At 40.0% G+C, this 112,922-nt stretch overlaps 20 protein-coding genes across 29 annotated transcripts; 17 read left to right on the forward strand and 3 right to left on the reverse strand.

Moving 5' to 3' along the window:
• Positions 1-2,841: 2,841 nt before the first annotated feature.
• Positions 2,842-4,378, forward strand: LOC135436223 (uncharacterized). The gene is made up of 2 exons (XM_064693760.1): positions 2,842-3,399; positions 3,464-4,378. The coding sequence occupies exons 1-2, from the start codon at positions 2,957-2,959 to the stop codon at positions 4,353-4,355; spliced, it is 1,335 nt and encodes a 444-aa protein (XP_064549830.1). The 5' UTR covers positions 2,842-2,956; the 3' UTR covers positions 4,356-4,378.
• A 4,649-nt stretch (positions 4,379-9,027) lies between these two features.
• Positions 9,028-12,194, forward strand: LOC135436673 (uncharacterized). The gene is made up of 2 exons (XM_064694357.1): positions 9,028-9,587; positions 9,643-12,194. Exons 1-2 carry the CDS (start codon positions 9,136-9,138, stop codon positions 11,981-11,983), a joined length of 2,793 nt encoding a protein of 930 aa, XP_064550427.1. The 5' UTR covers positions 9,028-9,135; the 3' UTR covers positions 11,984-12,194.
• A 569-nt stretch (positions 12,195-12,763) lies between these two features.
• Positions 12,764-16,244, forward strand: LOC135436345 (uncharacterized). The gene is made up of 3 exons (XM_064693921.1): positions 12,764-13,369; positions 13,439-13,691; positions 13,759-16,244. The coding sequence occupies exons 1-3, from the start codon at positions 12,951-12,953 to the stop codon at positions 15,895-15,897; spliced, it is 2,811 nt and encodes a 936-aa protein (XP_064549991.1). The 5' UTR covers positions 12,764-12,950; the 3' UTR covers positions 15,898-16,244.
• A 142-nt stretch (positions 16,245-16,386) lies between these two features.
• LOC135436344 (uncharacterized) lies at positions 16,387-19,645 on the forward strand. Its single transcript, XM_064693920.1, has 3 exons — positions 16,387-17,036; positions 17,099-17,339; positions 17,396-19,645. Exons 1-3 carry the CDS (start codon positions 16,615-16,617, stop codon positions 19,574-19,576), a joined length of 2,844 nt encoding a protein of 947 aa, XP_064549990.1. The 5' UTR covers positions 16,387-16,614; the 3' UTR covers positions 19,577-19,645.
• An 898-nt stretch (positions 19,646-20,543) lies between these two features.
• LOC135436678 (uncharacterized) lies at positions 20,544-23,620 on the forward strand. The gene is made up of 3 exons (XM_064694362.1): positions 20,544-20,992; positions 21,060-21,312; positions 21,380-23,620. Exons 1-3 carry the CDS (start codon positions 20,556-20,558, stop codon positions 23,549-23,551), a joined length of 2,862 nt encoding a protein of 953 aa, XP_064550432.1. The 5' UTR covers positions 20,544-20,555; the 3' UTR covers positions 23,552-23,620.
• Positions 23,621-25,239: 1,619 nt separating this feature from the next.
• On the forward strand, positions 25,240-28,354 carry LOC135436354 (uncharacterized). The gene is made up of 3 exons (XM_064693930.1): positions 25,240-25,848; positions 25,902-26,154; positions 26,217-28,354. Exons 1-3 carry the CDS (start codon positions 25,433-25,435, stop codon positions 28,242-28,244), a joined length of 2,697 nt encoding a protein of 898 aa, XP_064550000.1. The 5' UTR covers positions 25,240-25,432; the 3' UTR covers positions 28,245-28,354.
• A 26-nt stretch (positions 28,355-28,380) lies between these two features.
• Positions 28,381-31,358, forward strand: LOC135436352 (uncharacterized). 2 transcript variants are annotated; one of them, XM_064693928.1, is made up of 3 exons: positions 28,381-28,934; positions 28,987-29,239; positions 29,301-31,358. In XM_064693928.1, the coding sequence occupies exons 1-3, from the start codon at positions 28,480-28,482 to the stop codon at positions 31,326-31,328; spliced, it is 2,736 nt and encodes a 911-aa protein (XP_064549998.1). In that variant the 5' UTR covers positions 28,381-28,479; the 3' UTR covers positions 31,329-31,358. The 2 variants fall into 2 exon arrangements, with proteins under 2 accessions (XP_064549998.1, XP_064549999.1); XM_064693929.1 differs by lacking the exon at positions 28,381-28,934 and having other exon boundaries at positions 29,099-29,239; positions 29,282-31,358.
• Positions 31,359-32,509: 1,151 nt separating this feature from the next.
• LOC135436747 (uncharacterized) lies at positions 32,510-35,393 on the forward strand. Its single transcript, XM_064694439.1, has 3 exons — positions 32,510-33,050; positions 33,110-33,341; positions 33,403-35,393. Exons 1-3 carry the CDS (start codon positions 32,629-32,631, stop codon positions 35,320-35,322), a joined length of 2,574 nt encoding a protein of 857 aa, XP_064550509.1. The 5' UTR covers positions 32,510-32,628; the 3' UTR covers positions 35,323-35,393.
• Positions 35,394-46,594: 11,201 nt separating this feature from the next.
• On the forward strand, positions 46,595-47,740 carry Recs1. Its single transcript, XM_064693702.1, has one exon. The coding sequence runs from the start codon at positions 46,705-46,707 to the stop codon at positions 47,491-47,493; it is 789 nt and encodes a 262-aa protein (XP_064549772.1). The 5' UTR covers positions 46,595-46,704; the 3' UTR covers positions 47,494-47,740.
• Positions 47,741-56,197: 8,457 nt separating this feature from the next.
• LOC135436593 (uncharacterized) lies at positions 56,198-59,048 on the forward strand. 2 transcript variants are annotated; one of them, XM_064694235.1, is made up of 2 exons: positions 56,198-56,280; positions 58,520-59,048. In XM_064694235.1, the coding sequence occupies exons 1-2, from the start codon at positions 56,278-56,280 to the stop codon at positions 58,943-58,945; spliced, it is 429 nt and encodes a 142-aa protein (XP_064550305.1). In that variant the 5' UTR covers positions 56,198-56,277; the 3' UTR covers positions 58,946-59,048. The 2 variants fall into 2 exon arrangements, with proteins under 2 accessions (XP_064550305.1, XP_064550304.1); XM_064694234.1 differs by lacking the exon at positions 56,198-56,280 and adding an exon at positions 57,717-57,907.
• A 1,437-nt stretch (positions 59,049-60,485) lies between these two features.
• Positions 60,486-64,491, reverse strand: RpII140 (RNA polymerase II subunit RpII140). Its single transcript, XM_064694983.1, has 4 exons — positions 64,334-64,491; positions 62,043-64,211; positions 61,052-61,986; positions 60,486-60,987 (listed from the first exon to the last, which is right to left on the reverse strand). Exons 1-4 carry the CDS (start codon positions 64,353-64,355, stop codon positions 60,583-60,585), a joined length of 3,531 nt encoding a protein of 1,176 aa, XP_064551053.1. The 5' UTR covers positions 64,356-64,491; the 3' UTR covers positions 60,486-60,582.
• Positions 64,492-64,956: 465 nt separating this feature from the next.
• On the forward strand, positions 64,957-66,126 carry 140up (RPII140-upstream gene protein). Its single transcript, XM_064694990.1, has 4 exons — positions 64,957-65,269; positions 65,329-65,494; positions 65,556-65,644; positions 65,704-66,126. The coding sequence occupies exons 1-4, from the start codon at positions 65,097-65,099 to the stop codon at positions 66,059-66,061; spliced, it is 786 nt and encodes a 261-aa protein (XP_064551060.1). The 5' UTR covers positions 64,957-65,096; the 3' UTR covers positions 66,062-66,126.
• Positions 66,074-67,699, reverse strand: twf (twinfilin actin binding protein). Its single transcript, XM_064694989.1, has 4 exons — positions 67,564-67,699; positions 67,425-67,502; positions 66,549-67,324; positions 66,074-66,492 (listed from the first exon to the last, which is right to left on the reverse strand). Exons 1-4 carry the CDS (start codon positions 67,586-67,588, stop codon positions 66,334-66,336), a joined length of 1,038 nt encoding a protein of 345 aa, XP_064551059.1. The 5' UTR covers positions 67,589-67,699; the 3' UTR covers positions 66,074-66,333.
• Positions 67,700-67,788: 89 nt separating this feature from the next.
• Positions 67,789-70,721, forward strand: Abi (tyrosine kinase Abl). Of its 4 annotated transcripts, none has more exons than XM_064694984.1 (7): positions 67,789-67,940; positions 68,174-68,540; positions 68,607-69,223; positions 69,287-69,377; positions 69,467-69,478; positions 69,539-69,726; positions 69,791-70,721. In XM_064694984.1, the coding sequence occupies exons 2-7, from the start codon at positions 68,185-68,187 to the stop codon at positions 69,952-69,954; spliced, it is 1,428 nt and encodes a 475-aa protein (XP_064551054.1). In that variant the 5' UTR covers positions 67,789-67,940; positions 68,174-68,184; the 3' UTR covers positions 69,955-70,721. The 4 variants fall into 4 exon arrangements, with proteins under 4 accessions (XP_064551054.1, XP_064551055.1, XP_064551056.1 ...); XM_064694985.1 differs by having other exon boundaries at positions 69,290-69,377; XM_064694986.1 differs by lacking the exon at positions 69,467-69,478.
• A 1,485-nt stretch (positions 70,722-72,206) lies between these two features.
• Positions 72,207-83,133, forward strand: Kif19A (Kinesin family member 19A). Of its 2 annotated transcripts, XM_064693814.1 has the most exons (6): positions 72,207-72,317; positions 78,007-78,175; positions 78,236-79,637; positions 82,214-82,362; positions 82,428-82,780; positions 82,838-82,974. In XM_064693814.1, the coding sequence occupies exons 2-5, from the start codon at positions 78,065-78,067 to the stop codon at positions 82,773-82,775; spliced, it is 2,010 nt and encodes a 669-aa protein (XP_064549884.1). In that variant the 5' UTR covers positions 72,207-72,317; positions 78,007-78,064; the 3' UTR covers positions 82,776-82,780; positions 82,838-82,974. The 2 variants fall into 2 exon arrangements, with proteins under 2 accessions (XP_064549884.1, XP_064549883.1); XM_064693813.1 differs by lacking the exon at positions 72,207-72,317 and having other exon boundaries at positions 82,428-82,771; positions 82,838-83,133.
• A 1,141-nt stretch (positions 83,134-84,274) lies between these two features.
• On the forward strand, positions 84,275-90,285 carry LOC135436807 (F-box and leucine-rich repeat protein 13). The gene is made up of 3 exons (XM_064694526.1): positions 84,275-84,617; positions 86,726-86,889; positions 87,670-90,285. Exons 2-3 carry the CDS (start codon positions 86,806-86,808, stop codon positions 89,431-89,433), a joined length of 1,848 nt encoding a protein of 615 aa, XP_064550596.1. The 5' UTR covers positions 84,275-84,617; positions 86,726-86,805; the 3' UTR covers positions 89,434-90,285.
• Positions 90,286-93,254: 2,969 nt separating this feature from the next.
• PK1-R (Pyrokinin 1 receptor) lies at positions 93,255-95,553 on the forward strand. Its single transcript, XM_064693801.1, has 4 exons — positions 93,255-94,497; positions 94,840-95,057; positions 95,131-95,271; positions 95,444-95,553. The coding sequence occupies exons 1-4, from the start codon at positions 93,618-93,620 to the stop codon at positions 95,492-95,494; spliced, it is 1,290 nt and encodes a 429-aa protein (XP_064549871.1). The 5' UTR covers positions 93,255-93,617; the 3' UTR covers positions 95,495-95,553.
• A 3,231-nt stretch (positions 95,554-98,784) lies between these two features.
• LOC135436396 (10 kDa heat shock protein, mitochondrial) lies at positions 98,785-99,518 on the forward strand. Its single transcript, XM_064693987.1, has one exon. It carries the CDS (start codon positions 98,902-98,904, stop codon positions 99,208-99,210), a length of 309 nt encoding a protein of 102 aa, XP_064550057.1. The 5' UTR covers positions 98,785-98,901; the 3' UTR covers positions 99,211-99,518.
• Positions 99,519-99,820: 302 nt separating this feature from the next.
• CCHa1 (CCHamide-1) lies at positions 99,821-106,758 on the forward strand. 2 transcript variants are annotated; one of them, XM_064693983.1, is made up of 4 exons: positions 99,821-100,059; positions 104,705-104,740; positions 104,817-104,863; positions 106,255-106,758. In XM_064693983.1, the coding sequence occupies exons 1-4, from the start codon at positions 99,996-99,998 to the stop codon at positions 106,627-106,629; spliced, it is 522 nt and encodes a 173-aa protein (XP_064550053.1). In that variant the 5' UTR covers positions 99,821-99,995; the 3' UTR covers positions 106,630-106,758. The 2 variants fall into 2 exon arrangements, with proteins under 2 accessions (XP_064550053.1, XP_064550052.1); XM_064693982.1 differs by lacking the exon at positions 99,821-100,059 and adding an exon at positions 103,153-103,243.
• Positions 106,759-106,979: 221 nt separating this feature from the next.
• On the reverse strand, positions 106,980-111,358 carry Npc2b (Niemann-Pick type C-2b). 3 transcript variants are annotated; one of them, XM_064693986.1, is made up of 3 exons: positions 111,312-111,358; positions 107,749-107,834; positions 106,980-107,681 (listed from the first exon to the last, which is right to left on the reverse strand). In XM_064693986.1, exons 2-3 carry the CDS (start codon positions 107,831-107,833, stop codon positions 107,287-107,289), a joined length of 480 nt encoding a protein of 159 aa, XP_064550056.1. In that variant the 5' UTR covers position 107,834; positions 111,312-111,358; the 3' UTR covers positions 106,980-107,286. The 3 variants fall into 3 exon arrangements, with proteins under 3 accessions (XP_064550056.1, XP_064550054.1, XP_064550055.1); XM_064693984.1 differs by lacking the exon at positions 111,312-111,358 and adding an exon at positions 108,832-108,990; XM_064693985.1 differs by lacking the exon at positions 111,312-111,358 and adding an exon at positions 108,832-108,986 and having other exon boundaries at positions 107,749-107,857.
• Positions 111,359-112,922: the final 1,564 nt, after the last annotated feature.

The raw sequence follows: 112,922 nt of genomic DNA on the forward strand, positions 1-112,922 counted from the left end.
GTCAAACTTGCAACGATTTCTATTTAGTTGACAGCCCTAAGCCACGTTGGTTTCACCATTTTCAGATTTATTGGAAAACCAGCAAGCTGGCAAGACTCTGGCTGCTGTAAATGATTTGCCAGCATATTTCAAACGTATTTAATGGCATTGCTCATTTGTCTACCAGCAGCAGAAACTGCTTGTGGCCTGCCAAACTGCCAAAACCACAGCCGCAGCCTTGCACTTCGCCATTCGAACAGGACTCTGTCGAAAGTAAAGTGCAGAGTGAAGAGTTAAGACTGAAGTTCTGTGGCTGGCTACATGCAAAACATTTGTTCTGCCCGTAGCTGTGGTGTAAACACACACAAAAGGTGCATAGATATTGGACTAACTCGTTGACAAAAGTTCGCACACTTGCCCACTGTACTATGGAAAAATATACGGCTTATTTTTTAATAATATTTTCGTCTTTAGACTGTTATAAAAATATTCTAAAAATGATTGAGTAAGTAACATTAGCAGAGGTCCTGCACCATTCGCTTTTATCTCTTATATTTTTTTATTCTTTTTATTTATGTGTGGTTTTTAATGTTTGACAATTGTTTCTAATTATTAATTTGTTTTTATTTCCTATCAATGAAAGCCCTTCGCTTTTGAAAATGACTTAATGCCATAAATATTTTAATCTATCCCATTGTGCACCGGTTCAGTGAAGCTAAAACTGTTACACATTGATAAGTGTTATTTGTTCTTCTGCGATGATTGAAATTGCAATGGTTACTGGAAATAAATCCTCTCGTTTCATTGCTGAAAAATGTATTTTGTTTTTGCCCTGTATATGTCTAAGGAATTTACTAAGCCGTATTTATTTATTCGTTGGCTGTGGGCAACATATATGAGCGAACATGTGATATATTTGTGTGTTTGTCCTGTTTACAAGTTCAAGTTTTTTAATTGCTTGCAATTTGGTTTGCTTCCTAGCTACGCAGCAGCTTGGCTTTGTTTTATGACCAGATATTAATCTGGCAAAGCAATTAAATTTATTACATGACCAAATATTTTCGAGCAAAGCATATCTGCACGAATAAATTTGGGTAAATGCGCTATAAATTGCAGAATTAAATTTGAAAGTCTACGGATTATGCCAAGCTTAATTGGCAAGTTTGTAAAATGAATTGTTAAATCGACAAAATTTATATTGTTAAATCATCAATTTTATTACATTTTTAAATTTAAGTTTCTCTGGACAAGTGCATAGTGTAAAGGTAGCTTGTTAGCTTTGTTAATTGTTTTCAACAAGGTACTTGTTATTTGAATATAAAAACATAAACAACGAGATAGAAGGGCTATCTTCGGCACGCCGAAGATTTAATACCCTTACAGACCCAACCTTTTCATAATGCTCATAGTGATTTGTGCGTATCTAAGAAGCACAGGTAAAATAGTTAATGCCGAGTATGGTTAAGATATCTCGATAAACAAAAACAGTTTTCCATACAAAAACTTAATTTTCGACCAATCGTTCCTATGGCAGATATATGATATAGTGGTCCGATCCAGCTGGTTTTGGTTTTGTTGTACTGCCTGCAACAGAAAGAGGCACTTCTGCAAAGTTTCATAAAGATAGCTTTAATACTGAGAGACTAGTTCGCATAGAAAAAGACAGACGGACAGACGGACTATATCGACTCGGCTGTTGATACTGATCATGGCTATATATACTTTATGGGGTCGGAGATGTCTCCTTCTATGCGTTACACATTTCACGACAAAATTTTAATACCCTCTGCAAGGGTATAAAAACGGAGTGCATATTTTAAGGATTCTCCTGCGTTAGTTGGTCTATACACAAGAATATAAAAATAAATTGCAATGTACTGAAGGTAAATAAGAAAAATAAAAAAAAATAATAATATAATAAAAAAAAAATATATATAAATAATTTAAATTGTATGAATAGTACTGTTGTCAAGTAGTCTTATTTCCATAATATATATTGCGGTTGTTGTTTGTGTGCGCCCTCGAATTTCTAATTAAATCGGCTCACTTTTTTGCTAAGCCCTAAAGTTTTAGCAAAATATTTAGCGTTGAATATTTGTGGTACCATTTTGGTATTTCTGCCCCAAACTGATTTTATGGCTACAACCCTTTCCAGACATCCTCAGTTTCATTTACCTGTGGTCGCAGGTGCAACTGGTAAACACGCGGCGCCGTGATGAACGTCAAATTAATGCGCGAAATTTAATTAAAATTGAACTTAATTTAGATAAGTGCATGAGGTGAAATAATGTAGCATACTTAGAGGCCCGAGAGCCTTCACATGTGGTGGGTGTGGCGTGTGTTAACAGCGCATTGCGTGCTAAGCCGCTTATAAGCAAATCAAAGGCAGCTGATGCGATAAATTTAACGCGCTGAAATTGGTTTGGGGTTTTGTTCGGAGTGTTTTGGCAGGGCTTTGGGATTTGGCTAGCCGCGAAGTGCATTGCCCTTCCAAGTGGAAGGCGACCAAATGAACTGCCATTAAAGAATCTCATCTAACCAAATTTGATAGCCGTGAAACTAAAAGGCTTTCTGCTTCACAATTCTCTTGGGCACATGGGCACTGAACTGAATGGCTAGGCTGACAAATCCAGCGACACGCAAGCAGCTACTTTAACGCTTGTATTAAACTGAAAATGATTTGAATTACGTCTCTTATTGCAAGGCAGTGCAATGAATAACTTTAAGAGCCGCTGCTAAAATTATAAAGGCATAAAGCGTGCAGAGCAACCATTTACATATCTGTCATCATACTTAAAAAAGTTTTAGTTCAAGAAAAAACCTAGTTAGTTTCAATATTTCATTTATTTCTTACTGACAAGCTAAATTTTTGTAGGTTTGTTTTATACTATACACATAACAATTTTACAATTTTAATTGTTTACCATTTGTTTGGCGCGAATTAAATTTTCAATAATTTTAAAAAATTATATCGAAAATGTTGACCGCCATGGCTCAAGTAAAGTTTCTTTTTGACATTATTGTAACTCGACTCCAGCTAAATAAGTATGAATTCGATAAGCCACAGGATCTCGTGGTGCGAGCTAAGTTCAACAAAATAGGACTTGCAATCACATCGAGCCGTATAAATGTGACCGATTTCCGAGCTGGACGCTACATCGAATTCAAAGCAGAGCCCCAGATGCTGCGAGACAATCTTAAAAATATTGGCATGCTCGTCACGGTGGAAGACGGTGGCATTAGCTTAGGCACCGGAACGCTCATGTTTCCCCCAAGTTTCATTGATAAAATTGCCATTGGCATGAGCGACTTGGTGTACGCAGATACATGTGGCATTCAAAGCCGCGACAAAGAAGTGGGCTGTATGGAGCTGCTGTGTAGCCTAATCATCAAGTGCGATGACCCAGAGCTGGATTCAGAGTAAGTTAAGCATCATCACTTAAGATTGTCTGTCGCTTACTAGTTATTTTAAATTGGCTCCTAGAGCATGCCAAAAGAGGTGCGAACACCTGTGCAAGGAGATTAATCAGGCTGACATTATGTTCGTAGTAGACAAGCCAGAACTCTACGCAATACCTTGCAAACCGTGTTCAGATGAGCTGAAAGAAGACGAAGAAGGCGACGAGCAACTCAGACGTGATCTTAATCGGTATCGCAGCTTTAACCAGCGCGTCACCCAGCCACCTGAGGATACAAGTGGTATGCAAGCGTGCTGCCAGTTAAAGAATCTGATGGCGAAATGCGGAGAAGTCATCGACTCGGTTATCAAGAGGATTGCCCAATTGTCTTCACCGTTGCCAGCTGAGCACTCTCACAATACAAGCTGGCACGGGACACCAGTTATCTACAATTCTACAAGAATGCCACGCACAATTCCTGTGGGTGACATGGAAGAGATGGATATTAAACCCATTCGTTTCTGTCCCGTTTGCTTGTGCTCTATGTCCTGGCTCCCTAAATATGCTTGTTGTCCTAGATGCTGGGCCAAGCCCATGGTGGAACCTAAGAATGAATCTAAGGATGTGCTCACGGCCGATATAATTATAAAACGTTATGCTGACGAGCCTCATCAAGCTGCCAATGGACTTTCGGATAAGGAAAATATTGAGAATACCAAGCGTACTAATCGCTGTACCTGCAAGTTGGGCAAAATGTGCGCTCATTGTCGAGTCCGCAATTTGTGTTCAGACATCTTCATATCATCAAGCACACATATTCCAAATATCAAGCCCAAAGCTAATGAGGACTTTTGCGTACAAGTCAAGTGCAACGGATCACCTGCTACTTGTCGTACACATCTCCAAATTGTGTTATCCGAGCTCAAGCTTCTTTACCAGTCGCAACTTAGCTGTGAACTGGACGCCAAATCATCGTGATGTAATTATTTTATTCAATGTAAAAGATTGATAATTTTAACTGATCGTATTATATATATATTTCGGTTTATAGCACCATCAAATCAAAAGGCTTATGCAGGCTGCCTTATAATCAAATTATAAGGACAGTAATTTGGCAAATGTGTGTATTTACCAAAGCACAAGGCTCTAGTTTCTAACTAAGGGTTTTTTTTCAATATTTATTGAATATGAAATATGCAAAACGTGATATTTGCCATGCAATCAAGGGATAAACCCTTTTTTGTCAAGGCGAGAGAGATGTCATAATCTTTCCAAAAGATCTTGCAACACAGATAGAAAATTTGACAGCTGGTACAGTCGATTATGGTATAGTAAAGTATAAGTGTAATAAAGGAGTACACCAGAATGAGGCATTAAAATAACAATTTTTGTCGGACATGCTCATGGACAATAATATCCACTCGACCAGAAAGCTAGAAGTGCCTTTGAGGTCTTCCCATCAAAAGCACCTTTTAGCGGACACAGAATGTTCAACATATAGTAAAAAAATATTTTTACAAATTGCTGTAATTTAAAAAGTACAATTGCGAGGTAGAATGTAGAATAATGGGGTAATAGGTTAGCGAGGTGCGTGCTTTTCGAACAGAATAATCGAATGGCCTTTAGATCTGAACATCTGCTCGCCTTCACGCACACGACTATGGTCATGAGGGAATCAGAGCGTGTAGTCCTGACTGTGCTTGATGAAGAGAGGGGGGAGTGGTAAGCGTCATAACTGACACACTTTAACAAAAATATAAGTGCATTTTATTAATAATAACGCGAAAGGAAGAATAATTCGTCACGCCGAAGATTTAATACCCTTGTAATAGTTTTTCTTATGGTTTATGTCAGAATATTGAAGCACGTAAGTGCTCATTTTGACGAAAATATCTTGAAAACAAAATATTTGTCCATACATAATTCAAAATTTTAATGATTTGACTCATATATAAGCAGTATAGTTTAAGATATAAATTCCGGGGTCGGTGAAGATATCTTGATCAACAAAAAAGTTTTTCATAAAAAAAACTTAATTTTCAACCCATCGTTCCATTGACAACTATATAATATTTTAGTCCGATGCTAATAAGTTTCGTATATACATCTTAAAAAACAAAAAAGTTTTCCATCTGACAGCTATATGAATTAATGGGTTCGTAGATGCCAACGTCAATGCGTTACAAAAATCATGACAAAGTTTTGCTAACCTCTAGAAGGGTATTTAAATTCAATTCAATCATCAATTCACCACCCTCTTATATATCCAAGAATATGAATGTCTATAAGAATTCTCATAAGCCTATTTAACAAATGATTTAGTATTTATAAATTGAACATTAATTGTGTTTTGGTTTGTACGTTCATTTAAAATTAAATTGCAGCAATGTACCTCTGTTGCATTTTTGTATACATATAGGATTGTTGCTGTGTCGAATGTAATATGTTTAAAATTTTAATGAATAAATGCATCTTTTAAGATTTGAATGCATGCTGATAAAATCATGTATCCAGTTGTGTATGTCGCATACAAATATTATAGGAAAACTTTTTCATAAATGAATGTTTGTAACATTAATTCAAGTATGTAACAACCATGGGTATATGCTTGTTAGGCCTTAGCTCAAAATGACGATGTAGACTAATATTTATAGATAAGAAGAAAATAAAAAATTTAAGACTTTAATTCGAGAAAATGTTAGAACTTTTCGATCATGATAGTTTAGTCAGTTTTACACTAAGTGCGGTGATGCTATTTCATCTATAAAGAACATCAGAGCCGGAGTCCCACAAGGCAGCGTTCTGGGACCTCTGTTATACACGGTGTACACAGCCGACATGCCTGTCACCCCGGATCAGAGCCTCTTGGTTGCCACGTACGCGGATGATACTGCCTTTCTTACAACTGCCAACACACCGCAGTACGCGTCCTCCGTTATGCAGCGTCAATTGGACTCCCTAAACAGCTGGCTGAAAAGGTGGAACATCGCGGTAAACCAGGAAAAGTCCACCCATACCACCTTTACGCTGCGCAAAGGGAACTGCCCTCAAGTTTTCCTAGATGGATTACAGATTCCGGTAAGCACAACGCCCAATTATCTTGGCATCACACTCGACAGACGGCTGACATGGCGTGAACACATTGTGCGCAAAAGAAAGCAGGCTGATAACAAGCTAAAAAAATATTACTGGCTGATTGGTAGACAGTCCAAATTGAAGCTTCGCGTCAAGCTAATAATCTATAAAACAATTATCAAGCCAACATGGACTTACGGCATCCATCTTTGGGGTACCGCCAGCAAGAGCAACCTGAACATTATTCAGCGGTTTCAAAATAAAGCTCTGCGAATTTTATCTAACGCGCATATTTACCATGAAAATACCACAATTCACAGCCAGCTTAATATACCTTGGGTTAAAGAGGTAATTGCCAAGTTGAGTGATCGCTACATCGCCAGACTAGGCAACCACCCAAATAATCTTGCCACCAACCTTTTAAACAACAACTCAACAACAAGACGGCTCAAAAGGAAACACCCACTTGACCTCCCCCAAAGAGTCTAACTCCAACAAATTCCACTGCTTCCCCTACACTAAACACACAAAACAGACACATAGATACGCGCAATACATAACTGCCATAGGTCAAAGAAAACATTTAATTATTGCCCAAAAAGGGGGCAGATTTTAAATAAAATAAATAATAATTATGTTAAAAAAAAAAAAAAATGATAGTTTAGTAAAAATTTCAAATTATTAAGCTAATTATAAATATTATTAACCCAACAATAATCTCTACAGTTGCGAATATAGCATATTGATTATTTTCGTTAAATTCGTTGAGGCTTGCAATCGAGGAAGGGTGAAGGGGCAAAGGTGTCACAACAGCATGAGCTGACCCGAAGTCAGGTGTAGGGGCACGAGCTTACGATGCCGACGCTTGATTATCCAAGGTGTTATAAGATATGTTAAGCGGGAGAGATAAGTGCAGTTATGTGCTTGACGATACGCCAGCCCAACCCAGCTGCAAACATATTAAAGACCCCATAGGAAACTGGCCACGATAAGAGCCTGTAAACAAACTAGCGAGTGCAAGCTTTTTACCTCATCTATAGGTACGTTGTCTGCCTTACCACGTTATGATCTTAACAGATTACATATAACATATAAACCCTAAAAAAAGAACACAAAAATTAATGATTTGTGCTAAACTTAATAACTCTTTTGTTATTGTTGCTACTATAATGTGAGCTAGCGAATCGAACATAAGCGTCTGCGCCCAACATGCAATCATGAAAATCCAATTAAATCGCCACAGTTTGCTATAATGCATCCCTAGTCTTACCCAAATATTTGCCATTCAGCAGTTTTTCGTAAATATGGAAAACTGCGCCATGCTGATTTCTAAATATCATTGGGTTAGTTGGTCGCCTATGCAACTGGTAAACACGCGGCGCCGTGATGAACGTCAAATTAATGCGCGAAATTTAATTAAAATTGAACTTAATTTAGATAAGTGCATGAGGTGAAATAATGTAGCATACTTAGAGGCCCGAGAGCCCTACACATGTGGTGGGTGTGGCGTGTGTTAACAGCGCATTGCGTGCTAAGCCGCTTATAAGCAAATCAAAGGCAGCTGATGCGATAAATTTAACGCGCTTAAATTGGTTTGGGGTTTTGTTCGGAGTGTTTTGGCAGCGCTTTGGGATTTGGTTAGCCGCCAAGTGCATTGCCACATAAGTGGGCGGCACAGCAAATATCGCAACAGCCAATGTCCCTAAACCAAATCAAAAATATCAATATCAATTTTGTGCAATTAAAAGGATGCCGCCGAGCAGACGGTGCCAAATTAATTAATTAGCTGAAATCCAGTAAGTAAATTGAGTACCAAATAAAACATTTAAGACTGTGGCAGTCGGGAACCACGGACTCCGTAATACACGTTCAGGTCAGTAAAATATTTTATGATCGATCTTTAAAGGGATACGTTTATGTCCACGTCTAAGGCTGTAGAAAATAATAATTTTCGCGATTTACTGAGTTACCAGTTCTCGTGCCTATAAAACTAAACACGTTTTGTGTCGCGGGTATTTACAATAATATGATCTAAGATTCAAGTCGGTTAAATAAAAGGCGGACAGAGGGAGAGACGTGCGGATAGCAGGACGCAGAACTTACAAATATATATATATATATATATATAATATATAGTCTTCCCTTTTTGAAAGAGTATATGAGTACACAAGAGTATGTAATGTTAATTTATGTATATCCTCTTTTTTCTGTATGAGAAGCATATATCAAATTCTCCCCTATCGAACCATTACATCATATAAGTAGTTCCATACCAAGAATCGATCAAAAAATTAGATTTTTAAGATAACTCCGCATCTATTCTTCATATTTCAATTGATCTGACAAATTGATTTTGTATTAATAAACATATATGACATTTATCTGCCAGGGTATATAATTTTGGAAGATAGTCGTTCTTTTTTTTAGTTTGTGTCTTAGCTAGTTTAGAGAGGCGCAACACAATACAACAATTATATTCTTTTCAACTTAATACCAGACAAGGCAATCAGCATTTTAAGTCATGATATATAGTACAGTTACATACATATTTTTGATTTTATATTTCAATTTTGGCTTCGTGCTTGAAAGCTACTTTCATTTATTTATGTTTTTTTATTTTATTTTTTTAATTTTTATTTTACTAATATATTTGGCGGAAAAAAATTGTTGAGGTGCAAGAACAATGGAGGCAGATCAACCGATCTCAGCTAAAGTCTGCTTCCTTTTCGACATTATAGTAACTCGCTTGCGAATGTACAAGGATAAAATCGACGATCCGCAGCGACTAACGGTTAATGTTAGGCTTAACAAAATACCAATTACCGTCACAGCGAGCCGTATAAATGTGAGCGAATTCCAATCTGGACGCCGCATTGAATTCACAACAGAACCCGAAACAATGCGCCAAAACCTGGAGGCTGATGGCTTGCCAATAGTTGTGCGATTTGGTGGGCTCAGTTTGGGGAACGCACGCATCCAATTTCCCCAGAACTTCATCGATAGCATTCAGGATGGGATGAGTGACCTACTACATGCGGACACATGTAGCATTATACGCCGTGATGCCGAGGTGGGCACTATAGAGATTCTTTGCATTCTGGTTGTCAAGTGCGTGGAGCAACCCAAACAGACAGAGTAAGTTGGCACCACTTATAATTGTACATAGCTTAAGTTGTATTGGTTTCCACAGACCCTGTATAAAGAGCTTCGGCAGCCTGGGAAGGGATATTAATGCGCCTGACATCATGTTTGTACTGGGCGATCCCGATCCCTGCCCCACGATTTGTGAACCGTGCGCGGATGAGCTGGAGCAAGAGGAGGGTGACGAGCAACTTAAGCTGGATCTAAATCGCTATCCCAGCCTTAACCAGAACGTCACTGAACCACCTGAGGAGATTTGTGGCACGGAAGCATGCTGCCAATTACAAGCTCTAACGAAGCATTACGGGCAAATAATCGATTCGGTTCTGAAGAATGCAATTAGCTTAACTACATCGAACCTTAATAAGGATCTAGTTATCACGGACTGGAGCGGCAAACAGAGAAGCTTCCCACAAAAGTATGTTGATCGCTCGATACCCATTCCTACTGGAGACATAGAAGAGATGGGAATAAAGCCCATACGTTTCTGTCCTGTTTGCCTCACTTCAATGTCGTGGCTGCCCAAATACTCTCCCTGTCCAAAATGCTGTACTGAAGCCATGCCTCAAATTGAGACTATACCCGGCCAAACGCTTACGGCCGACCAAATTATGAATGAGTTTCTCAAAGTGCCTGCAAAATCAGTCGAAGATGATGATAGGAAGGAGCCCGATTACTCCAAACGCTGTACCTGCACGGTTAAAAAAATTTGTACTCATTGTCGCATTCGCAATTTGTGCGCAGACATGTTCAAACCGGTCGTTCACGAAGAAAAGTGCCCCGAAGTCAAGCCTAAGCCAGATGAGGACTTTTGTGTTATAGTCGAGTCCGACAGCTTAGGGCCCGAGGCATGTCGCCCCTATTTAGAACGTGTATTCGGCGAGCTTACAGATCTCTACGGCAAAAGGGCTGCTAATGCTAAAAAAGCTGAATTACAGAAGCATTTTGGACAAGCTTCGGTAGCCAGACAGACACAGGAATTGGGTCAAAATTCATCAACGGGCGCCATACAAAACGCGACTAGTAGTCCGGACTATTTGCAACGGACGTCGCATGGCCCAAAAATTGGCCATAAGACTTGTCTTAGGCGTCACGTCTGCGTCTCCCGTCGACACGGCTGGGCGTGGCCATCGACCAAAAAAGCGCGCAAACATGGCTGGCGCCCAGGAGCCATTTGTCGCTATGCTGGAACCGTGATGAGGTTCTTTTTGCAATACTCGCGAGAGAATAATGCATTTAACATCTGCCGGCGAGCTGAAGAACAAGAAAGAAGAAAACCGCTTCCTATTCTCAACGTGTGCAAGAGAAATGGCGCAATATACATAACATTGCGTGCGGTCAATAATCCAAATATAGAAATGAAACCTATTGTATTCAAGATAGTAAAAAGCGATCTAGCCGTGGCCCTCAGGGAGATCAAGAAGAAGCTCAAGGACAAGGGCTTCCGCAAGTGCACGTGTCATAAAACGGTGATGTTGTGCGTCTGTCGCAAAATGTTGGAAAAGAAAAATCTCGAAGATGCACTGCAGAGGGAGTGTAAACGTCGCGGTATGGAGAATTGTGTGGACCACCTGATCCTCACAGACACCAGTGACAGTGAAATAGAGTTTAATTTTGACGTGACCCCGCCGGCAGGCGTGGCAAAGCCCCAGCTATCTATAAAACCTCGCACTGTCACCTTGAGTACACAGACGAATCAGAAAGACAAAGCCCGACCCAAATATCCCATCGAACTTAGTCCCTACTGGCGGGCCTATGACTGTGCTGCAGGCGATCGGTACACGAGCACAGCGTTCGGTAGGCCCGGTGAAGCTGTATTTGAGGATGGCATCTTTGGATACGGGGGCGGCGGACCGCATGGACCATACGCTACTCCCGGTGGGAGGGCCAAGACTCACGGAATATGGGGTGCGGGCCCAGGTGGGCCTATACAAGGTGGTGGACGTGGAGGTAATAAGGGCGGTCCAGGCGGAAAGGCTTTTCCTGGTGCTAAACAGAAACCAACAGGAAGTAGTGCGCCCATCCCAGTAAGAATGCCTAAACGCTATGTTGAAGCTTTGAAGAAAGCTGCCCAGGCAGAAAAAGATGCAGTGCAGAATGAGATTGCAAAGAAGAAAAAGGGCATTGACCTAATGAAGTATTTGATGAAGCACGATGCAATTCCCACACCCTGGAACCCTAATGAGCCTAAGCCAGAAGTAAAAACCAAGACAGGTCCGATCGTAGGGCCAGATGGGCTGACCGATGCACAGCGCAAGCGTCGGGCTCTTAACCAGATCTGCATCCCACCATTTGAGAGCCTGGCGCGGCTTGGTAAGGGTTTCGATCCGTGCGCTCAAAGCTACTCTCCTTGTGCTCAGTGGTGTCCTCCTTGCGGCTACTATGGCTAAGAAACATCGAGTTCTTGATGTCGAATCTTAAGTATCAACATGACTAGACTACAACTCGCAGCTTATAGGAAATCAAATACGAGATTACCGCCAAATAAGACGAACTTTTAAAAAAGGCATTTCGGAATGATAAATAATACATAAAAAAAAAACAACCATTTCGCATAGGTCACAATGCCAATAAATTTTATCTTATTATGAATATTACAAAGTTGTTTTTTATTTTAAACTGCCAAAAGCGGTTCTCATCTAATATCGGGAACAGCTTAAATTGGCAATAGATCGAGAATGGACAAATATCAATCTACCAAGTTGACAAGTTGACTTCATGCCATATCGTCTTAGCTGAGTTATTTATGAACAGTGGAAGCAGCTTTGACCACTAAAACTTTCATTGCATTAGCAATAATAATATTAAATTCAGCAAAGGGCACATATATATATAGCTAATTATGAGGACAACTTTTAAAGTGGCCTTTTAATTTTATCCAAATTGGTGACGGCTTTTTGCTTTTATTCCATAAAATATATATAAAATATTATATTCCATATAAGACTGTATACTCAACATTTTGCTAAGACTCTGTCCTTTTTTAATTTTGGAGGAATATGTTCAACATATTATTCATTATGGGTATAATAGCTAATTTTTTTTTTAGTTGGTAAATATATCTGCATTCTTAGTTTTTATTTTATTGATAATCATAGTAGCATTTGATTTAACGTGTTATTACAGAATTCTATTTTAGATATTTTAGTTTAAAAACTTTTTAAGTGCAATAGTTAATATGCTTTAAAAAAAATAAAAATTTTAAATTATCAATTTTAAATTCCCGGTTACCAAGCTTTTCTTAGCACTTTTTAAAAGAACCAGCCAAAATTATCAGTAATAAACCAATTAATAATATATCAATTAAGAGATTAAAAAATCTCCTAGAAAACATAAACAATCAACCCAACCAACAAAATGGCATGTAAATTTGTTTTCGATATTATCGCTACACATTTCGAGTCTACCGTTGTGAAAATTTATGATCCCAAAAAATTGGCTGTAGTTGCTAATTTCAATAAAATAAATGTGCCTTTGACATTAAGTCAGATCAATGTATCCGAGTTCAAATCTGGCGCTGGCGTCGATCTTGATGCGGCGCCAAAGAAGATGCGCGCGAATCTTCAGGAGTGCGGCTTGCTGATGACGGTCTCATACAACACTAAGGTCATAGGCGCCGGTCAAATAATGTTTCCTCAAAGCGTGATAGATAAGATAGATGCAGGAATGTCCGATTTAATGCACGTAGGCTCCTGCGATTTCGAAAAAGACGGGCAAACAATGGGCCACATCGAGGTGCTCTGCCGTCTCCTCATTAAATGCGAAGAACAGTCATTGTAAGTTAACCTCTGAGATAGTTTTTTTTTTTTGTTTTATCACGTTTTAACATTTAACTTTCTTTACAGTGAAGAGCAGACCGAATGTCGCCGAAACATAGACAGATGCATTAACCAGGAGGACATCATGTTTGTTGTGAGCGAGTCACAACGATGCCCTAGCCCTTGCGATCCTTGCCTGGACGCTTTGGAGCCAGAGGATGGCGATGAGCGTCTGCAATTGGATATGGCACGCTATCGTAGCTCGAATGCTGGTGGCTATCGACCCGCAGAAAATATGATTCACATGCCGGAGGCGAATTCCGCCTGTTGTGAGCTTAAGGTGAATGCAACTTTAGTGTATTGTCCGTTTCTTTTGAAAGCTTTTTCAAAACTACATTTAATCATAGAGAATGGCGCGGGAGTGTGAAGAGATTGTTGACTCTATTACCAAGCACGTTGGCCATCCGAAGCCATTGAAGTCACCTTGCCGGAGACCACACGAACAGGGCGGTCCCTGCAGTGGTCCTTTTCAATATTTTCAGGAGGACAATCAGCCACATAGTCCATATGTTCCCTGTTTTTCGTACTTGCCAGCACGACAGGATGAGGGTCCTGATTTCTGCGATCCAGCGCTGATACCTGTACCAATCAGTGACTTGCAAAAGCCTTCGATAAAGCCAGCACGATTTTGTCCAATCTGCCTGACCAATATGTCATGGCTTCCAAAATTTGCCACCTGCCCCAAGTGCGGGGTCAAGCCCATGCCGGTTGTTGAGGAACGCCATAAGGAGGTGAAACTGACTCCAGAACAAATAATAGACGAGTTTGTGGGCAAAACAAAAGATGATAAGACCGATTACTGCGTGGACCCCTGCGAGTCGAAAAAAAAGCAAGCTGATGATGATGACAAATGCAGTAAGGTTCAGTGTACGTGTAAGTGCGGAAAAATGTGTGCTCATTGCCGCATACGTAAGCTATGCGGGGATATTTTCCAAGCTAACCAGAAAGCGGCGCTTTGCCCCAGCGTTAAGCCAAAATCCTCCGAGGACTTCTGTGTGCTGAAGACCGACTCCAAGCAGTGCCAGCCATATTTGGCACGCGTGTTCTCCGAGCTTCTCGATTTGTACGAGATCAAAAGCACACGACGACCGTCACAACTTCAAGTTGAATGCGAACCAAAACAAGCCAGGAAGCTAGAGCAATCAGCCATAGACGGAAGACCAAAGCTTGAACATAAGCCAAGGCAAAAGCCCGCTAAACGCAAGCTTCCTGTTATGGGTGCCCAGCACAAGCGTTGCCTAAAAACAGAAGGAGGCGTTTCACGCCGTCACGGCTGGGCCTGGGAATTGGGGGAGGAGGCAAGGAATAATGGCTGGCGACCAGGATCCGTTCGAAAGTCTGTTAAACGCCTCATGAAATTCTTTTTGCAATACTCTCCGAAACATAATTCATTCAATAAGTGCCGCGAAACGCTAGAAGCAGAAAAGGAACGCCAGCCACCCATTTTGCACGTATGCAAGAAGAATGGAGAAATCCTCGTTACTTTACGGGCTCCAAATAACAAAAATGTGGAAATGAAACCCATTGTGTTCAGGGTAGTCAAAAGCGATCTGGCCGTAGCCCTCAGGGAGATCAAAAAGAAGCTGAAGGACAAGGGCTTCCGCAAGTGCACGTGTCATAAAACGGTGATGCTGTGCGTCTGTCGCAACATGCTAGAAAAGAAGCATCTCGAATACGCACTGCAGAAGGAGTGTAAACGTCGAGGCATGGACAACTGCGTGGATCATTTGGTGCTCACAGACACCAGTGACAGCGAGATGGAATATGATTTCGATGTGACCCCGCCGGCCGCGTCGGCTAAGCCATCAAGTCCACGCAAGAACTTCAACAACGGTACACAGACCAATAAGAAAGATCTAATCGTACCATCAAAGTATCCAACTAAACTAAATCCCTACTGGCGCGTCTATGACTGTGCTGCAGGCGATCGGTACACCGGCGCAGCGTTCGGTGGGCCCGGTGAAGCTGTATTTGAGGATGGCATCTTTGGTTACGGGGGCGGCGGACCGCAAGGAGCATCCAAGATCCATGGAATACGAGGTGGTGGTCCAGGTGGCGTTCTCGGCGGAAAGTCATTCCCCGGTAATAAAAAGCAACCAGGAAAGGGTAAAAGCGAACCCATCCCAGTAAGAATGCTCAAACGCCACATTGAAGCCGTTAAAAATGCTGCTAAAGCGGAAAAAGAAGCAATACAGAATGAGATTGAACGAAAGAAAAAGGGAATCAACCTAATCAAGTATTTGGAGGGACATGGCGCCGTTCCTACGCCCTGGGACCCTAATAACCCTCAGCCAAAGAAACCGGTTGCGAATGGCCCAGTCTTGGGACCTGATGGACTTACCGATGCGCAACGCAAGCGACGCCTTCTCCAGCAGATGTGCGTACCACCGCTCGACAGTATGCCCCGCCTGGGCAAGGGCTATGACCACTCCCAATGCTACAATGCATGTGTCGCTCAGTGCTGCTATCCATGCTGCTACTGTTAAGACTCGAGAGTCCAGATCAAAGAGAAGATTTATCATTTTAGAAGAGACAGTACACAGCGGGCGCTGTGTGTCTTCGGAAAGTTTTTGATATTGTTTACTTTTCCCGCCTAAATGGAATATTGCCCGACAGTGGGTTAACGTGTTTATTTTAGCGATGCCATGCGACCGTATATAATTTTGTATAGGCTCCGGTTGTGACCAATAAGTCTTTTTTGTCAGTCATACGTCATTCGTGTATGTTAGCTAAGAATATACATTATATTCAGTCTTAATGTCCATACACAGACACACTTAAATTCCCAATGTATAACAGGAATAAAAAAAAAAAATTAGTTATATAAAACGCAGCTACATCATCTTATTGATTATTATTATGAACAGAATCTAGAAGCTGCCCTCTTTTTGCCTGTGGAATCGGAGATGTATTCACCTCACAAAAGCAATTTAACATAAATAATATATTAAAACATCTCTGTCGAGTGTGTTTCATGGAATGAAAAAAACATCATTTTTGTAATGCCCCATGCCTTCTCTTTCAGCACAAAGCTGTACATTTATTTTTTTAGTCTTGTCACACGCAAGCCTAATTTGGTTTTAAAAATTGTTTTCATAATTTTTAAATTTCCCAGTTCTGGGTTTTATGCGCACATTTTATATAGCGTACAAATTCTGCAAAACTTCATAACATAAGCAATAATTAAATTGTATATCAATAAAATGCGTTCGTGTAACTTTGTCCTTGATGTTATTGTGACAAAATTAAAGTTATCAGACCTGAATGTTGAAGATCCACAAAAACTTCAAGTTCAGGCCAAATTGAATATGATGAAAATATGTTTATCAGCAAGCCGCATCAATGTAACCGATTTCAAAACTGGCTCCGGCACTGATTTTGAGATAACACCAGAAGCCCTGCGCGACAATCTTGAAAAATTGGGAATGTCCATCTCAGTTAGCTATAACGGATTCGTTGTCGGCACAGGTCAGATAAGTTTTCCCAACTACATCACTGAAAGGATTGCAGTAGGTATGCCTGATTTGATACATTCAGACAGCTGCAAAATCAAACGGGATACTGAAGTTGTAGGCACAATTGAGGTGCTCTGCCGTCTTATAATTAAATGCGAATATGAACAGATGTAAGTACAGATTCTGATCTTAGCTCGAGTTTCAAGTTTAAGCAATTGATCATTTTTTTCAGGCCGTTGGAGAACAATGTAGACAAAAATATCAACCAGCAGGATATCATGTTTATTTTAAGCGAGTCCCAGCCATGCGCCATCCCTTGCGAGCCTTGCCAAGATACATTGGAAGACGAAGTAGGAGATGAGCGCCTGAAGTTGGATTTGCTACGATATCGCAGCTCGAATGCTAGCGGCCTTCGGGACTCAAAATCTCTCATACAGAATAACAATGGCAACGCTGTTCTTACACCACTTAAGGTGCGCGTCGTTTTACATCGCATTTTGCAAATAACATACGCTATTTATGATCACAGAAATTGGTGCAAGACTGTAAAGAGATTATTGACTCTATCATTCCGTTGCCACCATGCCATAAACCCGAGAAGCGGCGAACTTCCTCGAGTGAATTCTGTAATGCTCCACAGCCGGAAAATCCACCATGCTTTTCGTACTTGCCAACAGACCAACATGATAATTTCCGTAGTCCAAGGTTTCTTATCCAGCCTGTCGGTGATGGAAAGAACCCACATATCAAGCCCATACGCTTCTGTCCCGTTTGCCTCAACAATATGTCATGGCTACCAATGTTTGCCTCTTGCCCAAAGTGCGGAGTCAAGGCCATACCGGTCGTCAATGACCCTCCCAGTGAGAAGGAACTGACTGCAGAACAAATACTGATCGACTATCTGGGTAAGCCCCAAAATAAGAATGAAGATCCATGTGCGGATCCCGATGCCGAAGCATTCAAGGAAAAGTCACCTCAGGAGGTACAGACCAGATGTCGGTGCTCGTGCGAGAAAAAACTGTGTGCTCATTGCCGAATACGTAAACTGTGCGCCGATATCTTTAAGCCAGATGAGAGGCAAATACCCAAGATTCCCGATGGGGGAAACGATTATTGTGTGGAAGCCGATGACTCCCGCCCACATCTCGCTAAAGTGTTCTCCGATCTGCGCGATCTATACTATAGCAAAGACGCGATGCGAGGCTCGAAACTCGATGATAAATGTGAAGACAAACAGCACAAAATGCACACACACAACAAAGATTTATCCCTTAATCAAACAAAGAAAGCTAAAGTAACCAATCAAAGCAGTGCCCACAAAGAGCTTAATGATCACTCCCAGAGCCAAAGTCGGTTAACAGGACACAAGACCTGTGCGAATAAGCAACGCCTAGTCCCACGTCGCCACGGCTGGGCGTGGTCCTCAAGTCAAGAGGCACGCAACTATGGCTGGAAGCCCGGCGCAGTTCTCAAGCCCATTAAGAAGCTAATGAATTTCTTTTTGTATTACTCGCCAGACCACAATGCATACGAGACGTGCAGCGAACAACTGGAAGTCGAAAAAGAAATAGAACGTGAGTTGCCCATTCTTCACGTGTGCAAGAAGCAAGGCGAAATATTTATTACCCTGCGCGCGGTTAACAATAAGCATATTGAGATGAAGCCCATTGTATTTAAGGTAGTTAAAAGCGATCTCGCTGTGGCTCTAAGCCAGATCAAGAGAAAGTTAAAAGCGAAAGGTTTCCCCAAATGCACCTGCCACAAGACGGTTATGATGTGCGTCTGTCGCGACAACATTGAAAAGAAACATCTTGAGGGTGCACTGCAAAAGGAGTGCAAGCGTCGCGGCATAGAAAACTGCGTAGATCATCTGGTCCTGACAGACACCAGTGACAGCGAAATGGACTATGATTTTAATGTGACACCGCCGACGGGCATGGCGAAGCCTCGGACGATACCAAAGCCACTGACCGCCAACAATGCCACCCAGTGCAGCAAAAAAAATCGAAGCGTACTCCCAAGTTATCCATACAAACACATCCCCTACTGGCGCGGCTATGATTGTGCTGCCGGTGATCGTTACACGAGCACAGCCTTCGCCGCTCCAGGAGAGGAAGTGTTTGAGGATGGTGTCTTTGGATATAGGGGTGGTGGTGCGCATGGGGCACCAGCTACTCCGGGCGGTAAACCTAAAAATAAGGATATTTGGGGGACCGGCTATGGAGGGCCTATGCGCGGTGGCGGGCGACCAGATCCTGTTGGCAAATTAGTAAGTCAAGTGCGCGGAAAATCATTTCCCGGTGCTAAAAAGGACCCTAGTGCCAAAGCAGTTGTCAGCAAGGCAATTCCCGTAAGAATGACTAAGCGAGCTCAATTAAATGCCGAAAAAAACTCAAATCAATCAAATCAATCTCATCCCGGGAACAATCGTGAACAGGCAGGGTCCGATAAAAACATGACGTATTTAAAGAAACATGGCCTATTTACAGGGTCAAAGACTAAGGGAAAATATGCATCTAATGTTGGTCCCGACGGACTAACCGATATGCAACGTAGACGTCGCGCTCTGCTGCAAATGCCCCCAGACCCCATTGAGTTTGTGACGCGGCTAGGAAAGGGCTTTGATCCGTATACTGCCCAATGCAATAATCAATTCCATGGGCAATATCACAATCTATCTACCCAACAAAGCTGTGCTTATTATTGCTAAGTCGGCTGTCAAAAAAATGCTATTTGTATGATCTCATAAATTTTTAGAATATATGTTAATGTCACATAATTAGTTTTATTTTATTATTGCTTAGAAAGACCAAGTTGCGAGTGTAATACTCTGAGCAACGATCTTGAAAACTATGAAAGCTACAGACTGAAAATTTGAAATGTGTACACAGAGTGAGTTTATCAGTCATTGTTAGTAATTAATTTATTAATCATCAGAAGCATGGAAATTAATTTTAAAAAACATTCAAAAAGACTACAAAAAAGATATATCTGGTTAGTTTCTAAAACAGGCTTGTTAAATTAAAAAATCAAAAATAGTGATTAGAAACCTGAAATATATTGTTATAGCATTTAATTAATAAGTTAAAATTTTTTATTTGAAAGTTCTTGGAATGACATGCAATTGTCAATTGTCTTGTTGCAAGCCAACTTTTCCAAATTTAGTCACAACAACAACGAACTGACAGAATTGTTTCTTAAAAGCTCTTATTCGACTATTGAGTCCTCTTCCAAAAGCAAATTAGAGACTTAATATTTTTGCAAATACTTCTCTTCAAAAATTAATGCTGCAAGAAGTACTTCTAACCAAGAACATCTTTTAATCGAGCACTCCCGACTAGTGTACTCTTGTTACTTTTGATATGCAATTACATAAATAAGAAACAGCTTCGATAGAATATTTTAATATTCTCTGGGTGAATTTGACTAACCAAGGGTCAAGCCATAACATAGGATTACGGATCTGAAAAAACCTGTTCAGGAAGTTAAACTTCCCTAAGCCAATGAACAATAGAAAACCAGAATGGATATTAACTTTTTATAATTGTGTCCATCACAGTAGTTTATGTATTAGTGTTCATTACAATAACTATATTTTCTTTTCATTCAATTTACTTTACAAATACTATATACAACACAAAATTGTGCTGTAAACTTGTTTTCATCAATTTCGAAATCATTAAATTGCAATGAAGTCCAACCAAATAGAGAAATGTACCTTTGTTCTTGACACCATTGTGACAAAGTTTGAATCACCAAACGTACAAATTAAAGACCCCAAAAAATTGCAAGTAACTTTAACATTTAGTGGTATAACAGTAGGCCTAACCGCAAGCCGCATCAATGTTACCGAATTTAAAGTCGGTTCTAGCACTGAGTTTCAGGAGCAGCCGGCAAGCCTGCGCAAGAACCTAGCAAAGTGTGGCATACCCATTTTGGTCACGTACAATAATCGAGCTCTGGGTACCGGTCAGATCATTTTGCCCCCGACCATCACTGATAGCATTGTAGACCAGATGGTTGATCTGATGATCTCGGACAAATGTCAACTTACAGAAAATGGTGAAGTTGTAGGCACCGTTGAGGTGCTCTGCCGTTTAATCATTAAGTGCGAAAATAAGCCAAAGTAAGTTAAGTTTTATGTATGACTGGCGTCAGTCGTAACTCAAGACTGAACTTTCATCATATTTCAGGACAGGAGAGATTGAATGTGTTCCGAATATGGCTAAATGCATCAACCTGCAAGACATAATGTTTCTTCTGAGCGAGTCCCAGCGATGCCCAAGCCCTTGCGATCCTTGTCTGGATGCACTAGAGCCAGAGGAGGGCGATGAACGCCTAAAATTGGATTTTAAACGCTATGAAAGCGTCCCTGTTGGTTCCCCTAAGCCCATTGAAACTTTCACACATGACCCAACAGGCCATTCTATCTGTAGAGAACTAAAGGTGAGTGCCGAACGGGCGTTTTCTCTAAAGCTTTCTGCAGCTCTCTCTCTCTCTCTGTCGTTAACAGAAAATGTCCCTAGAGTATGGAGAAATTATTGACTCGGTTCTAAAGCGCACTGGCCAATTGAAGCCTTTCATGGACCCTGACCAGGGCAGTGATAGTCCGTCAAGCGTTTCGCACTTGCAAGCGATTCCAAAGGTGCCAGCCGGGGAAATCAATTCTGAGACGTTGACCCAAACCAATCCGATACGTTTCTGCCCTGTCTGCCTGAAGAATATGTCATGGTTGCCCAAATTCGCCGCATGTCCGAATTGCAGCGTCAAACCTATGCCGGTCGTAAATGTTCAGAAGGAGCCGATGCCAACAGCGGAAGAAGTACTAATTGAATATATGGGCAAGCCCCCGGAAACTATTGAAGATTACTGTAAGAGTTTCCCTACAAAACATGCTAAGGAAAATTCTAGTGAAAATAGTGAAGTGTGCGGGTGCACCTGTAAGTTCGGAAAACTCTGTGCCCACTGCCGAGTGCGCGTAATGTGCGCGGATTTCTTTAAATCTGAAAAAAAAGAGGAATCTGCGCCCGTGACTCAAGCGAGTGAGGAAGATCCAGCCGGCGATTATTGTTTATCGCTTCTCCAACCAGATATGTCTCGCCCTTTTCTGGCACGTGTGTTCTCTGAGTTACGCGATTTGCACAACATTGAGAACACCAAGCGGCCGTCGGACCTTGAAAGGGAATGTAATCAACAGTCGGCACGCAAGAAAACCCGACATACACTCAGTCTGTCTCGTAAAAATGAGAAAAGAGAAACCGCAATTAGAGAGCGTAGAGAAGTGACAAGACGTTACATTACTACCCAGAATTCAAACAAGCCGAAGCGCAAGCCTCCAAATACAGGCCACAATACCTGTGCTAATGGGCCGTGCCTAGTTTCGCGTCGTCACGGCTGGAATTGGGCCAACAGCCAGGAGGCACGGAAGTTTGGCTGGCGGCCCGGAACGGTATCAAGGCCTATTAAAAGGCTTATGAAATTTTTCTTGCATAATTCGGAAGAGCAAAATGTATGCAAGGAAGTAGAAGAAAAAGAAATCAAGAAGGAAAGAGACCTTCCCATTCTGAACATGTGCAAAAGGAATGGTGAAATCTTCATAACCCTGAGAGCGATCAATAATAATAACGCTAGGATGGAACCCATTGTGTTTAAGGTGGTCAAAAGCGAACTTGCTAAGATTCTAAGCGAGATAAAGAAGAACCTCAAGGACAAGGGATTTCGCAAGTGCACCTGCCACAGGACCTTATTGTTGTGTACCTGTCGAAACTACATGGAAAGAGAGGAGCTTAAGAACGCACTAGAACAGGAATGTCACAGCCGTGGCATAGAAACTTGCGTAAGTGATCTGGTGCTCACAGACACGAGTGAAAGCGACGTGGACTTTGATTTTAATGTAACACCGCCGGTGGGCGTGGCAAAGCCTCCTTTACCAAAGGCCCGCACCGTCGAGCGTAGCACACAGACGGCCAAGCCCGACTTAAAAGTGCAACCAAAGTATCCAAAGCACCAGAGCTTCTATTGGCGAGCCTATAACTGTGCTGCAGGCGATCGCTATACGAGCACGGCATTCGGAGCTCCTGGTGAAGTTGTTTTCGAGGATGGCGCCTTTAATTGTAAAGGTGGCGGGCCACACGGCGTGTCTGCTTGTCCAGGAGGAAGACCGAAAACCGCAGCTATTTGGGGTGATAAACCTGGTGGACCCATGCGCGGACCTATTCGACAACAAGGAAATCCAGCGAAGATGCCATTTGGGCATTGTAAAGATAAGTCTGTAAGTGGTAGTAAACCCATTCCGGTGAGGATGCCTAAGCGTTTATTGAAAGCTGCCTTAGAGGCTGCTGAAGCGGAGAAAAATGCCGAGAAGCTGAAAGCAGAAATGAAAAAGAGAGGTCCCGATATGATGAAATATATGATGGCACACGGCGAAATTGCTAGGCCATGGAATCCTAACGATCCCGATGCGAGCAAAGGTCCTAAGATTAAGCCTAGCGCCATGGTCGGCGCGGATGGCCTCACCAGCGCCCAACGCAAGCGTATCGCACTCCTCCAAATGCCCATGCCCCCAATCGACACCATCACCCGGCTTGGTAAGGGTTATCCTGCTGACTGCTGTTATTCTCATGCGGCCCAATGCTATAACCCATGTGGGGCACAGTGCTACGACTCATGTGCTTACTATTGCTAAGAGCAGATCGCGTACTTTCGAGCATGTGCTATTTGCATACATGGAACAAAATCTACAGATGACTTTTTTTTAATTCTAGAACCATCATTGGGGTTGTGCATTAATCGATTCACTGAAGCACATCAGATGCGTGTGCTAAAGTAAGCTCTGAAAAATTTTACGAGCTAGTACGAAGAATATTATCCAGATGATTCCAGAGTTTTTAAAAAGTTTAGATGTAAGGTGCGCTGCTCAGAACGATTCTCTTAATAAATAATAAGTATTTGTGTTATAAGCATTTCATTGTGCACTTAATATTTATCTATCAGTCACATTTGATACCATTATAGAGCTCTAAGTCATTCAACAAATAAGTGGACAAATTACTTTATTGATGCTGCCCGAGTCGCAGGCTTTCAGGGTGAACTTCTTGAGCTTTTTGAGCAATTATCAAAGCTAAAGGAAATAACAGATTTTGAAATTTAATCGAAAGTCATTCTTAATAAATAATAAGTATTTGTGTTATAAGCATTTCATTGTGCACTTAATATTTATCTATCAGTCACATTTGATACCATTATAGAGCTCTAAGTCATTCAACAAATAAGTGGACAAATTACTTTATTGATGCTGCCCGAGTCGCAGGCTTTCAGGGTGAACTTCTTGAGCTTCTTGAGCAATTATCAAAGCTAAAGGAAATAACAGATTTTGTCATTCTATGTACTCTTTCTATTCTTCTATTCATTCTATCTATTTCTATTCTTTCTATTCATTCTATGTATTCAGTCATTCTATGTACATCATAGTCTCATATGGCTACGAAAGTGGAAAAGAGGAAATTCATCATTGCTTTGAGCGGTACCATGCTTTATGTCACGAATACCTGAGACTAACTCTAGACAAGACACTCTTGTTTCAGAAACTGAGTTGCTTAACAGCTCAAAAAATGTGGTCCCTATGGTTATAACGCTTTTCATCTAGATTGTGTCTATCGTATAAAGTTCTGTTATTTAAATGAATATATTATTTATTTATACCGATCGGTTATACATAATTGCATTTTGAGGGGCCTAGCTTAAAATCATCTTGCAAACTGTTGTTATACATTCACCGCTTATTAAAATAAAATTGAATTTTTTGTCGAGACTTTCCGCTTAAAAGACCGGGATCTATTTACATAAAACTGACATTCCTGATCGATCGTTAACGTAAAGTCCAAACAATTAAAGCAAGAATGCTTAAAATACTACATATAAAAATGTTGGCCCGGCAAAAGACGGATAATACCGTCTAGCCTTAGATAACATATATAGTCAATAAGATCTTGTTGTTGCTGTATATACCCTATCTCCACTGGAAATGCAGCAACAGCGCAACAGCAATAGCCTTAAAGGATATATAGTATAGGGACAATCGGTGAACCACTTAATTTTTTTTTTGTCAGATTGCTTAATCGTATGCTTGTTATCACAAGTATATTTTCTAGCTTGAAAATTGTAAAAAAAAACAAGGGTAAGTTCACGGACGGACTGCAAAACGAATAGTTTTTTTTTATTACCGTAGGCAGACGTGCAAAATCTCAGCATAAGATTTTAAACGAGAACACTAAAACTAATATGCACCGTTCTGGAATCTTTATTAAAAATGTTTTCCATCATAGTTGCTTTTGTTTTGATATACTACAGGGATCTGAAAATTATTTAGTGTTTTAAGTGCAATGATTTAATGTACATTACTCCCAAAATTCCTTTAATAAAAATTGACAATCAGTTTTAAATTTCCGTGCTTTGTTTTTTCTAATTTTTTTTACAATTAGGGCAAAAGTCCAAATAAAGTGCCTACATTTTTATATTAACGGTTAACTCAAAGGCAAGCGGTAACAACAAACCACTTTCCATTGAAATGGCAGCCTGTAATTTTGTATTTGATATTGTCGTGACTCGTTTTGAGTCAATATATGTTGAAGATCCCAAGCAACTTAAAATAGAGGTCAAATTTAATAAAAAATCGATCCCTATAACGCCGAGCCGGATTAATGTAGCAGATTTCAAGCCCGGCTCAAGTAATGAGTTCAATAAATTCCCAGAAAAACTGCGCCAGACCCTAGAGGAATGTGGAATGCCCATTACAGTGCAGTACCTCGGTTGTCTTCTCGGGACCGCCCAAATAAGTTTCCCCCAAACTTTTATTGATAGCATAGTCGCGGGCATGCCCGATTTGGTACATGTCGACACCTGCCAATTCGGTCGGGAGGCTAAAGTTACTGGCTCTCTTGATGTGCTTATACGTCTGATTATCAAATGCGATGATAAGGCAGAGTAAGTAAAAATTTCCGAGCATCTGACCGTTGCTCAGCTCAGTCTATTTTCAGACCGAAAGAGAGCGATTGTCGTCGCAATGTGGACAGAAGCATCAAACCGCAAGATATTTTGTTCATAATGAGCGAGTCCCAACGTTGTCCTTCCCCTTGCGATCCTTGTTTAGATGCATGGCAGTCAGAAGAGGGCGATGAGGTCCTTAACCTAGACAAGGGCCGCTATCGCAGCTTGGAAATTGTTGCCCGTAAGCATGACGAAATATTTAAACATAACCCAGTAAACGACTCTGTATGCAGGGAGATGAAGGTTGGCTTAAAAGGTTTTTCTCGCTAAATTTCCAACTCATTGGCTTTGTTTCTATTTAACAGAAAATAACACAGGAGTATGAGCAAGCTATAGACTCGATTGTCGAACGCACTGGCAAGTCTAGTTCACTGAAGCCGCCCTGCCGTACAGCTGACGCACTGAGACGTCCATGCGATCCACCCTGTCACAAATCAAGCTATCCAACTATCCAAAAACCTCCCAGTCTACCAAATTTTCCCATCAATTCGCACTTCCCACCAACACAGCACGTTGGGCGTGATTTTCTCAGCCCTAAGCTTGCAACCATGCCAATGAGTGAAGGAAATGACTCGCAGAATAAGAATAAGAATATACGATTCTGTCCGGTTTGCCTGAACAATATGTCATGGCTACCAATATTTGCCGCCTGTCCCAAGTGTGGAGTCAAACCCACGCCGGTCATTGAGGAAGATTACAACCAAAAGGAACTGACCGCAGACAATATAATGATCGATTGTCTGGGTAAGCCCCCGGCGGCCAATGACGATATCTGTAAGGATCCTTGTGATAAGCTCGCTGTAGAAAAGGCTGAAATGGCCCAAGGTCGATGTCGATGCACTTGCAAAACCGACAAACTCTGCGCCTACTGTCGAGTAATTAAACTAATTCCAGGCGTTTTCCAGCCAGGTTTAAGTAGGAAAACGGAGGACAATACAGAAGAGTCGGAAGGCAGCGTGGACTTTTGTGTGATTAAGGTTAAGTCTGAGGAGTCTCGCCCATTTCTAGCACGTGTTTTTTCCGAACTACGTGAACTATACGATATGAAGGTGCGAAGACCTGATAACTGCAAGGAGAACGGCCCAAAGCCTGAATCCAAGGTGAAAAAAGCCACTCCAGCTCGTAAGAAATCCCCTTACCCGAGTCTTCCGAAAAAAGCCTTTAACGAGATCGTCGTTCAAAAACGTCTCGCCAGTGGAGCACACAAGAGTTGCGTAAAGCGGGTGGGACCTGTCTCTCGTCGACACGGCTGGGCTTGGGCCTCAAGCCAAGAGGCACGCAAGTATGGCTGGCGACCTGGCGCAGTTCTCAGGCCCATGAAGAGGGTCATGAATTACTTTTTGAATTACTCGCCCGAAAATAATGCATATAATACGTGCAGGAAACAGTTGGAAGCTAAAAAGGAAAAGGTGCGTCAGCTTCCAATTCTCAACCTGTCAAAAAAAAAAGGCGTAATATATATTACCCTGCGAGCGGTTAACAATAAGAACGTAGAGATGAAGCCAATTGTATTTAAGGTAGTTAAAAGTGATCTCGCTGTGGCTTTAAGTGAGATCAAGAGAAAGTTGAAAGCGAAAGGTTTCCCCAAATGCACCTGCCACAAAACTGTTATGATGTGCGTCTGTCGCGACAACGTGGAAAAGAAACATCTCGAGAACGCAATACAAAAAGAGTGCAAAGGACGCGGCATGGAAAATTGCGTAGATCATCTGGTTCTCACGGACACCAGTGACAGCGAAATGGAGTTCGATTTCGATGTGCCGTCGCCGGCAGGTGTACCAACGCATCCACCTCCGCCAAAGCCATGCACCGTCACCAGAAATACGCAGACAGTTGCGAAGGATCGAAATGTTCCGCCCACATATCCACTCAAATATACCCCTTACTGGCGTTCCTATGACTGTGCTGCGGGAGATCGCTATGCGGGTACGGCATTCGGCAGTCTCGGTGAAAATGTGTTTGAGGATGGCCTATTTGGCTATAGGGGCGGTGGTCTGCATGGTGTGCCTGCTACTTATGGTGCCAGACCGAAAAGCAAGACTATTTGGGGCGCAAAGCCCGGTGGACCTATGATCGGTGGTGGAAGAACTGTGCCAATGGGCAGTCCGGGTGGAAAGTCATTTCCCGGTGCCATAAAGAAACAAGCAGCAGGCAAAAGTGCTCCCATTCCTGTGAGAATGCCCAAGCGCTATTATAAAGCTATAGAAGAGGCGGCGAAAGAAGCAGCCAAACAGAAGGAGGAGGAAAAAAGGAAAAAGGTCCCCGACATGATGCAATATATGATGAAACGCGGTGTTATTCCCACCCCATGGAATCCTAATGCCAATGCGTAGCAGCAGATAGTATATGTTATTACTAATTTTATATTTATTTTTTTTTACTGTTTATTCATCAAACTACCATTTGATTTTATAATTTTGACAATAAAAATTTTTAGATTTCAGTCACTCTTTCGTGCTTGAGTTGAATGTATTTAACAGATCTGTTGTACAAATTTAAGTGTTAAATATACAAATTTGTTGTTTGGCTAACTTTTGGATACAATAGAAAAAATTTAAAAAAAAAATAATGCAATCAGAATCGATAAAATTAAATGTCAAACATGACTCGTGTAACTATATGTTTGATGTTATTGTGACTCAATTTAAGACAAATAAGGTTAAAATTCAAAATCCCGCCCAGTTGCAGGTGGATGTCAACTTTAACAACAAAGCGTTGCGTATAACAACAAGTCGTATTAAAGTAACCGAATTCAAACCCGGTTCGGCTCTTGAGTTCAAAGACTCTCCAAGCAAGCTACAGAAGTTCATCTCGCAATGTGGAATGCCAGTGTCAGTTATATACAATGGCAGAGTTATCGGTGCCGGTAAAGTACAATTCCCGGCAGAGTTCACTGACCGCATAGAGGAAGGCATGAATGAACTGATGCATGCGGATACCTGCCAATTTGAGCGGGACGGTGTAGTTGTCGGCACCCTTGAGATACTCTGCCGCCTGTATACCAAATGCGACGAAAAAACAAAGTAAGTTAGGCTGCGAAGGAATGCAAGCAAGCATCATCATTTATTCTTTCAGGCAGCAGGAAGAGAAATGTCAGCTGTACAAGGACAAAAGCATCAATCCGCAGGATATTATGTTTGTAATGGGGGAAAACCAACACTGTCCCACTGAAAGCGATCTTTGTCCAGATGTCATGTACCCAGACGAGGGCGATGATCGCCTGAAGTTGGACTTGATGCGGTATCGCAGCTCTAATGGTAACGCACGTCGGCCAACTGAAACGTTCATGCATAACCCAGTAGCGACTAACGCCACAGGTGGGATGAAGGTAACTATTAATCTAGTGAATTCTTAAAGCCTTGCTTCTTAGGTGTCGCTTCTATTTGCAGAAAATGGCACGGGACTGTGAACAAATTATTGACTCAATTGTCTGCCGCACTGCCCAGCCTCAGCAAATCATTGGCGGAATTGACTCAATAGTGGATTCTCCACCAACCTTACCCAGAATTCCCTGCTTTTCACAATTTTCCGCGCCGCAGGTCAACAATAATGAATTGTGCAGCCCAAAGGTGATACCAGTGCCAATCAGTGAATTGGAAAAGCCATCCATCAAACCCATACGCTTCTGCCCCGTCTGCCTGACCAATATGTCGTGGCTGCCCAAGTTTGCCGCATGTCCCAATTGCGGTGTGAAGCCTATGCCAGTCATCGAAGAAAGCCATAAGGAAAAAAAACTGACAGCCGATCAAATAGTGACCGATTTACTGGGTAAGCCGCTACTGGAAAACGTTGAAGATTACTGTGCGAAGCTCTGCTCTGCACCCGCTGCGAAAAATACTGAGGAAGATCAACAGCTCGGATGTCGGTGCACTTGCAGGAACGGAAAAATCTGTGCGCACTGCCGAATACGTAAAATTTGCTCAGATATATTTCAGGGCGATGAAGGCCAGCCTGTGTGTCCTGAGGTACGGCCAAAATCCTCTGAGGACATTTGCTTGGAAGATAATGACTTAGAAAAGTGCCGTCCACACCTGGCGCGTGTATTCTCTGAGCTTCGCGAATTGTACAACATCAAAGAAACCAAGCTTTTACCTGGGGTCAGCAAAGAATGCGGTCAATATTCGTCGCCAAATAAAACACCACAACAAACGGATGTGAAACAACAAACTAAATCAAAAGCGTATTCACCGAAAATAAGCCGCGAAGGTGCTAAGAACAACACTGGAAAATCAAGGCAAACAAACGTCGAGCAAAAGCCAACATCCTGCAAAGTAGGACACAAGTCCTGTCTAAGTCAACAGGGTGCCGTACCTCCCAACCACGGTTGGGCCTGGCCTTCCAGCAAGCTAACGCGCAAGTACGGCTGGCAACCGGGCTTCGTTCGCAAGTCCATCAAAAAGATTATGAGGTTTTTCTTGCAATACTTACCAGAGAAAAAAGCATTTGACACATGTGCGAGTGTGGAAAAGGCAGACAAGGAACATCAGCTGCCCATTCTTCACGTGCGCAAGAAGCAAGGCGAAATCTATATTACGCTGCGAGCGGTCAACAACAAGAATGTCGAGATGAAGCCCATTGTATTTAGGGTAGTTAAAAGCGATCTCGCTGTGGCTCTAAGCCAAATCAAGAGAAAGTTGAAAGCGAAAGGTTTCCCCAAATGCAACTGCCACAAGACGGTTATGATGTGCACCTGTCGCAACTACTACGACAAGAAACTTCTCGAGCATGCTCTGCAAAAAGAATGCAAACGTCGCGGCATGGTGAACTGTGTGAACGAACTAGTCCTGACAGACACCAGTGACAGCGAAATGGAGTATGATTTTGATGTGTCACCGCCGGCGGGCTCTGCAAAGCCTCGTCCGGTGCCAAAGCCACTCACCATTAGCCATAGCACCCAGTGCACCGCAATGGATAGAATTGTGCTCCCAAGGTATCCAATCAAATACAGCCCCTACTGGCGCGCCTATGATTGTGCTGCCGGTGATCGTTACACGGGCACAGCCTTCGGCGCTCCAGGAGAGGAAGTGTTTGAGGATGGTGTCTTTGGGAGAAAGGGTGGCGTGCCAAGAAGGCACCAAGAAGGTGCCAAGAAGGGCACCCGTGGACGCGGTGAAAAAATGCTTAAAGAGTCTGCCAGAGCCAAAGAGGACGCTATAAATAAAGATTCGACACCGCAGAAAATGGGTATCGACATGATGAAGTATGTTCAGCAGCACGGCGCCTTTTCTAAGAAACGAACTGTTGTTGGCCCGGACGGACTTACCGATGCACAACGTAGGCGTCGTGCTCTGCAGCAAATCCCCCCAGTCCCTATCGAATTCGTGACTCGCCTCGGTAAAGGCTTTAATCCCTGTACTGCCGGATGCTGCAATTCGTATGGCACCCAGTGTCTCAATCCTTGTTATTACAATTGCTAAATAAATAATAGATCCGTGTATTTACAATTATTTTCAGAGTATCGCTTATTTTTTAGCCAAAAGGACTTGTTTGACCCTCTTCTGCACTTATCTTGGTTTATCTGATCTCTGTGCCCTTTTATATTCATCAACACTTGTTAGCTTACACGCGGCTTTTATTGAAACCCTATTGATCATAGCTAATAAACCTCAACTTGATGTAATTAATGAGTAAATAAAGAACATGGTTGGGATTCGATATCGGAATCGAAGAAAATTGTGTCTAGTCTAAAAGTCTAAAATTACTTGGATATGCGTATAATATACAAGAATAAGCATTATTCATTTAACTTATTTCTCAGAATTATAAAGCTTAAATTCTGTAATCTCCTAATCTATGAAGCATATCTATTCTTTATCAGTATCACCAATCGAGTCAATATAGCCATGTCTGACACTCTTGTTTTATGCAAGCGAGACTCAGTTTTAAATCTATCTTCAATGAACTTTGCCAAAACTTTGCGAATCGGACCACGAATGGCAAAAATTCTATTAGAAGAGGAAAAAAAACACAGCGGCTGCATAGTGTGCGGCTTTCGAGCTTGTGTGTGCGTTTGTGTATGTGTGTATAAAAGAAAGATCGAATGCATGTTATTGCAGCTCGGAGCTGCGTACAAAGTATCTCCAAGGCGGTCTAGTCTAAAGCATTCTTGGTTGTATATAATAAAAACAGACGATAATACAATTTAACGCACTTTTTAGAAGGAAGTGTAGGAAGTGTAGCCATGTCTGCTTCTATGCTAACTAGTCCTTAACTTTTGAATATGAAGTTAGGAAACTTTCCATAGATCCACATTTTGTGTGTAGGTCGGATCTGATCCACTATATTATGTATCTGCCATAGGAACGATCGATGAAAATTGAAAATTTCCATTTATTTTATTTTCCAAGATAACCAAAGTTGCCATTTTCGGGGTTCGCCATTTACCTAGCGAAACCTTGTCAATATCGGACTGCAGTAGTTATCACAAAGCTAATACGAACAATCGGTCGGAAATAGAGTTTTTGTATAAAAACCAACAATAGGACATATGTTCGCAAGAATATTTATTCTTCAAAGATGGCTCTTTTTGTAAATCATTAATTTCATTAGTTCATCGTAGCAGCATTTGTGTTTATACAATGTGCGCAGCATTATTAGAATACATAAAAAAATTTTCTGTAAACTTTACGACCAATTTTTTACTAAGCAATTTTACCTTTTCGCACATGTCAATTTATATATAAATATTAAAAGAAAAACTTAAAAAAATACAAAAAAATGACTACCTGCACCTTTCTCTTTGACATAATTGTGACAAATATAAGGTCACCCAGTGTGAATACTAAAGATCTCGAAGGACTGGTAGTTGAGGTCAAGTTTAATAATGTATCCATACCATTAACTGCGAGCAGGATCAATGTTACGGATATCAAACCCAACTCTGAGACTGCGGTCACTGTGAACCCGACAGATCTCCGCCAAACTCTCGAAGAATGTGGAATACCTATATCTGTGATGTACAACGGTCTTCTTCTCGGCACTGGACAAATACGTTTTCGTGAAGATGTCATCAAGAGAATAGAGGATACCATGAGTGAGCTGATACAAGTTGGTTCGTGCACATTTGAACGGAATGGCGAAGTTACTGGCTCGCTTGAGGTGCTCTACCGGCTGGTCGTGAAATGTGAGGAACAGATAGTGTAAGTAAAGGTTTCCATGTATCCAGCTTCAATTATCAATCTTTTGCCATGTTTTGCAGTGTTCATAATAGTTTCAAAGACAAAAGCATCAAAGAAGAGGATATCTTATTTATTGTGAGCGAGTCCCAGAGATGTCCCGTTGTCTGCGATCCTTGCCTTGATGCATTTGAAGATGCTGAGTACCTGAAATTTGGTAAACAAAACTTTGGGAATTTGAATGTCAATGACCTTAAGCCTTCGGTAACATTTCTTCACAACCCAGCTGGCAACGCCGCATGTTGTGAGATGAAGGTATTTATAAATCTATTTAACACTCAAAACCTATCTTCTAAGACATGTTTTCTACTTACAGAAAATGGCACAGGACTGTGAGGAGACAGTTGACTTAATCACGGAGCTCTCTGGCCAGCCAAAGGATTTAAAGCCGCCTTGCCGAATGACACCCAATTTAAGCGTTCCTAGTCACTACCATCAGAAGGAAAGTACTAATCTACCATGTTTCGCCCACATACCAGAGCCAGATGGTAAAAACAAAGATGCCTATGATCCGGCACGGATAACCAGAACGATCAGTCCCACGAAAAAATATGCAAGACGCTCCTGTCCCGATTGCCAGGCCAATATGACATGGCTGCCACCACTAGCCGCCTGCCCGAAATGCGGAGTAAAACCAATGCCAGTTGTTGGAGCACTCAACAAGCAGCCAGCAGCGGACGAAATACTGATAGATTTTTTGGGCAAGTCCCCAGATACTCTTATGGACGTCTGCGCGGATTTCAGTGATAAGGCAGGTACGAACGACGTGAAAGAAAAAAGATGTCGGTGCACCTGCAAGTTCGGAAAACTCTGTGCCTATTGTCGAGTATGTAAAATGTGTGCAGATTTTTATCAGACTAAGGAAAAACCGGTTTCCGAGAAAGCCGAGGAAGATATCTCTAAGGCTTTTTGTGGGTCGAACGAGGATTCAGATGTGTTTCGCCCATTTCTATCACGTGTATTCTCCGAATTAGTTATTCTAAATTATATCAAAACCGTAAAACCATCTGAGATCGAGGAGCCAAAATCAACCCCGAGATGGATTAAAAAAAACGGCCAATACATAATTAAGAAGAATTCGATCTCAATCGCCGAGCGTAGAGATCTGACCAGGCAAAAAATTGCAAGAGAAGCTGTGAAAAAGTCCATGCGATCTATCTCGCCCCGTCACGGATGGGATTGGTCCTCCAGCGAAGAGGCACGTAAGCATGGCTGGCGACCAGGCTTCATTCGCAAGCCGATTACAAAGCTTATGAAGTTTTTTTTGAAACACTCGCCAGAGAATGGTGCCTTCAATAAATGCCAGACAGCGAGAGAAGCAGAAATGGAAAAGGAACGCCAGTGGCCCATTCTCAGCTTGCGCAAGAAAAATGGCGAAATCTTCATAGCACTGCGGCCACTCAATAATACAAATGTCGATATGAAGCCCATTGTATTTAAGCTGGTCAAAAGCGATCTTGCCGTAGCTTTAAGAGAGATCAAGAAGAAGTTGAAAGGGAAAGGTTTCCGCAAGTGCACTTGCCATCAGACGTTAATGATGTGTGTATGCCGCGACAACTTCGAGAAGAAGTGCCTCGAGACCGTACTGCAAAAGGAGTGCAAGCGCCGTGGCATCGAGAATTGCGGAGATCATCTGGTGCTCACAGACACCAGTGAGAGCGAAATGGACTTTAATTTCGATGTGAGCCCGCCGGCGGCCATGGCGAATCGTGACCTGCCACCTAAGCGCCGCATCTTTAACAACGGCACCCAAACGGCCAAAGCTGATTTAGCGGTGCCACCAGAACATCCAAGCAAGCACCGTCCCAACTGGCGCGCTTATGATTGTGGTGCGAGTGGGCGATACGCAGGCACTGCATTTGGTGCACCCGCTGAAGAAGTATTTGAGGACGGGGTCTTTGGATATAGGGGCGGTGGGCCACACGGTACGGCAGACGTCCCGCATGACAGTTCTAAAGGGGGCCCTATGCGCGTAGGTGGACGTGGCCGTGAATGGGGCACTCCTGGCGGCGAGGCGTTCCCCTATGGTGAAAAGAAAAAACCATCAGGCAGAAGTGACCCCATTCCGGTTAAGATGACTAAACGCTATTATCAAGCTATTAAAGATGCTGCCAAAGCTGAACAAAAAGCCAAAGCGGACGCGGCAGAAGCTAAGAGGAAGGGCCCCGATATGTTAAAATATTTGATTAAAACTGGCACTATTCCTAAGCCCTGGAACCCGAATGATTTTGCCTAGATTTTACACTATTATTTACTCAACCCAACACAATTTTAAACATTTGAAAATAAAGATTTGTTTGCCACTAACTTTATTTAGTGTATCTCCTAGTCGGTGCTACTACATAGTAGTGTAGTTCCGTTAAAATTTCACAGTAATGGGTGGAGTAGTAAGAGAGAAGTAGTAAGGGGACGGTGAGAGAGAGAGTTTTGGAGAATTCCAAAGCTTTCTTGTTTACCATTTGATCGGCCTCAAACTCATTTGCAAAGATCTTTGTTCAAATTCGTTTGAGGAGTTGTTCATTGCTGGAAATGGGGGTCAAATACTTGGTGGGCGATGTTTCGTGCTCAAATTCATTTCCAAAAACCTCTCTTTTCATATCCAAAATCATCGGTGGAGAATGCGTACCAAAGATTTCTTTGGCGAAGCTTTAAGTTTTGTAGGATTTGCTGCATTTGTCATCGGACTAGTTTTTAGTAGGACGCCTACACAAATAACAGTCTTCGAACTAACAAGCGCATTAAATTCTTAGTACAAGATTGTTTACACAATTACAACAGCATTTAAGAATCATACGAGGGTAACTCGATAAGTATTTTAAACTTAAATATGTACTTAACATGTACAACTACAGAGTGAGACATTTGTTAACGCTATGCAAAAATAGGATATACATAGAATATCTTGTAGGAATGCTGAAGATAAACCATTTAAATATAGTTGTTTAACAAAATCCATATTCCTTTTTTTTATTATATAGTCCTGATGCCCATATTGATATAATTAAAGTTCGGTCCTGACTGTCCGCCAATCAGGTTTTTTTATGCAATCAAGATTCTATTCTTAAGCTGCCTTTAATAATCATATCGGTCGGAGCGAACCACTAACCCAAAGAAAGTTGCCAGCCTCTTTTTTTAAGATTATACTCGAGAACTTCCTTACGACAAACAGATATCTCCTTCAGTTGCAAGATCAATTTTGTTGGAGGTAAACTTTTTGTACAAATATAATCTATATCACATCTATACGAACTACTGTATAAGCAGTCGTCATTTAGCGATGTTTTTAGTATTAATTAAATAGTATTCGAATATAGAAAATTATACTATCATATAGAAAAAACCTAATAACAAGCTTGAAAGCAAAAAGGTTCCTGTTTTGTTATTTTATATGAACCACATTTATATTGATCAGCTCAGCACGAATAAGCTTTATTTAAATATTTAAAAAAATGTTATTAATATATAATCTTATAATTTTCATATATTTATGCAGTGGTATTTTATCTTCAGCACCTTGAGATAAGTGCTTGTCTTGTTATATGAATTGGCTTATTGAAGGCTTGCAACGTAGTTATTTATTAAAGAGCAAAAGTCAAGAACACCTTGATAGCCTCTCGAATTAGTCGTCGGCCGAACAAACATCCACAAGTATATTGAAAATGTTGTGCAGTGCGCAGTTAATTAAATTTTAGGCACGCACAAGCTGAGGTCGGCAATGAGGTTCTTATAGATATGATGGGGGGCTGTTGGTTTCTAGGCACTTGCGTTACTTAGAACAAAAGAGGGATACACACTCGCACCCCTGGTCTGATCAATATGACATTGATAGTTATGCAGGCTGCCTAAGCAGCTTAATGCGCACTCAATTCTTGACTTCCAATCAGTCAATCCATTCTGCCATGCATAATTAGTATACTGAAACATGACTAATAATCTGCTCTATGTAGGAACTACAAATGTTGCTGTTGCTTGTAGTTTGATTAGTGGCTATCACTAAGCTGCCTTATTGGGCAGCTGGAATTGCTTTGGTTGTGGCGAATTCTAAAGGATACTTGAGGAATTTAAGAGGTAACCTGAAAGGATGAGTCGGGTTGCGTAAATTGAACTCACCTAGCAGTTGAAGCTGCTTAATGAGCCGCAATTTAATACAGCAAAAGGAAATTTAAAAAGCAAAGCGGGGCACAAAAAGGTACCAAAGTTACGCAAATACAAAATTTTAATTAAGAAAATTACGCCAATTAAGGAAAATGTAGCGAGAAAACAGAAAAAATAATGTAATATATATTAAGGTGCGTCAGGCCTATTATAATCAGAGTCTGGGCAAATTATTTAAATGGTATGAAATACTAAAATAAATTGTTTGCAGATTTACACAAAAAATAAGGTTAAGTAGGCGCTGTAGACTAAAATGAACATCAATTGTAACTCTTAAAAACCTGTGCAAATACTTTTGGACATTTCTGATAGAATATACATAAACATCTCTTTAGAATAATAAACCTAGTGGCCATAAAGTGGATAAAACGTTTGCAAATATTTTAAAATAACAATAAAAAAACGAAGTCCATTCCGCTGCTAAATTTATCCTATTTACAAAGCGCAGAAGCAAAAAGGAAATTAATAATATTTTTCCTGCATCATTTATTTGTAGGGTATCAAAGCTTTGCCAATGCCAACGTAGCTTCTCTGCCCTGTTTATATTACACATTTCGGGCTTGACAGCTCTGATTGTAATAGGCATTTTCTCATTAATATTTCATGGCAGGCTTTACACCTGTCGGCGGAACACTTTTTTTAGTGCTGCTTTGGCTATATTTAGGTTTGGCGCATAATGGCCATAAAAAATAAATATTAAATATCTTAAACCACAAAAAGTATTATTAAATAATAGGGAACATGTATGTTCCGCTTTTATTGAGCAACGAACCTCAGCATTAATGATGTGACACTGGAACTCCAGCCAACCATAAAGAAAAAGGTCGAAAATTTAGGGTCAGACGCCGGGCAACATTTATTGAATTTTTCATGTAAAAGACTTGTTAATTTACGCTTTAAAAGGGGGCTTTGGCCGAAAAAAAAGTTTTGCTTTTTTTTCCATAAACAACAAAGAATGAAAAAACCGTAAAATCTTTCTATCACGAAACTTAAATACACTTGTAGTGTCTAATGCTATTGAATTATAATATTTATAAATGCCGAATTAAAATTCATATGCGATTACCTTGGTAAATTCTAAGGCAGACACAGAAATATTTAAGTTTAAGTATCAATTTAAACCGCAAAGCGTAATTTTAAATATTTAAGGTTGTGAAACAAATGCTGAAAGGTAACCCACCAGTTGCTGCCATTTCGTACGTTAGTGAACCTGCCCGTCATGCCACTCTCCAGCCCATTTTATGCCAGTCATGTCAGTGTCCATTCGGTCTGGCAGTTAACGTCCGTTTCCGTCGGCCCAAACAAAGCTTTTATCAGATTTTCATGTAAAATGCGGGAACGCGGACACGAAATACGCGGCGCACTTTACTTAGCGTTGCAAGTACCGACCCCATCGGACACCGGCAACGGCACGTCGAGGCGCGTTAAGAAAATGTTATAAATAAAGTAAAGTCGTTTGGGTACTGGCCAAGACACTTTATCATCATTTGTCAATTAGTTGTGCGAGTGTCGAAAACGGGAAGAGTGTATGTTGCCTGGGGCCGGATCCATTAGAGGCAGAGTTATTGTTTCATAATTCATTATAATTATGACAGTAGTTTTGTAGATGGCCTAAAGCCTTGCCGCTGTCCAATGATTTTGAAGTTTTCCACAAGTTGCTCAACGCCCCGATTCTCCCTGTGTTCTTCCATCTATTTAAGCCTGTCTAACTCATTTGCAAAACTTTTGTTCTGTGCTGTTGGCAGTTTTTGCAAATTTGAAGGCAGCTGCGCGTGTCGCGCTCGCTAGTTGCCAATTGCCATTTGCCAGCTGCCGGCTGCCAGTTCGCCGCTGGCAGGGCGCAGATTTCAGTTTCAGCTTTGTCAGCTCGCTGGCTTTAATGCAATACGATAACTGCAACAAAGCAAAGGGAAACAGACTCCCCAACTTTGTGACACCTGCTGGGCCAACTGCCACGCCCAACGAAACGTACGAGCTGACATTTTCTCCATTTTTGTTGATTTTGGTTTTTTTTTTCGTAAGCTTGCACTTTTACGAGTCTCGCAACAGAAACCAGTGCGGACACAAAATGCCAAATGCTATTTGGCCAAAAATTCGTTCGTTTGTGGTTTGGAATTTTTTCCGCTTTTAATTGAAAATTCGATTGGAGCATTTAATGGTCGGGTCAGGCGGCAGGCAAGCGGCAAACGCCAAACGGCGAGAAGCTCGCATGTTGGCATGCAACTTCAATGCCAACGTTGGCCTAATTAATGCTGAAATGCTCGAGGCGACAACGCTGCGTATGAGCAACAAACAACATCAACGATGGTTACGCAGCGTAACCAAAGAATTCCGGAGCATGAATGTGTATATAAATATGTGCATGTGTACATGTGTCTGTGTGTATTATGCAACTATTATGTGCCAGCAAAAAGAACAGACCGACATTTTGTTACCTAAGGTTTTACGATTTCGTTAAGAGCAAAGGCCAAACGCAGAGAATAAAAACAGCTGAAAATAGTTAACTGATCTTTAAAAGGATTAATGCTGAAATACCCATTAGATAAAAGTTATATTTATATATTTTTTTAATTTAAAAACAATAATAATTGAAACATAATTATAATATTAATCATTCAGCTTTATAAAAATCAACAATCAACTACATATGGAACCGATTTCTGTTCTTATAAATTGTCTAATGTATATGCAGCTATTAATTTTAATTAAACCATTTAAATGTTCCCTATATGTAGCATACCCTTTCGTTAAAAATGGCTACAGGGTATAGCAAAAGCTTAGCGTCGCAAAAATTGGAATCGAGCTATGCAATAAAGCGGTCAGTTTTGGCAATTTCAGCCCTGGTTTTTTGCATTACTTTGTTAGCGGAGCTTTGGTTCAGCGCTTTTTTCATCAAAAAAACGGAGGCAATCGCAAAAATATCGCGTCCCACATCCGAAACATTCAACTTTAACATTTTGTCCATCAGCAAAGCTGTTGCATAAATTCAAATGTAATAAACAAAACTGCACTGGTGCTTGAAAAGGTACGCAGTATTATAAGCCAAGAGGAACCCGAGTATTGCCACTGTGTTTTACGGGTGAAGGGTGTTTGTGGTGCAGCTCTGTGAATTACGCACCGACGTAAAAAGTGCTAAAAACAAAACTTTTTAATTATGCGCTTTGAATGCAAAGGAATTCCCACGGCGACCCAGCGGGTGTACGTGGAAGCTATCCAACTAGCAGCCGTCCGCAAGCAAGCGACACAGTTTGACAGTCCGTGCCGTAAAGTATGCAATAAAATATGCATGCAAACATATGCACGAATCTCTTTACCACAGTATTTTTAATTTGGTTACATAAAATAGAATAGACCCAAAACACTTGAACGCCATTTTTACATTTTACAGCAGCGACCAACCACAAGCTTTCGCCATTTGCTGACTGAATTGTAGCGTGTTGTTAAACAACAGGAAAAAAACAAGTTTTAATGCAAGAACAAACAGCTTATTGACACACAACAAATATTGTGTTAAGCAGCACACACACACTATTAATTAATTCTTTTTAAATAAAATAAACAAATTTTAAAAATGACCAAGCAAATACTATAGATATATATTAAATTTGCCAGAAAACTGTTACCACATAGCCTAATGGCTAAGGAATGACAAGATAAATTCAATTAATTGCGGTAACGTATATTTTTCAATTGTTTTGTTTTTGGCTTACCGCAAATGGCAAACATTAAAGTTTTCACAAGTGTACGCAGCAGTGGGTCACATATAGACAGTCAAGGAGAGAGATTTTTCCCAGATGAAATTCAACTAAACAAATTAAATGCATTGTATCGCATAACTTTAACCACAAAACGATAATTGCACAAAAGTAAAAATATCGCTTGGTCAAAAAGTTATATCTATAATGTACTCATGAGAATTCTATACATAAATGAGCAAATTTTAAAAGCCAATAAATTTGCTTTAAAACAACAACTAACGCATACCCTCACACACTGAGAGTCATTGACTGATTGTCTGCTTTTGAATGGCTTAAAAACTTTATGAACACTGTGTGGCCAACCCTGGCATTGCTTGTGGCTTGTCTGTATGTCAACGTCTTGACAAATGTTTTTGCTTACTTCAAAAATATTTACACTACAACAGCAGTAGCAGCAGTAGCAGCAAAAACAACAACAGTAACCGTCTAGCAACATATACATATATTGAATGCAATCTGACCGTCATGTCTGAGCCCGCTGGCAAAGTGCAATACATTTATAACAGACTGTCCACAAACGTTTGCGTACTTTGGCTTAATGGACGCGAAAGGGCATAAAGCTTGCGATTTGCACGCATCTTCGATAAAGCAATGAATTTCTTTAGAAATGAAGAATGAATTGAGTGGGAACTAATATTAAACAAAAAAAATCTATTATTATCGTATCAAGTTTATCAACTGCTTGCAATGAAACGTTTAAATGTGCTTAATCAAGCGACCGTTTTTTAATTTTACTAGTATCTTAAATTATAAAAAAATATACAGCTTTGCATTAGGAACGGATTTTTTTATATTTTTTTGCTGTGCTCAAAGTTGTCAGAGGCAAATTCGCCAAAATATAGGGTATAGTTTTATGGGAATTATACATAGAACTGTTGAAGAAAAGATAGCTTTGCCTTATGTATTAAAGCCAATACTAGTTTTCACTCTCCACAATACATATTTCAAGTCAGTTTCTGTAAATTAATAAACTAATACTACATACCAGTTTGATTTGCTAAGCTGTAAATATTTTATAGCTTCGACAAAACGACTAAAACACACAATTCGAAATAAAGATTTGATATAATCTCCCTACCGATTATATCATCATTGCAAACAGTTTGTTTTAGAAATCAACCAAATGATAATTTTATTCCAAATATCTATGACAACTTTTGATAATTTGAGTAAGGACCGTTGACACTTATAAATAAAGTACATCCAGCATTGTCTGGCTTTTCTTACTTAATGCAAGCAAAACTATAGCAATTTATGTTAAAAAATATAACTTAAGAAAAACACTTAATGAGCTCTGCAAATATAAATAGTTGCAGCAAGACAAATGAGAAACTGCTGTAGTTGATTTTGCTATTGAACTTTCTGGCCCGTGCCCGAGTTGTAAATTTTAATGGCTGCGTCCGCAGCAGCAGCAGCAGCTACAGCAGTCAAGTCCTGTTAAACAACAATGAACACAAAAATCAACAAGCGGCCCAAAAGACAAGACAATAATACCAAGAGCAACAACAGCACAAGCAAATAAAATATGCATCTCACGGAAAAACAATAATAGGAAAATCTACTGCCTGACGAATTTTTAATACCCTTGTTTTAATTGCCAAATAAGCATATTATATTCTTCAATTTTAACCAAAAACCAATTTGCATGTAAAGAACAGAACATATTATTAATATTAATATTTAAAACAAAAAAATTTTTTTTTTTTAATTTTTATCTGATCATGAAATTAATCAATATTCGACTGATTACAAATTCTGCAGATACCATTTTTTTGCTAAAATTTCCTGCATTTTCGATTTGTAAAATTAAAAAACTTAATGTACTTCAAAGTTAAGCTAATTTGTCGAAGTTGTAATAGAATAAAACCAATTTTTTATCCAAACATTCAGCTCTATCTCATTTTTAGAACAAATTTAAATATAAATTATTAATGTGTGTAAGACAAAATGTCTTGTCAAAAGAAGAGAACCTAGAAGTTAATTAATTATTTATCTTCAATTTAAAATAAGAATGCATTTGGAGGATGCTCGCGATAATAATTGCAGTGCACTCTCCAAAGATACACAAATAAAACAAAGGGACGAACAAAATATTGAGTCTTGGGGAAATTCGCGCTGGCTTCAACATTTTGTTTGCAGACGGTCGTCGTTGTCTAAAAAAGGCTGCATCTGAGCTTTATAAAGTTGAAATCCGCAAAATGAGTTTTTCGTCTGGATTTGCATAGATTAAACTGCTATGGAGTTTGGGTTTTCGGTCAGAAAGCATGCCATAATGATGTGGTCATTGTTGTTTGAGTTTTTGTTTTTCTGGCGACTTAGTCTTTAGTGCCTGTTAAGCCGGCTTGTGTTATATTTTTATCCCAACTGTTGTACATATACTTTCTGAGAGTGTGTACTTAGTATTTGTATTTGTCTTGGCTCTGGTCAAGACTTGCCACAACTTTGGCTAAGACCATTTTCAATTTGGGGCCGTCTGTCAACGCCTCGCCTTCGATTTGGTCGATAAATTGTCAACGATTTGTTGTGGCTGCCTTCATTTTCTCTTTCTTTTCTTATCTACGCCGTTTGCCTTGCTGGTTTTTCGTGATTTTCGGCACAGGCTTTGCGACGCACAAAAACTCATTTAAAGTTTTAAAGTGTAGTTTTTGTTGATAGATGCCTAACTGACCGGCACGCTATCTTGCTGCCTGACTCGTTGACTGCCAGCCACGCCTTCGTGTGGCCCAAAACTTTTGTTGCAGCCAGTTTCTTCGGTTTTACTGTGTCAGCCATGGGGATTAGGGCAACACGTGACGCACTTTTTCTTTGTTTTTTTATTAGCTACCCTGCAGTAAAAGTACCAACAAGGTATATCCATAAGCTATATCACTCTATGTACGTTTTAGACGAATCACTGAAAAGGTCTCCTCTATATAGTCAACAGAGATCTTAGCAAAACTTAAGTATGTCACTTCCTATTTTGCCTTTCTAAGCCTTAATGTACAGGGCATTAAATTGCCTAATCCACTTTTTAGCGACCTTCTTATTATTTTGCCCAAAAAAAAAAAGAAACGGAAGCAAACAAAAAAACTTGTTGATAGTTCACTGGCATTAAATGAAAGGCTATTTGGACTTTAAGCTAACTTTGAAACGCAACACGTGCCGTGCCACCTAGTGAATCAATTTTGGGCCGACCCTAACCAAATTAAAGTTGGGGAAGTTGAGTAGAATCGCATGCCTGCCCAAATGGCATTTTGATTGATGTGTGGCACAATGCAAAAGGCTGGCAATTGACAGACGGCATATGAAAATTTATTCGCCTTTCACAATATTTTGAATACCCTATGCTTATAGAAATGGGTAAAAGGTGTACTAAGAGCATGATTGTATATCAGATTATCTTAGCGTGTCGATCAACAGATGGTTAAAAAAAATATTTTTATATTTATTTCTCAACTATCTGTTTTTATATTATTTCCGAATCGAAACAGAAAATAAATACATGCTTATAGACAATTCACAAACTTTTGTCTTTTATTCTCGAATCGCAATAGATGAAAAATTGTTTATAAATAATTCATTGATTTACCGAAACTTCGATATGGCCATGTAATCTTAATATTCTTAAAAGTACTTTGCAATTGAATAATAAATACAGCATTTTATGTCGGCATTAAGAACCTAAATACAGGGTTTTATTTAGTTGTGCATTTTTAACTTCAGAATTCCAATTTGTTTTATTTTTTTTTAACTCAGCCGTACTTTGCCAACTTTTTACATTACGAGCTGTCAAAATAATTTTTTTTAGAATATTTCTAGCCTACCAAAAAGTTTAAAAAAGGTTGGCAAATAATTGTAATATTCAGCAATAATGTTTCATATATATTGAAAATACTAAATTAATGGGTTACTCGTGTACCATGAAAAATACGCCAATTTTTGTGGCCAGGCAATCAGAAAATGCCAAATGCAGTCCTTGCCCAGACCAATTTTCAATTCCTTCGGCCACTCAAACCGACAAAGGCGCTGAAAATACTGAAACTCATTTTGCAAGACGAACAAAAAAGCTTTGAGTATTGGCCAAAAAGAAATAAATTCTGCTGAATTGACGCAGCGCGCAGAAGCGAAGCGCAGAGAAAACTTAAGAGAACGAATTTATGCGATGCAAGAGAGCGAAAGAAACCGTTTGCGAGGGGAAAACGCACACCTGTTGTTGTTTTTTAGCCACTTATCAGTTGGCACATATGATACGCAACAAGCCAAGTTGACGCAGCGTTGGGCAAGTTGGTAATACTTTTCATTCCATTTACCAATAAAAAACAAATTAGATACAAATCGTTTAGCAGATTTATTATGTACAGGCTCGAAAACCCAAATGCAAATTCTTAGTTACTCGATTCAAAGTTTAGGTTTAGGTTTAGGTTTAGGTTCAAGATTTTGTTTCAAGCCTCAGCGTGTCGTATTAATTCAAAATTGTAATAAAACAATTAAGTTTTAACTGCAAGCAGAATATATTTGCATAAGCTAAATTTAATGTCCACCAAAACCGGCATTTAGCAAATATAATTAGATAAATGCAATGGATGTGGCACATTCTATTTATGCCTTGGTCTGCCACAAAATATTTTTTTGTCATGAACAAACTTATTTTTGTCAGGTCCAGCTGTGTTTTGTGCAACTAGTTTTGTTTATGGTTCGGTTCATGAAAAAAAGTAAATACAATTTTCGACATCGGTTTAAAACGATTGTATTAAGAAACATGTCGAATACAGTCGTCACGCGATAATCTAAAGAAAAATTACAACTAAAAACAGGTGAAAAAAACTATAACTTCACTATGGGTTGAATGAACCTGAAATTATATAAAAATATATGCAGGGTGAGAGTGGGCGCAGATGGAATAATTTAAGCTTTATCCTTTAAAAAATGTAATAATCCGTCAATCCAGATTGGTGACTTGAGCTCTAAAAAACAACTAAGCGTGCTCTAGTGGAGTGTGCTAGACTTGGAAAAAGCCCACTCCAGCTCCCAAGCATAAATTCGTTATAATAAGCCCTTGAAATCTGAAGGATATGTTGATAGAACCGAAGTCAATCACAAATATTTATAGATTAAAAAAAAACAAGAAAACTAAATTCGGCAGGCCGAAAACTAAACACTCTTGTAGAATTATAGCTAACGGTAATGCAGCTATGTGAATATAGTCATCAAAAACATCCTTCTATAGAAAAACCGATTTTTCGACAGATTTTCCCTATAAAGCTATATGGTATAACTCATATGAGTTAAATAATATGGCTTATATATACGAAGCACAGTTAAACTAATAAGTGGCGTTCTTGGTCAAGCCATCTTGACTGTTTCCGGCGTATGTATTGCCTGACCTATGCAAAGTATCACGACGGTTAATTTTGAACTGTGGGAGTAGCTTGTATAAAAGCAAATGTTGATACAGATCAAAAATATATTCTAAAAAAAATAAATATATTTGACCATAGATACATCTATCTCCCTTCAGATTTTATATTTTCAATTTTTACAAGTTAGTGAATTCTTCAAACAGTTTCTCAGCGTTTATCTCAACTCGAGTAATTTAAAAAAAAAATACAAGTAGTCGACGGTAAAGCTATCCCACTTCATATCACAACTTACTCGATTAGTCTAGATTTCTACCAGACCATTTTGAGTATTTGTAAACCTGTCCACACAATCCCTGCATAACGAGAATGGAAATGAAGGAACCCGGTCAGCAATACCAATATGCTGCCTATCGCAGTGGACCCGAAGCGAACATTGCTATTGGTTATGGGGCCTATGCCGATTCTGAGGGGCAGCCGAAGAACTTTTCATTTGACAACCAAACCATCCGCCGTGGATTTATACGCAAGGTATATATGATATTGATGGGACAGCTGGTCGTAACATTCGGTGCTGTTGCCTTGTTCGTGTTCAGCCCAGACGCCAAGAACTTTGCAGCTCTCAATCCGTGGCTCTTCTGGTTGGCCGTGGGTGTCATGCTAGTTACCATGATATTCATGATCTGCTGCGAGAATGTGCGCCGTGAGACGCCAACCAATTTCATATTCTTGGGACTCTTCACAGTGGCCGAATCGTTTCTGCTCGGCGTTTCGGCCAGTCGCTTTGCTGCCAAAGAGGTGCTCTTGGCCATTGGCATAACAGCTGCCATTTGCTTGGCCCTGACGCTATTTGCCTTGCAGACGAAATACGATTTTACTATGATGGGCGGCATACTCATTGCCTGTTTGATGGCCCTGTTGATCTTTGGCATTGTGGCAATCTTTATGCATGGAAAAATTATAACACTGATCTATTCTTCCCTTGGCGCTGTACTTTTCTCCATCTATCTGATCTACGATACACAGCTGATGATGGGTGGCGGTCACAAATATTCAATAAGCCCCGAAGAATACATTTTCGCTTCGCTAAATCTCTACTTGGATGTGATTAACATCTTTATGGATGTACTCAACATACTGGGCATCACACAGGATTAAATGAATTGGAAAACTAGAGCAAGGGAGATAGGGAGAAATTATGCTAATGTTATTTTTGTTTGCGCAGGCATTTAATTGTGGCATTTGAATGAGCAATTGTGCAAATTACACCAACCCCCCACAAACACACAGACAAGCACATAAATCACATACATGAAATCAAACATGTCAATTAAGTTATTAGTTACGAGCAATAAAAATGTCAAATCAATTACAATATTAACACAGGGCGACCACACACGAATAACTCCTGTATATTTTATTGTCGTACTTGTGACAGGCCCAAAAGACCAGAGAACAGCCAGTAGACTGAACTGAATAATACAAATCAAGTGTGCTTAAGAACAGCTGCTGTCTGGCTAGCTGACCGTCCCACGGCGTACACATTTAATTAACAATTGACAGTTGTCGACAGTTGACACTGGCACTGGCACTGGATAAGGTTATGTACTATGTTTGCGCTCCTTCCACAGGACCCAAGCTTTTGGCTGCCCATCAATAAAACTCAGCACGCGCATCTTATCTGCCTACACACTCCAGGACCAGCGAAAGTTTTTGGCTGCTCGTCTGAAAACTTTTTACACATCCAGCCCTGACCACTCCCCGTGACCCACTACAGTGTATTTCCGATTCGTCCAGAAACATCATGGCGCTATTCTGTTTATATATGCTATAGTTTTTCTACCGTTTAAGCGCCATCGAGGTCCGTGTGTATATGTATGTGTTTCCTGTCAATGCGCTCGTAACTTTTAACACGTGCAGATATATACACAACATACACACACGCACACATACATACACCCGCAATTGTTCAATTTTCTTCGTTGTATTCACAATAAGCTTCTTAATCATTTGTCGTATATTTTCTTCACGATCCAATAAATAAATTGTATTTTCAATATAAATATAAAAACTCCTAGGTCTTCCTAATGATTTGTTTAGGTTGATTCTAAATAAATTTGAAATAAATTAATTCTACCTATGGGTATATTCACACAAAGTCGTATATATATTCTTCTGCTGAGCTTTATTTTATTATTTCGTTCCTCGCACAAGTTGAGTATTTCCTGCGACTAGAGAAAAGTGTGCGCCCTGTTGCGAATATAACAAACAAACATAAAAACAAACAAAAACCTACGAATTATGTAGAGCACGCTGAATTTGACAGCGTGTAAACTCCACAGTTTATTTTACTCTTTGAGCTCGGGCATACCCAGTGCCTAAATTTAGGGAATACCCTGTAGATAATTTAACACTCATTATTTGTGGTATAAGTATTTGTGCAGCCTATTCCATATATCTACTTAAATATTAAATATAGAAGTAATTAAGTAGTATATGAGATTTAAGTTGTGTATAACAAAATTGGCCAACTTTTCAAATGTTACATATATATTCTAATTAAATCGAGTTGAATTTTATTGTAAAACAAAAAACTTTTTAAATTTGGGGCAAATCAAATTTAATAAACTTTCCAACATTTGAAATAACAAATTCCGAGAGAAGACAAATAGTATCTATTAAATTTCACTTTTATATTGTGCCATAAAGAGAAAAGTTTTTAATTAAAAAAAATACAAGCAAATTGAAAATGTCAAGGTACGAATAAATGTTTAAAGCAGAGAAGAATTATTTTTACCATTCGCACTATCAAAACCAATTAGGCCGAACTTCCGATGAACAATTTGCAGCCAAACTTTGTTTTGTGCTCAGAAAACTGGAAAATTGCCTTGCATCCCAAATTTGTCTGATTCAATTTGCTCAACTGTGCTAAAAATGTTTGTGATCTGAATACTCGGCTGTTGATTTTCCCATCAAATTATTTTCGAGCATCTGCTCTCAGACTAAACTGTAAGCATTTGCAAACAACACGTTTACCCATTTCAGGATTTGTTTTCAAAGCAAAGATGCAGATGGCTAAAAAATGTCATAAAAGGGAAATCAGAAAATCTAAAAAAATGCGAGATAAAAATGTTGCAAGGGGAGGCTTAAACTCAAAAAACAGCAAACAACGCGCAGCAAAACAACTCGAACTGCAACACAACAGCCGAACTGGTCGGAAGTAACCGACTACGAGATACCCTGTACCGTAAACCGTGCAATATCGCACGCAAATGTGTGCATTAGCATAACAAATAAAGCTATAGGAATGGGAAAACTACTAAACAAACTATTCTATAAACTGCCAGCCAATGGGATGTCTTTACCTCACATAGATATACGTGAGAAAGAACGAAGAACATGTAAAATATCATTGCAGTAAAAACATCACACCCTATCTTACCCACTTGCAATGGGTAGACGGTATAAAAATTTAAGCGTGCTGGACCGAGAGTAAAAAATTGCTTTGGTTGAGGCAAACAAATTTGCAATCAAAGTTAAGCTATTTTTTCGCCCATAGCCGGCAAGTTTTACCGATTCCCTTTACGCCGCATAATTGGAAATCAAAACGTTGCAAAAATCAATTACAAGCATTCCAAAAGAAATTGATAAACTATACACTGTGGCTTATTATCAACTAGATTAATGTACTTCGTATATTTCTTTTAAATATTAAATTTAAATGTGTTGTATTCATTTTACACTTTAAAAAGAAAATCAAGCAAATTTCAATCGCATTTTTGGTAAGCCGCTTAAATGTCTGACTGAGCCGCGGGGATAACAGCGGCCAACATCTGACAAGTTTGACTTGGCCTCAGCAGAGACTTGAACACGGGCTGGGAAACGTGCTGGGCATGGAAAGTAACATTCAAATCCACAGCCAGAATGTGACAAACAAGCAGAACCAAGGCAAAGCTAAGGATAGGCTGTCCGTCCGATGGCACTGAGCCTGTGGAGCGTGGACAATTTAACAGACTTATTTATTTATGAAAGCCAAATGCATTTGGGCCGCTCGACAATGAAGATTGTGGCAAAACATGAAATTGAAGTTGCCAGCAAAGCCAATTTGATAGGCACGCACGGGTAACTTGGCCATTTGGCTTGATTAAGCGTCAGGTCAATCAATTTCAAATTCTAGTCTGAATATGACAATTTGCGTACTAAATAAATACGACATGTAAGTACCCATGTTTTCCTAATCAACGCATACATAATAACTTTCCTCACAATCTCATTCTGGTCCATATGCAAATCAAAACACTTATCAACAATCAATTTGTTATAAATGCGTTATAAATTAATAACTTTTCACACTACTGACAAAACAATGGAATAAAATCAAACAAAAGACTCGCCTAACAAGCGGACATTTTAATTTGCATATTCAAAGAAATTGATAATTTGTGTATGATAAAGTTAAAAAAAAACGAAACTCTTTTCCTATAAAGCTTATTGTATTCTGCATTGTGGGTAAACCTAACTAACTATGATATTTTGCTTACATAATATTATTATTAATCTGCTTTTTTCCATGGGAACCAACAATGGATTATCCACAATATCAAACAGTTCCAGTTTACAATTGCACTTTATTTTTCTGATTACGCCGTATTTTCATTTAAATATTCAATGAATGCTCATTTTATTTCACAAATAAATTGGTTTCGTAAATATGTGCATTTAAATTATTTGACACTATTGTTATAATAAACCAGAATTTACATGCATTACAAAATAAATGTGTTTTTATTTGTTATTATGTTCATTTATTGTTCTGAATAAACTAAAATTTGGTTTGATGCAAATTTAAATAGTTCATGTCCATCGAAATCATAATCGCTCTAAAAGATTTATGTATGAAAGTGTTTAACAATGGCAGGTAAATTTTGTATTCAAATGCAACACATTCTCATAACTATTTCATTTAAAAACAAGTAAGAGGTTCTAGTCAGGAGCTCCCGACTAGGGGATACCCTGAATCAACAGGCGATAGCTAAAAAAAGGAAAGATACTATATATGTATATACTATTCTAGAAGCTACATGTCAAGTTTGGTGACTCTAGCTCTTATTATTTACCAAAATTGCTTAAAAACAGAATTTCGATATCGATTTTTATCGATTACTTGGAAACGGTGCAAGTTATCGAATATCGGAAACAAACTCGAACTGCGCGGGCACTAGGAGGACCTACAGCCAAAATTTCAAGTCTCTAGCTCTTATAGGTTCTGAGATCCTTGCGTTCATACATACGGACAGACGGTCGGACAGACGGTCGGACAGACAGACGGACATGGCTAGATCGACTCGGCTATTGATGCTGATCAAGAATATATATATACTTTATGGGGTCGGAGATGCTTCCTTCCGCCTGTTACATACATTTGCACAAATACTTTATACCCTTTTTACCCATTTTTAATGGGTTCAGGGTATAATGAGTCTAAAGTGGATCGCAATTCATTCAAAATGCTCAGTTGCCATTGAGAGACTATTGCACTGTACTTTTCTATGTGGCCTATATAAATAGGTTGCAATTAAAATATGCCACCTTTATAAATTGAAATGAAATTGTAGAACATTGAAAAACCTTTGATTGGTGCGTTGAAAAATCAAACCTATTAACCTAAAACAGAGGTTAGAACTGATAATTTTGCAATTATAAATGTAAGAACGTGTGAATAAAAGTAGCTTGCAGCCTTGATTTAGTGCGGTAAACTCGCCCAACCAACACGCCTCAAAGCTGAACCAATCGCCTAGAAAATAATGAGTCCAACAACATACTCTGTACACCCTGTACATACGTTGCACTGCAATGGCAGGTTAATAACCGAGTGGCATGAAAATTAATTGCAAAACATTTAACCCAAGTTTTGTAGAACCAAGCAGCAAGTGCCAAAGCTACAGGAAGCATAAACTCGGGTTGGCTGGCATACAAATTATGCAGCAGACAGGCTCGCTCTTAATGTATCTTAAACTGACCCCATCTGATGTGGAATAATTAAAACTTTTATATAAAACGGCAGACAGGTGAATATGAAACTGGACTTGCAGTTTTATTTGGCACATAACTAGCTTAACATTCGAACTTTTCGCCCAACGTAAAAACCTAAAGTACCTAGTATGTTTAACCCCTGGGACTCAGTACAAAAGCCAGCTTTAATTTGCCCTGGTAACAGGCACCAAACAATGAAGACAGCACAAGGGAAGGGAAACGGAAGGGCAGAACCTCCCATTGCCTGAGAGAGTGCTGCACGCAAAATAACTTAAAAGCCGCAAAGTGGCTGGTAAAAACTATTTAAGTTTATGCGATAAGGACAATAAAAGCACAGCAACAGGATGGCTCCCACAATCCCACATTTCACGCCCGTCCCGTAGCCCACCAACACAGTTGCTTTTTCCCCTACACCGACTGAAAGTGCTGCATACTTATAGGCAACCGCAATATTATCATTGTGTGCGTGTGTGGCCGAGTGCGTGTGTGCAGTTATGTAATTATGGTACTTACTAAAGCACTGACTTTTCTTTCTCGTCCTTTATTTTATAGTTAAACACTATTTTTGGCTTTCAAATTCTTGCAGAGGATTTTCGCATTTTATCACGTAGCCGGAAGTACACCGGAAGGCACATATCCCGACCAATAAAAGCTTTACACAAGTTTACATTTTGTTGCAGGCCTTACTTATGTGGAAAACCAGACCCATAATTATCGAATTTGTATTAAACCTGAACCTATTGAAAATGGGTGAAAATGTATGTAACAGGCAGAAGGAAGCGTCTCTAACCCCAATTGTGTAGTGTATATTCTTGGTGCTGACCATCAACAGCTGAGTCGAGAGTCCAGACAGTCCGGTTGTCCTTCCGTCCGTCCGATTGTCCTTTCGTCCATTCTGTGGTCCGTCTGTCTGTTCGTTTGTCCGACAGTCTGTTCGTCTGTCCGTCTGATATTTCCCGGTATTTTTGCAACTTTTAAGCATCAATTTTCCCCCTATTCTCCGCATTCAGAAAATTTAAATCTATCCGTACTATTTTGAACACGACTGAAGTTGTATACTACATAGTTAATAAAAATGAGTTAGAAGTCTATCGAATTAGGACTTTAAGTTAGAATCATCGTTTTTCGCCCATTTTAGTCTCGTGGTGAAAAGCTTTTAGCCGCAAAATAAACTTTCTTTGCAACTTTTATTACAACCTTTGACTTGCATTTTCCATCCAATTTTCTGTAAACTGAAAAACAACTCAAAAAAAATTGGTATAAATAACTTGAAAATTGAGTTTGAGGCCAATCGGATGCTAAACAAAAAAGTTTTATGAAACCATTTTTCGCGAATTTTATACACTTTCGGGTGGAATTGCCAAATTCCCGTCTTATCGCTCATATATATATATATATCTCTATATATAAAACTGTTTGTCCTGACTGACTGACTGATTGGTGATCAACGCACAGCCCAGACCGTAAGAGCTAGGAAGCTGAAATTTTCACTGTAGCTACCTTATGTGATGTAGATGCACGTTAAGACGGGGTTTCGGGAAATTCCACCCGCAAGTGTGGAAAAATCGCGAAAAACGTTTGTATGTAACTTTTTTGTTTACCATCCGATCGGCCTCAAACTTATTTTTAAAGATCTTTGTTCAAATTCATTTGAGGGGTACTTCACACTTTTAGGAAAATCCATTCCTCTTTGGTGGAAATGGAGGTCAAAGATTTGGTGGGTGACGTTTCGCGCTCAAATTCGTTTCCAAAGATCTATAAGAAAAATCATTTCAGACGTATTCCACACTTTTCGCAGAATTCAAACTTCTTCGGGGGGAATGCGATTTAAAGATTTTTTGTGCGAAGTTTTATGTTGTGTCCGATTTGCTTCAAACTTATTTTCAAAGCTCTACATAAGAATATAATGAATACGTGTTTCAGAGATTTGGGAAATTCCACGGGCAACATTGGTAAATTGGCGGAAAACGTTTATATGTTTGTTTACCGTCCGATAAGTTTCAAAATCATTTTCAAAGCTTTTTGAGAAAGTTGACTTTTAACATACGTGCCACGGTCAAGGCCGGGTTATGCCCGCTAGTATAAATATATAATATAATTTAATATCAGCACAAACAGTTTTACATATAGAGATTAAATTCGTTTAAAATTGTAAATTATTCATACTAACAGTTTACGCAATGTCAATAAGTAACAAAATAATTTTTTGGGAAATATATAGTTGGATTCAAGCTTAGTTTCGGCTGCTCGTTAGCAAGCTTATCCTTTTTAGGGTTCGTGTTATGGTAAATACAAAGTTGGTAATCAGGCTTCAAAGAGTTTCGGTTTAAGCCCGGTAGCTTCACTTAGAACTAATCCATAAATGGGACTCGTTATTTCGTTACTCAAACATTTTTTGCATTTAAGCCATCTGACAGCCAAAAGGTAATTGCTTATTCAACTGCAAATCATTAATGATATCACTAATACATTGGCCAAATATTTGCATGAACAAATTCTATACTTTGTGTTCATTTCGTTGATTATTTTGCAATTAAAAATGCAAATGAACTAAACATCTAGCACACACATTAAAGCCTGCAGGAGCCATTTCCAGCCCCATTCATTAAAACTTTTGCTACGATTGGAATTTGAAGGCGGGCCCATGAGTCGCCTCCTCTATTTAAAAATGTTATTATTTACCTCATTGATACACCTATTATTACTATAAGATAGTTTAAAGAACACAACCTCATAAGCTTAACTATGTAATACTACACCTCAGTGAAAAATGAGCTAAAAAGTTATCTGTCGAGTACACAGAAAATGTATTGTGTATCTCTTTAATTAAGAAAAAAATAAATCAAAAAATAAAATTTAGTTATATTAATTTCGAAGAGCTTTGCCGTTGCAGATATTGCTTTGGGAGCGGAATAAAAATTTCGGTTTACTTATTAATCGCTTTCTTTCCTCTTTGAAGATCAAATTTTGACCATCAAATTAGTTTCGTAACCATTATAGTTTATTAATGTTATTTACAAAACAAGAAATATTTTTGCATTTTAAAATCACAACATACACAAAAGTTGCGAAAATCAAATGTCACTAGCCTTTAGTTCGAAGTTCAGCTTCGTTGTCCAATCGCTTGGCGAGACAAATAAACCACAATATGCGGCTAATGCTGGCGCCAGCAGATGCCAGCAAATGATGGGCTTTCACTTTTCGTGTCATTTGCAAAACGGTAGCACCATCAGAGTCGGAGCCGGAGCCGGAGCCAGAGCTAAGTAAGGCCAGAGGCAGACCAATATGCGATAAGTAGTATTCACCTTTCACACGACTCCCCGCACGCATACGAATGGGCTCATTAAGCGCGTCTGCTTCTGGGCGAAAAGAACGAAAACGAATTCGAAACGAAAGCACAAATCAAATACAAGAGTGAGTAGTGAGTTTGTAGTTTGAATGTATTCTATGGAGCACCCACAGCTGCCACAGCCGTAAGCAAAACAGATGAGAGATGCGCTGCTGCAATTATAAACTCACGATTTGGTACTCGACGTGCGCTCGAAAATGAAATCAAGCGACAACTGTTTTGATTATGTGATGTGCTTCGTCGAATTGAATTCGTGGCTCATTTCTACTTTGCTGTTTTTATTTGGAAATAATTTCACATTTAAAGCGATTAAATTTCGCTTGTGGCCTTGGTCAGCTGGTGTGCCCCTCAAAGAGGTGTGTTTACCTTTGTCTTGCTACTTCAATTACTTGAGTTTATTTTGATTTGATTTTTACTTTGTTGGCACATGTCTCGTTGCTCGTTGATGAATGGTTTCCTATAACCTGCCTATACATCATTAGATAGTGTATTCAATGTTGTTAAACAAGTTTTGTTTTGCTACTGGAAAGTGATTTACAGCAAATTGAGCATTGTAACCCATGGTGCGTATGATTAATTAAAATAATTGAACCAATACTTCCAAAGATTAAATGTGGTATTCATTTTCCCAACTATAACGATGCTTAACTACTGAGAAAAAAAGTTTACAGAATTAATTAATTTACGTGCGTAAACATATCATAGAGAATGATTCAGCCTTTGAGTTAAGTAAGAGTAAGAAAGTCATAATAGGGAAAATAATATAGTACATTCAGCTTAATCCTATTAATTTATAATCCTAACTCTTGCTTACAGATCTAATGTACTGAATTTCTATGAAAAAAAATAAATTAAAGTTAAGAAAAACAAATATAGCAAATGCTGTCAAAGAAATATATTTTATAAGTTTAAGTAAGGTTGAACATTGATTGCAAATTTAAGTTTTATAATCAGTTGCAATTTTGCGTGATTTGTTTTTGATTGCAAAAGAATTTGAATCAATTTTAAATTTAAAATTTTTGTTTTTGATTAGAGAAAATGTTCTGTGTTTAAGTAAAAGTATTTTTGGTAAGCCAATCTCAATCTGCAATACTCTTGGCAATAGGCAGCACTTCTCATCATGATAATAATGATATTCAACAATTTGCTTACAGTAATGATCAATTATATGCCACTTATATAAGCAAAGCAAAGTTTCTCAAAGGTTTTCGTAATTGTAAATTGCTCGCACATCATTTGTATTCATAAATTCTCGTAAGATATTTGACATTTAACAGACGCTTCTGCTTGACCAAGTCCAGCAAGCAAGATTCAATTGCAATCAACAATCAGGCAAACTCATCAGTGTCATTCACAGTAGCCATTCATTTTGGCTAATAATACCACAAAACATAGAAATGTTATCATAATATACCCAAAGACAATAGACAAACAGACCCAGCCAATCTTTCAGCGTAGCGTAAATATTTGCTAATTAAACATTTCTACGTGAGTTTTTATGTATACATATGCATATATATACATTTTTTTTTTATATACATGGGCAATAATAATAAATTTGACATCATTGCGCGTAAAAGCATAAAATGAACAGGCAAGCCTTGTTATTTATAAATGTAAACGGCTGAGCATCTGCTGCCGTCTTGGGCAGCTGAAAAAGCGCAGCTTGGCTTGATGAATTCTCAACATCTCAGCATTGAACCTTCTGACACGGCTTGGCCGCAACGACCTAGTGATCAATTAATAGCAATAATAATAATATTATTAGCTAATGCTATTTGAACATATCGGCTGCTCCTTGGCTGATCCCCAAGCCCAACAGCATACAGCATTCGCTTAGCCGATATCTATTTACCTTCAATTTACAATTCACATTTGACAGAATGCCGCCGATGACGACGCTTGCGCAGACGCCAACGTCGCCGGCTTTGACTCCGGCTTGGACTTGGACTTGGTAAATGAAGTTACCTGGCCTTGTCGCGCGCCAGTCTGTGCTTAACATTTGCGCGTCGCGCTTGGTAGTCGAACTACCCGCACAATCTTGATCGCGTCAGCCAAGCGTCGACACTCGGCTGTTATATTTTTGGCAGAGCGTAAAGCGGCTTAAATTTAGAATCCAATTTGCTTTTAAATTAATAAGCGTGCAGCGTTACTTTTTTAGCCAAAATGCCGCTGAACAAATTCAAAACGGTAATTGACAAACGGGACTCAAGTTAACCACTGCACAAACAACAATAAATTGTTCAAATACAGATACAGATACAAATGCTCTGACATGGCCAGATACTATCTAATGTTAATTAGTATCTGAACTGATATATTCAGATTGCTTTTCGCTAATTTAAAAAGCAATCCAATACTGAGTATAAATACTTAAATATAATAAATTAAAATGCCTAAAAACAAGTTTAAAATAATTAATTATATAAAAATTTACTTTGCAATCCCTGAACGTTAACATATTTAAATCTATTTTATTTGACAGTTCCATATTTTGTTAATGTTAAACAAGGATTACCAAAGCACGTTCCAAACTGATCCTTTAACTCTAGAAATTTTCGATTTTTGTTGTTGTATATTGTGGCTTGCTCTTTTGGAGCATAGTATTTATGTATGTAAATATACGAGCTTAAATTTAAAATATTTTCACTTAAAACTTCTGTCAAACAGTCGTTAAATGAAATATAAGGATATTTCAAAGCTTAAGTGGTGCTCACATCCCTGAACTTGTATGGTTTTCGGGATTAATTCACTTTGATTTAATGTAGTCTTGACTAACTCCTTGACTCCTTCCACTTACAGCCCTTTTATGCAGCATTGCTGCTCTTCATCTGCTTCAGGTTGAACGCCCACACATCGATGGCAGCTCCAGTTCCACGCTTTGACGATAATCTCGTTGGATACCCAAATGCGCCAAGTGAGGTGCTGCCTATTGAGCCTCTGTTAATCTACCCAGAGTCACGCGAGGTTCTTTACCAGGCACGCACGCTGGCAGGCGATGGTGAGCGAGACATCATCTTCGTAAAGCTACTGCCGGACAAGTCTGAGGGCTATCGACCCAAGCAGCAGCGACTCGCGGAGAAGGAGCAGCGACGCAAGGAGCTGGGCCTGAAGGACATCTTCTTTGTAAAGGCACGTGCCAACGGACAATTCAGTCACGAGCGCTTAAAGGTCTATCGACTGCCTGAGTTTTATGCGATCAGCGTGTTCCGCAACGACGAGAAGTAGTCGGGAGACGGGTAGCTCCGGCTGCTGCACCAACGATGCAGTCCGCTATTATTTTTATGTTATGTATAAGCCGCTATAAATAAATGCCTCAAAAGTTGTTTAAGTGTTGCTGAAAAGCTCTTATCAGACACGCTTTGGCGCGACGATTTACATGTCATTTCAATTATCCATAACAAAGCAGCCGCCATTGTCGCCGAATGATGGGCGGCGGCATCAGCGCCACTTCCCCAACAATGCCCCTGCCAACTTCAACTTCGCGCCGGGTTCACGTCAAGCGGCAATTAATAACTGTCAGTCAATTGGTTGGCACAACTAAAGCCAAGTCAAAGCTCCAGCCTGACAACAAAGAACTAATCCCTTTTGTCATTGGGCGACGCAGACCGCAGGCCAAACATTACGTCAAATTCATAGAAAGCAAAAATAGCAACAGAAAACCATGAATGGAAAGCTATTTCCAAGCCGCTATCTAAATACACTTTCTAAACAAGTTTGTTGATAGTGCAAGTTTGGAAATATTGGGTACAATTTGAACATAAAAGTAAAACCGTTCTGAAAGCGGTAAGCAATTTGTGTTTTAAAGCAAATGAGCCGTCATCTTGGCGTTGACGAAGATTAAATACCCTTCCTGACATATTACGATTTACGATATTATGATTGACGTCAAAGTCGTCAGAGGACTTCGATTAGTATAAAATGTTAGAAAGTAATACAATGTGCTTAGCAAATTATTATATTAAATATTATATATTAACATGATATACACTTTTGTTGCAAAGTTTAGCCCAATACAGCTCACATCAAGAAGAATCTCCAATTCTTATTAAGCTGTACAGACCCTTATAAAATGAATTAAAAAAAGTTTCAACCGATCAAAAGTTAATACCAATAGTTGTAGGGCAGATAAGGCAAATCTTTTCCTTAATATTACAATCAGAAAAAACCAAAAAACCAACCAAAAAAAAAAACATGGCGATCTACCCGACTCTGGAATCTATACTGCCTGAACGGACAGAACAACAGGACAGACGGACAGACGGACAGACAAACTTGGTCTTTTGATATAGAATCATAAATAAATATGTGTATATAAATTATAGGGAAAAAAATATATCATGATATAAAATCAGAAATAAATATGTGCATATAAATTATAGGGTAAAATATATATCCTAAAAAACTGATCTACCCTCAGGATATAAAAAATAAAATATATTCGCTTACGGAGGTTGATTGAGAATAATATCCTATTTAGATCATCTTGTATCATTGTATTTGAGGCAATCCAATAAAAGAGTCCATCAATGTGTTACAAGCGTTGTGCTGCACCGAAAAGACCAGTTTGAAAAATCTGCGCCATACCGACAAATTATTCAAAATATGTTCAGCTTGTTAACTCTTAATGCAGACTTTCGCTCAACTATTTGGGTGTCCCAGGCACGTTCCCATCTTTACGATTCAGCACACGCATTTGCTCCACTTGCGAGATGGACTTAGAAGACACAATCAATTTTGCTTGGTCTACAAAACACGCTCGTAGCTATTGGATCGTCATAATTATGGAAATTTAATTAATTACTAAACGAAGCACAAGCAGCTCCAAAGTTATGTTTATAATATTAATAGATGTTGGCGCCCGACTAGCTGACCATTAGGCGTGGTGCGATGTTCATGGACATGAGCTCCTGGAAGAGCAGCTTGGCCGCGTACGGCAGACGCACCTGCGAGATTTGCGTCTTGTTCTTGCAACCTTTGCACTCGAACGTGTTGTTGCGCAAATTGGCAATAGCAATTAGGCCGCAGAAGTTGCAAATGTGCACTCGATACGGATCAGACACCTCGAACAGTCGCTCGCGCAGGAACTGTGCGGCGCCGTGAGAGATTTGACAATCGCGCTCCATTTCACCGAAACGCAGACCGCCGTCACGGGCTCTGCCCTCCATGGGCTGGCGCACAAGAATCTGCACGGGTCCGCGGGCACGTGAATGGATTTTATCGTCCACCATATGCTTGAGACGTTGATAGTAGGTGGGACCAAGGAACACCTACAACAGAATAACATTAGATTAACTCAAGATTAATAGCAAGGATTTGCGATCTGCGACTAACCTGCGCGTTGATTTTGCGTCCGGTGTGGCCGTTGTACATGACCTCATTACCACGCAGATGATAGCCATACTCCTGCAGGAAAGTAGATATCTTTTGCACATTCACGGCATCGTTGAAGGGCGTGGCATCACCAATTTCGCCCTTATTGGAGCCTAGTTTGCCCTGCAGGCACTCGATCAAATGACCAATTGTCATACGCGAGGGAATAGCGTGCGGATTGATGATAATATCTGGCGCCAAGCCTTCGCAGGTGAAGGGCATGTCCTCCTGCCGATACTGTATACCACACGTACCTTTCTGTCCGTGACGCGAGGCAAATTTGTCCCCGATCTGTGGTATACGCACTGAACGCACGCGAATCTTGCAGAACTTATAGCCCTCGCTGTTCAGTGTCAACATAACCTGATCCACAATGCCCGTCTCCGAGTTACGCAAAAACGTGGAGGCATCACGCTTAGCGAATCGCTTCGTATTGCTGTCCAGCTCATCATCGTTTTCGGGCAGCGTAATTGTCTTGCCAATGACGACATCGTCTCCGGAGACACGTATGCCAGGTGCAATGATGCCATCGTCGTCCAGTTTATCATAGTGAGCGTTACGCATTCCCTGGCATGTGCCGCGATGCGGTTTCTCAAAGTTCTCTTCTTGATCACCGACACGCTTATTCTCGGCATCCTTGTACGAACGATAGAACACCGAACGGAAGAATCCGCGCTCCACAGCTGAGGCGTTCAGAATGACAGAATCCTCTTGGTTATAGCCAGTGTAGCACAAAATTGCCACAATCGAGTTAATACCCGCAGGCAGCTCACGGAAACGCAAATACTCCATGGAGCGTGTTGTAACCAACGGCTTCATGGGATAATAAAGCACGTGCGCCAAGGTGTCCATACGCACATGGAAGTTGGTTATATAGACGCCCATGGCCTGCTTGCCTAGAAGGGAAAATGGTTAATAAATAATTTAAACAATGCGATTGCCTTCTGCTTACCCATAGCACTTTGATAGGTGTTACGTGGACTCTGGTTGTGATCGGGGAAGGGTATAATGGAGGCACAAACGCCCAGTATCATGGCCGGATGAATCTCACAGTGCGTGTAGGTGGTACAATATGCGTAGTCTTTGTCCTGTTTAAGATCATAGGGCGACATGGCAATCATAACCGTCTCCTCCTCGAGCGTGTCAATGTACTCAACGACACCAGAGGCAACCAGCACCTGCCAGCTGTAGTTGTTGTAGTCTCGCTCCTTCAACATCTCCACGTGCGTTTTCTTCAAAAGCAGCGTGCCATTCTCCACAATAAGCAGAGGCCGACATATGCGGCCAGCGTCCGTGTAGATTCTGATCTCGCGATCGCGAATGTCGCGAATCATGGACACCTCGGATACAATGATATCCATCTGGCGGCGCAATTTACGCAGCGTGGCCATCAGCTGCTCCGGATCTCGATGAATGCCCACCCAGCAGCCATTGACGAAGATTTTGGTCGCATCCGCAATCGCCGAGGGTGCAATTTCCTCTAGATTTTCCATTGACCACTCTTCCAAGAATTCCAGAATCGGCGACGGCTGTGAACCCACCGAAATGTAGGCCATGAGTGCCAAATTCTTGACCAAACCCACAGCTGCGCCCTCAGGTGTCTCTGCCGGGCACAACATACCCCACAGGGTGTTGTGCAACTGACGCGGCTTGGCCAACTTTCCGTCGCGTCCGATGGGTGAGTTGACACGGCGCAAATGGGACAATGTGGAGGCAAATGTGAGACGATTCAACACCTGGGAGACACCGGCACGAGCCTGATGAGCCTTCTTTTGATCACCCCAGTTGCCGGTGGCCAGCGAGTAACGCAGACCATCTGTAATAATGTTGGTCTTGATAGCCAGCTCCAGATTGAAATCCTTTCCGCGATCAATGAATTTCTGTGTGTACATGCGCACCTCCTTCATCAAATTCTTGAAGAGCCCGCGGAAGAGGAAGGCCAACAGCGGCCCAGCCAGATCCAAACGCTTGTTGCCATAGTGATCACGATCGTCGAGTTCACGGCGACCCAGCGAGGCCAGCAGCAGGCGATGCACCATGTAGCCAAGGAAATAGGCCTTCTTTGTCTCGCAAAAGTCAGAGACTCCCACATGCGGCAGCATTTCTTTCTGCAGAATCTCCTTAGCGTATTTTATGCGCTTGTCCTTGGTAACGCCGGGGCGTGCTCCACGAGCACCTATGAAATTCAAAGCGACATTTTGCTCCTGCACCACGAAGGCTTCGTCCAGTGAGGGCTTTACCATCTCCATCATCTCTGGATCGTCAAAATCGTAAATGATGTGCTCCAATATATCGCGATCAGCCACAAAGCCCAATGCCCGAAACACAATCATAATGGGTATCTCCTGCTTAATATACGGCAGGATGGCAATGATGCGCTGTCCAATCGCCGACTTCTTGATGTTTTGCGAGCCACGCGCCATCATGTTCACCCAGAGTGTTGATGTGGGACGCGAGCTATGTTCCAGGCAGGAGCGTATCTCCGTTTTAAAGGCGTACTTGCCATCCTTCATGCTGAAGACGTACACGGTGTTTGTGGCCATCTTCTCTTGCGCAATGAGTACTTTCTCCGAGCCGTTTATAATAAAGTAGCCACCGGGATCCAGGGGGCACTCATTTAACTCGGTCAAATCACGATCAGTAAGTTGGGAGAGCAGGCAATAAGTCGATCTCAACATGATGGGAATTTTGCCAATGAAGGTTTTCTGATGCTGCGTCTCGACGGGATCCATACCCTCAACATTTTTTGTCTTTGTTATATCCACATAGAGCGGAGCTGAGTAGGTCAGATTACGCAAGCGCGCCTCGTTGGGCATCATGGGACTAGGCGAGCCATCCTTCTCCCAATGCGTCGGCTTGGACAAGTAAATCTGTTCGAATTTAAGCGAAAACCGAGGCGGCGTCTCTACCTCGCCGGACGTATGCTGCGCCTCCGCCTGCAGCTCAATCGCCGGCGAGTCTTCCACAATGCGCTGCACAGACATTTGTATGAACTCGTCAAAGCTGTCCAGCTGCTGACGCACCAGGCCCTTCTCATCGAAATAGGCGTTGATCACAATCCAGCAGGCCTCCTGCCACAACTCGTGCGAGATTTCCTCTGCATTTTCCTCATCGAAATTCTCTGCAAAAACATTTATTTTCTCACTATTTGACTTTATTCACACACAAGAACGCTGGCGCTCCCGCCGCCATGTTACTTTTTGGCAAGCGGCGTGCGTCGCAATTTTCGCGAAGTTTTCTTACCTTCTTCATTCTCGTACATCATTTTGCGCAAATAGCTTTATTTGCACTTGGTGCGCGTAAGAAAATAGAAAAAAAAACTTATTTACTATCTTCAAATTGTTTAATATTGTAATGAAACTGCTACGAATAAAAAACTGCAAGCACCGCAAGCTGCGGCGATTTGTTGAGATAGTGCAGAGCCTATCGCGTCGATGATGTATCGATTCTTTTCAGTGTTTAACAGCGACTTATCACCTATCGATAATTTAAAAGAATGTTGGGCGTCTGCACACTGTGTGATATTTTCTACAAACATTTATATATATCTAATATTATATATTTTGCAATAATATAATCATATTGGCAATAGAAAGCACATGTGTACATGTGTTAAGGGATTTAATTAAAAAAACACAGAACTAAGAAAGTTCATAGAAGAAAAGCAACCATTTAGCCAAAATGTATATATGTACTAGATTATAAAAACTAACAGTTGTTATTCATTTCATGGTCTACCAGCTACAAAAAGAAGTGGACCACTTCAATTTTGAGTTTTAAGCATGGATGATTATAACGTTCATCTCGTTGCGCTCTGTAGGTTTTATTATTTTTCATTTCTCCCTCTGTTCAACATAATTAATCGATTATATTCGATTACATTATTCAACTCATGGTCTATTTGCAATTACCGTTTCGATATTGCGGGTACATAACTAGCAGCTGATTTTCAGCTGTTTGTACCGTGCATGTTTTTCTTGTTTTGTTATTTAACGCCGAACTTCACATGAGACTTTTCACAAAAAGTGGTCGATTCCTGATTGCCGGCATTTTGCCGGGAATTGACCGCAACGCCGACGATGTTGTCGACAAGGAAAGCAAAACCTACAAATCTTTCTTGGCCAACAAGCCAACGGAAGAAACGGGCTTGGAGCGTCTGAAGCAAATGCTGACTGTGGAGTAAGTGCTGGGTTCGACGACATGGCTCTGCGGCTATTAATTTGGCGATATTTTACTAGTGAATTCGGCAGCATATCCTCAGAGCTGAACTCAATATACCAGGTGGGATTCCTTGGGTTCCTTGTGGGAGCCATCTACGGAGGTGTTACACAATCGCGGGTCAGCTACATAAACTTCATGGAGAACAATCAAGCGACAGCGTTCAAATCGCACTTTGATGCCAAGGTAAAAGCCGCTGTAGTCGTACCATGAACAATGTAACTAAATTAACACATTACCTTTGCAGAAAAAGCTGCAGGATCAGTTTACAGTGAATTTCGCAAAGGGAGGCTTTAAATGGGGCTGGCGTGTGGCTCTGTTTAGCACCTCCTACTTGTAAGTGAACATTAATAGTGGGACATACCTGGAGCCTAACAAATTGTCTCTTCCGTCAGTGGCATCATAACATGTATATCTGTTTACCGCGGAAAGTCCTCCATTTACGAATACCTGGCAGCGGGCTCCCTCACAGGTGCTCTCTACAAAGTCAACCTGGGTCTGCGGGGCATGGCTGCTGGTGGCATCATTGGTGGGTTTATGGGTGGTGTCGCGGGCGTAGCTTCGCTGCTGTTGATGAAGGCATCGGGTACCTCCATGGAGGAGGTGCGTTACTGGCAGTACAAATGGCGCTTGCAGCGGGACGATACCATCCAGCAAGCCTTCAAGAACCAGGCCCAAAAGGATGCCCCCGAACTGTTTACCGCGCATGATACCCGCGTGGGCGAATCGGTCACATTGGACTCAGTCAAGTGAATCATCTCGATGTAAATTTAGCTTGTTTTTATTTAAATAATAAATTGCAATAATGTCCTTTAGAAGTTAGACAGACAATACAATTAAGGAAGCCCAAGTTGGCTGCTGCTATGCGTTGTTTCAGTTGATGCCTAGTGCAACTAAGGATACAGATATGACTCAGATACATTTGAATAACATGAAAATGGAGCACACAATTCAAATGCAATAAATTAAATGCTTTGCGAGAAAAACAGGAAACATAAAGTGTGTAAATTTTGGCTCGATGGGCTTCAGACTTCGTCTTCGTTGGAGGGACGCGTCAGGCGCTTAGCCCCGCGATTCGGTGGTCCTTTTGGCTTTGCAAAGGCTGGGCGATGCAATATCTTTTTGGGATGCAGTTCCTCCTGCAGATACTCCTCGGTGAGTTCGTCGCCGCTGTCTATTTCTAGCTGTATTGGAAATAAAAATAAGTCAAAAGCTCTCCGCACTGAGATTAATTCCTCACCTTCTTGGCTACTTCTACGCCGTATGCGGCCAACTCTTCAAGAAATGGAGCCTTACAGCTCGAGTACATCATGCGTTCACGCACGGAGCAAGAGTATCCTGGCATAGAGTATATAAATACAAAGGACTCCATATAGTCGCCCTCGTGGGTGTGCTTAAACAAATACAGATGATAGCGCGCGTGATCTTCGGGCACCTGTTTTGGCAGATCGCGCAATTCCACATTTGCGGCATTGGAGACGTGAATGCGTTCCTCCTCCAGACTAATGCGAAACTGCAAATAGTCATAGGTGCCGCGCAACATATCCCGCACCGCTGCGCGAGTTGCCTCAGTCAGCGGACAGGATATGCCACTGAGCGTCTGGTGGCGCGTCTCCGTGGATATCTCAGTGCGCACCTCAGACCGTTGCAGCTCCTTCATCTCCTCCTCGCGCATGGTGAGCGGCGCTGGCGCAGAAAAATCACGCTTATGCTTTTTGTAGCCCTCCAGCGTGGTTTCCTCCAAAGTTGTAGCGTGCAGTTCCTCCGATATGTACGCCGAACCGAATTCGGTCTTTAGCGTTGCCTTTGTCGAGGCGTAGACCATTTTCTGGCGAATGCTGGCCGTATCTGGAGTCCAGCTGATGAGCAGCCAGCCATAGCCTAACGGTATCTTTGCATCCAGACGGTACAAAATATAGCAGGGAACACTTTCCTCAAAGAGTGGAGACAGCAGCTTATCATAGTCACGTTCCCAATCTTTTTTCACATCAGCTGTGGCGCTGCAGCTGAGCTGTTCTGCGCGAGCGAATTAGTAACCGGAAGTTAGTTAGTTACCGGATGCATACATATGATTATGTGTGTGATTGTATGTGTGTGTTCTGGATATTCCACTCACCATTTTCAATTGACACTTTTATCACTCGTATTTTACCATTTTTGGCCTTGCCAAAAACTTTCGCTAGTTGCTCGTTGGCTGCCAATGGTTAATATTATTCTTTATAAATTGTATTTAATTGCCTCAGTCTAGAGCTTACCTTTGATTCCCGTTTGATGCGACATGATAAACTAAAAGTTAGTGCTCTTTACGGTCCTAATCCTAAACGGCGAAAAAAAATGTATTACTCACAATAAAAATAGCGGTGCTGCCAGCTCTTTCTATTTTAATGGTATACCTGGCATCACTTGGTCTTTGTTTACATTTTGCAGGGAAACATTTGACCATCTGGCAACGGCAAATAACTGCAGTGTGACCAGATTATGTATCAATTAATCGAGTGTTTGACAGCACTGTGACTTACTCTGCGTTCTTTTCACGTCCGTAAAATGTAAAACGGAAACTTTATTATTTTGCATTTAAAGCGACACAGTCCACCCAAAAACATATTTCAAGTGCAATTGTGTAGTAAAGCAAGTGAGTGCACAATAAAGCTAGGCGACAGCTTGCGTGCAAAGCGCAAAACGCTGCACGGTCTAATTACTAATCAGCACAGCTCTGTCCATGTCGCTGTCACTATCTCTGTCTCTGCCGACGTCAGCGTCAGCGCCGTCACCGCCCTACTGCGAATGTTTACTTCCGCTTGTTTACAATGTGAAAATTGAGAAAAGAAACTGAATGGTAAATCTGTGTGCTTGTGCCTATTGCAGTACCCATACCCATGTTGACCGAAGCCCCCATGGCCAGTGACAACATAATGGACGAATTAGCATCTTTGATACGCACCGAAATTCCCGATGGTCGCCAGAGCCTGCGCGACAGCTACACGAATCTTGAGCGTGTGGCCGACTACTGCGAGGACACCTACTATCGCGCCGACAATAAAAAGGCTGCCCTCGAGGCTACCAAGAACTACACCACTCAATCCCTGGCCAGTGTCGCGTATCAGATCAACACGCTAGCCTATAGCTACATGCAGCTGCTGGACTTGCAGGCGCAGCAGCTCAGCGAAATGGAGTCGCAGATGAATCACATTGCTCAGACGGTGCATATACATAAAGAGAAGGTGGCCAGGCGGTAATTATATTACAACCCACAAACCATTTGCAGTTGTTTAAATATGTTTCTTTTTATACCTTAAAGCGAGATTGGCGTTCTGACGGCCAACAAGGTGAGCTCGCGCCAATTCAAGATAGTGGCGCCCATTAATCCTGAGAAGCCCATCAAGTATGTGCGCAAGCCCATTGATTATTCAATTCTGGATGAGATTGGGCACGGCATCAATTCCTCAGCCCAGCACGTTGTGAGACAGAAGCATAGAGGCTCGAGTCATGGCTCTGTGCAATCTCTGGTGCCGTCATCGGTGGGCCCGCCGCCCACCACCAAGCCGCCGACGCCGCCGCAAATGTCGCGTGCCGGCAATACAGGCACTCTGGGCAAATCGGTCAGTAATACCGGAACGCTGGGCAAGAGTTCGAGGGAGTATCGAACGCCGCCTGTGGTCAATCCACCGCAGGTACCCTCGCACTATGCGCCCAATTATCCAATCGGACATCCCAAGCGCATGTCTACGGCCTCGTCCACAACCACTACCACTGGCGGTGGTGCAGCGGGCAACGAGCGTGCTGCTGGCTACAGCGCTCTGCCCATGCCACCCAGTCAGCAAATTGCCACGCACGTGAATCTGCCCTCGGCGGGCATGATGCAGTCGCTACCGCCGCCGCCGCCCACCACTTACGACGACAGGAGCAGCATGCCACGTAAGTTGAGCGACTTTAAGCAACATAAAATCAAAAAAATTACAATCTTATGTGTACCCTTAGCAGCGCCCCCTTCGCCGCTAACCGTCTCGCAGCACGAGATGACCGAGCAGAGCCACATTGGCATGCATACCCTGGGCCGCAATATCAACAGGTAAGCAACTGCACAGATCATGTCCTCATTATTTTCTTGTATATAACTCTCATATTGTACTTTTAAATACCATCTGCTTGCTTGCACAGGAATCCCAATAGGTAAATTGCATGCTTCTGAAAACTTAAATGAAATTTGTATTAATATTTTCGTATGCATAGAAATCATTTCAGCTTGAACTTTGCGCGTCCTGGCTCCCAATCGCCACCGTTGCCGCCACCACCGCCGCCGGAGGATGAGCACCAGGACTTTGGCCGTCCGCGCACATCAACTGGACCACAATTAGCGCCCATTGTGCCGGAGGATCAAAATTTGCCTGGCTGGGTGCCCAAAAACTACATTGAGAAGGGTAAATAGCAGGACACATTGAAGCCAACTACTCCCGTATTTAAATTGTATATATATCGTTTCAGTGGTGGCTATTTATGATTATTATGCCGACAAGGATGATGAGCTGAGCTTCCAGGAGAGCTCGGTGCTGTATGTTCTGAAGAAGAACGATGATGGTTGGTGGGAGGGTGTTATGGACGGTGTTACCGGTCTGTTTCCTGGCAATTATGTGGAGCCATGTGTCTAAGCACTGCCAATGGAATTAACAATAACAATAATATGCATTATGACAAAGACGATAACGATTTTCCGATATTGATAATGATAATTATGAAACTACAGCCACAGCGCACGCTCTAACAAGTATTCCACTAGCATAAACTGAATGGCAACTAGCTGCATATAGTTAAATATATATAAGTTGTCATCGCACACTCATACACACTCACACATGCACACACACTCCAGCAACAATTGTCAAAGCATTTATATGAGAGCGCTCGCTATTTTCAACGTAAACGTAAACTATAAACTAATTAAATATCCTAATAGTCGAAAATAGCCCAAAATAATGAAAAATTCAAGAAATTGAGTACACATATAAATATGGCCTATTTAGTATACTGACATAGACGAATTCGGCCCCCAGTCATAAAGTGGTTCAATATTTGCCAGCGCTTACTACAATTTTTTGGTGTGGAGCTTCTTTTTTTGTTTGTTTATTTGTTTACATTGCGCTTGCAACACGCCCCCACAACCCACAACTACCGCACTGACGTAGGTTATACGAATTTCAGTTAGCATTTAGCTTTTAGATATTGGCCAGTTGGTTATACAGTTTTTTTATACACACATACATATAATTATTTACAATACTTATATATTATTTGCGACAATGCATACTGAAGATTTAGTTAAAATGAAATTACAAACATGAAATCAAATCAAATTTATACAATATACAACCACATGCATTATATGGTCTAATAGCTAATAAAAATTTCAAATTTCAAAGCCCTTGTAGTTTGACCATGGCACCAGGGCTTGACCTTTTCGTGCCGGATGCTCGTATGCCAGGCAAATCTTTTATTAAAATCCGGACTCAAGTGAAAGTGTTCAGAAAAAATGCAAATGCGAGTCCTTGGCATGCACCAGCCTTAATGACTATGACTGACGCCTGCTTTGATGGTGCCGCGGGTGTTATGAATGGCCCCAATAGAATGTATACAAATGCCAACACTCGTCGAACTCGCGCCCAAATCTATCAATCAATCAAATTTCGATTGCGAGTGCATAAACAATTTACATTTCAATGTCGCGTCCGGAAAAGGAAATCGGGCTGCCCACTCAGCCTGCTCCAGCCAAGAAGACACGGAAATTAACGCTTTCATGCTGATATGTGGCACTTTTCACTTGCAACATTTATTATCGAGCCCAGACCGTTTAAAACGAGTCGGGTCGGAGCGGGTCGACTCGAGTCGCTGTGGCGTGGCATGAGCTCGATGTAGCGGAAATGTTTCAACTTTTCTATTTTGCTGGTCCTTGTGCGCTGGCCAGACGCGACTGGGCAACTGGCTGCAATCGTGTCGCTTAGACTTGAACATGAAGTGATTTGCATAAAATAGGATCAAATGTTGTTGGTAAAGAAAATGACTGTTTGTTCGACCAATCAATGCAGACCTATTTCTAAGCAATTTAAAAGAGTTCTATTTGAACTCTATACCAATTTTTTCTGGTATAAAGATTGGAGAACATTTTCTACAATTAGAACAACAAATGTTTAATTATGTTTTTATTCTTAATATAGGAAACACCTTTTTTTATGATAAAGAATTATTTCGTTTTTTTGCAAAATTTTTTTAAATAATAAATTGTCTAGCAAATATCCTTAAAGAAATGTAAAAAATAAATAAAATTTTTTTTATTCACAGACAAAAAACAGAAATTCATAGATGTTCTAACTACTTTATTTTCCCCAAAGACTAAGCTAGACATTAGTTTATCAACTAATATATCCATTAGTAATTTACCTACTTAAGTGCACTCAAGGAGCTTAATTTGTATTTACCCTTTATTGATATTTTAGCGGTATTGTTTGCTTTGTGCGGTAACCGTCACTTGCCGTAATACCTATGCGCCCTAACAACAATTACAAGTACACTCACATCCAAGATTCCCCGCCCAGTCCCGCCAGTCCCAGTCCCAGTCCAGCCCAGAACTGGCCAACGTCAAAGAAATGTATGCAAAATGGCGCATTAGCATTTCAACAATTCGGAAAACGAGTGGAATGGAAATACCAACAACAACTGAGAAATTGATTGAGCTATGTGGCCAGCACACAACACAACACCAGCCGGCAGTTGAGGCCGCCCCACTATATGGTATACACTATGCCTGGTATAATTTGACCAGACTGGGCCAGGACAGAGTCCAAAAGGGCCGGCCGACTATTCAGTTCTGTTTTGTCAGTCCACGCGAACGGTTCGCTGGCAACGCGAGCGTTGAGTCGGGTTTCACAGCGGAAGTGTCCTTATATTTTTAAAGCCTTGCATACGATTCGAATAGTTTGCGAACAATCAACAGCATTTGTGAGTGCGGCATTTTGCAGAGGTACTGAGAAACTTTGCCATCGAGTGGCCAAAAGTTCTGTTCTTTTATGGTACATTTAATCGATGATAAGTTTTGGACTATTGTTATGAGTGGCTGTGGGGTCCTTTAGCTGGTTGCGCATATAATTGACCTACTTGGAGGCGCTTGGCTGGGGCGCTTATCGCGGCCATCTCTACCCGCATGGGATTTACTTTTAGCTAAAGTGTAAAATATTACTTTATTTCATGTTGAGATTGGGGCCAGCGCAGCCATTTTCTTTTGATATGTGCGAAATATGCGAGAACTTTTGTAGGTACTGTAAACAATGCGGAGAAGTTGGCCCACTTTGAGTCGGGCCAAGTTCTTGAGATTGCCGCACGCACGCCTCTTTTGTATGCCTTTGCTCAACCTCCGGAGTTTTTAATTGCGGCTGGAGCTAATTGCTCAACTTGAAGGTTAAAAGTTTTTCCCTTCAAATGTTAGAATAATATAAAAAAAAAGATGTGAGGAACAAATTCCGTATACAAGTCGCAGCGACTGTTGGGCAGGAACATTTTGTGTTATAACTATTACCACGATTAGCCTGGCACATTTCATTTGATGGATTCTATAAATAGCCAGCAGACGCAACTCCGACTAGCCCCGGTTAATTAACTATTTGCCGCAAATGCTGGCCATCAATCACAAACACTAGAGCCTTGGACTACACAAGGATATAATTATTGTGAGTGATTTGGCTGCTTTTTATAGACCTGTAAGGCAGAAGCCTAAAGGTTGAATTAGTAGAGTTGACCCACACCAAGACCTCAAACTGCTCGACTCAACAATAAAAACACAAACGATTGAGAGAAGTAGGATATATATTTATCAATTATAAAAACAAATCTTAAATGGAAGCAATAGCTTTTCTATACATGAAAATCGCATAGAACGGCGATATTTGAACAAAAGAGAGTGTGACTGAAGTGGAGAAGTGAAGAGAGAGAGTGAGAGAGAGAGAGAGAGAGAGAGAGAGAGAGAGAGAGAGAGAGAGAGAGAGAGAGAGAGAGAGAGAGAGACCGATAACTATAATGTTCTGTGCATCATAATGTATTTAGATATAACTTCAGGTTATAAAAATCTCAGGGAACGACAATTATCAATTAAGAAGAAGAATAAATTGTAGATTCATTAAAGTTAGATATGTGATACAGAGTTGTGGTCCAGTCGTTCAATCAAGAATACGGTATATTTATAAAGGGCCGGGGATGACTCATTTGATACGTTACACATTAAATTACACAAACATAACATCCTGTGGGCCATTAAGTTGACATTATATGGCATAAGACAAAATATAAAATTTTAGATAATCGACATAACAGATTTGCACTTTCCAATCAGAATTTTAATCAAGCCGCACTATCTTGAACTCCACATCTCAAGTTATGTTTGACATAAATATTTGAAATGAGTTTCAAGTTCATCGAATTTAGAACGAGCCGTTGAAATGAACGTTTTCCGCCCATTTTAGACCCGTGGTGTCATGCTAAGAGCCGAAAAATAAGTTTTCGTTCATACAACATTCGATTCCTATTTTACATTTCCAAGAGGTGTGGGCTTTGCGAAAGGTCTGTAAAACATTCCAAATGAATTTTCACATAAATCTTCGAATATGAGCTCGAGCTACAACCGTTTTCCGAAAATTTTCCATACATGCAATTTTCCTGAAAAAAGCCTGAAATCAACCGGGTGAAATATGAAATATCGCCCAAAAAATTAACCCTCATTTTACACCTGTGAAGGGTGGATTTCCGAAAAGAGTAATACGCATCTGAGATGAATTTTTATAAAGACCCTCAGTAATGGGTTTAAGTCTGAAACATTATTAATCAAATGCTTCAGCAGCATTTCCACCAAGTTGGAATGGATTTAGCGAAAAGTGTGAAACATCTATCAAATGACTTTTCACAAATATCTGTGAAAATGAGTTTGATTGCGTTCGGATGATAAATAAAGTTTCATTCAAACGTTTTCCGCGGTTTTTCCACACTTGTGGGTGGAACTACCCAAAAAACCGTCATAGCGTGCATCTTGTTAAGGTAACAACAGTAAAAAAAAAAGGAGAGATTTACATATTTGTATTTTCTCATTGTTTATTCTTAACAAGAATTTCCAAACAAATGCGTCGAGTCACTGATTTTTCCTGACAAATATAAATGAAATATGTTTACCGCTCAGTCATTTGTCAACATGTGTTTGTTGGGTACATAGCAAATGTGAAAAATGTGGCTTGATAGAAGAGCTCATTTGGAGCACGCGCCTCCATTGCATACATATGTACGTATGTATGTGCAGCCTGGCCACTAATGAGCCCCAGTATGAATAAAAAGCCAATGGAGACATACCCTAACCACATAATGGACGGCTGCCCCATCGCTTTAAGCGGGCGCGTTGTGGCTATCGCAAGTCGTAATCTGGGCTAAGTTTTGTTGGGAGCTCTCCTGACCGAAATCAAATCAAAATGCGGCGTTTCAAAATATTAAAGCAATAACAACGAGCGTGCGATAACGTCAATAAACAAAACCAAAAACATGGCTCCCACTGACACACACACACATACACACTCACACACACACACGCCCTTGTTTGGCTATTCAGGTGGACACCAACGAAATTCAGTCCATTTGGTCGCTAGATGTCGTGTCTGCCGGCAATTTACACAAATTCAATAAGCCACAACCGCAAAAAAGAAATATAGGTAAAAGTTCTTTAGTCGAGTTTGCCGAACTAGGAGATGCCCTGTACCCATTTTCCAACTCCAACTTTTCTTTATGCGCACATGCGTATCACAATCATACCTACAATGTGCTTCTACTACATTTACATAAAATTTGATGTTGAATCACCGCGGTGTTTACACCTCATTAAATATTTAGCTTCTAAATGCTCAAGGCTATATGTGTATACTATATCTTGACCTTCATACCAAAAACATACAAACATATATGCATTTAAATTGATATATATCGATTACGTAGAAACAGGCGAGATATCGATTTAAATGAAAATTGCTCTACGCTCTTAATTTAAGTGTCTAGCTAGTATAGTCTCGCGTCAGAGAGGCAGAATGACAGACAAACATGATTAAACTACTATATAATTTGGCTTATATATTATAGATCTCGTATAGATCTCTCTATATAAAACTTTTTGTCCTGACTAACTAATCAATGCTCAGCCCATACTGAAATTTTCCATCTTTCATCCACCTGCAAGTGTGGGAAAATCGTGAAGAAGATTGTATAAATCGTTTTTCTTCGCCATTCAATCAGCCTCAAATTTCAAAGATCTTTGCTTAAATCCTTAAATCCATCCCTCCTTGGTGGAATTGGGAGTCTGAGGTCGAACGAGCGAAGCTTCGAATGTAAGCTCATTTGCAAAGATTTTTAAAAAAATTCACTTTACACTTTTGGCAAAATGCAGATCTCCTCGATCAAAAATGGGTGTTTAAAGATTTTTTTAGGAAGAGCTTTAAGTTTCCTCCGGTCGCTTTTAAATTTATTCTCATAAGAACTTTATGAATACGTGTTGCAGCGATTTTGGAAATTCCACTCGCAATTGTGGGAAACTGGCGAAGGATTTGAAAATTTTTTGTTTATCATTGGCTTTAAGCTCATTTCCGCAAAATCCACCGCTCTTAAGTGGAAAATGCAGTTCAAGTGTTTAATGAGCGAAAGTTTATTTTTCGGCTTCAAGATTCTCACAACAAGGCAAATAAGGGAAGAAAACGTTGAGTCCAACTATTAGTTTATTATTCTATGGACTTGAAACCTATTTTCCAATATAAGTTTAATATAGTACGGGTGTATTTAAATTGTCTGCGGGGCGGGAAATGGGCAAGGCCATGCTTTTCTGGCTTCTACCCTAAAAATACTTTGCGGGATCCGAGATGACGCCTTCTGCTTGTTAAAAGCATTTGCGCAAAACCCGAATAAACTCTTCAGGGCTTTCTTAGTGAGTACAGGGTATTAAAAAAAACAACTCAAAAAGCATATAACATTTGAAAGAGGAAAAACTACAACTAGCCGGCAAAAAAAAAAAAAAACAAAATAGGTATTGCCGCATTTTAGGGAGTTTGGGGGACAGGATGTGAATCGATTTGAATATTAAATTAGTTAAGGCCGCCTACACGGACTGAGGCAATGTATTGGCTAACTATACAAATGCCTGGTTTTCCAATGGGGCGATAGGGCGTGTCCGAGAACTACTCGATTTGTTTTATTGACATTGAAGCATTGTAATTTGTACACATATGCATACACATACACTCTCAATTGAGGCCCTTATGATATATTTATGATTTGTGGGTTGAAACCAATTTAATAATTCATCTGTTTTAGCGCCCAAAAGTTGACTTTACTGGCCTACGCTTTATAATTAATTCGCTTTTAAGAAACTTAACTAATTTGGGGTAGTGCCAGAAGGCCAAACAAAAGACTTATGTTCGACCACACACAAATTGGAAGCAGGTGTGAATAAAACCCTACCTGTGGGCGGTTCCACTACGTGTGCGGCAACAATTAGAGTTTGGGGTTAGTTTGCTTGTAGATATGGCTATTGTTGCTGTAGATAGATATCCAATGTGACTTGGTCAGCTTGTAGATCTAATAATTAGGAAATTACTCTGGAATATTAAAAGTTTGGGCTTTTGTATATATATATAACAAGCTGGTCTGCCTTGCTTTTTCATGTCCAGTTTTAAAGTAAATAATTTTAAACTGGGCTAAAACAATTTATACTAATAAAATGTATTTAAACGAGAATTTAATTTAATTGACATCAATTTTCCCAGTTCGCTTAAAGGATCGTTAATGTTCAGGAGGTGGAAAAGCTGAAACAACTTGTTCGACAGTTTTGTCCCTTCGGATACGACAAAATGTCATGAATTTTATTAAACCCAATGGAGAATAATATTAAATGATATCATAAATTAAAACTTATCTGATGTGAGGTCATGGCGTCTGATATGTACTCTGATATATATATTTGTGAGGTGCAATCGTGGCTCGACACAATAAAGAATCCAAGTCGCATTTAATTCATGTCTTCATTTGAATGTTGATATTAACAAAGAGTCCTTTCAATTTTGATATGTAAATAAGGCCCTTTCAATTTTCTTATGTTATGTTGTATAATAGGAATTGAGTTTAAAGTACGATTAACAAAACTGAACCTTTGCTTTAGTCCGAATCTCATCTTCAAGTCTGCTGTTAGACTGCAATTCAACTAGTTCCTTCCAAGTAGGTGCATTGGCTTAGTTCTAAGTCGACAGTTGATCAGCATGGTCACGCCGAAGGTTTTTGGCTTTTTGAACTGCCATCGAACTCTGCAAGAGTTTAACTTAACTTGACTTACATGCGGAGACACGCAGTGGCATGGAAGGTGTTCAAGTTCACGGCTTGACTTACGGCGCACGCCATCCGTTAACAAAGCCCGCAGGACTTTCACCCGCGAAACTTTAACAACAACATCGATTAGGCCAAGTCATGTTCATGGCAGAAGGACCTTGGCGCCAAAGTTTACAGTCCATTAAGACTAGTTGTTCATTAAAATAAAGGCGTAGCTGGGACGTGGGAAGGTTGGAAAACACCCAGTTAATGACAGTTTTACGATTGTTGACAACAAATTGACACCATTTGTAATCATTTGTTGTTGTCGCTTTGGGCAGGTTATCAGCACGTCAAAGGCACGTGGGACACCTGCGAAGGACACTCAACTGATCAAAGATGGCGGCTAGCGCTGGCGCCAGCAGCTGGTCGGGCAGCAGCGGCGGCAGCACATCCTCTCAAGGACGTCAACTGGCTACCGCTCAACCCCCTCAGGAGGAGCGCTTAGTGGTGAGTGGGCTCAAGCTGGTTACTTTAAGCAGTTGCGCTTCAGGGATTTCATTTTCACAGGTTGCGGTACGTGTACGTCCGAGCCTGGAGGCCACCGAGCGCTGCATTGAGGTTATCTCTGGCGGCTCCCTGCTATATGATGATGGTGGCAAGAGCCGACCACGCAAATATTCCTACGACCATGTCTTTAAGGAGACTGACACACAGGAGCAGGTGTATAAAACGACCACAGCGCCACTAGTCAGAGATGTCCTGAATGGATACAATGCGGCTGTCTTTGCATATGGCGCTACGGGTTCCGGCAAGACGCACACAATGCTCGGCCCAGTGCCGCGCAAGAAGCCCTCGACAGCTGACCGCGGGCCGACAGCAGCCGGTGGCTACGAGGCGGATGTCAGCAGTCAGGACATTGGCTTGATGGTGCGCGCCATCGAGGATATTTTCGGACACATTGAGGCAGCTGGGCCAGAGAGCTCCACCAAGGTTTCGATTTCGTATCTCGAAATTTACAATGAACTAATACGGGATTTGCTGAATCCTGGTGGTGCGTTGGAACTGCGCGAGGATCATCGAGGCCAGCGCATTACCGTAGCCGGACTCTCCGAAATAACCACATCCAGCCGCAAGGAGGTCGTCAGCCTGCTTATCAAGGGTAACAAGGCGCGAACAATGGAACCCACAGCAGCTAACCAGACTTCATCGCGCAGCCATGCCCTCCTTAGTATTACAGTGCAGACACGCACGCCCCTGGGCACCAAACAGGGCAGGCTCTTTCTAACTGATTTGGCCGGATCGGAGCGCGCCAAGAAGACGAAGAATCGTGGCAAGCGGCTGCAGGAAGGCGCCCACATTAATCGCAGTCTGCTGGCTTTGGGAAACTGCATCAATGCCCTGTCGGGCGGTGCTCGCTACGTCAACTATCGGGACTCGAAGCTCACCCGTTTGCTCAAAGAGGCGCTCAGTGGTCGCTGCAAGACGGTCATGATAGCCCACGTCGCCCCCGAGAGCAAGCATCGCGACGAGACCAAGAACACCCTGGTATATGCGGACCGTGCAAATAGCATCACCACCAAGCTACAGAGTTCCGTATATATCGATGAGTTCAAGAACTTTCCCACCAAGCACTACCAGAGCTTGGTCTCAGAGCTGCGAGACGAGGTCACCCGCCTGCGCACTAAGATGCTAACGGAACGTCCGCGCAGCGGAGCTGCCGCCGCGGCAGCTACAACATCAGCACATCAGCCACCCAGCGAGGAGCTGAACGAGCAGCGCAAAACGGAGCTGCGATATCTGCGGGAACAGATTGTGCTGACCTTTAAGCAACAGATGAAACTGCGACGCAAGCTGCTCGAGGCGGAGAGCCATCTGCTGGGCCTGGAACTGGATGCCGAGCGACAGCATATGATCATTTCCCATTGGCAAGGACGCATTGGCAAACTCTATGATGCACCTGGAGAAGATGGTGGGTGTTATGCATATCTCATATATAAAACTGTTTGTCCTGACTGACTGACTGACTGACTGACTGACTGACTGACTGACTGATTGGTGATCAACGCACAGCCCAAACCGTAAGAGCTAGGAAGCTGAAATTTTCGCTGTAGTTACCTTATGTGATGTAGGTGCACGTTAAGACGGGGTTTCGGGAAATTCCACCCGCAAGTGTGGAAAAATCGCGAAAAACGTTTGTATGTAACTTTTTTGTTTACCATCCGATCGGGCTCAAACTTATTTTCAAAGATCTTTGTTCAAATTCATTTGAGGGGTGTTTCACACTTTTAGGAAAATGCATCCCTCCTTGGTGCAAATGGAGGTCAAAAATTTGGTGGGTGACGTTTCGCGCTCAAATTCATTTCTAGAGATCTATAAGAAAAATCATTTGATACGTGTTTCACACTTTTCGCAGAATTCAAACTTCTTCGGGGGGAATGCGATTTAAAGATTTTTTGGGCGAAGTTTTAAGTCGTGTCCGATTTGCTTCAAACTTATTTTCAAAGCTCTACATAAGAACTTAATAAATACGTATTTCAGCGATTTGGGAAATTCCACTCGCAACAGTGGTAAATTAGCGGAAAACGTTTGTATGAAAGTTATTTGTTTACCGTCCGATCGGCCCCAAACTTATTTTAAAAGATCTTTGTTCAAATTCATTTGAAGGGTGTTTCACACTTTTCGAAAAATCCGTTCCTCCTTGGTGGAAATGGAGGTCAAAGATTTGGTGGGTGACGTTTCGCGCTCAAATTCGTTTCCAAAGATCTATAAGAAAAATCATTTGAGACGTGTTTTACACTTTTCGCAGAATTCAAACTTCTTCGGGGGGAATGCGATTTAAAGATTTTTTGGGCGAAGTTTTAAGTTGTGTCCGATTTTTTTCAAACTTATTTTCAAAGCTCTACATAAGAACTTAATAAATACGTTTTTCAGCGATTTGGGAAATTCCACTCGCAACAGTGGTAAATTGGCGGAAAACGTTTGTATGAAAGGTATTTGTTTACCGTCCGATCAGTTTCAAAATCATTTCAAATTTGTTTGGGAACATTGATTTTATAACATACGTGCCACGGGCAAGGCCGGGTTATACCCGCTAGTTATGTATATGTACTATTTACTATACTATACTATACTATACTATACTATACTATACTATACTATACTATACTATACTATACTATACTATACTATACTATACTATACTATACTATACTATACTATACTATACTATACTATACTATACTATACTATACTATACTATACTATACTATACTATACTATACTATACTATACTATACTATACTATACTATACTATACTATACTATACTATACTATACTATACTATACTATACTATACTATACTATACTATACTATACTATACTATACTATACTATACTATACTATACTATACTATACTATACTATACTATACTATACTATACTATACTATACTATACTATACTATACTATACTATACTATACTATACTATACTATACTATACTATACTATACTATACTATACTATACTATACTATACTATACTATACTATACTATACTATACTATACTATACTATACTATACTATACTATACTATACTATACTATACTATACTATACTATACTATACTATACTATACTATACTATACTATACTATACTATACCTATACTATACTATACTATACTATATACTATACTATACTATACTATACTATACTATACTATACTATACTATACTATACTATACTATACTATACTATACTATACTATACTATACTATACTATACTATACTATACTATACTATACTATACTATACTATACTATACTATACTATACTATACTATACTATACTATACTATACTATACTATACTATACTATACTATACTATACTATACTATACTATACTATACTATACTATACTATACTATACTATACTATACTATACTATACTATACTATACTATACTATACTATACTATACTATACTATACTATACTATACTATACTATACTATACTATACTATACTATACTATACTATACTATACTATACTATACTATACTATACTATACTATACTATACTATACTATACTATACTATACTATACTATACTATACTATACTATACTATACTATACTATACTATACTATACTATACTATACTATACTATACTATACTATACTATACTATACTATACTATACTATACTATACTATACTATACTATACTATACTATACTATACTATACTATACTATACTATACTATACTATACTATACTATACTATACTATACTATACTATACTATACTATACTATACTATACTATACTATACTATACTATACTATACTATACTATACTATACTATACTATACTATACTATACTATACTATACTATACTATACTATACTATACTATACTATACTATACTATACTATACTATACTATACTATACTATACTATACTATACTATTTAGATCTAGTAGTTAAATTGGTTTTGATTTCCTCCTAAAGCTCTCCAGAATAATGTTTCTTTGTTTATTTCGTTTAGACGTGGAATCGGAGGGCTCAGTGGCTTTAAAGAATGCCTGGGGTGAATTGGCGGCTATAGAGAAGGAGACGCGGCGTTATAAGGAGATTCGTGAGAATACAGAGCACGAGCTGGAGTTATGTCGCCAGAAGGGTGTCAAGTTAGAGGATGTAAGTATCCAACCTTTTGAATTGAACGATATTTTTAATTATAAATGAATTTCTTATACGCCCAGGAGCTTCCGGAACGCATTAGCAGCGATGAGGAGCGCGAACTGCTCGCCCTGCTCTGCCGCGTGCACGAGCTAGAGGCGGACAAGGTATCGCTGCAAGCGGAGCGGCTGGCGCGTCAGGCGGAGCTGCGACGTCGCGACCTGCAGCTTTTGCGGGCCGAGCGGCAACGGCGCCTGTGCGAGGACATCATTAGTTCCCAGCGTCGACTCATTGAGGAAGGCAACGTTGAGCTGCCGGATGAGTTGCGCGAACTGTACGGCCTGTATCAGCAGGAGATACACGCCGGAGTTGTCACGCCCAGCACAAGCGGCTACGAGAAGAAGCTGCCGCCCATATACACAGCTGGGTAGGTTAGGTGACTATTAATCCAAGCGCAATATCTACGAATCAAAAACGTTGCACTCTATTGTAGCTCCGATTCACCCAGTTCCAGTTCCAGCTCTGAATGGTCCCCCGCCTCACCATTGCCGGTTATAGAAGGTCATCCCGAGCACATTGTCGTATCGGAAGGTCCCGATCGCCTAATGGGTCCGCCAGTGAATCCGCGTCTGCCGCGTCTTTCCACTGGAGTGCCAGCGTCCGGCGCTCGCCGCCCCTCGTTGCGTCTGGGCAAGCAGACGCATCCTTAGAGACGGCAGCGCCAACTCTGTTCGAGTTGCTCAGGAATATTTGTAAAGGTTTAGGTTATGATTAAGCGGGCGGTTCTTATTAAAGTAACGATCAATATGCTAATGCATTAATTATTATTAATTATGTTTGTCGAAATTTTAAGTGCATAACTTCAATAAATGCCTAGCCTAATGGAACTGCATATGATGCGTGGTTAATGTACTTATTATGGGCCCAATTTCCTTTTTGCTAATTTTTTTTTATTATTTCAAAAATTAAACGCATATATATACTTTTTTTTATTAGGCCTTTGATATGTTTAAATGTGGTATAAATTATTATTGCTTAAATTACTTTTTCAGTTTTACTAAGTTTTCTGTTTTAAAGGGCTGCCACCTTGATGGAAATTGTTTGATTCTATCGCTATATTTACAAACTTGCTTCTTAAACAGTCTGGCAACGCTGCTCATCAATTTGAGCATTACAACTTATAGGCTTTATTATTTAGCGTAGCTCTGATTTATGTTTATTTCTAAAAAATGTTAAATAATTCGTTTAAAGTAGAATTTAAATTTAATTTGTTGGTAACACAAAAATACGTGTTATGCATATAGTATTTTAAATATGAGTTTTTATGTTTGGTTTTAAACTTCTTTAATTATTGTAAATATATAATTGTAAATATATAATTGTAAATATACAATAATTTTAGAAATTTGAAATCAACAAACATTGGACACAACTCGTTTTTTGGGAAATGTCAGCATAAGAATGACGTTAAGATTCAAATTCTAAATTCTATAAAAATAAAATAAAAATGTTTAATAGTTTAATATATAATTGAGATTGACATAAGAAGTATTTGTTATTTAATGTGCCAACACTTCCTACGCAATGTCTCTGAGGTCACTGCCGGCACAGAATTTGAGTTTTTCTTTTTTGGATGTAGGTCAGAAGCAACAAACATAAACAAAACGTAACAGGCCAAAGGGAGAGAGACATAGAGATAGATAGAGAGAGACAGAGAGAGGTAGAGAGAGATAGGAGCGAGCGAGATAGATTGTGTAAGAGAGGGGGAGAGTGTGTCGCGGACAGAGAGCGTGAGCGTGAGAGCGCGCCGTAAGAGCATGCGTTGCGACGGAAAATTATCTATCTGCTCGCACAAAAAAGTATCTGACAGTTTGATTTTCATTATTAGATACACAGCTGTGTGAACTGTGCGTGGTTGGTTTCCCTTCAGCTCTGCCGTTCGTATTAGGGTTTTGTAGTTCACGCAGCTAGCAGGTTGCTGTCGAATAAGAAAATAAAAACCACAAGTTAAATACACAAATCTAGTCAATCAAATCTAAACGAGAACACAACAAAATCTAATCAAGGGAGGTAAATCGAGTTGAATATAAAAACGCATAAATAAATGCGTAGCTTGTAGCTGCATCAAATGCCACAGTAATATTTATTTTTTGATTGTTCAATGTCAAAAGTTTAATTATCTGCATTGGAATAAACTCGAACACAAGTCGAATTGTGTGGATTAACGGAGCAATAATCGTGGATTTAAATAGGCCTCCCTCACCGAGTGCCAGGTAAGTGAAAATTCTGCAGGCGCAGCTTGCTCTCGTCAATTCAATGGAAATCAATCTCAATTGCGTGTGTTTGGGTGTTGTGGGTATCCAAGTGCATTGGTTGGATGCATGTGTGCATGTATGTGTGGTAAAAACAAGGCTCGACCCGAATGTTGCAGTTGCCATGCAACGGGCCAGCTAAGGGCTGATGCCCGGGCAACCAGCTCACCTGTTTTAAGGTAACTGTGCTTCCTGCCCAAGCTTAACACTTTTGTGTGCCAGAGTGCTCAACAATAACAATATCAATAACAACTGAAAATATTCAAAGTCGGTGAGAGATGCATATGCAGCTAGTTTTTGGGTTTTCAATTTATCTAAATAAAACTCCTATCGGAAATTCGTAAAAATTATTATTAGCTTTCATTGCATTAATCTTTGCATTATACTAATATTTCACTGTAAAATATGAAAACCTGTTTCGATTAGCATTACCTGCTCTATTTAGAATCAAACTAGCAGTAATAAAACCCTTTTGCAAACTTCCTATTCGATTGTTTTATTAGCCGCTAGCCCTTAACACATTAGTGTAAAGGATTTGTCAACGTCAAACACAGAGAACTCTGCCTCAACCCCCTAATTTGTGCCATGTTTCTCCCTTAAGTTGTTATGCAGTATGTTATAAATATCTGCACGGTAAATAACTTGAGCACAAGTTGAATTGAGGCGAAGAAACCTGCGCTTAGATAGGCCAGCCGGATACCCGGTAAGGGAAAATTCTGTGGGCGAATTCAACTCTCTGTGTGGGTGGCATGTGTATCTAGGTGCATTGGATGCACACATTCATGTATGTATGTAAGAATGGTGAAAAAAAAAACAGCCTGGTGTGACGTGCTGCGGTTGCAGTGCAACAAGCCAATTTGAGCTGCTGCCCGGGCAACTGGCAGCAACTGTCAGTTTTGAGGCAACTGTGCTTCGTGCCCAAGCTTAACACTTTGTGTGTCAGAGGGCTCAAAAAAAAAGCCCATATCAATAGTCAATGTATACAAAGGTGTATATATGTATACAAAGGTGTTTATAGTTATTTTTGCAGTTGATTTTTTGATGTTTTTAATTCTGTGAATGAAATTCTAGTCGATTATTTTTCGTATCCCGTAAAAATGGATGTTTAAAGGGGAAATTTGCATTGTACTAATTTTCCACCTGTTATAAAACCTGTTTTTGTGTTCCGAAAAAACTCCAAACTATTTACTATGATTTTGCAAGCTGACCATAAGATTGTTTCTATTAACTGTTTACCTAAATAAACTAGTCATCTAATCCACTAGTCTGAGGAACTCTGTTTCAAAACCATTCTTTATCCCAAGTCTCGCCTTTGTTTTACCATATAGTAATTAATTTTTGCCTGGCGTTTCAATAGAATGCCAACCGTAAAGACTTTAACTATTTTGATTGCTCATCAAGTTTGATTTTTTGCATCGAAAATAACTTGACCACCAATTGAGCCGAATACCTGAGCAAGAGTCGTACATTTAGATAGGCACATCGAATAGGCAAAGGCAGCTCGCAGTGTGGGAGTTGCGTGGGTCTAAGCGCATTGGATGCAAGAATGTATGTATTCATGTGAGAATGGCGAAAAAGCGGGCTCGGCCTGACGTGTTGCGCCTGCAATGCGATGGGACAGTTAAGGGCTGCTGCCCGGGCAATCAGTGCAACAGTTTAGAAGCAACTGCGCTTCTTGTCCAAGCTTCAATCTTTTGTGTGCCAGAGTGTTGAAAAAAGTCAATAAAAACTGTATTACACTTAAAAGTTACAATGGCCCTGATAGAGAATTTCGTTGATTTGTTTATTTCTCTGAACCTAACTGAAAGTCGTTAAAGTTATTATCGCGTTAAAGTTGTTGTTAAATGTTAAAGTTTGCCTTATGTTAATCTGCCGATATAGAAAAAAACATTTGTGCATTGCTAACTTATAAAATATTTTTCGCTGAACTACCACTGAACTTTTTTCTTTGACTCTGTTAACTTATGTTAAGTTCTAAACTTTTGTAATCTTATTTTAAGTTCTAACTAGCTACATTTGCTTGCATTCATGCAGTATTTCATTATTTTTCTATTCGCTGTATCTTACAGATAAGACCGAAAATTGTGGCAGAAAATTGTAAAACCCTTAAGTAAATTGATTGATCAATGCTAAAAGTTTAATTGTCTGGATGGGAAATAACTTGACCACAGGCGGCATTGGTAGGATAACCAGGGGAGGAATGCTGTGTTTTGATAGACCCACCGAGTCCGAGGTAAGTTCAAATTCTGTGGGCGCAGCCAACGCTTTGTGTGGGTTGCATGTGGGTCCAGGCGCATGGGATGCATTCATTTTTGTGTGTATGTATAATAGGTGAAAAAACAAGCTCAGCGTGACGTGTTGCGGCTTCAATTGCAGCCCGGGCAACTGGCTCGCCTTCTTTGAGGCAACTGGCTTTCTTGCCTGAGCTCAGCCCTCTTGTGCGTCAGAGTCGTCAAAAAAAATGAAACATGCCAACGACAGCTTAACATATACACAGTTTGTGACAATGACAGACGCAGCAGATTTTTATTTTATTCAATTCTCTGAATTGAATTCTTTATTCTTATTTCAATAATCGATTAAGTTATTATCGCGTCAATGTCAATATTGGCATTATCACAATCTGCCTATGTAAAACAGAAAACCTGTGTGTGCATTGAAAACTATCTGAAAACTGTTTCTGATAATTTGATTAAAATTATTTTAATAAAATACAAAATAACAAAGCACTTACAATTTTGCATTGACTTTGCAAACTTACTTAATGTGCTAAATTCGACAAAAATCTCTGGGATTCTCTCAGATAAACTAAATAGATATCAAATAAAGCACAGATCGTCTAATTTTCCTTAAAACCTTTTTTTTTTAAATTTCATGTCTCGCCTTTGTGACTTATTTATATAATATTTTTGCAGATGAACTAGTTGCTAGTTTAAAAAATGATTTTAATGTTAAATTAAGTCCAAGATTGACTAATACATGACTAATGACTAATGCCTAACAATTCTTGCAGGAGGCTAAAGTGGAGACAGAGATGGAGCTCATACTAGTACGCATTTCGCCAACGTCATTCATCGAAGAAGAGGAGATTGAGCCCATGCACATTGAACAGCTGCCCAATGATATGTGGATAGAGATAATGTCATATTTGTCGTATTTGGATCTGCAGCAACTGCGCCTCGTATCCTGGCGCTGTCGCAACTTGGTCAATCGGCGCTACTTTTCGACGAAAGGCAAGGTGATTGTTACCAAGGATAATCTAAAGGACATAAAGGCGCATGTAGAACGCGGTGTTTCATATTTGAGTTTTGAGGACGTTGAGTTACGAAATCTAACACAAAGCGCCGAATTGGATCAGTTCTTGAGGCTGGTTGGACCCGAAATCAAACAAATACAGGTGCGCCACTCGCCCGTCTTTCGCAACATGGATGGAAAGCTGCCAAATCTGAAAGTGCTGAAAATAGCCACGACCAGCTTCTTGGATGACGACAACATGACCATCGACGGCATCAATATGAAACAGTTCTTGCACCTAAAGGGCTTCGAGTGCGACGGCGTCAGCCTGGACTCAACACTTAAGCTTCTAATGCTATTGCAGCTGCGACGCGTCGAGAACAAGGTGCGACTACGTCATCTGCAGTTCGAGTATCGGCGAAACAATGAGACGGCACTGCTCCAGGTGCTCTACGATCATGGGCCCACTCTTGAGTATGTCGACATCTTCTTTAGCTGCTCGCCCGGCATCGAAACGGCAGGCTGGCGTGTGGCCTTCGAGCGGATGAAGAGGATGCGCGTCCTAAAGCTCTCCGGCAATTGCCATCTCGTGCTGCTAGACGATATTCTGAAATCAATTCCCCAAACGGCCCGGCTGCAACAGCTGGATCTTACCGGCATGCTATCGCTGACCAATGAAATGCTGATCCGCGTGGCTGACAAGTGGTATAAATCACTCCGCTCTATCGATCTCATGTTCTGTGTGCAGCTGGACGTGCGCTGCGTCCAGGCACTACGCAAGATGAACGGCTGTCTGCAGTCGCTGACTATGGCCTATTGCCGTTCGTTGACTGGAAGCGGTCTTGTCGAGGGCCTGACTACACAGGTCAACTATACGCTGCAGGAGCTCTTTTTGGAGGATGTGTGCTTCATCGATGAGCCGTCCATGTGCATACTACTTAAACGTCTGCCCAACTTGCGCAAGCTCAGCCTGGACAACTGCCGCCAGGCGACCACCGATCGCACCCTCTCCACAATCTTCCGCCACCAGCCGCTGCTGCGCATGCTCCGGATTGATTACTGCATTAAAATAACGGACAATGGTTTCATTGGCTTCGGCAAGCATCCCGCGCCTATCAGCCGCTTGCGTGGCTTGCACGAGTTAAATGTGCGGGGATGTCACAATCTTACGGATCGTCTGCTCAGGAAGGCGCTGCGTTTGCCCGAGCTACGGAACCTCACATTGGACTATTGCAATCGTTTGGAGACCAAAGGCATTGCGGCGCTTAGCGTCAACTGTCCGGCTTTGGAGACGCTCTCGCTGGCGAGCTGCTCGTTACTCGATGATGAGGCGGTGGGCGTGGCCGTGGCCAAATTGATGCGTTTGCGTAGTCTCAATATAAGCAACTGCTCGTTGCTCACGCTGCAAACTTTTCACTATATTGCTAGAGATGCGCATGCCCTGAGGGAGCTAGTTGCTTGCAGTATCGATGGACTCGATCAGGAGGCAGCCCAAAAGATTCTAGAGCGACAGCTGCCGTCGCTCAAGCAGGTGATGCTATAGCAGGAGAGGCTGGTTCACTGACACGATGAGGACAATCCCCATGCCGGTTGGGGAACCGATGACGAGGACGATGCCGAAATCATCGAAATTGTTGTTTAAGCTGGGTCAGTGCAATACGATCAATCAATACGCAATCTACTAATCATTTAATATTAAAATAGTATTTCGTTAACTTTAACTTTTTCTTATTGAAACAAAATACTTTTGGTTCCATGCACAATATTTCACCATTTTTTTCTCCCTTGTAAACTATATTTAAGTTATTGATGTAAACTTAAATGTTAGAGCAACTGTTGTGTAAGTAAATGTAAGTAAAACGAAAACAAACAAAAATCACATAACACCAACTTGGAATTTGTTCATATAAGAATATTACAAGCATAACTCTAATGGTTCTCAAGTCAACAATAAAGCCAAAAGTCATAATACTAACATACCTCGAAATAAAGGAAACTAAACATTTCAAAAACTTGAAACGAACGCATAAATTCTTTTAAAAATACCAAACAGCTGTATACACACACACACACACATATATATATATATATATATATATATATTTACATATATATTGAGTAGATCTAAAATTTCTTGTTTGTGATAAAGATATTCCGGGCATAATGTATGCATTGATTGGGAAAGAAACGAGCAAAAGCCAGACTTAACAATTTAACGAGCTTCACAAAGACTTTTATTGTGAGTTGTAAACACTAACCAGTTTTGAATATCTAGATATTTATATATTATACATCATATACACATATATTATACATCTTATAAATGTTATAAGTAATCAGTCAATGAATGTCATTACGATAATATATATATTACGCATACGTATTTATATACTTACGTGTCTGTATGTATTAATTCTATATGTACTTTTTTTGCCGCCCATTGTGAGTTTGCACTGTAAACTGTTGGTCTAATTACACATGTAAGGGTTAAATGTCCATTTAACTTAAAAGATATAAGGTCAAATCTCATTGATGCGAATGGTTGGATACCTTTCAAAATACTCGCGGTTTTTTCAATGATATTGCTGTATACAATATTCTTGACATCGCAAGATCTCTGTTCTGTAAAACTGAAAAGACAAGAAAGCAATTGCATTAGGAAAGTGCTTCGAAGAATTTTTTTTTTCATTTTTCCGTATCGTACTCTAAGATAAAGATTAAAATGTGTCAAAACAAGAATTAAGTATATGAAAGCCGATTGGATTGGTAGTATTTACAGGAATAATATATCAACAATATAATTAATGTCTAATATATCAAAATAGATGTTTCGTATGAATTGCAAAGAAAATATTTATATGATTAATTCTTGCCAAGTCTTCACTGCTAAGGACATAATATTTTAGCCGTTGGTAAATGTCTATTAAATAAGTAATGAATAAAGAGGTACCGGGCTCGATTCCCGATGAAGGCTGGTTGAATAAGTGTCCAGTGTTTTAAAGAGATATTTATTGAGTTCTTTTAACCAAATCATTGGTGATCTATATCGAGAATATATAAGTATATTCACATTTCTCAGACTTAATGAATTACAATTAAATTGTTCTAAGTTTTCCTAAGTCATAATATATTATAATAAAATTGATGTTGCATGTCTATATATAAACAACTATTTGTTTTGACTGATTAACTGGCTGAATAGCTACAAAGAAAACCGTAAAAAGGGGTATAACATATATCGTAAAGCATTCGAACAGGAGTCCATTTGGTTGGTTCACAAGAGATATACGCTAAGGAAATTGATCCACAGTTTTAATAACACTCCATTGAAATTGTGTACGAGTGGGAAATGGAACGGAAGAGCCTGTCTGCATTTTGAGAATTTGATGGTATGCGGAAGAAGCTGTAAGCCGTTTATTTTTCTGTGCTATATGAACTTCATAGCCAATATTTTATTTCATAATTTCTTGGAATCTTTTTGACGTATTATAATATTTATTATGTGTATTAGTGCAATATATGACAACAAAAATAGTAAAATAATGAATAAAAAATAATTTATTTATTATTATAAAATAATAATCAACCTACCAGAGAGAACTAGTTTTCCGGTAATCTCTATTTCCTTATTTTCGGCTTAAAAATTATTATCTTCATGGAGCTTGGACTGTAGCTAGCAGGACTATTTACACCAGAGGAATGCAGTGAAGAGAACTCAAGGTAATGGTATTCAGCTCAACTCCATCGATATCAATTAACATTATCATTAACTTAAGCTTACTTATGTTAAACATTCAACAGTAGTAAAAATAATGGGCTGACTATAAATTAAGAATGAAATTTAATAAAAAGAAAACAATTTTAGGGCTCATAGAGTCTTTGTATTGGCATACATGTGAAGAAAGCATCGTGCTATCAATATCTAATGTTGACACATCAAAATTCATTGCCTACTCTTCTAAAAATATTCATTGCCTACTTTGAGGCGCTTGCTTTTTAAGCTGTCATTTGACATGTTACAAGGGTTTTGGAATTGAAAAATGGTTTTATGAAATTTTCGTGTTTATCATTCGATTATCTTTATGATTTTTGCGTCTTTAAGGTCTTTGAGGAAATTCATTGGAGTCGTGCTGCCTACTTGGCGGAAAATGCACCGTCTTGCATTTGAACACTGTGCAAGCGAAAAATCGAAATCTTTTGTTTTCGATTGTCGATCACAATCTCATTATCTATATGTGCATCTATATAGGCTAGGTTGGCGAAGTTTGAACATTCTTCCAATTGGCCATCAAACTTATTTAAATAAGAAGTTAATGAACGCAAGTTTTACAGATAATGGAAAATTCTTTCATTCGATCCGTCTTAAACTCATTTCCAGGATCTAAGTAAAAATTAATTAAAGTCATGTTTGGCGTTTTCTGCATATATCTATATTAAAAAAAAATTGACACGGACAATGCCGGATAATAACCGGCATTTATTTATAATAGGTTGAAAATATATATTAGATAAATGTCAATAATTTGCTCACTCGAATCTGTAGGGCACTTTAAATGTAGCTAGTTAAGTAGCCGTCTATAAACTAACATAAAAACTCGGTTGCACTTGCTGAGAGCTTTTAAAGCACGCGTGCAAACACTTGGTAAAGCTTACACACATATACACACACACTCATAGACGGGGAAGAACACACGTAGCTGGTGGCAGCCACCATTTTCATTCGTACGCATGCATGTGTGCATGTTCTGTATAATGGTGTGTGTGTGTGTGTGTGTGTGTGCGACTATTTCAAAAGCAGCGCACGCACTTTGACACCACCGGAGGGTGGGTAGGGGGGGAGGGGGGTTAGCAGGGTGCTCGGTTAGTTAGTGTGGCGCTAAACGAAATAAAATAAATGAATGAATATATATGACGGGGCTACAGAAAATGTCAGTCGTCAGCTCTGGCACTGACAAAACGCATATTACGAAAAGTTTTTGCCCGCCGTCATCGTGGGGTTTCTTATTGCTCCTCTTGTTTCTGGTGGGGCTGCTGGTTTTTGGGGGGCTGCGCTTTTTGCGACAGCAGCGCCCCAGCTATGAGAAATTGTGTCCAAAACACAAACAAAGCCAAGCACAGAGCGAAACACTTGCCAGCCGGCAGAGACACGGACAGAGACACTGGCAGTGACAGAGGCAGAGGCAGCGACCGAGGCAGCGACCGAGCGTCGTCGTTGCCTAATGTAGATACAAATCTGAATAGAATTGTCGCCGTTGCTTATCAGATAAGTTCAGAGCGCGCTGGCGTGCGGTTCGGGTTCGCAACTCGGATACGGGCAACTCGCTGCAGCTACCCAACTGCATTTAACTAATGCCACATAAATGTGGCTGGCCGCGTTTGTAATCAAGTGAACGCAGTGCCCAGTGCCCAGCGCCCAGTGCTGATAGCAGTCGCTGGGTCTGGATTTGGATTTGGTTGCGACCTCGCTGACAATATTGTTTTTATCGTCTGTGTGTTGCGTGCCAATCAAGAAACGAACTGAGTCGATTTGCTACCTTAAATTCTCTGCCGCTGCTGCGCTGCGTCGTGCGTCGTGACATCGAATTATAATAATTAGCATAGAGGGAGATATAGCCAATTAAGCGGTAGTCGGCATTCCAGCAAGTGGAAATTTTGAATGAAACTTTGAAAATAAACCAAAAAAATATAAACAAAACGCGCTCAGTTGAAGGAAAATTTCAAGCAAACATGTCGCCGGCATCGGCTGCACCTGCCATCAATCAGAGCGCGGCCACAATTACCCAATTGCTTGGCGCGCAGCGCGATCCTTTGGCAATTGTTATACCCGTCACGGTGGTTTATTGCCTCATCTTTCTGACCGGCGTTGTGGGCAACATTAGCACCTGTATTGTGATCAAGAAGAATCGCTCCATGCACACGGCCACCAATTACTATCTGTTCTCGCTGGCCATATCGGATTTTATGCTACTGCTGTCGGGCGTGCCGCAGGAAATGTACTTCATCTGGTCCAAGTATCCGTATGTATTCGGCGAGTACTTTTGCATAGGTCGTGGCCTGTTGGCCGAGACATCCGCCAATGCTACCGTGTTGACCATCACGGCGTTTACGGTGGAACGCTATATGGCCATTTGCCATCCGTTTCTTGGGCAGGCCATGAGCAAGCTGAGCCGCGCCATCCGAATCATAGTGCTCATCTGGCTGCTGGCGGTGCTCACGGCCATACCGCAGGCGGCACAGTTCGGCATCAATAGCTACGCGGGCGTCGATAAGTGCGTCGTGGTGCGCGTGATAGTGCAACACTCGTTCCAGCTGTCCACCTTCATCTTCTTTTTTGCGCCCATGTCCATCATACTGGTGCTGTACCTGTGCATTGGCCTGCACCTGTATCGTTCGAGTGTCATTGGCGGCGGCGGCGGATCACCAGCAGCTCCTATGGCCGAGAGCAGCGCGCGGCGCCAGCAGCCGCTGAAGGCGGTAGCAAGTGACACAATACTCTATCGCTACGCGGGCTCCAGCTCGGTTTTGGCCAACAATGCTGGGCCACAGCTGAGTTCAGTGCGTGGACGCCTCACTCATTATGGCACGCGTCGTGTGCTGCGGATGCTTGGTGAGTTCTGCCACATTGATGATGAGTCCAATTATGCAAAATTATGTAGCGACTGATGGCCGCAGGCTGTGAGCCAAATGTCTAATTTCTGGCTGTATGTGTCTGTGTCAGCAAGGGGCAGAGGCCGGGCCGAAGACTTGGGCGCGTTTAATCAGCCATTCACTGGCCAATTTATCGCGTCTGTCATTTGGCATGCTCGACATTTATGAGGCGCGGGTTTATTGTGCGCCCAAAAAAAATAAAATAAAATAAAATACTCTGCGACACAAGCCAGTGCCTGCCATTAGAACGAATGAATATAAATACAAATACAATTGTTTGGTTTATCTGCTCGATTCACAGTTGCCGTTGTCATCTGCTTCTTTCTGTGCTGGGCACCATTTCACGCACAGCGTCTGATTGCCATTTATGCGCCAGCCCGGGGCGCCCAGTTGCATGATCAGCATGAGCTCCTCTACACGGTGATGACATATGTCTCGGGCGTGCTCTACTATCTGTCCACCTGCATTAATCCGCTGCTCTACAACCTGATGAGCAACAAGTTTCGCGAGGCCTTCAAAGTGAGCCCCCAGCTGAGATTATATATTTTTATATACCCTTCTTATATATACATATTTCATTGATCTGCTGCAGGCCGTGCTGCTGGGCAAGAAGTACTCAAAGGGCATGCAGAATTCGCGCCATCAGCTGGAGTCGCGCCGCTTGCGTCGCACCACAACACTTAATTCATCGACGCAGCGCGATTCCATTGAGTCGAAGCAGACACTAATGCAGGTCTGTCCCACTGATCGTATGAGTAATATTACCTAATACGCGATCAAAAGTAAATTGTTTACATGCATTCCTCTATTCTTCTCTCACCCTCTCCCTCCCTTCCTCTCTCTCTCTCTCTCTCTCTCTCTCTCTCTCTCTCTCTATCTCTCTCTCTCTTACTTGCTCTTTTTAGACTGCTCTGAACGAACGCCTACTGCAGTCAAAGTCTCAACTAGTTCTGTAATATGCAATGCACAATTCAACTGTTTAAAGTAACTTTGTAGTTTATTTTTAGCGATATTTTAACTTGTCTCATCTGTGCAGCTTTCTGCATTTTTGTTTTAACCTATTTAAGTTTATAGTTTTTTAAATTAGTCACTGTTTTTATATTGTTATACCTACGTGTACCAAAGCGTTTAGTACAACCTTATTTTTGTATAAGTTAATCAAGCTAACTAAAACTAAATGTAACTTAAAATTAATGATATTGAGCTCCATGCATTTATTATTCAGATAATGCTACAAGTTTTTTTCTTTTTATTTATTTTCTAACAATTAAAATTAAGAAACTGCGATGTACTTGCATAACTAGTCTATTGTACCTTAAATCCATATATATATTAAAGAATTTGTCCTGACCGAACTGTAAGAGCTGCGAGGCTGATAGTTTATTTGAAGCTTACTCTTGAAAATTAAATATCCCAGAAATGAGAAATGTCTTTTTTGCTTAAATTATATAAAAAAAGATTATAATATTCTAGACAGTTTATTAAAAACCTCTACATAGATAATTTACCTCTTTTTGAATCTTACACAATTGAAAAAATAGCAAATGAATCTTTATATTTTTGTCAAACACGATTCTCAACCAAAAATATCTCATTTTAATCACACTGCTGTGAGCTCAGCGATTGTTATTTGAACCCAAACAATGTAATAGATTGTACAAAATAAAACAAAAGTCGATATTATAATTAAATTGTTTTCCAACTTTGAAATTTTCCGAACTTTAGCTAAAGTTTTCTTTAAATATTTGTTGAGGAGTGCAAAAATACTACGAGCTGTCGAGGAACTGACTGATGAGCTGTAGAAAAAAGTTTTGCTATTTTCAAAACATCAAACGATTATTCGACCGGAAAAATCGAAAATAAATGCTTTCGACTGCAAAGGCGGAAGAAAAAGTAAATTGTCGAAGACGTAGCTCTGATAATTTTTATTTATATTTACATTTAATGTGAATCCAAAAATATATAAATACGTAATTAAACTTATCAATATACATAAAATATCCAAATTTGATTATTTTCTTGGCAATTGCTAGGGTTTCGCCGACTTGGCTATTTTTATCTGCTAGAGACGGCGCCGTGAGTTGAGCGAAAATTTGTAATTTGGATTCATCGCAATGCGCATATAAACAAATTTGTTTTATCGATTTGGCGTGCAAGCAAATGCGCATGGAGCTGGAGTGGAGCTGGAGTGGAGCGTATGCCGTCTGTTTGAATAAATAATATGATAATGATGTCCCATGCACCATGCCCATGCGCTGATAATCGCCCAAGGTCACGGACTGCAAATGCAGACTAATGTCAACGCGGCGAATGAGTAATATGGCCCAAGCACTCGCAGTTGCATTTCTTATGAAAATGCAATCACGCAAATGGACGTGCTGGCCAAAGCACGCGGCATTCCCTGCCCTCATTATGGAGGTGTGATTGGATTCGATCTGCGAATGGCGACTGCATCAGGGCATGCCATTTGCTTACGTACTCATGCCCTATGCCCATAAATTCTCTCATAATGCGTCATTTTTTAGATATACGTGGAAATCCTAAGCGCAGCATGCCATAAACACCATAAACACCAAAATAAAAAACTTGCATACATTGAGCGGAAGTCCAAAAAATCAGTAATGGTAACGATAGCTTTGGCAATATATGTCACATCGAAATTTGTATACTCTAACATACTTGTATGCATTAAGATAAGCTTATATACTTTCCCAATTAACTTGGGCGTTATTTGTTGGTATTATTTTTGTTGTTTAAAATCTGAATTAATCATAATTTTTGTAAATATTTTCAAAGATCTTTCATCTCCCACACTTTTCGCCGAATCCACCCTTACTCGGTGGATATGGGACAGTCAGATTTCAAACAATATTTGAAAACCCTACGTAAGAAGTAAATGAATGCTTGTACCAGCGATTTTAAAAATTCCACTAGCAACTGCGAAAAATGGGTGGAAACGGTTATATAAACATTTTAATTTTGTCATTCTATCGGCTGTAAGCTAGTTGCAAAAATCATAGTGAAAATTCATTTTAGACGTGTCTTACACTTTTTGGAAAACCCATCCCTTGGTGAAGAGGAAGGGTAAAAGGATGTATGAGCAAAAGTTTTGTAGCTGGCTTTAAGCTCATTGTAAAAGTTTAACTTTGGCTAATAAGAGAGTATGTATTGAAGAATGGTCGGAAAACACTTCTAACTTTTTTTTTTTAAAATCAATGTAAATTAGGTTAAATATCTCACGATCATGGAAATGGAAATTAAATGCCTAAAATTTGAAGGAAAACCGTGTCATGGGCAAAGCCAGGTAGGACACTCTTGAATACATATTTCTGTAGATAAGCTCAAAAACATTGACCCTTCATATCGATATGTATCGATTTTAAGGAATCTGATATATAAGAATTATAAAATTCTTCCGCTCAAAGGCTTCATTGGTTTTATTTAATACCGTTTTTTATTAAGCGTAACAAACTCCTTTCGATAGTTAATATACTTTTAATAATAATGTGTATATATACTTTTCCTTCACGTACGTCACGTAAGGCTAACCAAAGCTAACAAGCCAATGGAATAATACAGGAAAGGAAGCAGCAAGAGCAATAGATCCATACACCCACACACATACACACCAATTGGCACACACAGCCACACCCACTGACACACGGCCGTCCGCAAAATGACGTAGAAAGTGTGAAATTTTTTGATTTACGAGCGAATCGGAAAACAAAAAAGCGAAATTCCAGCAAAAGAAATGTGGCCAACATTAACTCCCTACCTCCCTACCGTATCCCACCCAATCATTTAGTCAGTCAGGAAGCCAAACAGGGCACACATACAGACACAGACTCAGGCACAAACACATACACTGTGTGCTTAGTGCGCAGCAGCGCCAACAGGTGGCGCTGACGCTTTCAGCGTGGGAATTCTGTCAAAACAACGCGCAAATACAAAGAAATGTTAAACACATATATACACGTATGCACACATATGCACTTTGTACACACACACACAACTATGCTCTTTATAACGGTAGTCTAGCACATATTGCGTGGCCGAGTTTGGTAAGTCTATTGAGACCAGAGTCAAAATGAACTCTACCAAATGCTTTTAGAGTGAACCCAAATCAAAGTAGGCTAACCAATTGTTGGATAGAGTAGGCCTTGAAATCTGGCTGCTATTGATTCCCCACAATCCCAGCATTCCTCAGTCTGTTTCTGGCATCCGAACTGAACGGCTGTAAAATATTAAAAAAAAAATTGGTTTTTAATTTTGTAAAAAAAAAAGATTTTTGGTAAAAGTTGCAAAAAAAAAGTTTTTCATTTTCGTGATTTTGTGAAATAATTTGTCCTGGTTCAACAGAAAAATGGCTAGCGTTATCAAGAAGGTTGTACCCATGCTGGATCGCATTCTAATTCAGCGCGCCGAGGTGAAGACCTCAACAGCAGGAGGCATTCTGCTGCCGGAGGACTCGGTGCCCAAGGAGATGCAAGGCGTTGTCGTGGCCGTTGGACCCGGTGCCCGCAATCCTGTTGGCTCTGGCCACTTGCCCGTGGCCGTCAAGGAGGGTGATCGCGTTCTGTTGCCCAAATATGGTGGCACCAAGGTGGACATGGATGACAAACGCGAATATGTACTGTTCCGCGAGAGCGACATCCTGGCCAAGCTAGAATAATGTGGTTCAAGTGTTGCCTTCCGGCGTCTGCCATTCGATTGGCAGCACATAATACACGGTACAGACTAATCGGGGACTAAGAAATCATAATCAAACGAGATACAGACACAAACAATACCCTTTGCGTTCGAAACTAAATGATTGATGAAATGTTGTATTTGGTAGCTAAACACAGAACATTATATTTACACTAAGATCTTAAACATTCAAAACTCACCACCAACACTCAGCAGGCAACTAACCGGTACCGTCAGGACACTACAATAAACAATTGTTCAGATTGCGTTTTTTCTTTAAAGAGCATTAAACTGAGCTTGTTTTGTTTTGGGGGTTTTGTTGAACGGGGCTCACTTTCCTGTCAGAATTAAATTGGCAGAGGCTTACCCCACATGGACCTCTGCCTGTTGCTGAACCTCTCGCTACGCTCATTGGCGGCGTTGACTTCGTCGTGCCTTGTGCGTTGGCGTCGGGTCGTGGTTCGTCTGCCCAATCTGGCTCGTGTGTTGCGCTCGCATTGGCTGTCGTTATCTTTGCCGTTCCGGCTATGTTTGCTGCACACCGGTCTGGCTATAAAAGCCGCCAGTCTAACGCCTTTTGGTGGCAATTCGAAAAGAGTTTTGAACACACGCATTCCACATACTCGCACTCGCACCTACACAGCAAAACTGTTGCACAAAGTTTGTGGCAAGTGCATTTAAAGTTAAATTGAAAGTGACAAAAAGGAAATTCTCAATTTATTTTGACAGTTAAAATTGTGCTTACTTTGGCATAAAATATTGTTTAAAATGTGCTACGTTAAATTTAGTTGGACTATCCTGGTATTTCTGGTGCTCTTCACGGTGGTAACAGGTAAACAACACAAAATATCTTGATCTGGAACCGAAAAAATATCTAAGAATATGTCAACCGTTTTTATAAATAAAATGCAAACAAATTTACAATTTCTGGGATATTTCCTTGTACTTGTCTCTCAAAAAGTATGCAATATATTTACTCTGGTATTTGAAATTTTTTTAAAAATATTTTATATTTGCATATTTAACAATTACATTTAAATTTCCACTGTTGCTAATCCTGATACAGGTTAATTTAAAAACAATTAATTTTTCAGTATATGAAATTGATTGGATGTTGAATATTTAAAAATTTATCAATACAAGAAGGGGCTGCTATCTTCATTTCCTTGAAAAATATGTTTTTATGCCAAAAGTTGTACATACAAAATCTAGATTCAACTCTTTGAAATTCCAACAAAGTTTTTCCACGTGGACAAAATTTTTTAAATATGTTAGGAGCGTACATAAGCTCACAATCGCGAAAAAGAAGGGCCATATATATAGATACCCTCTCCCTGCTGCACTCTTTGCAGTTTTTAAATCTAGGCTTCTTAATTTTAAATTTCGTTATTTTCACAAAATAGCCTAAAAAGTGAAGTGGAATTCACAAGTTTGAAAAACATGGACATATATGTATATGTATTTAGTATATTTTTATAAACGAGATCCTTTTACACATTGGTAACAATGTTCAAGTCGGTACTTGTTCTGGCAAGAGGGGGATCATCCTCCTGCGTGGAAATGATGTAGAGTATCCGCCAGAGATAAGAGATAAGAGATTTTGACTTATTCAAAAATTCGGGCCCTGTCTAGATCCCAAACAATGAAGGAAACAGCGAAGCGTTTCTTACAAGAACTCTGAAGATTTATTCATAATTCAATATCATTATTTATGTGCCTTCAAATATTTTACCAGCATTTTGTCACACATTTCAAAAATACGAGTAATTTATTTAATTTAATTAATTTAATTTATTCAAACAAATTGCAAAAGCACAATTTGGAGGCTCCTAAAAAGCCACTGTGTTTTTTTTTTAATATTTTCCATAAATATTTCAGCCCAAGAGTGTGCTTTAACAAATAACTATGCAAGTCTAGAACTCTCCGTTAATATGGCAATGCGTCATAGCGAAAAGCTTCTTAGAATTTCCCACAATAATATGCGCCGACGGGGCGCAACGGATGCGTATCAACAGGGCCATAAAAATACCAACTACCTTATTAACCGATATTGTTATTTCAAATTGTAATGCGCATTATCTATTTTATGCACATTTTCCTGTTTGCTCTTTGATCGCTTTTGTGCCACGCCCTTTAGTTAAACCGCCTCAGTGGTTGGGTTTCCAATAATTTTCGTTACGTTGTCACCTGCGTCGGTTGTCAGCCAGCAACGGCATTCAAATACCTGCAAGTGCCCCGACGATTTTAATTGCTGTCGTAAATTAATCCAAACTGCGTGCCAAATAACAACAACAACAACAACAACTATAACAAACAACTATAACAACTCCTGGTGACACAGCGGAAAAAAATCGTGTGAACCACTCAAGCTGTGCCGCTGCCTGCAGGCGGCAAATTGTCACCACACTGCACTCTTGTGGGTGGTTGCCGTGGCTTACTTTTGGGGGAAGGCTTATCCCCGCCGGCTACCAGCTACATATCATGGCAATCGTGATAGGCATAGAGTCCCGAAAAAACCGGTTTAGATTGCAGCCATTGCGGCGGCAATTGCCTTTGAAGCGAATCTCAGATAGCGAATTGGACCAGGTGGATTGGGCTAGGTTCAGGTTGACAGATTATGCTGACAGCTTGCACAAAACTGTTGATTATATTGCAAAGGTATTAATCAGTGAGAAGATAATGTTGAACTATGATCAAAAATAGGCTTGTCTCAGTTATTTTCTATCGATTATGTCTTCTCAACTCATTTTGTTGCATGTAAAGCATGTGTTAACATTTAGACTCTCCGTTAAAAAGTCTCTATTGTGCTTCGAATTGCATACAAGAATTCATAAGATTTTATACTTTTATTAAATATCTTAAATAAAAAACAATTAAGAGGTTCTAGTCGGGAGCTCCCGACTAGGGGATACCCTGAACCCTCTTCTTCCAACAGGCGATATAAAATGAAAGATACTTGATATATATATACCATTCTAGAAGCTACATTTCAAGTTCTGTGACTCTAGCTCATATTATTTGCCAAAATTGCTCATAAAACATGATTCCGATATCGATTTTTATCAATTACTTGAAAACGGGGAAAGTTATCAATCTGCACGGCGACTAGAAGGACATACAGCTAAAATTTCAAGTCTCTAGCTCTTATAGGTTCTGAGATCCTTGCGTTCATACATACGGACAGACGGACGGACGGACAGACAGACGCACATGGCTAAATCGACTCGTCTGTTGATGCTGATCAAGAATATATATACTTTATGGGGTCGGAGATGCTTCCTTCTGCCTGTTACATACATTTGCACAAATACATTATACCATTTTTACCCATTTTTAATGGGTTCAGGGTATAGAAATTATGAAATAATTATGGGCATGTATTTTCGAAAAACTCCTGGTACTACTTAGCTCGATATTTTTCCATCAAACTTTCACTATAAGCAACTATCTTACTTTTAAAATAATGAATTCAAATGCTTATAATTCCGGGAATTAGTAAAATCCCCTGCGCAGTACTTAAATGTATTTTTAAACCAAAAGTTAGACCTTACCCAAAGCAATTACACGAAACAGGTTCGGTTAAAAGAATGTTTTTTTTTTAACAGCCTTATTTGAGAAATGCAGTGATTCGCCTGTCAAAAATAAATGTCAACATTTATTTTGGGGGACAATTAAAAATAGCTTTATTGCCCAATGGCGTAACACTTTTAAATTATACGTGCGACTTTTGCGGGGCTATTAAAAAAAGAAATTACCCGGCACTTGGAACGAAGAGGGTCAACGCCAACGCCAAAGCCAACGCCAGCTCCAAGTGACCAACTCGTTGGGCCATTAAAGTGGATGGGCACGTTAATTAGACGTTTAGATGAAGTCCTCTCGCTCTCGCTCTCGCCTTTTAATGACAGCCCCTTCGATTAGACGCCGACGCGTCGGTCGGATCCCTGGGCAGAGGCTATCTCTGATGGCCTGGCCTGTCAACAAAATGCGCGCCCGGCAACAATTAATCCACGGTTTAAGTAATTGACAAATGATTACACGTTTGACATATGGCGGCCGGGAGGCGCTGGCAACAGCTAAATAGGGCGTAATAGATATAGAGTCATGCTTTTCGCACGATATAGACGGCTTTTCTTCTTATCAATGTGCCTAGCGCTGGGGCAGCCATGGCTTATGCAAGGGACTTACGGGCGGGCAAGCGGCCAGTGCAGCACATCTGCGTCACATTGTTGCCAGGAGATGCTCCAGCTCGAGTTGCTGCATGTGCGTATTGCGTAAACTTATCCTGGTGTCCCAGCTGCTCTTATGTTGATTTTTTGACGCCTCGTGCTCTGACATGTGAGCCAAGCTGAAGTCTTTTGTGCGGACTCCTGACTTGGCCACCCATTTGTGCGATTAGTTTTTGGCCACACAATGAAAGCAGCGCCAAGGACATAGTATAATAGCTCCCCCTCCCCCTCCTCCTTCCCGCCATTCTCTTCAACTGTCCCCAGCCAAGCACTCCATGCCAGCTGAGAGCTGCCTTCAACGCATTACTCAGGTGCACGCTTATTACGCGCCGTAACATACGACTTTGTAATGGACTATATTTATCATAGGTCGGAGCATTATATAAAAGCAAATGCAACAGTAACAATAACAGGAAAGAATAACTATATCCAGCACGCCGAAATGTGCACACTCTTTTTCTGACATATGCTATAAGACACCTAAGTATATACATATATAAGTATATATATATATATATATATATAGATATCAAGATATCTTAATAAACAGAAAAGTTTGTCAATGCTCCTTACAGGTTAGGAGCATAGTAAATCAAAAAAACGGCAATATAGTTTCTTATACGATATTTGACAAAGTTTCTATAAAAGCTATATAGAGGGCCGATAAGATTTACCTTATATGTAAGGAGCATAAAGGTCGAGTTTCGGAGAAGAAATTTTGAAGGACGAACCGAAGTTAACTTTCGATCGAACGTTCCTATAGCTATATAATAATGTGACTAGGGCAAAGGGGTTCTGACGGATCTATGCAAAAGTTTCAGACTGGTAGCTGTAAAGCTGGCGGAGAAGTTTGCATAGACACATGTCTATGTTAGGAGTACATATTCTTTAGGGAGTCGGAGATGTCTTCTTCTATGCGTTACACAATTTGTGGTGAGGTTAGCTTACCTTGTAGAGACAAGGGTATAAATGGAAAAATAACTGTACAACGGAAACGGCAGCAGCATCCACATTAACTTCTTGGCAACCTTTAACTTTTTAAGCCACCTGCCACGCTACCGCCCCCCCCCCCCCCTTGCCACCATGCTGTAGGCCCCTGTGATCAATGCAGCTCAGCGGGTGTTGGCAAAGAGCTCGTGGGGGGGATGGCGGTTCGTGTGTCATAAATTCTTTTGCCGAGCTTAACTCTTCAGTGCCGTGTAGAAATGATGATGATTTATTTAATAAACATTATTTTATATTTACTTACAGGCTCCTGCCTGGAATTTGGACACTCGTGCTGGGGCGGTAAGTCTAAAGTCAATTTGACGGATAGTTAAAGGCCAATTCAGCTGACTTTCTGTATCTCTATCTTTTGGCATAGCACATGGTAAGCGCTCGGGCAACAGGTTGGCACTTGCCGCCAAGCAGGTGAGTTCCTATCGCAGCTAATTCCGCATTGTGATGAAATACATATGCTAAGCCGTCATAAAGCACCATTATCGAGCTAATCTTATCCAGAACATATTCCCCCATTTAGATTTATAACTAGATGAAATTGCGCGGTTTCAGCTAATTTATGGCTGCGTGTCAATTGTGAAATTAATTAGAACGGAAATAATACCCCCCCTGGATGGGGAGACAAGTTAAAACAATTAGTAACAATTAAAACTATTTTATTTAATTGAATTAATAATATATTTTCTGGCTAAGACTTAAAATCATTCCGTCTGGCAACCAAACTAATATAATCACAAATCACTTTCATTTAACATAAAAACAGTGAATAAGCTTAAATGACATTGTAAGGTCTCTGAGAAGAAACGCAACCTGATTCTTTACGGATTTGATCTGTTTATTTCGTATTATCTTGCCTGAGACCAGTGCAGGCTCGATTGCAGTAAGAAAGTCTCTTAATGTTATGGAAATCTGCCTTCGCTCTACCCCTTACTCTCCTTCCTACGCTTCTTTTAGGGTTCTCTAGACGCAACGACTAACATCCCCTTAAACACGAGATATTATTGGCCTGTGCCGAATGGACTAACATGATAAATATTCTCAAATTTTGGGATAGTATTTTCTTAAATATTTTATTCCACAAAGATCATTTAAGATCTAATCAACCTTTAAGAATGCTTTTGCGAAACACTTTTGTGATAAAGCGATCTGAAATGGATTATTTTTTAATTACTTATTATGTTAAGAGGATAAAACATTTATTTTCCGAGACCCGAACATGAATTTTGCTGTCGCTTGTAACCGACTGAGTAATACTCGCTCACAGTCTAGAAACAGCTAAAAACAGGCTATCTGTTAAATTGATTGACATAAATCGACTTTGCCAATTTGAGAAAAATATTCGTAAACGAACTTACGAGAAAACTTCAGTTCAAATTTGTTTACTCTAGCTCGATTTGCCTTAGCAGTTTAATTGGACACAAGTATATATATGCAAATATTTAAAATTGTTATATAAAAAGAATAGTAGTCAGACGTTTATATAACAAGTATACGACCGATAGTTCCATTGGCAAGTATATGATAAACCGATCCAGCCGCAAGGAAGGGCGTGATCGGAAGATATCGCCTTTTGCTACTTTCTAAAGTGATTTTCTGTGTGTGGAAGATGTCATCGAATTTATAATACCCTGCGCCAGGCTATACAAATTAAATAAGAGAATATATTATTTTAATAAATTATATTATATCATATTATTATATATATTATATGCAGTAGTAATAAAAATATATGTTTTATATTACTTTAATAAATTCGAGCTCTAATTGACTAATGTCTTATTTTGTTTTTAATTCTACCTTAGCCTTCCCTTCTTGTCGACAAGCTAGCCGAGCAGCTCTACAACAACAATAACAACAACAACAATGAGAACTACATTGACGACGATGGCAACAACAACAGCAATGCCAAGAACTACAACTTGCCCCTTACTGCGTCCGCTCTGGCGCCGCCAAGTGGCGAGGCGTCGGCAGCGGAGCGCAACCGAGATGTGAACGATGCGAAATGGAGGCAGCTGCTGCGGCAACATCGCTACCAGCTGAGGCAGATGCAGCGGCAGTTGGATGCGAGCGATGCGGCCGAGGGCTGGCGCAAGTTGCAACAGGCGTTGGTCGAGGCGGAGCAGCGGCAGCAGCAGCAGCAGCTGCCAATTGGCGACTTCATTGAGCTTAAAAAGTGAACTTTGACCCACGACTAAGAGACATTACATTTACACATAAACATACACGCATAAACATACATGAACTAAATGAAATGATGCAAATTAAGCAAAAACAATTAAACGATATTTATTCCATCATTCGAGTGATCCAAACTCGCATCTCATTGCATGCTGTGCGGCCCAATTAAATAACTATATATATATATATATTTAAAAAAAAATGAATTAAAGGTTAAAGATCGTCGCTTGGCGATCTGCACGCGAGTTGCGCATACGACGCGTTGGCCAGCAAGCAATAGATACAAGATATATGCATAAATCTATTGTATGAATAAGCAAAATTAAATGTTAATGATAAAACGTTTCGCTTTCGCTGTTTTTAATTACTTATTCTTTTATTAACATTATTATAATTACCATCGCGCAATTAACCACACTATATGCATAATTCTTGTGGATTTCGTTCTTTCACTCTGTTGCGAGCACAATATTGCGTCATTGGCTGGATGCCGCAATATTGCCCAGATCAGAATTGAAATTCCAAATTTAAATTCAAATTCAATATAAAATTCATGTTCAAATTAAATTGTACTTAACCTATGCATAACATACGTTTTAATAATGATAACAAATAAAACTTACAAGCTAGAATGCAAAGCAATCGACTCTCTTATCTTAAGCCTTGATTTTGGCGGGCACCTGGAAGCAAGCAACATCGCCCTGCTTGTCGCCCAGTCCCCAGTGAATCTCCAGACTGACCGTCGGATAGACGGGCAGTATCTTAAAGCTGTTCTTGTACGTGTATATCTGGCCCGCCCTGAGTGGGCAGCCGACCTTGTGCTCGCCGGACTCATCGTAGATGTGCGGACAGGCGCTGGTGCCATAGTAGCCCGGGAAGGGCAGCGGCACATCCAATATGATACCCTGTATGTCTGAGGTGAGCTCCGCAAAGTCGCGCTCCGGCTTGAGCTTCATCGTGATGCTGGCATCCGTGTTGCGCTTCAGTATGCACCTGCTCTTGGGGCAGTTCGAAATGGTCACCTCGTCGGCGGTCAAAGCGCGCGCCGTGGCTAAGAAATGGGCATCAAAATACGGTTAAGAGATGCTGGAGGATTAATTGGATTTCGGATTACTTACATTTCGGGCATTGCTTCACATCGGTGGCAGCCGCAAAGCCGAGCAGCGCGACGCCGATCAAAAGTAGCGCCGAATTCATGTTCATTCTGTCGACGAGAGGGAATAAAGACTGTAAGATATGAAGTCAGTTTTAATTTTAAGTCGTAGCTCAGCTCGCTAATTGATTTGCAACTACTTTGGGCTTGGCCGCAAGCTTAGCTCACAACAGAGCCAAAATAAATAAGCAACGTCCCAGTTAAACCGGTTCAAAGTTTGAGCTTCGAGCGAAAGATCGACCTTGACTTAAAAACGTAGCTAAACAAATCTGTGCAGTTAACAATAAGTGGAAGCTGCGGTACAAATTGCAAGTATCTTTGAAATACTTTGAAGATGCTGCACTAGAAATCTGCAAGATACCTAAGACACAAGACACTTAGATACTTATTTCGATTATGCACTTGCCAAAATATTTTAGATACTTGAAACTTCGCTTGAAACGAATGAGTTAAAAAATGAGCTGTAAGTTGCAGGTATCTAAAAGAATCAACAGCAAAAAATCTATAGATACAGTAAAGCTCTGAGTATGCAAATAATATAAGCAATTTGTAATTAAGTTTTACTACATTTTGTGAAGTTAGTCGAGGAATATGTTTTTGATATTTTAATGATGCTGCTGTAAATATTCTTCAAATACAGCAAACCTTAATTTCAGAAATTGATTTTTGACTGTGTACAAATTGTTGTATATACAGTGTTGTAAATTTGAAATTAATGAGCATTCTACGATATATTTAGCTTTCTTTTATAATTTATAATTTATTCCAGTTAAGATCTATCACAAATAGACTTTTAGCTGCGCAGTTGGGATGCACATATATACCTGTCCAAAGTCTAACGACATTCATGTTCACATTCACTTTTATCTAAATAGTCAGCTATCTTTGGGAGAACGGGTCACATCTACATATAAAATAAGGCCTAGAGAAGACAATTTAACATTCACTTTGCCCCAGAAATTAAGCGACAGATACATCTACAGCTGTCGGCCTTTAGCTGTTATTTGAAGTATCTGCAACTAGTTTGCATTTGAATAAACATGCTTACAGCTTGTAATTGCTTGTCAAGATTGGTTTTGTTTCTTTGGTTTCAGGTTAATTTCTCTTGGCACTACACCGCGTAGATACAAATGTATTTCAAGCTGTGAGCGCGACTGTTGAACGGCAACTGAGCGTCTGTCGCCGTGCACTGAAACTATATACAAAGCCAGTTCGGGCAGATCGTTTCGATTGCTCGCTGGCTCTTGGCTGACTAATCGGGCGAACTGTCCGATTTCTGGCGTCTGCTTTGTATGCGTGTGGCATTACAAGCAGAGTCTCGGTCTGGAGACTGGAGACTCGTTATATAAGCAATTTGAGCAATTGGTCGGGCTTAGGGCTTATTGTCTGCCCCCGGCGTACAGGGAATTGGTTGCATTCGTGACGTTCTAGTGTCAGTTTGATTATCTCATTGTTAATTCCGAGAGCTCCACTCAACGGTTGCACACAGCGACTGCTCACTGTAGCTGCCTGTGCTGTGTATCTATTAGATGCGTTAATTTGCACTCGCCAAACAGCGCAGCTCGACTCGCTGTGCCAACATAACATAACTGTGCAAGTCAACTAAGTACTTCCCTAAAGCCTATTAAGGCCCGAACACTACTGGGAAGTGCTAATGACTGGCCATGGCCAAGCCCAAGCTGATTGTGTGAGCTCTCTGCTGATTGAAACTAAAAGTTATTATAGCCCAGATGCCATGAGAAACTGTAAACACAATTGCCAGACTCAGTCTCAGGTATACTCTATAAAATGCCAAAGAGCTCATAGCATTCATATGCATCCCATTTAAGGAAATCAATCATTTTTATATTCAAACACTTTGAATGCTAATTCAAGCACTTCAAATTAAGCATGTATTCACAAGCCTTTCAAGTATTTGTAGCCACTTTTAACTTTGTGAGTACCCCATTCGATCAAATACTTTTACAGATGGCAGAGGTTATTATACAAAATTATTTTATTGTTGATGTCTGAACAACTTATAGAACTCAATCATTTATTTTTCTCTCATTGTGGTTCAAAATTTTTGTTATTATATTATTTAGCTGCCATAGTTTGCATCTGTTAAAAATTAGCTTTATAAATGAAGTTTATATCAATTCATATAATTTGTTTTTTTATGAGAAACAAACAGTTAAATGATTCTCTGAAATGCCCTTCGGTCTCTTAAATTTTGTATGATCCATTTAAATAAAAAATGTGTTCCATTTCCAACAAACTTCCTAACTATCGGCAATTTTAAGTGCACATAACATATTTTAAGAATTTCTTTAGTAATTTTAATTACAAGACTTCAGAAAATAGTTGTCGAATTTAAATTTAGAATATACATCAGACACAATTCTGACTTAATAATAATTATCTCTACAGAAGTATTGCATTTATTAACACCTATTCTCTCTTTTTATTTTATTATATTATTTTTTTTTTATCAGTGTTTTTTTTTTATAGCTAATTTTATTTTTTCCCTAGCTATGTGACGGGTTCTTCTGATAAGAGATATGTAACGAAATGCGAACTTCTTTTGCTTTTTCGTAAAAAAATTTCTTCTATTTTCATTTATCAGTTTCTATCTAGATAATCATCTTCTGTTCATTGCTGTCTATATTGAAGTGATCTTTACTGTGAGTGTATTTGTGAAAGGTCTGTTCTAATTAGATAGATATGACGAAATGCGAACTTATTTTTATTTTCTAACAACTTAACTAGTTGAAATGCGCAAAACATTTCCTTCTTTTTTCATTCAACGATAATTACACTTTTTTTCCGTAGCTGTCTCTATTTAAGTGCTCTCGACTGTACCTGTGTTTGTTAAAGTCTATTCTGATCTGATAACCGAAATAGTTTAAATACTTGGAACAATTTCTCCATTTACAGTTTCTATATAGATAAATACACTCTTTCCGTAGTTGTCTCTATTTAAGTGCTTTCGACTGTATTTTTTAAAGTTTATTCTAATCAGATAATTATAATGAAATACAAACTTTAGTTTATTTTCTACAACCGAAATAGTTTTAATAGTTAAAATAATTTCCCCTTTAACAGTTGCTATATAATTATATATATAGTTCCGTAGCTGACTCTATTTAAGTGCCCTCGACTGTACCTGCCTTTGTGACGGGTCTGTTCTGATCAGAGAAATGAAAGGAAGTGCGAACTTTACCACAATGTATTGTAATTTCTCAGTTATTGCTACGGTTGAACGCGTTTAATATGCAGCGCATGGCATTTAGATATAAGTTGAAATATTTAAGTTTTACTTCAAGCAAAAGCTATACCCTCTTCTGCTTCTTCTTCTTCGATACGTAGCTAGGAAGTTAACTAGACTTGTGGCTTGACGATGACGTTGCTGACGTGCACACCTTATAAACGCGATGGGTTCAAAACAGTTGATCGATCATCAGCATTTAGAAAGTGGACTCAGACTTGATCTCGATCTTGGAATGGAAACACAGAAACGATGCGACTCGAATTTCTAAGGCTACTCACTTGGTTGGGCGACTTTTAGCGACTGCTGTGATCACAGTTTGAGATGCAACTAAAAAATGAAAACTGAAAGCGAACGCTGCACCAGCTTTAAATGGGAGTTTGACAGACGACTGAGCCGGTTTAAGCGCTGCTGTTTTTGTCGCCGTTTTACACACTTTACACAGTATTTGTTTGTTGTTGCTACACCCTGTACACATACAGTGCAAAATGGGGCATATAAGACCCATTGAAGTGTATGCAAAAGATAGAAAAGTCCAAGTCTATATTAAAGTTCTTGACAAGACGAATCAGAAGTCAAGTTTTTAAACCACGAGTAGTTATTTTTAAATGGATGTAGAAGCATGCTCTCTAAAGTTTATATGTATATATTGATATTTATGATAAGTCGAACGATTGGAATTAAGGTATACCAAAACCACGGATAATTATTTTTAAAAAATTTTATAAATACCTCGAGTGGAGAATCATACGTAAAAGTGTTTATATATTCTTATTCTTTATAAATCGAACGACCAGAATTAAGATTATATAGAACAATTCTTATTTTAATAATTTTATATATATACCCTAGGTGGAGAATTCACTACTTTAGAATTTATTCAATAAAATAAACAAACAACAAAAAAAAAAAAGAATTTATTCTCATTCTATATAAATCGAACGATCGGAATTGGGGCTTATTTTTAATATATAATCTAAAAAAAAACTTAGAAAATTGACAATATTTTAATCTTGAATACAGATCATCTAGTAGTTGAGCATACCCGTTGATTGCAATTTTTTACGATTTTGCTACGCATTTGACAGAATTGAATATTTCCGGCCTTTTGTCGAATACTATGCAATCCACTCACAAATACAAAAGCATTAGTGCGTTCGTGTGCGTGTGTGTGTGCGTATGTGAGCCTGTGTGTGTGTGCGGTCAACGTACAACCTGAAAACTTAAAGAAAAGCAAAGTATTGTAATTGATTTAGAAAATTTATAAGGCATTTTTTTGTTGTCTTTGCACTTTGCATACAAAATTTAACTGGAAATTGAACTCGAGTACGGAAAATGTTGAGCAGCCAATGTATTCAATGTACATACATTTGAATTTCCGACTGCGAATACGGGTGAAAATATTTAAAAAAATTTTAATTGTTCTTTATAGTTACATATAGTTTTTTAAATTACTATTGCCGAAAGCCAATTTAGCTTGTGGGGATGCAAGCAAACTCTTATAAGTTTGAATATAATAGCTACAAAGCTTTTTAATTTGATTATGTTGCTAGAACTAACGGCAACAATTGGGGTTAAATGTTCATGCTCAATAAAGCAGTGCAACGGCTAACAAGCAGTGCAGACAGTCGGTTACGTTTTGCTCTTGTGCGCTTACGTTGCTCAAATCTGCGTCAACGTAGTTTAGGATTTTACGAAACTGTAAAAAATAAAAAACTTATCTAATGTAACGTACACTACATTAATTTTATCACATATAATTATATTTTTCAATGCTGTCAATTTAAATAGACCAACTGTTAATGAGCGATGTATAACTAATATTTGTGTCCAGATATAAGATTTAATAATTAAGATTATGCCAAAATATGTATTAGATAATGGAAGAAAAA

Source organism: Drosophila montana, unplaced genomic scaffold (assembly GCF_035044405.1).
Source record: "Drosophila montana isolate Dmon_TW-CO22-7 unplaced genomic scaffold, ASM3504440v1 contig_3733_1, whole genome shotgun sequence".
Taxonomy (NCBI): Eukaryota; Metazoa; Arthropoda; class Insecta; order Diptera; family Drosophilidae; genus Drosophila; species Drosophila montana.

What these genes read in the sequence shown, in the direction of transcription:
- LOC135436345 (XM_064693921.1), top strand. Translation starts at nt 12,951, where the DNA reads ATGGCATGTAAATTTGTTTTCGATATTATCGCTACACATTTCGAGTCT. An exon ending in AAATGCGAAGAACAGTCATT is followed by an intron (nt 13,370 to 13,438) that starts GTAAGTTAACCT and finishes CTTTCTTTACAG; the next exon opens with TGAAGAGCAGACCGAATGTC. An exon ending in CCGCCTGTTGTGAGCTTAAG is followed by an intron (nt 13,692 to 13,758) that starts GTGAATGCAACT and finishes ATTTAATCATAG; the next exon opens with AGAATGGCGCGGGAGTGTGA.
- LOC135436344 (XM_064693920.1), top strand. Translation starts at nt 16,615, where the DNA reads ATGCGTTCGTGTAACTTTGTCCTTGATGTTATTGTGACAAAATTAAAG. An exon ending in AAATGCGAATATGAACAGAT is followed by an intron (nt 17,037 to 17,098) that starts GTAAGTACAGAT and finishes CATTTTTTTCAG; the next exon opens with GCCGTTGGAGAACAATGTAG. An exon ending in CTGTTCTTACACCACTTAAG is followed by an intron (nt 17,340 to 17,395) that starts GTGCGCGTCGTT and finishes TTATGATCACAG; the next exon opens with AAATTGGTGCAAGACTGTAA.
- Kif19A (XM_064693813.1), top strand. Translation starts at nt 78,065, where the DNA reads ATGGCGGCTAGCGCTGGCGCCAGCAGCTGGTCGGGCAGCAGCGGCGGC. An exon ending in CTCAGGAGGAGCGCTTAGTG is followed by an intron (nt 78,176 to 78,235) that starts GTGAGTGGGCTC and finishes TCATTTTCACAG; the next exon opens with GTTGCGGTACGTGTACGTCC. An exon ending in TGATGCACCTGGAGAAGATG is followed by an intron (nt 79,638 to 82,213) that starts GTGGGTGTTATG and finishes TATTTCGTTTAG; the next exon opens with ACGTGGAATCGGAGGGCTCA.
- LOC135436747 (XM_064694439.1), top strand. Translation starts at nt 32,629, where the DNA reads ATGACTACCTGCACCTTTCTCTTTGACATAATTGTGACAAATATAAGG. An exon ending in AAATGTGAGGAACAGATAGT is followed by an intron (nt 33,051 to 33,109) that starts GTAAGTAAAGGT and finishes CATGTTTTGCAG; the next exon opens with TGTTCATAATAGTTTCAAAG. An exon ending in CCGCATGTTGTGAGATGAAG is followed by an intron (nt 33,342 to 33,402) that starts GTATTTATAAAT and finishes TTCTACTTACAG; the next exon opens with AAAATGGCACAGGACTGTGA.
- 140up (XM_064694990.1), top strand. Translation starts at nt 65,097, where the DNA reads ATGAGACTTTTCACAAAAAGTGGTCGATTCCTGATTGCCGGCATTTTG. An exon ending in AAGCAAATGCTGACTGTGGA is followed by an intron (nt 65,270 to 65,328) that starts GTAAGTGCTGGG and finishes ATATTTTACTAG; the next exon opens with TGAATTCGGCAGCATATCCT. An exon ending in CTGTTTAGCACCTCCTACTT is followed by an intron (nt 65,645 to 65,703) that starts GTAAGTGAACAT and finishes CTCTTCCGTCAG; the next exon opens with TGGCATCATAACATGTATAT.
- LOC135436678 (XM_064694362.1), top strand. Translation starts at nt 20,556, where the DNA reads ATGAAGTCCAACCAAATAGAGAAATGTACCTTTGTTCTTGACACCATT. An exon ending in AAGTGCGAAAATAAGCCAAA is followed by an intron (nt 20,993 to 21,059) that starts GTAAGTTAAGTT and finishes ATCATATTTCAG; the next exon opens with GACAGGAGAGATTGAATGTG. An exon ending in CTATCTGTAGAGAACTAAAG is followed by an intron (nt 21,313 to 21,379) that starts GTGAGTGCCGAA and finishes TGTCGTTAACAG; the next exon opens with AAAATGTCCCTAGAGTATGG.
- Recs1 (XM_064693702.1), top strand. Translation starts at nt 46,705, where the DNA reads ATGGAAATGAAGGAACCCGGTCAGCAATACCAATATGCTGCCTATCGC.
- LOC135436396 (XM_064693987.1), top strand. Translation starts at nt 98,902, where the DNA reads ATGGCTAGCGTTATCAAGAAGGTTGTACCCATGCTGGATCGCATTCTA.
- LOC135436223 (XM_064693760.1), top strand. Translation starts at nt 2,957, where the DNA reads ATGTTGACCGCCATGGCTCAAGTAAAGTTTCTTTTTGACATTATTGTA. An exon ending in GACCCAGAGCTGGATTCAGA is followed by an intron (nt 3,400 to 3,463) that starts GTAAGTTAAGCA and finishes ATTGGCTCCTAG; the next exon opens with AGCATGCCAAAAGAGGTGCG.
- CCHa1 (XM_064693983.1), top strand. Translation starts at nt 99,996, where the DNA reads ATGTGCTACGTTAAATTTAGTTGGACTATCCTGGTATTTCTGGTGCTC. An exon ending in TGGACACTCGTGCTGGGGCG is followed by an intron (nt 104,741 to 104,816) that starts GTAAGTCTAAAG and finishes CTTTTGGCATAG; the next exon opens with CACATGGTAAGCGCTCGGGC. An exon ending in TGGCACTTGCCGCCAAGCAG is followed by an intron (nt 104,864 to 106,254) that starts GTGAGTTCCTAT and finishes ATTCTACCTTAG; the next exon opens with CCTTCCCTTCTTGTCGACAA.
- LOC135436593 (XM_064694234.1), top strand. Translation starts at nt 57,884, where the DNA reads ATGCCGCTGAACAAATTCAAAACG. An exon ending in CGCTGAACAAATTCAAAACG is followed by an intron (nt 57,908 to 58,519) that starts GTAATTGACAAA and finishes TTCCACTTACAG; the next exon opens with CCCTTTTATGCAGCATTGCT.
- LOC135436673 (XM_064694357.1), top strand. Translation starts at nt 9,136, where the DNA reads ATGGAGGCAGATCAACCGATCTCAGCTAAAGTCTGCTTCCTTTTCGAC. An exon ending in GAGCAACCCAAACAGACAGA is followed by an intron (nt 9,588 to 9,642) that starts GTAAGTTGGCAC and finishes TGGTTTCCACAG; the next exon opens with ACCCTGTATAAAGAGCTTCG.
- PK1-R (XM_064693801.1), top strand. Translation starts at nt 93,618, where the DNA reads ATGTCGCCGGCATCGGCTGCACCTGCCATCAATCAGAGCGCGGCCACA. An exon ending in TCGTGTGCTGCGGATGCTTG is followed by an intron (nt 94,498 to 94,839) that starts GTGAGTTCTGCC and finishes CTCGATTCACAG; the next exon opens with TTGCCGTTGTCATCTGCTTC. An exon ending in AGTTTCGCGAGGCCTTCAAA is followed by an intron (nt 95,058 to 95,130) that starts GTGAGCCCCCAG and finishes GATCTGCTGCAG; the next exon opens with GCCGTGCTGCTGGGCAAGAA.
- LOC135436354 (XM_064693930.1), top strand. Translation starts at nt 25,433, where the DNA reads ATGGCAGCCTGTAATTTTGTATTTGATATTGTCGTGACTCGTTTTGAG. An exon ending in AAATGCGATGATAAGGCAGA is followed by an intron (nt 25,849 to 25,901) that starts GTAAGTAAAAAT and finishes GTCTATTTTCAG; the next exon opens with ACCGAAAGAGAGCGATTGTC. An exon ending in CTGTATGCAGGGAGATGAAG is followed by an intron (nt 26,155 to 26,216) that starts GTTGGCTTAAAA and finishes TCTATTTAACAG; the next exon opens with AAAATAACACAGGAGTATGA.
- twf (XM_064694989.1), bottom strand. Translation starts at nt 67,588, where the DNA reads ATGTCGCATCAAACGGGAATCAAAG. An exon ending in AAAAGTGTCAATTGAAAATG is followed by an intron (nt 67,325 to 67,424) that starts GTGAGTGGAATA and finishes TCGCTCGCGCAG; the next exon opens with AACAGCTCAGCTGCAGCGCC. An exon ending in GCGTAGAAGTAGCCAAGAAG is followed by an intron (nt 66,493 to 66,548) that starts GTGAGGAATTAA and finishes TTTCCAATACAG; the next exon opens with CTAGAAATAGACAGCGGCGA.
- LOC135436807 (XM_064694526.1), top strand. Translation starts at nt 86,806, where the DNA reads ATGGGAAATAACTTGACCACAGGCGGCATTGGTAGGATAACCAGGGGA. An exon ending in ATAGACCCACCGAGTCCGAG is followed by an intron (nt 86,890 to 87,669) that starts GTAAGTTCAAAT and finishes CAATTCTTGCAG; the next exon opens with GAGGCTAAAGTGGAGACAGA.
- Abi (XM_064694984.1), top strand. Translation starts at nt 68,185, where the DNA reads ATGTTGACCGAAGCCCCCATGGCCAGTGACAACATAATGGACGAATTA. An exon ending in CGACAGGAGCAGCATGCCAC is followed by an intron (nt 69,224 to 69,286) that starts GTAAGTTGAGCG and finishes GTGTACCCTTAG; the next exon opens with CAGCGCCCCCTTCGCCGCTA. An exon ending in CAAAAACTACATTGAGAAGG is followed by an intron (nt 69,727 to 69,790) that starts GTAAATAGCAGG and finishes ATATCGTTTCAG; the next exon opens with TGGTGGCTATTTATGATTAT.
- LOC135436352 (XM_064693928.1), top strand. Translation starts at nt 28,480, where the DNA reads ATGCAATCAGAATCGATAAAATTAAATGTCAAACATGACTCGTGTAAC. An exon ending in AAATGCGACGAAAAAACAAA is followed by an intron (nt 28,935 to 28,986) that starts GTAAGTTAGGCT and finishes TTATTCTTTCAG; the next exon opens with GCAGCAGGAAGAGAAATGTC. An exon ending in ACGCCACAGGTGGGATGAAG is followed by an intron (nt 29,240 to 29,300) that starts GTAACTATTAAT and finishes TTCTATTTGCAG; the next exon opens with AAAATGGCACGGGACTGTGA.
- RpII140 (XM_064694983.1), bottom strand. Translation starts at nt 64,355, where the DNA reads ATGATGTACGAGAATGAAGAAG. An exon ending in CACCTATCAAAGTGCTATGG is followed by an intron (nt 61,987 to 62,042) that starts GTAAGCAGAAGG and finishes TTTCCCTTCTAG; the next exon opens with GCAAGCAGGCCATGGGCGTC. An exon ending in GACGCAAAATCAACGCGCAG is followed by an intron (nt 60,988 to 61,051) that starts GTTAGTCGCAGA and finishes ATTCTGTTGTAG; the next exon opens with GTGTTCCTTGGTCCCACCTA.
- Npc2b (XM_064693986.1), bottom strand. Translation starts at nt 107,833, where the DNA reads ATGAACATGAATTCGGCGCTACTTTTGATCGGCGTCGCGCTGCTCGGC. An exon ending in TGTGAAGCAATGCCCGAAAT is followed by an intron (nt 107,682 to 107,748) that starts GTAAGTAATCCG and finishes CCCATTTCTTAG; the next exon opens with CCACGGCGCGCGCTTTGACC.